The following is a 110,466-nucleotide window of genomic DNA, read 5'->3' as shown; positions in this document are numbered from 1 at the left end:
CCATTGTTTTTTGTTTTTGAAAATGAGTTTTACCACAGTCTTTTTTTCGACACATCTCAACTGTAGCAGACTTAACCTCTTAAAAGCCTTGTGTTTGCAAGGCAAAAGAATTGCATATATAGATCTTGGATCAACTCGAACTGGGGCTTAACTAATCACTTTGGTTATGTCTTAGTGATGCTTCTATGAGTCGAAAACAAAAGATGCTTTCTGTCCAGATCCCACTGATTCTTTTATTCCTTGTGATTTAAGGGCCACTGCGTAACTTGTATGAAACTCAACCTAATATAAAACATTTAAATTCTCGAATGCATAGTCTATAAATATATATATATAAGTATTTCAGCAAGGCCGGGCCGTTGAAATTGATCGACTCATTATGGTCCACCTCTTTAATTAACACTAGATTTTGACCCGCGCTTCGAAAGCGCGGGTATTATTTTTCACTTTTATAAAATATATTATTTGTTTGTAATTATTGAATTTATTTATTTTAATAAAATTTTCTTTATAATAAATTCGACACATAGAGTGTCTCTGATAAACTATGTATTTCTCTAGTTTTGTTTTATTCGCTCTTCAATCAACATATTTATTTGGCTTGTTGTTAAAATAAATGATTATAGACTTTGATCTCTTCACCTCCGCGGATGTATATTTTTAAAAATATGATGATATTTGTTTTTCATGTAATTATTAAGGTTTGGCAAAATGAATCAGATGAACAGAACTGATACCAATCCGTAAATATAGTACCAAACCTGAACATAAATTGATTAAATATTCGAATTATTCAAAATTTTGTTAGTTAGAGAACCAAATCGGATCGGAACCGAAATATTCGTGTACCTGAATTTATCTAAAAATAGATTTATATACTTATATATTAATTATTTTTATATTTAACTTATATAAAACATCAAGAATGATGCTTTTAAATTGGTTTAAAATACTTGAAAATATATATAGATAGTCAAAAACAAATATCTGAAATAGTTAAAGTATACTCAGATCACCAAAAATACTTAAAATAATTATTGATTTCGTATCCAAAATTTTAAATCAAACCAATTGATATGTTAATTTTAGATATTCTGACATATGTTATTTAAATTTATAGGTAATATATTATTTTATTTATAGATTTTGAAAAATTTAAAATATATAGTGATTTAAAACTTTAAAAATAATTTAAATAGGTTATCCAAACCCAAACCAAACCCGCAAAGATCCGAATCAAACTCAAACAAAAATTTAGAAACATTCTAATAGGACTGAAATCCTTGACCTCGAAAACCCGAAACGCAAACCAATCAGAACCAAACCCGTATGGATGTCTGAAAACCCATCCTTAGTCATTATTATATATCGTATAATTTCATCATATAATTAATCGTATTTTATATGTACCATCATAAAGGTAATCATATAATTAATAGTATTTAATACGTATCATCATATAAACAATTACATATATTATATTTTAAAGACTTAATATGAAATATAAAAACCATAATTTGAGTTGGTATTTCAAATTGGGCTTTGTATTGTATTTTTCTTATATATATTGACAACATTCTTTTATAATGGACTTAATGACTTAAGCTCATTAATTTTTCTATTTAATACTACTATCTTTGTTTCCAAACAAAATTTTTTTTTTTTTAAAAGACTACAATCCATGTTTCCAAACACACCAATTTTTAAAAAAACTCTTATCCAAGTATCCAAACACACCGAAATTGTACTTCAGCTTTAATAAGATAGATATATATATCAAAACTATATAAAACTATACGACACGTTACGTGTTGGTCCCATGCGTAAGTATTTCAGCAAGGCCGGGCCGTTGAAATTGATCGACTCATTATGGTCCACCTCTTTAATTAACACTATTTGCTGTTACATAGTTGTTATGATCCAGAATATTACAAGTAAACTTTGGAAAAATATCTGTCCAAAAAATCAAATGATAATATAAAAAAGTAACATAGATATCTACGCTTACTCGTTCTTTTAAAATGAAGGTGTCGAGAGAAGGAAACCAATGATAAAGCATGTAACAGAGTGAGTGAGGTTATTACAAAGTTCACACAATCTAGGGAATATACACTATACATGTATATGAATCCAATCCTAGAAGAGCCAATGCTTCTTCCTGGCTTGTCTTGTGGGAACATCTGGAAGAGTAAGGAACTACTAAGTCAGAAAGTTGGAGATTTAAGATCCAATGAAACCATGGAGATATAAAGATGATAAAATAGCACTAAAAAGCAGAGTTGACAGAAAAGACTTGAGTTTACCTCCACTAGAGTATAGGGAATTGTAATGCACTTCGCTCCAAAAGCTAAGCCAAGCCTCTGCAGAAGAGGGAGAAGGATTAATCAGGACCCCGAGTAAAGTTGGCTTAGAGAGCGAACAAGGCAGAAAGAGAGGTTATGCAGACCTCTAAGAGGATTCTTGTCATGGGGAAGTATCTCGATGTACGACTGTTCCCGAAATGATGTGACTAAGCAGATCTTGGCTCCAAACTACAGTAATGCTGAATCAGCAGCCAGTCATTTAAGTAAAAACAAAAAAAGAACGAGAAATGTGAGTGAATCAAAAACATGATTCCTCAAGATGCAGTTGCTGACAGAATCTCTAAAGTGTGTTAATAAACTGATGTTGTAGTCTTATAGTAAGCTCAAAAACACGATATTTCCTTCTTTTTTTTTTTAAGAAAACTTACGCGATCTGCAGCAGCTTGCAGTGTAACGTGATCTCCCCATTCACCCTGTCTAATCACATCCGAAATTTATTGGCAGAAAAGAATGAATCAGAGAATAATTTTATACCTCGCTGGTACAAATGCAAAAGCAAAAAACAAAAGATGACTCACTTCTTCATCTTCCTGGTGTAGTGCCTGTATTTCATCGGCACATATCCTTCGTATAACTTTCGTTGCTTTTTCAACTGTAAAAGAAAATACATGATAAGTCAAAACTATGAAGTAATTTGTGACCAACAAGTTGGAGAGAAACTAAGTTCAGAGGAGTTCACAACAAATAAAAAATAGTGTTTTGAAAACAACTTCAGGACATGAGTCTTGAGTGCTAAAAGCCGAGAAAAAAAAAAGAGTTTCAGCGACTGAAAACATAGTCACCAGAGAGACAAAACACAGCTTGAGGGGGTGAAGAAGCTAGAGTCTATGAAAACAATGAAAATACATACAATTAACCATTCATCGCTGGAGGTACTGCCTAAATAGATTCATCCCTGAAGGCATTGGTTATACATACAAATAAGTATGCATCCTATGAAGAAGAAGAAACAGAGTTGCAGTATGGGTTCTCAGACAGTACCTGCTTTACAATATGCTTCCTAACATGCTTATGGTAATCTGGATTGCGGAAAAGCTGGTCTGCTAGAGCACGGAACTGGCAAACAAGCATAACATATGATAGAGGTCGAAATCAATTAAAAAAAAAAGAAATCTGTATATGGATGTTCCTTCCGGCGGGCGCACCTGACAATTTCCATCCCCCTCCATCTGTAGTTCAGCTAAGCCATATGTGGCCAACCTGACCACCAAACATAACCAATGTTTAACAGCTATATAGACTTGAAGAAAACTATAAGGAATTTGACAAATGAATGATCTAATCAGCACCAAATGAAAGACAACAAATAAGAAAGATAAGAACCTCCCAGAGAGGAGCTCATGGTCTAATGTTGCATCATTTATATCGGGTATTTGCCTGTTAACCCGAGGAGTGTGCTGCCAATCCCATACAATAAGAAGCAAAAAGGTTACTCTCAAGTGTAGGAGTAGCCACATTCAAAGAACATTGTCACTAACAAAAACTAGGAATAGTCAACACATTCAAGCATATAATAGTAGTAGGGTTTTAAAAAGGGAAACTTAGTAATATCATTACAGGGATAGAATCTAGATGAGAGAGTCTCCTCCCAAGCATGCCCTCTCTTCTTCTTAAGCTCTCATCTTCAGCTAATATACGCGCAATGGTCTGATCATCCTCTGTATCCGCCACGCTGCTACTAAAACTAGAGTTTGAGCTCCCACTTGTACTGCCCCCTGCTCTTCCACTTCCACTTCCACTTACACTTGCAAATGGATTCGTATTGTGTTCTTCACTCATGGTGTTTTGTGATTCTACACTAAAATACAAGTACAAAGAACATATCTTTAATAGCTCATAAGCTTCATTATGGATCAAACACACAAACCCTAATCGTGAGAGAGAGAGAAGCATCAAGTAAACAACCAAAATCCAAATGTTACTAAATGTTGAAATCCGTGACGAAAGATGACACTTTCCCAATTCAATTGCAGCATCATGGACCAAATATCACAAATTGATCCGACTACGATCGAACAGCAAACAATATAAATTCAGAAAAAATTACCGAAAATTTAAGAAAGCTCAATCCGTTGGTTTTGACTTGGCAACAGAGCTCGATTAGATCAGATAAATAAGATTCTCTGATTCGTCTTCTCTCGGGAGAGGGTTTCTTCTTCTTATTCTTCGTGAGTTCGTTCCTCTCAAAGACGGACTAGTTTTCGTCTTCTTTGGCGGTCAAAGGATGCGTCAGCCTCTCTTTTTCTTTTGTTTTTTTGTCTGAGAGTCTGAGTCGTACGGTACGTGTACCGCGCGTGTGTCTCTACGTTTTTTAATTATTATTTTTATTGTTTAACATTGTTAATTTCAGTTAATCGTATTATTATTTGGTATGTAAAATATCTCTGATTTTTTATATTAATATATTCTATCTTGTGCTACACATAGTGATATAATAGAAGTAAAAAAAATGTCTAACTGAGTAGCTAAAATATTAATATAATACTTTTTCTCTTTAATATAATACTTTTATATTGAAAAAATTTTACAAGATAACCCAAAATCTAAAATATTTGACGATATAAAATTAACTTTTGTTTATCATATAACATTTCTGTATTAATTTTAGATGAATTTCTATATAAATTAATGTATCTTGTGACATAATTTTTAAAAATCAAATAGTAATTATTACTCTCTCTATTTTTATTTGTAGGTAGTTTTAGCAAAATAGATTTGTTTCACTTTCCAAAGCAATGAAATAATATAATTAAAATTCATTTAATAAGAAAGTGTTACTTTTCCATTAAATGTTCTTCTTAAAAATAACAATAACTTCACTCTCTAATTAAATGTTCAAGAAAAAATGAATGTGTTAATAGATAAAACAGCGTATTTTGCTTGCTGATTTCTAAAAAGTTTAAAAGTCTTAATATGCATGCTTTTATGTTAAACTACCTATAAATAAAAACAGAGGGAGTACTAAACATGTTATTCTCATCAGCATATCATTTTGGCTAACTATATACTATTACACACAAACTAATTATCTGAAATCATTTATTTAAGGGTTAACAATAATTGTTTTTGGTGATTTGAACATTTTGGTGGAGAGAAAGTGTGATGTTTATATAAATGAGTTTTGACTTGCTATATTAAGAGTGAAAAAAAAACTGCAATGGTTCAATCAAAACAATAATCAAATATTGTACCCACAAATATCATCCTTGAAAATAGTAAAACTATTATCCAAACACAGACGAGCTTCATTCCCAATTGCTTTATCTCTCAACTTCCTCAATCTCTCACCCATCTCTTCATCCTCCATTACTTTCCTCAACCCATCCTCAACCTCCTTCTCTCCAAACCCGCTTATTCTCACCCCGATCTTCCATACATCCACAATGTATCTACAGTTCACAAACTGGTCTCCGGCTACGGGATAACACACTAGCCTCCGACAACTTGCCACCGCCTATTGTACAAACAGCTCAGGACTCAAAACTATACACATTGTGTATGGATGTATACTACATACGTTTTAGAAATATTGTATATAAATAATTAGGTTTAAGGTACCTCCATGGTCGAGTTCCAGCCACAATGAGTCACATAACAACCCACTGAGTCGCTTTTAAGAACTTCAATCTGTGGGGCCCATGGCACGATCCTTCCTTGGTTCTTGACCCTATTGACAAACCCTGGTGGCAGTCCCTCCTGCCAAACCCGGTTTAGCGCCCAAATGAAAGGTCTTCCTGATGCTTCCAACGCTAATGCCAACGTTCTAATCTTTGATTCTCCTATTGGAGAAACCCAGCTTCCAAATGAGATGTAAATGACTGAGTTTGGCTTCTGTTCTTGGAGCCAGCCAAGACAAGATCTGTCTTCTTCCCAGAAACTAGGGTTCTTGGTTAAAGTTTTATCACTTGTTGCTCCTTGGTTATGTAATGGACCAACGTAAAGAATTCGAGGGTTTCGATTGTTGTTGTCCTTATTAATGAACTCAAGTTCATATTCGTCTTTGAATGAGTTTACCAAGATCCACCGGAGACTTTTTGCTCGTTCTAGGGTTCTTTGCCAGAACTTGAATCGTCTTTTTTGAGCCGTCGGAGTACCGATCAGCCACAATAGATCTCCAGTGTATAGGAGCGGTTGCTCCGGTAGGAGTAATTGTTTTTCTGGTTGACGAGGACAGCCTAATGGTACAATTATAACTTAGTAGGCAATCGTTAAGTAGCCAAGAACAAATGAATCAAATTGTATTTCACCTCTAACGTGTTCTATATATAAAGTTACATGTGACTATTGTAAAAAAGAAGCTACATGTGACTCGACTCCTATGTAATTATTTATTTGATATTCTCTAACGTAGGTTACAAGAGACCACCTAGATATTAACACGTACATTTAAAATCGGTTGATCACACCAATTGATTATTGTTATCTATATTTTTATAATCACTGTACCAACCAGATAAAGTGTCTCTAACATAACTTTACAAAAACATGCGGTTCTGTTCCAAAAGTTATTTTCTAAACCATGGTTGCATTCCACTGTAATGAGTGGCGGAACCAGAAAATTTTGTTGCCGGGTCAATATTTTTTTTCGACCAAAAACATATAGTAAAAATTAATTTTTGTAAATAATATACTATATAATCTACAATATTTTATTATTATACATATAAGAACCTTGTAATATTTTATGTTAGTGAATTAATTTTTTAAATTAAATATTTAAATTATTTTATTATTCATAATTAAATTATTTTATTATTCATAATTTAATTATATTTATTATATACATAGATACTATTTAAAACTTTCTATATAAGTTATTGTAAGACCCATTTTTTAGCATTAATGTAAATGTTTTGTTATGCGAATATAAAATCAATTGAAATTTAATGAATAAACATAGTGAAGGAATATATCCTACGATGAAGACAAATACAGGAAAAATAAACATTCACAAAAAATTAACTAATTTTCTAGCATGTACATGATTACTTTAGCAGTAAACCAATTTCACGCTGCCTAAGACCAACATTATTGGTCGTTTCTTAGGGGTTACTAGGGGGATCACAAAACGCCAGAACCGAGGGGAAAATGAGAGAAATGTCGCTGATTAAGAACCAAGTGAAGTTGAATTTTTGTACTGTTCACGGATTCTACGGATACGTAGCAGCCTGCAATTAACTTCTTTTTTATTTTATTTTTTAAATCAGACCAGAAAAACCAAAAATAAGAACTTTCATTTGGGATTTACCGATAATGTTGCCCTAAGTTACTCATGGGCATTTCATTGGAAAAATAATGTACGTGGATTTGGATTAGATTTAAAATGTTACAGTAATTATTTTAGTTTCTTTTTTAATTATACATATGTATCATGATCCTATAGAAATGGTCCAGATTAGTCACATGTTGCCACGTATCGGTATTCTGTTCCTGGCGATACCAAAATGTTAATTCTCCAATGGTCGGGATTCGAATCCAAGTGACGGAACTCATAGCTGTGAACCCTTTACCACTAGAGCTAGAAGCTCCGGTTTACAATAATTATTTTAATTGAACGAAACTGTGCTTATATTGTATAGGAGTCATTAAGAGACTTTAACTGGGGTCAGGTATTGCAAATTTACAGAAACTATTGTAAATAATTAAAATTTATAGGGGTCAGCTGACCCCTATCTCTTAGTTGCTTCCGCCCCTGACTGTAATATAGGTTTTTAGATGAATAAATTTAACATTTTAAATTGATCAAGAAAAAATTAACATTTTAAAATAAATCGTTGTATGTCTGCTCTACCATCTTTTATAAACTCACCAAATTTAACTTTTTGAAATTCACAAAAATGCCCTATCCAAAAAAGTTACGATATTGATCATATACATATATGTGTGTGGTATGGGATTTGGTTTCAATCAACGTGACAATTCCACGAGATAAACGTTACTTGTTTGGTCCACTTGGTAGGAATATTCAATCCAAAACATTAGATATATTATCTTATACTTCAACGATACATGCTCTATTAGTAAGAAATTTTTAAAATATACATGCTTTACGTAGTTGATTTGTATACAGACACAGTAATTCTAATAGGCTTTCTTTGGGTATACTATTGTTTATGTATATGTTATAGTACATGCGCTAGTACGTATGCACATACTTCATTGGGACGTACCTGTGTATTAAAGATATTTTAAACAGACAGATAAACAGACTATCTTTGTTGTTGTATTACAAATATATTTATACATAAATTTGAAACACTATATGTATTAGACTAAATGTATACAGGATAATTCTACAACTAGATAATCTCTATCTTTAATACATATTTAGAGATAATCCCAATCTATTTCAATATGTACAACATGCCAATTAGTTAACACACATTTTATGTTTTATGTTTATGTATGTTCTTAATTGGAAAGTACCTATTTGTTTTGATATGCAGATGCACACATTACTATTGGACACCACATTACTATTGCACACGGTTGTGTCAGGGTTCAAATGGATACGACTCTGTGATTGTATATATATAATTATCAATTTATTTTAGGTCACCAAAAATAAATTAGTATGCATATTTATAAGTGACTAACTATTATGTATTTGGCACATATCTCAACTATGATATATATGAATCAACTGTTAAAATTTAAAATAAATCAGATCACCTTTTCGGGAGACTATGCCTGTCCGTACTAGCTCTGGTATAGATTCGATCATACGGTAAGCAGCGAACAGCACCGGCCAGAATCCGGCGACAGGAACACCACGCCGATCAGCCACTCTTATAGCCCACGAAGCCAACAAATCAACCACAACACAAGCCACACGGCCCGCACCCACGTCTTCTTCTAGCAGGAAGTGTTCAAGCTGAGACGGCATGATGGTCTCCATCGACTTCTCTATCGAGAAGAAGTCCGAGGGAGGTGCGTCCGGACGTTCTTGACCGTCTGATAAGGCTAAGAACGTTATTCCAAGATCCTCGTTAGACTTTGAGATCCTACGGTTGATAGACTCGGGAGTCATAAGGACAGGGGAGAATCCACGACTGAAGAAGGCCGACGCGAGGTGGAGCATCGGGGTGACATGGCCTTGCGCCGGGTAAGGGATGAATATTATCTTTGGCTTTTGTGTTACTTTCATATCTTGTTCCTTGCTTCTGTTTTGATACAATTCTTCATATATTTTCTGAATTGTGGTAATTGATCTTGGTATGTGAACTAGGGTTAATATAACAAGTAATATGAAAGGCTGTATACAAGATCATTAATTTAATATTATTGCACACCATGCATGTGCTATATTGACTCAGACAATCTGTTGCATGTAAAAAAGATGTCCACTTTCCTTAAAATGAAGGTGTGCTCCAGTAGTTTTAGTATAATAATATATGTGTTGTGAATTAATAAAAAAGAAAATATAAATATTTATTATATGAATGCTTTTGTTGGTGGTGAGCAATGTGAGAGAGAAAATATGAGATTGAGTTTTTATGATTCAACTTAACTTCTCTTCTTCTTTCACGATTCATATATATAGTACAAGAATAAGATGCTTAGTCATCTTGTGTTTAATGAGAAGAAGACAGGTGCATGATGATGGTGATAGATGACTTAGTGACATCTGTTGTACAAGATGAATCATCATATTTATAATACTCCCCCTTGATTATTCATCTTGTATTACGTAGTGCCTCGTTAAAAACCTAATCATGGAAAAACCCAGTGGGATAAAAACCATGATAAGGAAAAAAGAGTACACTGACGCAATTTCCCCTTGAAAATAATGGACATAGCTTTTTTTTTATAAGTCACGCAAACGCCGCATCCCGATACCGTCGACGTGTTTCCGGAATGTTGTAGTCGGAAGAGACTTGGTGAACAAGTCAGCCGGATTGTCGCATGACCGTACATATTCGATGTCCACTTTTTTATTTTTCTCGAGCTCCCGAATGTACGAGAAAAATCTTGGAGGGATGTGCTTCGTTCTATCGCTCTTAATATAGCCTTCTTTGAGTTGAGCGACGCAAGCCGAGTTGTCTTCAAAAACTTTCGTCGGTTCTTTCTTGTTGATTATTCCGCTTGAATCTTGTATGTGGTGACTCATCGATCTCAGCCACACACATTCTCGACATGCTTCGTGAAGCGCAATAGTCTCTGCATGGTTTGAAGAAGTTGCAACCAGAGTTTGTTTCTGGGACCGCCAAGAGATCGCGGTTCCACCAATTGTAAAAACATAGCCGGTTTGAGATCGAGCCTTATGAGGATCTGATAAGTATCCTGCATCTGCAAAACCAACCATACCAAACTCGGGTTTTCTAAAATACATTAACCCTAAATCAACTGTACCTTGCAAATATCGGAATAGATGTTTTATTCCGTTCCAATGCCTGTGAGTAGGAGCAGAGCTATATCTTGCTAAGAGATTAGTTGCAAAAGCAATATCAGGCCTGGTACAGTTTGCCAAGTATAAGAGCCCACCGATAGCACTCATATAAGGTACTTCAGGACCTAATATCTTCTCGCTATCTTCGCAGGGCCTAAAAGGATCACTCTCAATATTGAGAGATCTACCAATCATTGGAGTACTCAAAGGAGTCGCTTGGTCCATACGAAAGCGTTTCAATAACCTTTTCGTATAGTTTGATTGATGCACAAATATTCCTTCTCGGAGATGCTCTATCTGGAGCCCAAGACAAAACTTTGTCTTGCCGAGATCTTTCATTTCGAACTCCTCTTTCATATGAGTTCGAGCATCATCAACCTCCTTTTGAGTTCCAATCATGTTCAGGTCATCTACATATACAGCAATGATCACAAAGCCAGATGACGATTTCTTAACAAAAACGCAGGGACATATCGCATTGTTCACATATCCTTTACTCAAGAGATAGTCACTTAAGCGATTGTACCACATGCGTCCGGATTGCTTTAATCCGTAGAGTGATCGCTGTAACTTGACCGAACATACCTCCCTAGGTTTTTCTTTCAATGCCCCTGGCATTTTCAACCCTTCAGGGAGTCTCATATATATATCATTATCCAACGATCCATACAAATAAGCTGTCACAACGTCCATGAGATGCATTTCAAGACTTTTTGACGCCGTAAGGCTCATCAAAAATCTAAATGTAATTGCATCCATTACCGGGGAATACGTTTCCTCAAAATCAACTCCCGGTCTCTGAGAAAAACCTTGGGCTACTAATCGGGCTTTATATCGTGTTACTTCATTCTTTTCATTTCTTTTTCTCACGAATACCCACTTATACCCAACATGATTTATATTCTCAGGCGTTATGACAATAGGTCCAAAGACATCTCTTTTATTCAGGGAGAGTAATTCAATTTGAATGGCCTTCTTCCACTCCTCCCAATCATGTCTTTTCTGACATTCTAAAATGGACCTTGGATCGGGATCATCACTTTCGTGATTGATTTCTTTGGACACAGAAAAGGAGAACATTCCATCAACATCTTTTATTTTATTTCTGATCAATAACTTTTGATCAAGGGCGTAGTTGATGGAAATCTCATACTTTTCTGTTCCCTCCTCGTCATCTGGATCCTTATCTTTATTTGGTTCTTCTTGAACCTTTTCACTTATGCCTTCTTTCAGACATTTTTCAATATCAGGTTCTTCTAGAACCTTTTCACTTTGCTCAACCAATTTCTTTTTCTTTCGGGGATTTTTATCTTTCGAACCCGCTGGTCTCCCCCTCTTTAACTGAACCTCAGGTTCATTTATTTTGTTTCCATCAGTTTGTTCCCCAGAAACAACAACTCTTGATGGAACATTTTCAGCGGGTATATATGATTTCGTCACCCTTCTCGTATCTGTGAACGCATCTGGTAACTGGTTTGCCAATTTATGCAAATGCACAATTTTCTGAACTTCCAGCTCTCTTTGATTCGTAGGGGGATCAAGGTGTAACAACGACTGTGTACACCAAGTAATCTCTTTAGGAATTTCTCTAATTCCTCCCCCTAATGCTGGAAATTCATCCTCATTAAAATGGCAATCGGCGAATCTTGCCGTAAACATATCACCAGTTACTGGTTCCAGATATCTTATAATACTTGGTGACGTATAACCCACATATATTCCCAATCTCCTTTGTGGGCCCATTTTTGTTCTTTGTGGTGGAGCTATCGGAACATAGACCGCACACCCAAAAACACGGAGATGGGATACATCTGGCTCTTGCCCAGATGCTAATTGTGATGGGGAGTACTTATGATATGCACTCGGTCTCAACCGAATCAGTGCAGCTGCATGCAAAATAGCATGACCCCATATAGAAATTGGGAGCTTTGTTCTCAAGACTAACGGTCTTGCAATCAACTGCAACCGTTTTATCAATGACTCGGCCATGCCATTTTGTGTATGCACATGGGGAACTGGATGCTCTACATCAATCCCCATTGACATACAATAATCATCAAAGGCTTGCGATGTAAACTCACCAGCATTATCAAGCCTTACTTTCTTAATGGCATACTCTGAGAACTGCGTTCTCAGCTTTATTATCTGGGCAATGAACTTTGCGAAAGCCGTATTTCGTGTTGTCAAAAGACACACACTTGACCATCTAGTAGATGCGTCAATCAATACCATGAAATACTTAAATGGCCCGCAAGGTGGGTGAATCGGCCCACATATATCACCATGTATTCTTTCTAAAAATATTGGTGATTCATTGCCTACTTTTGCTGGTGATGGCCGAGTTATAAACTTTCCTTGAGAACATGCTTTACATGTAAACTCGCCCGTTTGCAAAACTTTTCCGTGTTTCAACGGATGGCCATTCGAGTTTTGCACTATCTTTCTCATCATGACTGAACCAGGGTGTCCTAGCCTCTCATGCCAGATTTTAAATGTATTTGTAAACTTTATGTTTACCACGGCATAGGACTCAGTCATGTTTATTTTTGTACAATATAGTCCAGAGGATAACATTCTTAACTCTTCCAATATATTTTTCCTCTCGGACTTAATGCAAAGAAACTCAATGCCATTTTTACTCATAGTCTCAATATGATATCCATTCTTTCGGATATCCTTAAAACTTAACAAGTTTCTATGAGACTTGGGGGAATACAATGCATCATTTACTTCAAATATTGTTCCCCTGGCATTGAAAATTTCGCTCTACCAGAGCCCATAATAATCTTTGCATTACCAGATATTGTACTTACGCTTCCAGCGTAATCTTTCATTTTGAGACTGGAGAAATATTTTCTATCTTTAATTATCGTGTGCGTTGACGCACTATCCGCCAAGCACATATCTCCATCCATAGTCTCAAAGTCTGGCATTCTTTCTGAATTTAAAATATTTATAAAACATATATTATTAAATATATAAACATGAAAACATAACATCTATTTTACAAAACAAAAGATAACGATACTATAATACAGTAAACTTATATCACATCGATCTTATATCACACATCGATGTTTTCTGGCTCAACCAGAAAATCTGATACGTCGAGATGAGTATCATCATTTAAACCATGAAAGGATGGCCCGGGTTCATCAGAGATGAAATTCGTTTCACCTCCACTTTTCTCTTTTCCCTTTTGGGATTCTCTATACAGATCGGCTAAGTGTCTTGGCGTACGACAAGTACGTACCCAATGACCTTTCATGCCGCATCTGTAGCAAACCTTTTCTGTTTGCCTTTTATCATCCCGGCCCCTTTCATTCTCTTGAGAGTCCTTTTTATTTCTTTCATCATACGGACGGAATCTTCTTCCTCGTCCTCTCCCACGACCATGATTTCGACCTCGACCACGTCCACGTCCTCGTCCTCTCCAATTATCATAACTGGATGATGCAACATTCACTTCGGGGAATGGAGCAGATCCAGTGGGACGAGCTTGATGGTTTAACAACACGAGTTGATTATTTTTCTCCGCTACAAGGAGGATTTGCATCAACTCCGAGTAACGCTTAAATCCATTCACCCGGTACTGTTGCTGCAGGACTACATTTTCAGGATGGAACGTGGAGAGAGTTTTCTCGATCATATCATAATCACTTATTTTCTCTCCACATAACATCATCCTTGAAGTAATTCCGAACATAGCGGAATTAAACTCACTTACACTTTTGTAGTCCTGGAACCGGAGATGGATCCACTCGTGTTTGGCTTTTGGTAAGATCACATACTTCTGGTGATCAAACCTCTCTTTAAGAGATTGCCAGAGGTCCCCAGGATCCTCTTTTGTAATATATTCATCTTTTAAACCATCATGTATGTGGTGTCGTAAAAATATCATGGCTTTAGCCTTTTTCTCATCCGACACCGTTTTAGTATTATCGATGGTTTCCAAAAGCCCGCTACCTCTTAGGTGCATTCTTGCACCTACTGCCCAGGTCATATAATTATTTCCCGTAATATCCAGGGCATTAATTTCGAGCTTTGTCAAATTCGACATGATTACTGTATCATAGAATAATAATATAATATAGACGAGAATAAATGCATAATTTAAATGCAGAAATTAAAAGCATAAAGTAAAAGCAAAAAATAAATTGCGTAAACTTAAATTGCAGAAATTTAAATAGCATAAATAAAATTGGGGGTCCAGCCCACCATATGATCCAGGAGTCTTAGACTTCCATATTTGATCATTTTGAAAGGTTCGAGGCGACATAGTCGGCCATATTAACCTTTTCTTTTAATCAAGGTTCGAGGAGGCTTAGCCTTCCATTTTTGACCTTTTATTCACGGAGGTAAAACCTACCACGTGTTTCTCTGATCGTGAAGGCCTAGCCTATCTTAACAATCAGTCGGGGAAGGCAACGCCTATCATCCCAGAAAATAAACGGAGAAGGCCTAGCCTCTCACTCCGAAATAATAAATAAAAATTAAAATAAATTAAATATATTTAAAGACATAAATTTAAACATCACCTCGTTTCCTTGGTTTAAGAACGGTCGGTATAAAAGAGCTCGTCGTGCTGATAACGTGTTGTGAATTAATAAAAAAGAAAATATAAATATTTATTATATGAATGCTTTTGTTGGTGGTGAGCAATGTGAGAGAGAAAATATGAGATTGAGTTTTTATGATTCAACTTAACTTCTCTTCTTCTTTCACGATTCATATATATAGTACAAGAATAAAATGGTTAGTCATCTTGTGTTTAATGAGAAGAAGACATGTGCATGATGATGGTGATAGATGACTTAGTGACATCTGTTGTACAAGATGAATCATCATATTTATAATAATATGTAAATATTCACCCCGGTCATGATTTATATTATATCAGAGAGCAAAACTCCTACACTCCTTTTCTAAGGAAACTTTTTTTTTTTGTAAACAACTTTTCTAAGGAAACTTTTATATTCTATTTCTGGTTGTTGGGCCGTTACTTGTGCAGTGAGCATGCTAGCTAATATCTTAATATATTTACGATTTATATCTTTATCGACATGTGTGTTTCCGGTATGGACCACCGTTTTGGTCATAAATATCCTTTTCTACGGTATATATGCTGACAGTATGCACTAATGCACCCTCGCATATATTTTGCGAATCTGTAGGTGAAAAAAGAAATGTGAACTGGTACGTGATTTTGTTGTACACTGTTATGGTGGCTAAACTAAAATAAAACATGTTGTATGGAAATGAAAATCATGGATTAAATCCAATATAAAACATTAAGTAACGTTAGACAATGATTAACTTTGACTGGATTCTTAGCTTTGGATAAGAGACGATTCTTAATTTTTTTAAATTTTAATTAAGAAAAACTAAGAACCGTCTCTTAAATAAGAAATATAAGAACCATTTCTTAATCGAAAAAATCAAATTATGAGTTAAGAATTCCGGCTAAATTACCGGAGTTAATCATATTTTTAGTAATCGCATGAAGCCAGTCAAAAATCATTGATAAAACATTAAAAGGGAAAGTCGTGGGCACGTTGACACCAGCAATCCAAAAAGATCGCAAACTACATATTGAATATTCCTAATCAATGACTAAACTATTTGGTCCATACATTAATAGAAAATAGTACAGTTCTACAATCTGTTGGAACTCGGTTTTGGCGAAATGGTTTAAGACCATTTATTGATAAGTTTTCGGGCGAACACGTTCATCCAAAAAACCGAATGTTAGACACTATGAAGTAGTGTTACAATATGTCAAAATCGGAATTAGTTTTGAATGAAAAATAAAGGTACAAAATAAATGTCTTACAAAGCTCGTAAAGTTTTAAATTTGGTTAAGTATAAAATTAGCAAATATATCACTTTGGATATTTGAGTTTGAATTTGGATTTAAATTTATTAGACATTATGTCTGACAATTTTTTAAATCATATTCATGGTTATCTTTTATATTTGTTTAAATATAAAAATATGAACCCATTGCAAATTATATTATTAACTTTGAAACAGTAATAATATTTTTTTGCTTGAAAGTTACATAGTCATGGTCAATGGAAATAAATTTTCATTATGATATGTAACTTAGATCCTCCATTATTACACATCTTACGTTTTGTTGTGATTTTAAAAGAATAAGTCATAACATAAAGTTTTGTATTAAACGTATGAATGGTGTACTCATTTTTCTTCTTTTCTATATATATGCTTCTAAGCATTTGAGAGGAAGATACACACACTATCCAAAAAACATTCTCCCATTATGATTAGTATTCTTTTATTTTTTTTTTGTGTTTAAGAATACATCACAAATTATGTTCGATCGATTCTGTTTTTCGGTGATGGTAAACAGAAACAATGGTGCAGTTGTATTATGAGAATCTGAGCGCCATGCAACCGTTACATTATAGGGCGTTTAAAGATTCAAAGAAAGAGATTAACCATCTCGACTCTGCAATTCTTCTTTATTCGTTTGTTTCAGTATGTAATTTTGATTTTTGTTTTTATTATCTTTTATAAATATCAGTTGTCTAATTGTAGTAAAATAAGGTTTTTACACAGTCCATATATACAGTATATGTTTGAGATGAACTGTTGGTCCAAGTGAGAAGCTGTACGCACCATCGGTCTTAAGTTTGAGAATTGAGGGCTGATCGATCTAGCATACGATTATTCTTTTGGGTTTGTAGTTCGTTTTTTTTTTTTGATAAAGTTTGTAGTTTGTTAAAAGTTTTATTTTAATATCATTTTTCATGTAATTTTCATTTTTGTAAGAAACATTTAAATCAATAATAAATTTTTAATAGGGTTTTTGCACTAGATATCAAAAATATAGAAGCTAATTATGTAAGTGGATAAGACCCTGTGCATTTTTAGGTAATCCCGAAAGTATCCTTATTTCCAGACAAAAATGAAAAATCTAATCACAGTACATGTTAGACTTGAAACGGAATAACTTGAAACAATCGGTTGCACAAAAAAAATATCAATAATGCAAATTTATTATACAATAAAAAATCTGGTTATACAATAAGAAATCTGGTTATATATATACAATAAAAAATCTGGTTATATATATACATGATGATGGTTTTGTAATCATCCAATGTATGTTTTGACTCGAATAACATGGTATATTTTTCATTTTGTAGTTTTCATGATATACTTATAGAATATACGGATATTTGATGTCATATCCGGTAGATCACTACCATATGAGTTTGTAGTAATCTTTAGCCTTCCTATATATAGGTCGCCACTATAACCACTGGTCTGACACATAATATATGGTGGCCTATTTGGTATCAAATCTTTATATCCATATATACTGGATATACAATAAGAAATCTAGTTATATACCGGATATACAATAAGAAATCTGGTTATATATATATATACATGATGATGATTTTGTAATCATCCAATGTATTTTTCGACTCGAATAACATGATACATTTTTCATTTTGTAGTTTTCATGATATACTTATAGAATATACGGATATTTGATGTCGTATCCGGTAGATCACTACCATATGAGTTTGTAATAATCTTTAGGCTTCCTATATATAGGCCGCCACTATAGCCACTGGTCTGACATATAATATATGGTGGCCTATCTGGTTTCAAATCCTTATATCCGGATATCTCGTTAGAAAACAAATCTTAGCCTATCTGGTATCAAATCCTTATATCCGGATATCTAGTTAGAAAACAAATCTTCTCTTCTCTTCTTCGAAAATATCTTATCCTTTTCGAAAATATCTTCTCTTCTTCCTTTCACTTATCGTGTCCGAAAATATCTTGTCTCACCAAAATATAACCGGTTTCTTAGCCTTATTTACTTTTTCAACAACATTGGAAAGTTTATATCGGGATATCCGAAACTGAACATGAATCTGTGTTAATATGACGTGGACCATTCCCCACCAACAATTTCATTAAATATCTAAGTTTTAAAAAAATTCTCAAACACCGGTAAAATATTTGTAAACCTTCGTCTTTTTAATTATTGTAACTATATCCGGTTTCAAATTATTATATCTTCAATCTTTAAAAATGAATCCGGATTCAGTTTCTACTTTATGCTTCTTTTTGTCCAAAATAATAATATTTTCCTCTCAACTTCACCGATAGCAGATCATACGAATGTATTATTTGGAGAACAAAATTGACAAATCGTGACAAAAATTCCTTGGTTCTGCAAATATTTAAAAATAATGCACACATCTACAATTACCACCAAGAATTTGTATATTCACCTAAATAGGCCTTTTTAATATTATTGAAACATTTAAATCAATATGATCAACAAGAAAATTAATATGAAATGAACCATGATCATAAATATTAGGATCCGTCTCAGACTATTTGTATTTTCTAATTTTCTTACTAAAATATGTTTGATGTGTTAACAAAGTATTTAAAATTTGATAAGCCCAATTTATATGAATGCTTTTAAAGGAAATGTATAAAGGAACAAATTTTATGACTTTTGAACAAAAAATGCATTCGAATCAATTAACACGTGACCACTATTCTAACCACTTCTTTAGACAAATATCCTGATTGGCTTGCTGGACTAACGTTTATGGATAGTATTGGACGTGTCATGTGTGTGTTCGAATTCTGATATTTTGTTATAGATTGGTGACCTAAAATCATTTTAAATTCTTTATTTGTTAACTCAAAACCAAAGTTACCAGTCGAAAATCATTAATTTGGTAACTCAAAACCATTTCTTCATTTCATTTATTATATATAGGAATAGGATTCCGATAACATATAGTACCTTTTTATCAAAGTGATCAATGCTCTAATCGCGCATGATAAAAGACAGCCGTGCATGGGATGTGATTACGTACTTTTAGGACTTATATAAGCACGCCATGCATGACTTCAAACTTATAAAGGAAGCTGTTAAGGTCAGCAAGCAAAACTAATTAATATACAAATTAAACGATAAGAATGGTTAATCCAATAATTTAAAGTACAAGTATTACTAGTTGATTAATTAGCTGGATTAATTAAGAGATCGGATGCCGTTGAACAAGGAGATCCATAGAGGATCAATGCTTGTACCTACAAGGAGTATTATTCTGCTTAGTGGTAATGTTTTTATGAATTTATGAATTAAAAAGCATTATTATCTCAAAATTAAAATTTGGTTGGCCTGAAATCAAGAAAAGGTTTGTATGCATTGCTTACATCTCAATATCTCAAAATATATTTACACAACGAATATGTAGCACGAAACCAATATGTTTTCCGTAGAAAATCTAGGGCGTAGGAGCTTATTAGTTGTGAAAAGTCGGAGGATTACAAGTGATATCAGAACCGAATCCAAACAAGTGGGTAGTCACGTATAGGTTCACACTACCATGAGTGACGATCTCGAGGCAACATGGATGTTGAGTGTATTGTAACATCTGTTTTTGTGGTATATGTTGGGAAGATCTAATATAATTGATTTAATTATATATGTCACCAAAGTATGCTTATATTTATGGTTACTTATCCGGATAGAACTAGTTAAAATAGTGGAACGATGAGTGATTATCGGAAAATAATTTACGGTATATCATATGAGTGAAACCAAAACATGTGAAAATATTATATATTGATTGCATGATCAATAAATAAGTATTTTAAAACCTGTAAAAAATTAACGCGTCATCATACAAAATAGAATCTATGAACCGAGTAGATGCGGGAGACTCATTAACCGGGTCGAAATGTTACATATTCTATTTATTAAAAATATCTGAATTTCATCCATCACTCAGTAATAGTACTCTTTTCTTAGAGATGATTATTTTCCTTTTCGCAATAACATTCACAAACATATTTGAAACATTCCATCCCAAAATGTTTCCACTTTCCACAATACAATCATGGTGATGAAATTGACAGTTAATGGCTTATACACTTATTATACTCGAGGAAGTTTTAACTACTCGAGTTTCTAACCTTTCCGGTGACTACACAAACTTGTACAAGTCATTTGTAAACTATACGTCTTCATTTGAATCCATCTGTGTCTTTTTGACAAATTCATTTAGTTATAACTTTTAACAGTGTAAAAAGAACATGTCGAATTTCAAAAGTAACATTTTTTCTTTGAAAAGTAACATTTATGAATGAATCAAGTGTTAACTTAGCCACCAAAGTTCACGTATGAAAAAAACACGTGTAGTTCTAACTTCTATTTTTTTTTGTGTTGCAAAAAAACACCTTGATCTTTACCGAAATTCCTAACCTACTTTTTTTTTTTTTGGTGCGAATGTTAAATATTCCTAACCTACTTGCATTTAGAAGTATGATAAAAAAAAACTTACTCCTATTCTTTTGCTTTATGCATTGGTATGCATGGTCTAGTTTTTCAAATCCTACATATATTCTTTTTGAAATTATCAAATAAGTGTCTCAAGATAATTATGCAAACTATATAATTAAAATATACCTTTTGAAAAATAATTAATTAATTTAATTTAAAATATAATCTTGAGTTTTTATAAAATTGACGATTTTATTTCCTAAGAAAACAAAGATAGTATCTTTACTTTAGTTAGAAAGGCTTAAAAATCCAGCCATAACATAATGAAACAAGGAAACTTTTTTAATTATATAAAAAATAGTCATGTGATATTTCCTGATATAATTAAGAAGAAGCAAGAAAGTCATCGAATAATGTCCCAACTTACAAATCCACCATAATTAAGACGATGCGTCTATTTGTTGTTTTCTCCACCAATTCTTGTCTATATTCTTAAATGATCTGTGAATTTGATTCCAACTAGAAACTTTGAAACAAGGTTACATATAAACCAAGAATCACATCCAACACGCGACTCTTCAAATTTACTCTACAGCTCTAACAAGTTATGCAATCCCATACATATAAACTAAAATGATATTACATCATATATTTATTTTATACATAATACTTATTTTGAATCGAACAATACTTGGGTTCACCCCTGAGGTGAACTTATGAATTCACTTCTTTCCTTATTTCAATTATATTGTCATAAATATTAATGTCACATAAATAAATAAATTATAAATTACAAAAGAAGTAAACTTTAAATCATAAATTTTAAATTCGAACCCTAAACCCAAATCTTAGATTTTTAATTTTAAACCATACCCTAAACCCAAACCTATACCCTAAACCCAAACCTATACCCTAAATCTTAAATCTAAATTTAAATCTTAAACCCTAAACTCAAACCATAAACCCTAAATCCAAACTCTAAACCCTAAACCCAAACTCTAAACGCTAAATCCTAAATCTTAAACCTAAAATGTAAATCATAAACCCAAATTTTTCAAATACCTTTGGGTTAATGATCATCAAATGTATTTTCAAATACATTTTAGTGTATAGAGTTCGGGTTTATGGTTTACAGTTTGGGTTTAAGGTTTATGATTTAGGGTTTAGAGTTTGGGTTTAGAGTTTAGAATTTGGTTTAGGGTTTATGGTTTGGGTTTAGGGTCTAGGATTTAAATTTAGATTTAGGATTTAGAGTATATAGTTTGAGTTTAGGGTATAGGTTTGGATTTAGGGTTTAGGGTATGGTTTAAAATTTAAAATTTAAAATTTGGATTATGATTTGAATTTAGAATTTATGATTTAAAATTTACTTTTTTATAATTTATAATTTATTTATAATGTGATATTAATGTTTATGGAATGGTTTGCGTCGTGGCCTTTTAGCACACGTCCTATTACACCAATAATTATTCAGAGGAGTTGTAGACAAATACGAACCTAATATGAAAAATTACTATATAATTCTACATACTACAATGATATCTCAACCATCTTGATGATTGATAATCAATATATATATATATATATATAATATGATGTCGCGAACTCGAATTTGAACTCTATAATACTTAGCACTAAAGATTATTAAGTTTTAGTGAATATTACTTTAACATATTTACAAGTGAAAATCAGGTTTTCACTTTTAACATATTTCTCAGCAGTCACATCGTTAATTTTTTTTTAATTTAACATTTTACCAAAAAACAACATTTACAAGTGAAAACCGAATTTTCTATACTCAGAATTTTTCAAACATATGACGCGTAACTCTAAGGACCAGAAAATGATTTGAGAAATGAGTTGTTCAAAACACGATGTCATTCTGCAACGTTTTGATGTCAAAGACGAAGATACACAAAATTGTAAATTTTATTTCATATTAATTATTAAGAGACTTCTTAACATTTTAGTTTAAATATAATCGATGAGATAAGAGATAAGCAATGCAATACTCATCAATGAAACTAACTATATTTTGATTTAACTTAAAAACTTTGAAAAACCTTCAGAATATACTCCCTGGAGTATTATAAAAAATATTGTAAGACTATATAATTTCAAAAAAGAAAAGATTATATAACACTTCAAATCGAATTCAACCACTCCAATAGTCTTAACGAGACTATACCTGCTTTTCTCGTCCGGAACTTCACAACCTCTAGCTATTTTATATATACACCACCAATCCTTGACAAGTATGTTTTTCATAAAACTTCTTAATATTCGTCTCCTTTAAATTAAAACCACAACGCTTCTCTCCTCTTCACAATCCTCAGCTCCCCACTTATCATTGAGATAAAATGAATCAATCTTCAGGTAATTTTCCTAGTTCTTCAGTTAACTTTTTTTTTAATCCGAGATTGAATCGATATCTTTATATCCAACTGTTATTACATAAATTCCAATTCGTTAGATAACCTACTAATCATTTTTAGCTGTAGTGGAAAAACCTTCACAGGGGCCGTACACAAGTCCACCGCCGATTGGTTATCCGACCAGAGATGCGGTGGTTGGTGATCCTCCGGTATTGTCAGTTGAGACGAAATCCAAGGGTGATGGGTTTTGGAAAGGATGGTACATATTTATCTTTATTCATATAATTAATTATAGAAAACGTTCTTCGTATATTTATAAACTTTTTTTTTTGTAATTTAACAAAACCCTTTGAAATTTGTGTATACACTAGTAAGTGCTTCCAGTCATACGTTAATCTTTTGCAGAATGTATATACAGTACTCAATTCCTTTGTTTCTTTATCGTCTGTTTTGTAGTTTTTATATGTGTTTTCTCTATTTTTGCTGGATTTTTTTATAAAACACCAGACTATTTAAAAAATATAACTCAGCTCATTTTTTTCTAAAACAGTGTGTTTATATTTTAGTTACTTCAACGGTTCAACCTCTCATATTCTCAACATAATAACCGCAAAGAAACCAAAAAAGGTTTACAACTAATCTAACTAGCTGGTCTTGTCTATTGACAGTTGTGCTGCCATATGCTGCTGTTGTGTCCTGGACGCATGCTTCTGAGACTTCGGAGATAAAGATTTCATGCATATTATTGCTGTAATAAATATATTTGATGATTGTTATGTTAATTATCTTTATATGTTGATAATACTCTGCGGATGGTTGTTTTAGCTATATATCTTTGCAATAAAAAAAATCATGATATATATTAAAGTGATAAAAAAAAGAACTAATACTAAATGTATGGGATTCGGTTTCACGCAATTGTGAATGACCAAGACGAGGACTGCGACTGGCTAACCCAAATAATTTTCATTACCAACCAAGAAGATGAAGATAATGAGAAAATATTCCCATTTTCGGTACGAAATCTGCAGTAGGAAACTAAATCAGAAGATATTTGTTCATCTAAGTAATAATTTGTATTCCAATATTTCATATGCAGATCATGCTAGATGTTATAATGCATAAAGCTTAAGAGCAAGATTATTGGTAGTGGAATGGATCCTTAATACACATACACATATATATTATATAAACGTATATAATTGCGTGTTAAGGACTTTACAGAAACTCAAACCGAAAATTTTTTATTTAAGTTTTTTTTTATCAAAAAATTATTTATTTAAGTACGTTCTAAAACATGCATGAATAGTAGTATACAATGATTCATGAATGTCATGTCAGTTGATTGATTTACAGTTATCGACCTGTTTCGCGTTATTCTGTATTATCGTCGAAAGTTAGAGAAACCTTTCGTCCAATTGATACATAGCTAGCGACCGTTTTTCCCCACGAATGTCGTCGTCTTAACCGCTGAATAATTCAAATTAGTGTTACTAGACAGCTATTCATCAATAATAAATAATATTCTTTTCTTTCAACCCTGATGCCAATCGGTCAAAAGTATCAAACTATTTTTTTTTGGCAACAAACTGATTTATATATCTAAACGTGATCAATACAAAGAAACGGAAGAGTTATGGAGAGCGAATTTAGCAAGAGAGTCAGCAGCAGAATTGTTCTCTCGGCTAACAAAAGAAACGGAAAAAAGATAAAAATAGAAGATAGAAACTCGAGATCTATAAAAATTCCAAAAAACTCCACCGAATAAATTTTTGAATTGATAATTCTAACGAATTCCTGAGAATCGATTTTACACCAGACGTTGGAGAGTGACTTACACTTAGCATTTTGCAGTGCTTTCCTCATGGCCAGCGCTTCCGCCATGAGGAATAAAGAGACATGAGAGCAGTACCGGTCCGGAGTTCCATGGCGCCTAAAGCGCATCGACTAAATGATGCCCTTTAACAATTTTTTTTTAAAAGGAAACTATTTGTAAAAACTAAAAATTGTTTTCTATGCCCTTTAACAAAAATGATGGTTCTTTAACTTTTCTTTGCATTCAACTTGTTACTTGAGAATATCACTGGTTTCGGGTTTTACATCAATTTGTCTACTTAGTTGAGTTCTTATAATTAAATTTGTTTCTAGCAACACTTTCTACAAATGCATGAAAAGAGCAATACATAATGATAATTGGTAAATACAACACAAGACAATGTCACTATAAAATTTGTTTAGTTTGTAAATTTTACTGAATCTTTCTATTGGCAAAGAACAAGAGAGTCCAAGAGAGCATTTAAACCTAACAAAAAAAAATCATATTTGTTCTTTGTTTTTAAGATAAAGAAAATGAAGATAATTAGTAAAAACACATACATAAGTAAAGATAACAAAACAGTGAAGATTGACCATGCAAAAAAAGAGAGTATAGAAATTGTTGAAATAACAGAAAATAAAAAAAAATTGAATGAAGAGGAAAGATGGTGAATTGTATGTGGTAAATGACTGTTATTTAGAAAACAAAATTAGGTATTTTTAGTTGATTTGTTTTCTTTTTCGTTTATGGTAATAGCATTTGATAAAATATGTAAAAACGGAAACTAAGATTGTCAATAAAGAATCAATATCCGTCATAACTTTCAGTTATTATTATTACCAGTTTAAAAAAAGGAAGACAGAAGGTTCGAACCTGCACTGCTTCACAAATATAAACAGAACCAAGACCACTATGCCTATGATAACTATTGTAATGATTTGGCGCCCCTAAAATATATAGATATTTTGGCGCCTAAAGCCCTAGCTTCATGGGCTTTAGCCCAGGGACGGCCCTGCATGAGAGACCGCCCGAGACTCCTCTGATATGTAGGTTAGATCATGGTTCTCAAAGCACCAACCGAGACCTGCTCGCTGTGATACCAACCAGGCCGCATCAGTATTGCAGAAAAAGGTATCGTGGTAGAGAGGAGCTAAGTCGGGGGGTTCAAGAGGCTGGTGCTTAGAGGTCTTAATTTCAGACTGGGTGAGAAGCCATTCTCTGGCTGCCGAAACTGCTTTTTCCACTGTTATTTTCGCTGCTAGGGCTCTGCTTTCGAACAGTAATATTTGCGGGCAGTCCAGATACCCCATAGCACCCATGAAGTTAGATTGCTGGTGATACCAGTAGGTGGCACACATAGAAGTGTCTACTTGATCAAACTACTTATCTAATCACAAAACTGTTTCAAAAGAAAAAAAAACATGCACAACCGAGGTTATATTGAAATGCATATAAAAAACTTTATATTGAGAAATGATATTGTAAGATAAAAAAAAAGATTGGTTATATTTTAGTGTTTTACTGTAAAAAAAAAGTAACTCATCGTTAAAAATGTAGAATTTTCTTTTGACTTTTAAAACTTCGGACCATATCATGTTTATAAGACGAGACTTGTTTTTGTTGTGAAATATTGTATGAATCTCTCAGAGTTAAGCCCATTATAAATGGGCCGAATTAGATCCATGACATCTTTAGGGTTTTCCACAGAACACATATAAGTATCAAAAACCTAATAATTTCTCCGTCGTTTGTCACTGCAACTAACCTTTTTCTCGCCGGAAGAGAGAGCAGCAGCCATGGTTAAGTTCCTGAAGCAGAACAAAGCGGTGATCCTTCTCCAAGGCCGTTACGCCGGCAAGAAGGCAGTGATCATCCGTTCCTTCGACGACGGAAACCGCGAGCGTCCTTACGGACACTGCCTCGTCGCGGGACTCAAGAAGTATCCGAGCAAGGTCATCCGCAAGGACTCGGCCAAGAAGACGGCGAAGAAATCTAGAGTCAAGTGCTTCATCAAGGTCGTAAACTATCAGCATCTGATGCCTACTCGTTACACGTTGGACGTGGATCTGAAGGAGGTTGCGACTCTGGAAGCTCTGGCGTCGAAAGACAAGAAGGTGGCGGCTCTTAAGGAGGCTAAGGCTAAGCTCGAGGAGAGGTTCAAGACCGGGAAGAACAGGTGGTTCTTTACCAAGCTCAGGTTTTGAAGAAGCCATTTTGTCGTTTCTGTTTTTTATTATTAATCGTTTTGTAATGGAATTTACAGTATGCTTATGTAGTTTCGAGAATGAATGTGGAACATGTTTTGGATGGTTTATGAACTTTGGTTTGAATTTTAGTTATGATCATTTGCAATATTGGTTTAATTGTTTAAATAGTCTGTGTGTGAAAACCCAAATGATCAAATCTGGTTTCCAGTTTTCTTATGGCTGTTGTTGTATTCTGTCGTCAATCTCTTTTTGTTGGCTTGTATTGATGGGTGAGCTGCTTCTCTCTGTTTCTTGAGAATCTGTTAAAGCTTTTCCCGTCTCTGTGATGATATTGTTTTGACTTCTTGGCTTCCATGTTTGGAAATAAACCAAACAAATTGCCTTGTTCTTTGTGTGTTTTTTCATCTCTGTGATGTGTAAATGATTAGGTTGCTTTGTTTTGATTACAATGATCATGATGACAATGTTTGGTCCGTGAGGTGAGTGCCTTGGGGCGTCATGGTGAAATGTTCTAACCATCTGGAATGGAGCGCCCTGCACTTGTTAAAACACAGGGTATGTGTGTGAATGTATAGGCTATTTCTTTTTTTTTTTTTTTTGAACAAGTATAGGCTATTTCTACAATGAATTTAAAACTGGTCTATGAGCGTTACAAAAGAATTGCCACTGTATAATCTGTCACCGAGTCTAAGAAAACATGCTTAAGTTGTCACTCCTTATACTGTATAAGGGCAGGAAAAAACACGAACAAAAACATGAGTAACACGTTTTGTGATGATTTAGTGGCAAACTAAAGATCAAATTAGTGAACGCGGTTCTTGTCTCTCACATAAAGACAAAGACAAAATAGCATCTAAAAAAACACCCACGTTAATACCGCCCGCTTTGGCTTTCTAAAGAATTGAAGTCAACAATCTTTTGAATGTTTATAACGACAATCAAAACCTCTTTTCGTATGAAATGAAAATAGCGGCAGCCTGCAGAATGTGTTCATGCTACTAGATGAACAGTGTCATGTCACTAATGTATATATGTAGGAGGTATCAAGGTCACAGAACAATATCACCACTTACCACAATTAAAACGCAAAAGCAAAACAAACGAAAGGATGATAGGAACCATCTTTCTTCTCTTCTTTTCTATTTCAAGTTTTTCATACACTTCTGCTTCTCTTACACTGTGCCGTCCCGACCAAAGGGACGCACTTCTCGACTTCAAGAGTGAGTTTGAGCTTCGCAACCCTCCTGAGTTTTATGATGAGGAAAGTCAGGATACTTGGACCTTGTTCAGTGTCACCTGTTATCCCAAGACAAAATCATGGGAAAACAGTACCGATTGTTGTTATTGGAAGGGTATCACATGTGATGCTAACTCAGGTGTGGTGATTGGGTTAGACCTTAGTTGCAGCTGTCTCCACGGCCATTTCAAACCCAGTAGCAGACTTTTCAGTCTACGCCATCTCCAGAATCTGAACCTTGCTTACAACGATTTCAGTGGCTCTTCAATCCCGACTGAGATCAATAAACTCATGGGGTTACAAAGACTTAACCTTTCCCACTCTTCCTTTTTTGGTACAATTCCAGCGGAAATTCTTCACCTGACCAAGTTGGTTTTTCTCGATCTTTCTTCTACTTTTATGGATTCTCAGGTTCTCTTATCCACAAAAAAATCATTTCTTTCTCAACTTGCACACAACTTAACAAACCTTAGACAACTTGATATGAGCTATGTAAACCTTTCCTCAGAGATTCCTCAGATGATGATCTCAAACCTGACTTCTCTAAGATCAATCCGCCTTCATCATTGCCACTTATTTGGCAGACTTCCACGGCTGAGTCCTACCATTCAATCCATTGATTTGAGTATCAATCCATATCTAGAATACTCTCTCCCAGCATTCAATGGAAATAACTCTCTTGTATATTTGGACTTTTCTGAAACATCTCTTTCCGGGAGCTTACCAGACTCTATCAGCAACCTCAAACACTTGAAGGCTTTGAAACTTTACGGCTGCAAATTCACAGGGAAGATTCCATCTTCAATTGGAAACCTTTCTCATCTCAGCTTTCTCAACCTTGGTTTAAATAACTTTGGTGATGGCATCCCATCTTCATTTCAGAATCTGAACCGAATGACTCACTTAGAGCTGCAAGATAATAAGCTCAGCGGAGAAATTCCCACTGCACTATTCAATCTACCAAAGCTGTCAGTCTTAACACTTTCCTTCAATCAGTTCACAGGCACGCTTCCTCCTAACATCACTTCACTCTCCAACTTGAGTTTCTTTGACGCAGAGTCAAACTCTTTCTTTGGAACAATCCCTTCTACTTTCTTCAACATTCCTTCTCTAGTGAGTCTTCGTTTGGGTAATAACCAACTCAATGGCCCTCTTGAGATTGGGAATGTATCTTCATTGTCTAAGCTTCGAATGTTAGATCTTTCAAAGAACAATCTCACAGGACCAATCCCTAGATCCATATCCAAATTAGTCAACCTTGTGTATCTTGATCTTTCCTATTTCAACATCCAAGGCCCACTTGACGTTGGTATCTTCTTGCGTCTCACGTTGCTGGAAGATCTTACACTATCCCACTTAAACGCCACCACTGCGATTGATTTGAACGCAATTTTATCCTCGCCTCTCAAGTCGCTGTCTAGCTTGGATCTCTCAGGCAACCACGTTTCACTAGAAAACATGAGTTCAGTTTCCACCATTTCATCGCAGTTGCAACGTTTGTTTATGTCTAGCTGCGGTATCACAGTGTTTCCAGAGTTCATAAGATCCCTACGACAAATCTATGCCATAGACCTTTCTAACAACAACATCAAAGGTCAAGTGCCCGCATGGTTATGGAGACTACCAGAATTATATGTTGTTAGTCTTTCCAACAACACTATCAGTGGTTTCAGAGAATTCCCAAAAGATCTCTCAAGAACGAAGATATATTTAATATATCTGAGCAAAAACAACTTCTCTAGAGAGATCCCCATATCAATATGTGAAATGAGCTCTCTAGGAATCGTTGATTTATCAAACAACAACTTTAACGGATCTGTTCCACAGTGCCTCATCAAGAAGATGTCTCTTACAGTTTTGAACCTGGGTAACAATCACCTCAGTGGAAAACTAGCAGACATATTTCCTAAAGACTGCAACCTAAGGTCACTCAGTGTTGGTCACAACCAATTGGTGGGGAAACTTCCAAGATCTCTGTCGGATTGCTCTTCACTGGAGGTTCTAAACATGGAGCACAACAGAATCAACGACACTTTCCCATTCTGGTTAGGATCCTTACCAGAGCTAAAAGTAGTAATCCTCCGCTCGAATGAGTTTCATGGGTCATTACAATACCACCACCACCCAAAGGTTGCATCTGTCTTTCCTCTGCTGCGAGTCATCGACATATCAGACAACGACTTCACGGGAACGTTACCGTCAGACTTCTTTATGTACTGGAGTGCTATGCACTCGGAAGGAGATCGTTCGGAACTGAAGTACATTGGAGGCAAGTCCTATTACCACGACTCAATGGTGTTGATGAACAAAGGAATAGAGTTGACCTACACCAGGATTTTTAAACTCTTGACAGCTATTGATATTTCGGGAAACATGCTCCACGGAAACATACCTGAATCTATCGGTCTACTGAAAGCTCTTAAAATGCTAAACCTATCAAGCAACGGTTTTGTCGGAAACATGCCTTCCTCTTTGGCGAATCTGGTTCAGATGGAGTCACTAGACTTATCGCATAACAAGCTCTCAGGCCACATTCCTCATGGTCTCGCTCAACTCACAAGTCTATCTACCATAAGGATTTCGCACAACAAGCTCGTGGGGATGATTCCAAAAAGCACACAGTTTCAAACACAGAACGCTTCGGGTTTTGAAGATAACTTTGGACTCTGTGGTGCTCCTCTTGGTGAGTGTGGAGTTGGGAATGATGACCAGCCGCGGATCTGAAGGAAGTTGCGACTCTTGAAGCTCTGACTTCAAAGGACAAGAAGGTGGTGGCTCTTAAGGAGGCTAAGGTAAGCTCGAGGAGAGGTCCAAGACTGGGAAAAACAGGTGGTTCTTTCCCAAGCTTAGGTTCTGAGAACCCATTTTGTAGCTTAGGATGGTTTAAGACTTGATTTTGAAATTTGAGCCATGGCGATGAGCAAAACGCCTTTAGGCATCTCCATAAAGCGCTAGTTTGATGTGCCATAAGGGCAACAAGGCGACACCGTACCGTTTCTTGTGGCTAAGTTAGTCTGTTGGCTGTATAACTTTTCTCCTTGACACCTAAATAGCCTAAGAACAGCTGTGAATGATAGAGTTCTCTTCAGAAACTTGAAGCTCTTGCTTCCACTTCCAGTTTTATTAAAGATTGTTGCGCTGGCTTCTTAGTTGCCAATCTTTGTTTATTGGCTTGTTTTGATGCATGAGCTACTTCTCACTATTTCTTGAGAATCTGTTAAAGCTTTACAATCTCTCTGATATTGTTTTACCATGGTGAAAATAAACCAAACAGATTGCCTTGTGTGTGTTTTTCATTTCTGTTCTGTGTAATGATGAAGGGGGCACTGTGTCAGATTACAATAATCATGATGACAAGGTTCTAACCATCTGGACATGGAGTGCCCTCCACTTATTAAAACACAGGGTATGAGTGTGAATGTGTAAGGCTATTTCTACAATGGATTTACAAAAGTATTGCCATTGTAATCTTTGTTACCGAGTCTATGGAAACATGCTTAAGACTCGAGATACTGTATAACAGAACATCAAAAACGCAAGAAAATAAAACACTGAGGAAAACGTTTTATTGTAAATTAATGGCAAGTAAAAAAAAATCAAATTAGTCGCTGAGAAGACGTTATTTAAATCACATCCAACTATAGCGAGGCAACCCGTCGTTTCTTCCCTTCATCATTATGAAAGAAGAACACAACGCGGTTCGTGTCTCTTACATAAAGACAATTAGCATCTAAACAAACGTGTTGATGACTTTACTTTTTTTTTTTTCCAGAACATCGATGACTTAGAAATATGGTTCTCTTCAACAGTTCTTTCACTGCATACTCCGTACAGAAACATTGTATTGAACACTTAAAGTTAACACCGCTTTGGCTTTTTATTAGAATAGCCAAGAAACTTCATTTGTAGAAAATGTCATTAATAGCTGCAGAATGTGTTCATACTACTAAATGAACAATGTCTTTTATGGTATATATAGGGGATCAAGGTCACAGAAGAATATCACCACTTACCACAATAAAACGCAAAAGCAAAACAAAGGAAAGGAAGATAGGAACCATCTTTCTTCTCTTCTTTTCTATTTTAAGTTTTTCATACACTTTTGCTTCTTGTACACTGTGCCGTCCTGACCAAAGGGACGCACTTCTCCAGTTCAAGAGTGAGTTCGAGCTTCGCCAACCTCCGGAGTTTATTGAAGAGGTTACGCAGGGTGGTGGGCACCGGCTGGTCGATGCCACTTGTTATCCCCAAACAAAATCATGGGCACACAATAGCAATTGTTGTTATTGGGACGGTATCACATGCGATGCTAACTCAGGTGTGGTGACTGGGGTTGACCTAAGTTGCAGCTGCCTCTATGGCCATTTCAAACCCAATAGCAGTCTTTTCAGTCTAAGTCATCTCCGGAGTCTTAACCTTGCTTACAACGATTTCAATGGCTCTTCCATCCCAACTGAGATTAATAAACTCATTGGATTGCAGAAACTTAACCTTTCCCACTATTACTTTTCTGGTAAAATTCCAACAGAGTTTCTTCACCTCACCAAGTTGGTCTCCGTCGATCTTTCTTCTTCTTCTTTTACGTTTTCTCAGAGTCGCTTATCCACTGAAAACCCATTTCTTTCTCAACTTGCACAAAACTTGACAAACCTTAGACATCTTGATCTGACCTATGTCAACCTTTCCTCAAAAATTTCTCAGATGATGATCTCAAACCTGACCTCTCTAATATCAATCCGCCTTCATGATTGCCAATTATTTGGTCAATTTCCACGGCTGAGTCCTACTATTCGATCCCTTATTTTGAGTGTCAATCCACATCTAGAATCATCTCTCCCAGAATTCAATGGAAACAACTCTCTTGTACACTTGTACCTCTCTCAAACATCTCTTTCAGGTAACATACCAGACTCTATCGGCAGCCTCAAACATTTGAAGTTTTTGAGATTTTTCAAGTGCAAGTTCACAGGGAAGATTCCCTCTTCAATTGGAAACCTTTCTCGCCTCAACTTTCTGAACCTTGGTTCTAATAACTTTGCTGGTGAAGTCCCATCTTCATTCCAGAATCTGCACCGAATGACCCAGTTAGATCTGTGGGGAAACAAACTGAGTGGCGAAATTCCCACTGCACTATTCAATCTTACAAAGTTATCATTCTTATCACTCGGCTTCAATCACTTCACAGGCACGCTTCCTCCTAACATCACTTCCCTTTTGAATCGCTTTCACGCATCGTCAAACTCTTTCTTTGGAACAATCCCTTCTACTTTCTTCAACATTCCTTCTCTGGATAGTCTTAGTTTGGGAGATAACCAATTTAGTGGACCTCTTGATATTGGAAATATATCTTCAATGTCTAAGCTACGATGGTTAGATCTTTCGAGAAACAATTTCACAGGACCAATCCCTAGATCCATATCCAAATTAGTCAACCTTTTGAGTCTTGATCTTTCATATTTCAACACCCGTGGCCCACTTGACGTTGGTATCTTCTGGCATCTCAAGTGGCTAGAAGATCTTAATATATCCCACTTAAACACAACCACTCCAATTGATTTGAATGCAGTTTTATCGTTGCCTCTCAAGTTGTTCTATAGCTTGGATCTCTCAGGCAGCCACGTTTCAGTAGAAAACATGAGTTCAGTTTCCACCTTTTCATCGCAGATTCGCAGTTGCAAGGTTTGTACTTGTCCGACTGCGGTATCACAGTGTTTCCAGAGTTCATAACAGCCATACAACATATCTATATTCTAGACCTTTCTAACAACAACATCAAAGGTCAAGTGCCTGGATGGTTATGGAGACTACCAAAATTAAAGTATGTTTATCTTTCCAACAACACATTCAGTAGTTTCAAAGAACTCCCAAAAGATCTTTCAAGAACGAAGATAGAGATAATAGATCTGAGCAGAAACAACCTCTCCAGAGAGATCCCCATATCAATATGTGAAATGAGCTCTCTAAATGTCGTTGATTTATCAAACAACAACTTCAACGGATTTGTTCCACAGTGCCTCAGCAATCTCATCAAGAGGGATCTTTCAGTTTTGAACCTCGGTAACAACCACCTCAGTGGAGAACTACCAGACATATTTCTCAACGGCAGCAACCTAAGGTCACTTAATGTTGGTCACAACCAATTGGTGGGTAACCTTCCAAGATCTCTATCGGCTTGCTCTTCTCTGGATGTTCTAAACATTGAGCACAACAGTATGAACGACACTTTTCCATTCTGGTTAGGATCCTTACCCGAGCTGCATGTACTGGTTCTCCGCTCGAATGAGTTTCATGGGTCATTACAATACCACCACCGGTTGGTTGCATCTTTCTTTCCTCAGCTGCGAATCATCGACATATCACACAATGACTTCAGGGGAACCTTACCGTCAGACTTCTTCATGTACTGGAGTGCTATGCACTCAGAAGGAGATAGTTCAGAACTGGAGTACATTGGAGACGGCCTCTATTACCAGGACTCAATTGTTTTGATGAACAAAGGAATAGAGTTGACCTACACCAGGATCTTTAAACTCTTGACAGCTATTGATCTTTCGGGAAACATGCTCCACGGAAACATACCTGAATCTATTGGTCTAGTGAAAGCTCTTATAGTGCTAAACCTATCAAGCAACGGTTTCGTGGGCAACATGCCTTCCTCTTTGGCAAATCTGGTTCAGCTAGAGTCACTAGACTTATCGCATAACAAGCTCTCGGGCCACATTCCTCCTGATCTCGCTCAACTCACAAGTCTATCAACCATAAGGGTTTCACACAACAGGCTCGTAGGGATGATTCCGCAAAGCACACAGTTTCGAACGCAGAACGCTTCGGGTTTTGAAGATAACGCTGGACTATGTGGTCCTCCTCTTCTTGATCAGTGTCGAGTTGGGAATGATGACACGACGCTTACACAACAAGAAGAGGAGGATGATGCGAAAGAAGAAGTCTTCAGCTGGACTGCAGCTGCCATAGGTTTCGCACCAGGTATCGTGCTTGGATTGAGCATTGGTCACTTGATGCTTTTCTACAAACCGCATTGGTTCTTCAAGGTGTTCCACATCAACGATCGTAGAAGACGCATGATAACTCCTCGTTAGCTATGGATTCTGAGGTACTTTCCATGATAATTTCTTAGCTTTTCCTTTAGATCGATCCATTCGCAGAATGGATATTTTAAAATTTTCATATGTTCAACAATTATATAACTAAAATCTAAATAGAAAGAAAATTAGAAGATGCCGCACATAAAGCCACTTATCATCATCTCACCCCTTATACTTTATTGTATTTTACATTCCAGTCCTCAAATTAAAACTGATTTAGCTACAAAAAGTCAAAAGAGAAAAAAAACAAAACAAATATAGCAAAAAATCTATTATATTAAAACAGAAGTCATGAATTTTAATTTATGTGTGATTTTTTTAAAAATAGACTATCTAATAGACTTGGTCACACTACATTTTTAATCATTATAATATTTGAAGTACTTTAATCATAATATCTTTTGATACCTTTTCATTTAAAATTTAAATATATATATATATATATATATATATATATATTAAATTTCGAAAAATCTTTTATAAAGATCTTAACAAGATCTTAATTTTGAAAAGAGTTGTGCTAATTCAGGAAATTGAAGAGTGAACAAGGGAGAAGAGTGAACAAGACAGAAGAGTCACGGAGGAGGATTGTTAAGTGCGTTCGGACATGGGCCAATATAATATTCTTGTATAAATAAGGCCCAATGATTAAGGATGAGAGATTAGCGAAACATTAATATCATATTTTTGTAAAATAAAATGGGGAAATTAGCAAAATATACCATAATGAGATCTATTTGTGATTTGTCCCAAAATATTTTTTTACCTGGTCAGTTTCAGACATAATTAACCAAATAAAAATAAAAACAATAATTAAAAATTATATATAAATAAAACAATGAAAAATCTATACAATAGTAGGAATATATATCTTCTGTAATATTATTTGCGAAGTAATTTTTCGCAATGGAGCTCTCGCCTTAAAAGTTAGAGTTGTTAATATCGTTTATATCCTTAATAAATTAAATATATAAATTAGCTAAAATAAAAATGAATTTTGTTTCGATAAGATGAGTGTTAACATTAATAATAAAGGAACTATATAAAATCTAAAAAAATATTTTCAAATAAAAGATAATTCTTAGACATATTGTGTGTTTTATCCTAAAATATGTTTTAATAAAAACTTATATTAATCAATATAAATTCTTAATTTATATAATCAAAAAGATAATATTGATTGGTTTGTGAGATTTATTTATTAATGTAAATATAGTATACACAGAAATTTTCAAAAACATTATAATAAGTAAGAATTTCAAGTAAAAATAATTTATCATTATAGTTGTTTTTATTTCGTAATGCATGTATTAATAAGTAGTTATAAAATTTTCATGTTCGCAAGGGCATATGGAACACTTAATAATATACAAAGGGAGATTTTCAAAAATACCACTTTAAAGGTACAATTATTCATCTTTAAAACTTAAAATTTTAAATAAATATGTATATACATCCCGTATTGATTTTTTTTTTTTTGAAACTCTCCCATATTAATTTGTTACTAAATCTCGACCCACACAACCGTGCGGTGTTTATTTTCATTTATTTTTATATAAAAAAATTATTTTTAATTCTAAATTGGTATATATTGTAATATATATGAGGTGTGTCTATCATTTTTTAATACATAATAATTTTTGCCATATTTTTTTTTGGATATGTTGTTTCAAATTTTCACATGTATTTATATCTTTTTCTATATAATATATATTTTTGGATCATTATTTCTTTATTTAACTTACCAATATATATAAAGATTGAGCATGATCCGCCCTCTCAAGGACAGATATATTTTTTGTTTTATATTTCTTTTTAAATTTTAATTTTCATATTTCATTTATTTAAGGAACTATTATATAAATTTAAATTAATATTAAACATAAATATAATTAAAATTTTCAAATATAAAATTAATTAAAAAACAAATATACTCGCTCTTTCAAAAGACAATTAGAATCTAGTGTATTATTAAAAGTATAGATTGTAATGCTATGTTAAATATTATTAGGTATTTAAAAAAACATTAGGTCAAAAAATAAAACACAGTTTTTTATAAAACACGTTAGAAATCTTAGTTAAAATAAAATAATTTAACATAAACCGTCCACTAACATATGTATTCTATTTACCTATATTATTATCAAGTATCTGACTAAAATAAAATTATTATCAAGTGCTAATATCAAGATACAAACATGATTCATTTTATTTGCCTATCTTATTAATCATATATATAACCATCGACTAATAATTAACTGACAAAGTGGTTCTCTAGAATTATGGAATTATTTAAATTACACCAATATGAATTATTTATTAAATATTCAAATATGTGTTTGTTAACCAATATGAATAATTTATTATAAATGATATATTATTGAACCATATGTTTAGTAATTAATGAATGATAAATGATTTCTTATTAAAAGTTTATTTTTTTTAAAATCACACTTGAATCAAGGTTGTGACTTCTTTTTTAATATAATAGATATTTTAAAATTTTCATATGTTCAACAATTATATAACTAAAATCTAAATAGAAAGAAAATTAGAAGATGCCGCACATAAAGCCACTTATCATCATCTCACCCCTTATACTTTATTGTATTTTACATTCCAGTCCTCAAATTAAAACTGATTTAGCTACAAAAAGTCAAAAGAGAAAAAAAACAAAACAAATATAGCAAAAAATCTATTATATTAAAACAGAAGTCATGAATTTTAATTTATGTGTGATTTTTTTAAAAATAGACTATCTAATAGACTTGGTCACACTACATTTTTAATCATTATAATATTTGAAGTACTTTAATCATAATATCTTTTGATACCTTTTCATTTAAAATTTAAATATATATATATATATATATATTAAATTTCGAAAAATCTTTATAAAGATCTTAACAAGATCTTAATTTTGAAAAGAGTTGTGCTAATTCAGGAAATTGAAGAGTGAACAAGGGAGAAGAGTGAACAGACAGAAGAGTCACGGAGGAGGATTGTTAAGTGCGTTCGGACATGGGCCAATATAATATTCTTGTATAAATAAGGCCCAATGATTAAGGATGAGAGATTAGCGAAACATTAATATCATACTAGAGCTTTTGTCCGCGCTACGCGCGGATTTTGCTTTGAATTTTGTCAAAATTATGTTTTAAATTATTTATGAATATGATATTTTATCCAATTTTAGTTATGCTGTTTAATTTAATATCAATTTTTGTTTCAATAAAATACATTTTTCTATTTAAACATCGTGTAATATTTCTGAAACCAAAATTTCAGTAAAGTAAAATGTTTACAACAATAAAGATAACAAATAGATTGTAGTTGTTATTCTTTTTATTTTTTTTTGAATTTCAGTTTCTTAAATGGGATAATGCACTACTGTTTTTTGTATATTAATTTCTCCATTATTTTTATAATATTTCTAATAATATTTATAATTTTAGTTCTAATTATTATATAATAAATACAATATGATAATATTTTAGTTATTATAGATAAAAAGCTAATTATTTTACTTAATAAATTAACTACTTTAAAATATTACTTCTATATTTTATAAATAGTGTCATTTGAATATACTTTTTGTTAGAAAAGAATTCCATTTTTAAATTCAATGTAATTCATAGTTAATTTAAAATTAATTTTAACTGTAAAATGCATTGATCTTTTGAAACTTTTATTGATCTCAAACATTATCGATAAATATTTATTTTTATTTCAACTATTTTTAAAATTGGTGGAAAATGTCAAAATCCTCCCTTTAATAAACAGAGAGGCTAATAAATTTTCTAAACAAAACTTATTCAATTATGACATAAATTTCAAATGATCTCCTTAGGAGATCTCCAAACCCAACTCTATCTGTAACTCAAAAATAGATTTTAGAGTAAAAATATTTCAATAATACTTTATTTTTCACTCTATAATATAGTGAAAAATAAGTTATTCCAAATATAGAGTAATTTGTTTATTTTTGGGTAAATCTACTAAATAGACTTTTTATGTTTTCTGTCACAAAAATAGAACACAATGAAAAAATGACCAAAATGTTTCATTTAAGAGAATCACAAAACCTTTATGCCCTAGATATATAAATATAAATAAAGAAGTAAAATAATTAAAAATAAATAAATAAATTTTTTTATAGTTTCTAATTATATGTTTTCAAATTCAAACTTTTTATAAAATTTTTTTTTTGAAATTTTTTTTTTGTAATTCGAAAAATGCTTTTTCAAACTGTTTTAGTTGTTTTCAAATATTTAGTTATTATTTTTCATTTTATAAAATTTAAACCCTAAACTCGAAACTCCACCCCTTAACTCTAAATTCTAAGGTTTAGATTAGTTAACTCATGAGTATAAGTGTAAATTTATCTTTTTAGTGGAACATTTTATTCATTTTGATCCTTATAGGCTATATTTGTGACAAAAAATTAGGATTATCTTAAAAATATTTTCTTTTATTTTTTGTTCATCACTCTATTTTTTATTCTAAAATGGAGCACCGTAAACTTAATTCTATAATAGAATTACTCTATTTTAGAGTAAAAATGAAGTAAATGGTTTTACAGAAGTAAACATATGTGTCATTTTAGAGTATTGTTTAAAAGTGTGCACACCTGCATATATGACTTAATTTGATGATATCTTATAACATACATAAATCAGGCGATAACATAAATATTTTTCATATAACATGAATAAAGTTAAATACAATTCATATTAAGATGTGTAAATTCAACTACAACACGTGTATTTATAATGTTTAAGCAAGTTTTAGATCAATAATAATGGGCATTTCAGAAGCTTCATAGCCGCTTGTATTATTACATGAGCATATGATCACCATCAGTGTTAGATGATGATGAATAACAACTGTTTTTTTTTTTTTTTTTTTTTTGAATAACAACTGTTTACACACTCATAAACACCAAAGAAAAAGAAAAAAAAATGAACAGAACAGAATCTTGTATTCCCATATGAGTTGATGTTTACAATGGTGGTTTGATGACTGCTGCCATCGTAAAACAACCCTCAAGCCATGTCAGTTGGTATCCACTACTTGTTACATACTATTAGAACAGATTCTCAACATTTAAGGGGGAAAAAAACGCATATTTGGTGGATAGAGCTACAGATGAAGATGCTGCAACATGAGAGAGGTTTATTCTTATTGGTCTCTTGATCTCATTGTTGTGTTAATTTTGTGGTTCTATGATCATGGACAGTTAGGAGTTTGAGTGTGTTCACGCAGCCAAGTTGATACGACCGAACACTTGATGTGAAACATCCTATGTTCTGCATGTTTCAACACTACTTCTCAATATTATGAGTAGTTCAAAACGTCCCATCTTCTGCATTACTTCCTGAGAAGGGATGAACCTCTAAAATCCACACTTTAAAGAGAAGACAATATTATTTAATTTCTTGGTTATGATACTCATTTTTGTTACATGTCTAAAAGTTAGATATGATGTGATAATATGTGTTTATCTCATATATGAAAATTAGATGGAGTTTTTTTTTTACAAATGTTAAAATATACTGTACTAACTTGAAATATATTAGTTGGTACAGTATCTAACTCTTTGTCTTGGTTTCTCCTCTGTTAAATCAAATTTAAGAAATTTAGAAAAGTAACACCACAAACCTGAATGTATTGTTGCATACTAAAACCTTATCTATAAATGAAGCGATTTGATACTAATCTCATGTATATCGTGGCCTCGTGGGACATGGAGCAGTATAAGAGAAACTATAACATATTAGAGAATTGCTCGAATCATATTCATCAACGTTCAATCATATCTAGATTCAAATGGGTCACTTTAACTAAACATAAAAGAACTATAACCCTTAAAACAAATCCAAAATACTTGCTTTAGTTTTAGTGATGTTCACTTTCTATTGTATAGAAGAACTCTATATCACATGACTGAGCATTCCCTAGACTCCAGTCACTCCTTGCTTTACTTTGAGGTTTAAGAATTCACGAAAACTGAGAGGAAGAACAGATACTGAAACTGCAGTACTTTACTTGTCGCACAGAAGCTCTGGAAACAACATGACCAGCTTGTAAGTGCATCATCTTCCATTACTTCTTTGCATAGCGGACATTTTAGCTCAGGCGGAACTTCTCGTACAGAGCGTGTTGTTGATGGCAATCCCTCCATTTCCTTTGCAAAAGCAGCCCTGAATATATTGAGACAGAATTAGCACTTAAGTTGTATTAAATATATGCGAGAAAGCACTCATAAGAGCTGCAACCGCACCACTTGGCAATGAATAAGAGCCACCAACATGGACTTGGGGATAGCAGTAGGTGATTTGACTCTTTTAACATTGTAATTAGGGTCATCATTGTGGGGCAATGATAAATAAAAAATTTCTAAGTCAAGTAAAGTAATTCTCATATATACTTTACTTGACTTAGCACCTTTTATCTGTTTACGAAAGTGTAAGAAAAATAAAGGAACTCTAACAAAAGCTGACATACCAGCGACATTACAACGATGGTAAATATACCCCGGAGGTGGAGTTTTACTTTCCCTTCTTGTAACTAAACAAACCAATATCTTAAAATTTAAAACAATTAAAACAAAACAAAACAAAACAAAACAAAGATATTGGAAAAAATTATTGAAAACATTCTAGAATATAATAATAACAAAGAATATGAAGATTACTAAAACCACTTTCACCCATCCTTCCATTAGTGCCCTATACGTAACATCTCCCTGCCCCAAAATTATATTGACCTTGCTTGTTAAATCGAATAAAAATAAGAGGATTGATAAATGTCTAAAAACATCAACATTTTTACGTCCACCATTTGTGAAAGATGGCTTACCTCTGCCAGTCAAGTGCCGGGGTGTCAATCAACTCCCGAAGTTAGCTGTCTTCATATACTTTCTCTTCTGTTGGTGCAAGAACATGACATGGATCATTGTGATGGGAACCTTGGACAGCAGGAATGAAGTAAAAATCATTCCCGAACTCATCTTCAAGCTAGAAGGTGAAAATGGGTACTTTTCTAGCTATAAAAAGGTTTCAAAATGGGTGCACCCAACTCCAATATAAATGTTCACCGTAATCAACTTACATATTTTGCTATAGGCGGCAGAGCAACATGAGAATTGCTGGTTTTTCCACTTTATTCTCGATTCTAGGCCTGCAACGCTCAGATAATTGCATTATTTAACATGAAAATCCAGGTGTTGCTTCAAACCAATAGTCACACTTTCAACTTATGTTTAAGCTAAACATCTTTTTGTTGAGCTTAAGATAAAATAGCTAAATAAGAGAACAAAGCAATGGAAATCAAAAGATCTGGTAGAACGTACTCTTGTGCAGTGATAAGTCTGACGCGAGGCCGTCCTGAGACTGGACGAATTAAATCAGATGTATTCTTCGGTATTAACATTGATTTATTCAAGTACTCTGAAAATTCAAAATAGAGAAAATATAAAGTCCATGAGTGTAAACATGTTGGCATGACTCAGTAAGAACTCAAACCTGTTTGTCGATGAGGAGTAGCTCTAACCCAATAAAGCTCCCACCATTTGCAATGTATCTAGCGTCCCAGAAACGGTTCAACCGAAATTGTAGCTCAAATACTGCTGGTCATGTTCTTGAAATAATCAGAGAAGGGAGAATTTCCGGTGGATTTACTGGCCATAGCTGTGCTTTTCAGTGGATGTTTTGGATTTCGGGTGGTTTTAGGTTTAGAAGAAGCAATTTATAAGGGGATCAAAGTGAGGTGAAACGTTATAAAGGACGGATTAAAGAGCTCATTTATTGATCAGGAGGTGCCGAGGTGGTGGTGGTAACGGCGATTACAGAACTGAGGTGTCGAAGACGAAGTGGCAACGACGATTACAGAATCGATGCAGGTTAGGTTTTTGGACTTGGGCTTGACTTGGTCCAGGATAAATATTTTGGAGACCAAACAAAAAGCCTAGATTCTCTTCTCTTACGACAATTAATGGTGATGTGGCAGTATACTCCTCTATCATTGGTTGATTTAATTAAATGATGTGGACACCTTCTCCATTGAGATTATTCTCCTTTTAGTATAGTACTGATTTTTGTAAAATAAAATGGGGAAATTAGCAAAATATACCATAATGAGATCTATTTGTGATTTGTCCCAAAATATTTTTTTACCTGGTCAGTTTCAGACATAATTAACCAAATAAAAATAAAAACAATAATTAAAAATTATATATAAATAAAACAATGAAAAATCTATACAATAGTAGGAATATATATCTTCTGTAATATTATTTGCGAAGTAATTTTTCGCAATGGAGCTCTCGCCTTAAAAGTTAGAGTTGTTAATATCGTTTATATCCTTAATAAATTAAATATATAAATTAGCTAAAATAAAAATGAATTTTGTTTCGATAAGATGAGTGTTAACATTAATAATAAAAGGAACTATATAAAATCTAAAAAAATATTTTCAAATAAAAGATAATTCTTAGACATATTGTGTGTTTTATCCTAAAATATGTTTTAATAAAAACTTATATTAATCAATATAAATTCTTAATTTATATAATCAAAAAGATAATATTGATTGGTTTGTGAGATTTATTTATTAATGTAAATATAGTATACACAGAAATTTTCAAAAACATTATAATAAGTAAGAATTTCAAGTAAAAATAATTTATCATTATAGTTGTTTTTATTTCGTAATGCATGTATTAATAAGTAGTTATAAAATTTTCATGTTCGCAAGGGCATATGGAACACTTAATAATATACAAAGGGAGATTTTCAAAAATACCACTTTAAAGGTACAATTATTCATCTTTAAAACTTAAAATTTTAAATAAATATGTATATACATCCCGTATTGATTTTTTTTTTTGAAACTCTCCCATATTAATTTGTTACTAAATCTCGACCCACACAACCGTGCGGTGTTTATTTTCATTTATTTTTATATAAAAAAATTATTTTTAATTCTAAATTGGTATATATTGTAATATATATGAGGTGTGTCTATCATTTTTTAATACATAATAATTTTTGCCATATTTTTTTTTGGATATGTTGTTTCAAATTTTCACATGTATTTATATCTTTTTCTATATAATATATATTTTTGGATCATTATTTCTTTATTTAACTTACCAATATATATAAAGATTGAGCATGATCCGCCCTCTCAAGGACATATATATTTTTTGTTTTATATTTCTTTTTAAATTTTAATTTTCATATTTTATTTATTTAAGGAACTATTATATAAATTTAAATTAATATTAAACATAAATATAATTAAAATTTTCAAATATAAAAATTAATTAAAAAACAAAATATACTCGCTCTTTCAAAAGACAATTAAAATCTAGTGTATTATTAAAAGTATAGATTGTAATGCTATGTTAAATATTATTAGGTATTTAAAAAAACATTAGGTCAAAAGATAAAACACAGTTTTTTATAAAACACGTTAGAAATCTTAGTTAAAATAAAATAATTTAACATAAACCGTCCACTAACATATGTATTCTATTTACCTATATTATTATCAAGTATCTGACTAAAATAAAATTATTATCAAGTGCTAATATCAAGATACAAACATGATTCATTTTATTTGCCTATCTTATTAATCATATATATAACCATCGACTAATAATTAACTGACAAAGTGGTTCTCTAGAATTATGGAATTATTTAAATTACACCAATATGAATTATTTATTAAATATTCAAATATGTGTTTGTTAACCAATATGAATAATTTATTATAAATGATATATTATTGAACCATATGTTTAGTAATTAATGAATGATAAATGATTTCTTATTAAAAGTTTATTTTTTTTAAAATCACACTTGAATCAAGGTTGTGACTTCTTTTTTAATATAATAGATATTTTAAAATTTTCATATGTTCAACAATTATATAACTAAAATCTAAATAGAAAGAAAATTAGAAGATGCCGCACATAAAGCCACTTATCATCATCTCACCCCTTATACTTTATTGTATTTTACATTCCAGTCCTCAAATTAAAACTGATTTAGCTACAAAAAGTCAAAAGAAAAAAAAAACAAAACAAATATAGCAAAAAATCTATTATATTAAAACAGAAGTCATGAATTTTAATTTATGTGTGATTTTTTTAAAAATAGACTATCTAATAGACTTGGTCACACTACATTTTTAATCATTATAATATTTGAAGTACTTTAATCATAATATCTTTTGATACCTTTTCATTTAAAATTTATATATATATATATATATATATATTAAATTTCGAAAAATCTTTTATAAAGATCTTAACAAGATCTTAATTTTGAAAATTATATGTAAATATTTTAACTAATTTCGTAATTAGTATTGAAATATTATTATACATTAATATATTCATTTGTTTTTATAAAATAGAAAATAAAATATTATTTTTATTTATTATATAATCACAATCAATCATGTTAATTTTTTCTATCATATTGAACTTAATATGATAAAATTATATTAAATTGATACAATTTTAAATTTTATTTTCATAAATAGAAAATATTTATGTTAAAAATATAATATGACAAAACGGCTTAACATTAGCAGACTATATACTAATATATCTTTTCACTTTTGTAGATATAATAATATATTGTGTAAAATGAATAAATATAGAAAATACTGCTAAAAAGAAATCTACCTTTGAAAAACGGGTAAAAATTTAACATTAATTAAATAAAAAATAATTGTCAAATATGGTTTTCATGCACATATTAATATATTTAATAACTAAATACAAATACAATAAGATAAATATATAATAAGAAGCAACAAATACGTAAGACGGTTTAAAGAGTTGACTATTTACAACATGCAAACTATATATTATTGTATTTGAAAAGCTTTATAAATATTTAAATATATGATTAAAATTAAAAATGTATACTACTAATGATCTAAATAAATATATATACATATAAAAATGAAAATAAAATCCGCGATCGAGCTCTAGTATTAATTAAAAAAAACAATTTATCGTTTTTATAAACCAGAAATAGCTGCCCAACCCTTGTCTTCCTCTCGAACCCTAATCAAGCCGGGCTCATCTCAAAAGAAAAAAAAAATTCCCAGAAATTGCATCTCTCCGTCACCTTCAGATTCTCCCTCGACGATACTCAAACCCTTCTCCTCCGTCTGATTCCACCTGATCCTTCCCCGGAACCGAAGTCCTTTAACCGTAATTTAATCAACTTCATTACCTAACCGATTCTCTCCGTAACCAACCGACCAACCAACCCGGTCACAACCTACAAACCAAACAGGCTCGTTTAATTCTTCTTTTTTGTTATTACAAATCTGAGAACCTCACCGGTTCTGTCTCTTTCCCTCGATCTAAATGTTTCATTGGTTGTGTCTCTTTGTAGGGAGAATAATGGATTCAGATTTGGAGCCAGTAGCTCTCACACCACAGAAACAAGACAGTGCATGGAAACACTGCGAGGTCTACAAATACGGAGACCGAGTCCAGATGAGATGTCTCTACTGCAAGAAGATGTTCAAAGGAGGCGGCATCACCCGCGTCAAAGAGCATCTCGCCGGCAAGAAAGGCCAAGGCACAATCTGCGACCAAGTCCCCGAAGACGTCCGTCTCTACCTCCAGCAGTGCATCGACGGGACCGTGAGGCGCCAGAGGAAGAGGCGCAGGTCTAGCGCCGAGCCTCTCCCTATAGCTTACTTCCCTCCCGAGACTACTACTCAGGTGGGCGTCGAAGGCTCTGACGTGAACAACAACGGGGATGTGGTTGCTGCTGCAGCTGGTGGTGGTGGACAGAGCTCGGGGAGGACGAAGCAGAGGACTTACAGGAGTAGGAAGAACGCTGCTGCGTTTGAGGATTTGATCGGTGGAGATATGGATAATCTCATCCCTGTGGCTATTAGCAGCGTTAAGAGCATTGCGCAACGTGAGAAGACGGATGTTCACATGGCGATTGGGAGGTTCTTGTTTGATATAGGAGCTGAGTTCGATGCTGTTAGCTCTGTTAATTTCCAGCCGTTGGTCGACGCGATTGTTTCTGGTGGTTTTGGTGTTTCTTTACCTGCTAACGAAGACCTCAAAGGTTGGATTTTGAAGAGCTGTGTAGAGGAAATGAAGAAAGATATCGATGAGTGCAGAACAATGTGGAAGAAGACAGGATGTTCTGTTTTGGTACATGAATCGAGTTCAGACAAAGGACGTAAAGTGCTTAACTTCTTGGTTCACTGTCCGGAGAAAGTAGTGTTCCTGAGATCCGTCGACGCATCTGATTATGATGATGATAAGCTGTGTGAGCTTCTTAAGGAGGTGGTTGAAGAGATAGGAGACACCAACGTTGTCCAAGTCATCACCAAATGCGAAGATCATTACCTCTCTGCAGGGAAGAAGCTGATGGAGGCCTATCCTTCTCTCTACTGGGTCCCATGCGCCGCACACTGCGTGGACAAGATGCTCGAGGAGTTCGGGGAGGTTGACTGGATAAGAGAGATCATCGAGCAAGCGAGAACCGTCACTAGGATCATCTACAACCACATCGGCGTCTTGAATCTCATGAGGAAGTTCACTTACGGCAACGACATTCTCCAGCCAGCTTTCACCGCTCACTCCACTAACTTCGCAACGATGTCCCGTATCGCTGAGCTGAAGCCTCACTTGCAGGCTATGGTGACTTCATCCGAGTGGAACGAGTGTTCTTACTCGAAAGAAGCAGGCGGGTTAGCCATGACAGAGACTATCAACGACGAGGGTTTCTGGAAGGCGTTGACGCTGGCGAACAATATAACTCTCCCTCTTCTGCGAGTTTTGAGGATTGTTTGTTCTGCAAGGAGGCCTGGGATGGGGTATGTCTATGCGGCGGTGTACAGAGCAAAGGAAGCGATCAAGACGCATCTGGTTCACAGAGAGGATTACTTGATCTTCTGGAAGATTATAGATAAGTGGTGGCAGCAGCAGCAGCAGCGTCTTCCTTTGCACGCTGCTGGTTTCTATCTTAACCCCAAGTTCTTTTATAACATTGGGGAAGAGATGCGTAGCGAGATACACTTGGCTGTTGTTGATTGCATTGAGAAGCTGGTCCCTGAAGACACCATTCAAGAAATAGTCGCCAAGGACATAAACTCTTACAAGAATGCTGTTGGGATCTTCGGAAGGAACTTAGCAATCAGAGCTCGAGACACTATGCTTCCTGGTAACGCCAATTGTTTATTGAGTCTGTGTTTTGTTTAAGTACTTAAAAAAACATGTTTTGGTTGTTTTTTAGCTGAATGGTGGTCTACATATGGAGAAAGCTGCTTGAACCTGTCAAGATTTGCTATACGTCTTCTGAGTCAGACGTGCAGCTCATTGGTTGGCTCCGGGAGGATCCTGACACCAGTGGAGAAAGTATATGAAGCCAAGAACTCTATTGAGAGACAGCGTCTCAGCGATCTTCTGTTTGTTCAGTACAACATGCGTCTCAGAAGACTGTAAGTTAGAATCTTTTGCTTCAATCACAAGTAACAATGTTTGTTGAAAACAGAAGTAAAAGGGGTTTCTTTGTCTCTTTCAGGGGGGTTGAAAGCGGAGATGAGAATGTAGACCCGTTATCACAGAGCAACATGGAGCTTCTTGAAGACTGGGTTTCAAGAAACCAAGTTTGTATAGAAGGAGATGGAAGCTCAGACTGGAAGTCGCTTGAGTCCTTTAAGAGGACAGAAGTAGCAGCGGTTAACATCGATGAAACAGAAGACTTGGGGACAGGTAATAATAATAAAGTTTTCAGATAATCTAGTTTTTGGAGATAGAATAATTGGTGTGAGAAGTGTTTTTTTTTCTTTTCTAATGGAAATGTGTGAACAGGTTTTGATGATGGAGAGATATTCAAGGGAGAAAAGGAAGTGAGTGATGAAGGTTATTTCACAAACATATCGGAGAAGCTGTTCACGTGAACTCACTGAGAAGAATCTCTTTTTATGTAATCATAGGGTCTGTTTTGATTCGGAGAAACATTTGTGATTTGATTTTCTCTAGGGCTTGGGGTTTGTATTCTATATAGTTTTTTTTACCGTTTACTAATTTATGATGTGTCCCATAAAAACTATTAGTTACTGAGCATGCATTTCTTCTCTATATGCTAGTGAGGTACAAAACCACAGACATGTTGCGATTGTTTTTTTTTCAAGGTTTTGTCCAATCTCCGGAATGATCCATTGTTTCACAGTTTCTCTTCTATATGTCTAATCTTGATTTTTGAAATAAGTGAAAAAGGGAGAGATTTATATTCAGACAGTGATTGAGGTTAAATCTGGTTTGCAAGTGTCATTAGCTGGTTAATAATGTATGGTTTAAAGGTTGTGTGGTTATCAAGAACTCAGTGTATAAAGAGCCTTATCCTCTGGACTTAAAGAGAGGAAGATAAGTTTGGTTTGTTTTGTGTCGACTGTGGAGAGAAGAAAGAAAATGGATGGGCTTAGCCATATAGGTCTCCCTGTTCTGGGAATACTCGCAGTCTCCGTCGTCACTTTCTACGCCGTCAGCTTCGCTGAGATCAGAGAGGTTAGTCTTTTGTTGTAATGAATCACAACTCTAGTTTTCAGTTTTCAGAGTAGAAGAAAAGATCATCAAGACCAATCTTGTTCTTGTTTGGCAATATGCAGAAATCGTTTAAAGATTTGTACGACTCGGAGAATGGAGAGGGAGCAGGGTTCAAGACTTCACTAAGTTCCAGAGAGAGAAGATTGAAAAGAGAAGCAAATAAAAAACGTCCTCGTTCTTGAAACCCAGGGTGATGGATGATGATGATTCGTATTCCATAACGTAATCTATGTTCTTTAGTAAATGTTGTAACTTGTAAGATATGTTACTCTGATTCAGCAGTGATCTATGTATTTCGTTTTCATGAGTTTTCAAGTATTATAAACTCTACTAGATTTTGACCCGCGCTTTTGAAGCGCGGAATATTTTACGATAAAAAATTTTACTAATAATTTAACAAATATTTTGGTAATTTTTTAAAAGTATGTATTTAAAATATTTTTGTATTTAAATCAGTATTTTTAAATTCAACCCGATTGTGATTATACCGGTTAATTCGGAGATCGGACAATTCAATTTGTGTTTTTAAAATATTCATATTAAAAAATCACTAAAATCCGAGACTAACCGATTGAACTGATGAATGACCGATATGTAATCTAATCGGATTTAAATTGTAATAGTTTCATAATTTGTAATCTTATAATCGAAATTTTAATGTTCACTATTTTGCAGTTTATGAAATTATGACGTTTCTACAAAATTTTAAAGAAAAAATGATAGATATAAAATAACTAAGATTAATTATTGTATTATTTGGAAACAATGATAGTAGTTTACTATATAAAAAATATATTGTTTGAAAACATTGATAGTAGTATATAAAAATAAGTATATTGTTTGGAAACATTGATAGTATTATAAAGAAATAAGTATATTGTTTGGAAACATGGATAGTAGTATAAAGAAAGGAACATTAGTGATTTAATGTATGTTTAACTATAAAGTATAAAAGTGTATTTAATTTAAAAACTTACAAAATAAATGTTAGGTCCAACATAATGTTTCTGTTTTAATAAGATAGATGAGCCATTCTGGTCCACGTGTCGGTTAGCCCCGTACCGATCTGTATAGATCGCTGGTTTAGTTATTACCTATTGTAATCTAGTGAGACCATGTTCAACTTTATATTACTAGTTTGTTATTTATTTTAGTGTTTATCTTAATTAGTTTGAATTATCTTAATAATTTTTAATAGTTTTAAAATTATTTGGATTTCATATAAATAGGTTTTTATGCCTAGAATTGTATTTAATTTATGATTTGATTAATAAAATTGAAAGTTATTTCTTTATTCTTTGTTTTCTGTAAATCATTGGTGATTTCGATGAATTTAAGAAAATACTAATCTTAGATATTTTTAGACTAAATAAGATCTTTGTATTATCGTAGTTTCCGTTACATCCGATTATTTGTATAACCTTATACATTTAGAACTCTAGAAGAATGTCACCTTATCTATATCGCTTTTGTTGGATCAAATCATTGGTAAAATTTATCGCTTAAGTTATGTGATGTAATTATTTCAATACTATTTATTTATTATGTATTTGGCTTTTAAAAACTCCCTCAAACATTAATTTGTTAATAAAACATTTAAATCCAGGGGAGTTTTTTTTATTAAAATCAGAAAATATATAAATAAAATTGGAAAAAAGAATGAAAGATAAGAGATGTTTTTGAAAGACTTTTGAAAACAAATTTAAAATTAGATTATTAACTATTTCTTTATTTTCCGATCGCCTAGAAGGGACAAAAGAAACATCTTGTTCTTTCTTTCCACGATACGCTGGATAATGTCATTTAAATACACTTGCAGTAAATCTTTTAAGTAGTTGATCGTTTTGCAGCTTTGAACCTTTGTTACTATATCTAGATTAACTTAGTTGCAAAACTGCCCAAATTTTGGGCAAAATATTTCCTTAAAACCGTGGGCGGTGAGAAAGCTACTTTTATTTTGGTCTATAGTGTCATCAATAATAAGCTTTTTTCTACTGTCTAATCTTTTGTAACGGTTACCTTTACACTTCCATGTTTAGTTGTTGGTTTTTTCATCACCCCTATTAAGGCAATATGGTTGAATGTAAGATTTAAGTTTGAAAGCTTCAAATTTTTATCTTTTCCTAACTTGATCTGATCAACCAACTCTTTAATGGAGAATTCTAACTGCAAGTATTCAGAAAGATTAGTGTTGTAGATAGCTTGTAACATTCATAATAATACAATTTCCCAATAAATCTCATCTACATATATAAACCAATTTAATGCTGTATAAAATAGTATATATTTCAAATATATAACTATGATATAAAGCTAAGTACCTTTATTTTGATCCACAACTTCGGCAATAACCAGACTCTTTTCCACTGTCCAATCTTGTATAAATCTTCCTAAACGGCTAAAAATCTACCATATAATAAATCACATTTAATATTCAAGTTATCACATCGTAAATATACATATGTAGGTTTTAAAGGAAAAAATAAACTATTTTACCTCATGTACGCTTTCTTTACATAAAATATATATACATAAAAGAAGAAAGCATAGTAGACAAAAAAAAAGCGTAATAGACATAGTAGACATTATTATTACCCATTCTGGTGGTGGTTTACTATACTGACCCACCCTTTGAAGTATAGAACATTTTAGTACAGGCTTTCAAATAGTTTGAGAGGGTTTAAGAGCATAGTAGACATTATTATTATCCATTCTGGTGGTGGTTTGCCGATTTATTTTCCGTAAACTCAGTCGCGAGAATCAAACCAGTTCCTCTGATCTAAAAAAACCATCACGCGATGTCCAAATGCTCAGTCATAGAAGAAACTCTTAAGTAGTGTGACTAAAATGAATTGTACCTCTCCAGTAACAGGACTAATGGAGAAAGCTTTGGGACCTTCTTGAAATCTTGTGGAAACTCTGTCTACATGCTCTGATATGTTCCTATCCCTGCAATATGAATTGTCAGAATTTTTTTTTTTTTTTTTAATTGACAGTCAAGAAAGTACATCAACAAATAAGAAATAGAAAAAAAAAAGTATGTATCCGTAAATATAACTCGGCCCTGGTTATAAATAAACCCAGCCCAATAAGAGAAAGCACTAAGTCCACTAGCGGGTTATGTGTTCAAATTTGTAAAAGAGCAGCCAAGCCATATCCACCACCGTCGTCTGAGGAATCCTTTGGCAATGGTGGTAGCCGTGGCCGCGGGTGTGCTCCACCTCCTCTCATCGTCTTCTTCGCGAATTGTTTGTTTATCTACTTCTTCTCGCCCTCCCCTGTCAGGTGCTGTTGCAAAGGTGGTACTTAAAAAGGGAAAGACACAGCTGTTCAAAGACGGAAGTCCAATGGTGTACAGTGGAGCTGTGGACAGGATCATCGGAAAGCCACCTCCAAAGACCGGAGACGTCGTCATTGTCGCCGACGGCACCGAGAATCCCATCGGCTGGGGTTTGTATAACTCCGTTTCTATGTTCTGTGTTCGCCTTATGCAGCTCCAACACGAATCCACCAGGTTGGTTTCTCCTTCTTTTTTTCTGAATCAGTGCTTATTCAATTTCTTATTATTCATACTTCGTGGCAGAGATCCTTCTTGTGCACTCAACGTTGAGAAGCTTCTCCAGACAAGAATCACTCAAGCTGTTCAGTTGCGGAATCATTTGGGACTCCCCTCGGAAAATAACCACACTAATGCTTATCGTCTTGTCAACAGTGAGGGAGATAGGTACACTCACTTATCTCAACAACCTTTTTTTTTTTCAAATCTTGTAACACATCTTCTTGCTCTCTGCAAGATTGTCTGGATTGATAGTGGATGTGTTTGGAGATATAGCTGTGGTTGCATCGTCCGCTGCTTGGATTGAAAAGTACAGGAATCATGTGGAGGCTTGCTTGAGATCATCAGTCCATGGAGTTAATCACATCAACTGGAGACCTTCTCTTGATCTTCTCAAAGAAGATGGCTTTGATATCTCCTCTTTGAAACTAACACAATCATCATCATCATCTCCTCCTCTCCCCGAGAGATCAATGGTCTTTGCTTTCCCCTGGCTATCTTTATGGAAACAAACCAACAATCATCAGGGAATGATGTTCTTTCTTATGCCCTAGGTGGTAGAAAATGGAATCACTTACGCAATCTCGCTAGAGGGACAGAAGACAGGGTTCTACACCGATCAACGCGAGAACCGTCACTTCATATCAACCATCTCCTCTGGCAAAAGAGTTCTTGATCTCTGCTGCTATAGTGGTGGTTTCGCACTCAATGCTGCGAAAGGAGGTGCTACCAGTGTCCTTGGTAACACATTTTTTTTTGTTTTTTTTTGTTTAATTCTACTATTTATTCCATTTACCTTTCGTCTGATAAAAGAAAAAAAAAAAACACTTTTCAGGAATTGATTCATCTTTACCTGCTTTGGAGCTGGCCAGAGAGAATGTAATCCTCAACGATATGGATCCAGGGAAGGTTGTTTTCTTCAAACAAGATTCTACAGAATTCATGAAGGGTGCTCTGTCAAGGGAAGAGACTTGGGACATTGTCATCCTTGACCCTCCTAAGCTAGCTCCAAGGAAAAAGGTGTGGGCTTGCTTCCACTTTGTTTCTTTTATTCTTCTCTTACAGGAATAATTGAAATATGCTGCTGCTAGGTTTTACATAACGCGGCAGGAATGTACAGAAACCTCAACTCGTTGGCAATGAGATTGACAAGTAGTGGAGGTTTGTTGATGACATGCTCATGTTCAGGTGCCATGACACAGAGCGGAAAGTTCTTGAGCATTCTTCAGAGCGCTGCAGCAATGGCTGGAAAGAAGATCACTGTGGTTAGGGAGGCTGGGGCTGCTTCTGATCACCCACTTGACCCATCCTACCCTCAAGGCCACTATCTCTCCAATTTTCTCCTTCGGGTCCTCTGAGTTTTGGTTTCAACAATACCTCAATTTTGTTTTTTTTTGTATGTTGGTTGGGGACCAAAGTAATTTAGTTTGATACAAGAAGAAAAGTTTAAGATATTTGGAGTTATCAGCTCTCACCGAAAGAACCATTTTGCACACCCTTTCTCTCCGGGATGAAAAGTGGGACGGATCTTATAAACATAAAGGGATTGACTGATAGAGTTGGGTTACAAGCAGCTCTCCTTGAATAAATGCAACTTTGTTAGTGCATGAATGCAATCGTTATCATCTCCATGTAAAACCTACCCATGAAAAATGAAGACAATCTGATGAGTAGCAAAGGAAGGGGTGGGGGAGTGTATGAATTGAAAAGAGAGACTTATGTTTAGTTCGCCTACACAAGCCAGGGATTCTACTCGACTTTTCAGATGTCGCCTAGACTAACTTGTCACTTTGTCAGACCATTTTCCACAGATTGTTATGTGGTGAAAAGCTCACAAAAAAAGGGAGGCTGAAGTTGGATGGTTTATTGTGTTGCATGGATGCTTTATTATGCATATATAAACTGAATTCGGGAACTGTACGCAAAGCAAATGGCAAACAATTCAAGGAGAGAGATCTAAACCACTATTTCCTGGACAGCATCAGAACCCTTTGCTTCTCACTTCTTGTGTTGAGCCTTGAGTTCTTTTACCCTCTCTTCCGTAGCTTTCAATGCCTTCCCGTAGATATCAATCAACTGCAAAGAAAAAAGAATAAGATAAAACCCAATGAGGAGGAAAAGACGAACAAGATTAATATTTCAAGAATTGCATGCAACTTACCTCGTCGATCTCTTCAGGTGAGATAATGAGCGGTGGAGACATCATAATGCCATCACCTGCAACACGGACTAGCATACCACGCTTCTGGCACTCGGCTCCAAAATATGCGCCAACACCTGGAAACGTCAATTGAAGAGATCTCTTAGTAAGGTAATGAGTTTAGGAGAGGAGAGAGAGACACTTTTGTTGCTTGTTTGGTCAATTAGAGACTTTTAATTACCCCATTCTGGTGGAAACAGTTCGTTTGGAGATTTGTTGTCTGTAAACTCAGTCCCCAGAATTAAACCCGTTCCTCTTATCTGAAAACCATCACAAAAATGTTCAATCAAAGACTTCGACAGATAAGCTGGTGAGTAATTAACCAGTAAAAGAGAAACCAGACCTCTCCAATAATAGGACTACTCTTGGCAAAAGCTTTAAGACCATCTTGAAACCTTGGGGCAACTCTGGCGACATGTTCTGGTATGTTCCTCTCTCTGTCATATGAACATTAAGCGTCAAGAAAGTGCAGAACACAGAAATGAGAATCATTATCAACAACTCACTTGTATATCTTTAACGCTTCAATTGCTACAGCACATGAAACTGGATGACCAGAGTAAGTAAATCCATGGGAGAAAGCACCTGAAATACCAAAAACAAAAAAAATGGTTTTTAAGATCAGGATACTGGAATATTTTACAAAGCTGAGCATAACTAGCATATACCTAGCTTGTTGCTTTGAGAATATATGACATCTGCTACTTCTTGACTCATAAGAATGGCTCCAATTGGCATGTACGCTGAGGATAGTGCCTGCATATATTAAAAAAAAGATTTACAAATCGTCTGGATAATTCTCCGCGGTGACAAGAAATCAACATATCATCTTGCAAAATCTCACCTTGGCTAAGGACACAAGATCTGGCTTGATGTTGTATTTATCACAGCCAAACATTGTCCCAAGTCTTCCAAATGCACAAATCACCTTATAGAGCCAAACAAAATTAAAAACGGATGATGATATCTTTTTTCTTCATCGTGAGAGTAAACATAGTTCAATAAGATAGTACATATACCTCATCAGCAATGAACAGGATATCATACTTCTTAACAACAGCTTGAATCTGCAGTACAGAAATGAGAAAGAAAAAAAGAACACATCACATCCATCCACAGTTACCTAACCAGAAAACAGAGTAATCATTGCAAATGGTATTTACTGCCAACAAAGGTTATGAAAATGACCTTTTCAAAGTAAGTAGCAGGTGGAGGTATCACACCACCAGCACCCATTACTGGTTCAGCGATAAAAGCACCAATCTGGTAAAGAAGACATTTGCGTTAGATTGAGATGCCAACATCATCGTTACTGCATGAAGCTCGTAATTTCCTTAAGTAACAATAGATTTGCTCACAGTTTCTGGTCCCTCTTTAATGATAAGATCCTCTAAATTCTTGGCTAATCTGGTTGAGAACTCCTCTTCCGTTTCCCCTGCACAAAAGAATTATTATCCAAGGTTAAAAATCAAAGATCACTCTTAAGCTTTTAGCAAAGCTTTCCTTTAACCAATAATGGAATTTAGAATCCTTCACACCTGGAAGATGAAAACGCCAGTAATGAGGGCAATCTGTGTGCAACACAAACGGTGCAGGTAAATCAAAGTTTTGATGCAGCGCTGGGAGACTATAAAAACAGAGGATCAACATTGATGCATTTGTTAGGCAAATATAAAGAGTCTTTTGGCATTTCTAAAGAGTATATCTGAGGAACTATATTTCATCATACCCGGACAAACTTGCTGATATTAAAGTGGAGCCATGGTACCTGAAATTCATAACACCGCACTTATAAGTACTTATAAAAACAGACAACACACATAATGACAAACAAACATCCTTTTTTCTCACGATTTCTTTCTCGCGATAAATTTCTTCTTCTCAGGCCTTCCAAGTGCGTTATTGTAATACCAAACCAGCTTGACCTGCATTACACATGCGTGAGATTTATAAGCTTTGAAAAAGAAGAAGATCAAGGTAGATGATATAGTTTGGGAAACCTTCAAACCTGTGTATCATTGGCTTCTGATCCACTGTTTGTAAAAAAAGCTTTGGCCATTTTCTTGGCAGTGAACATCTCTATAAGATCCTTAGCAAGATCCTGTTTTTGCAGGAAAAAAGATATATCACAATATGATCAAAATCTCTTTAATTACCCATCAAGTATACTGCCCTGAAAGTCTTAACAGGACACAGAAAACAGAAGCAGGAAAAAGATGGTTTGAGTACCAGAGATGGTTTAGTAGTACGGTTCCAAAAGGAGTGGTAAAACGGCAAGGTGTCCAGCTGCCCTACCGCAGCAGAAACAAGACGTGGCTCATTTCCTCCTGCAAGATTTTGAGGGGTGTCAATGCTGACACTTTCACAAATATCCCAGGAAGACCAAAAGAGGAGAGAAAAAATCAAATGTACCTAAGGCTGTACACCATAGACCAGCGAGAGAATCAAGATACTTCTTGCCATGGTCATCATACACATAACTCCCCTGTAAGAAGAATGAAAGGAAAAAGAAATGTCACCCGCTTGTTTTGTATCAAAAAGCATTGACGAATGAATCAAAAAAAGAAAAGAAGGGAGGTGACCTCGGATTTGGCAATGATCAGAGGATCTAAATCAGCACTCTGCCACCCAGCTGTAAAAGGAGCTAGCATATCATGCCCTTTAGACCTGCCCCATCAGCAAACAAAAAGCATGAAACTTTTAGAGAAGCAAATTAAGAAAATGAAACTTACCCAAGCTTGTCTGGTGATGCTTCTGTAGTGAAGATTCTCGAGCCAGGCATGTATTTGGAAGAAACAGCATACCTGCTCTGCAAAGTAACCTGCCATATGAGAGAAGGATAGAGATTTTTTTTTATTTTAGCTCAAAATCACTGTTTGAGTTAATATATAAAAATGGATTCCTTGAAATTCTTCAAGAATCACTGTTTGGGGTCATTTATTATTATAAAATTAAAGAAAAAGGTTCCTTGATTACTGGAGAATCCCCAAAAAAAGTTACACTAGCAAAGTTACATTTGAATTTTTTTTTTTGTCAAATAGAATTTATAACCAAAGAATAAAATAAAAGAAGCAGAAAGATTCAATTTTTAAGCATTTCATTTCAACATGAATCTGGACAGGATCCTAATCTACTACGACGGGTGACGAGCGAAGCTAAATGAAATCAATCGAAAGGAGCGAGTGAGAAAAACCTGGGTAGTGCGCGCCAATCGTCGGAGGCTGTTGACCACTGCCATTTCGAAACAGAGAGAATTATCCGATCCCCCTTTAATTTGTTCTTTTAAGATTAGTTTGCTTTTTAAAAACAGAGGAGGATCATCATCGTCGATACACCTTCCTTATATGAATACTCTACAAAGTAAAATATCTTTTTCTTATTATCTCTTTCGAGTTCCATTTGATTTTTGATCAATGACGTGTCATTGACTCTTTTTATTACAGTTTCTCTTATTCATTTTTGGCACCCATATTTTGCAAATTCCTTACCATATTAAATCATCACACCAACTAGGCTAACTCGTGTTTTTCTAATTCCAAATTTTGATTACATAATATTAAATATTTAAATTAAAGTTAATATGAACAAAATAATTATGTCTTTGTTAAAAAATACATGGTGATAAGCGGTAGATAATGGAGTCATATTCTCATTTTAGTAATTGGTTACCACTAAAAATTGTATGCTTGTTTTGTTTGTTGCAGCTACAGGTTACGTTGGATTAAACCATAATTACTTTCATCAAGATGTATATCTTCTGAAGCAGATAGTCATCTTTGTTTGATAAGTTCATTTTGTTTTTCTATTTAACAACTTCTATATACCAAACTTTCTATTTTACAAAAGAAAAGAAGTGGTTCTACTAGAGTACAATTCGATATTTTCTAATGGACCTATTATTATATGCGAAATATAAAGAATGATAAACTTTTAGCCTCCTTTGAAGCAGAAAGTTAGAGAAAGATTAATCAAAAAGAGGAAAAAATGGACGATGATACTTTAGTTGCTGAAACAATATTCTTTTGGATACTTTGAAATCCAATTTGCCAAATCGATATTGCTTCATAGATCGGTGTTAATGGTTTAGAGTGGAGTTTTAAGGATCACATGGACATTGAATCATTCGGATTACATGTGCGTATCAGAAATTTTTCGGTTTTACACGCCGAAATGGAAGAACTATTTTGGATGATCTCATGTATAAGAGACATGAAGATACCTTTGATCCGTTTTCAGATGGATTGTTCAGATAAAAGATATGACTATTGTATGGATTGAGCAGCTTTTTCTTCGGAAACTGATGCTTTCCGATTACAAAATAAATTTTAGAACCCAAGCCTATTTTATATTCATTTTATATTTATCAGAGCAAGAATGATCGGATACACCAACTAGCTAAATAAACTAAAAACAAGACATTTTTTATATAGATCAGCTATGGTTATAGATAGAAGAGTTCTTCGAAATAACGTCTCATGTAACTAAAACTTAATCTAAATTTTTTTACCAAAAAAAAAAAAACTGCATCTAAATTTTTAATTGAAAAAATGGACAGCTGACAAAAAAAGGTTAACAACTTGAATAATAGTGGTAGTAACACAACGTTACAAATCAAGCACAAAGTTACAAATCATTAGGTTATATATGTTTATGGATGCATGAAAAACAATAGAGAAAACGATCCGTCTTATAAAAATTACAGACATTACAAATCAATCACATCCATGTCATAGATGACAATGACAAGACGTCACATAGGACAAGAAACATTTTTTTTGTCTTATCATTCCAATATAAATATTTAAAAACTTATTTAGTATAAATGCCTGCACTTAAACATACAAAAATAAAAAAAATAAGAACTATTAGAAACTAAACTGCGTGTTGTTTTACAGCTTAATAAACGCTGAGAAGTTTCAAAGTTACACGGCGCAGTTTAGCCCCCCGACGGCGTGCAATCTATCCATCATTCACTCATTCGTATCTAAGTAGAGGGAAACGAAACGATACATCAATTTGTAGCAAGTCAATTCCTATCTGTCAATCTTCTTCACATTTATAGAGCGAGAAAGAAATGGACTTTTTTAGAGAGAGAGAGAAAAAGTAGGCAAGAAAGACGGCCACTGACTGAATAAAAGATCACTCACTCTCATACCCTTTCAAGAGATCTCATCGTCCCCTCATCTTTCCTTCCTTCCCCGCCGGTAAAGTTTCTAATTTTGCTTCTTATTTTCTCAATTTGAGAGTTTAGTGCAAAGTTTGCTTATTTTTATTACAATACAGAGTTGCTGATTAAGTGTTCGTCAATAAAGTTTGGGTTTTTAATTTTGGGATCCTACTCAATTGAGTTTCCTTATTTGTGTATCTGTTGCTTGCTTCAACCCAAAAAGGAAAGTTTGTTTCTTTCTGAATAATTCAATTCTGCAGGTAGTTAGTTCCTAGCTTGCTTTGATACAACAATGGGTGCTTCAGGGAGATGGATTAAAGCGTTAGTTGGTTTCACCAAATCTGATAAGTCAAAGTCTAAAAAGAAGGATGATAATGTAAGTACACACTCTATGACCTTTCATTACAAGAGAATCTCTTTATCTCAACTCCAAATGTTGATTAAAGATGTATACTTTCTTCATTATATGTTTGTTCAATTGGTGAAGGTGAAGATTGCAACCAAGAGCCGGTTTGGGAGAAACCATTCTGTTGATTTTGATGCTGAGAAGTTTCAACATGGGTTTGAAGATTCTAATCCGCATAGGAGCATGGTTGATAATGGGGTCTCTACTTCAACTTCAATACAATCGTATGGTGCTGCTTATGAAGAACAAAGGAAGGAACATATGGCTGCAACGCGGATTCAAACAGCTTTTCGAGCGTTTCTGGTATATCATCACTAACTTTATTTACATCTGTCTCAAGCGTTACTTTATGATTACTCTTTTTTGATGTTGCGTGAGATACACCATGATTAATTAATGTCACTGGACTTAGAGAAAGATGATACCTTTATTTTTTTTATCTCAGGCTAGAAGGGCTTTACGAGCATTGAAGAGATTGGTTAGACTTCAAGCCCTTGTCAGAGGACACGCGGTGAGAAAGCAAGCTGCTGTAACGCTCCGATGCATGCAAGCGTTAGTCAGAGTTCAGGCTCGTGTACGCGCGAGACGTGTCCGTCTAGCATTGGAAAGTGAAACGGGTCAGCAGATGCTTCAGCAACAGTTTGCAGATGATGAAGCCAGAGTTCGAGAAATAGAGGTGATAATCACTTATAATTTACAACCTTTATATGGCCTTTTAAGTTTTGTAGAGACAGTATAGTCACGTTGGACTATTTTTTTTTATCATTTCTCAGGAAGGTTGGTGTGATAGCATTGGTTCTGTTGAACAAATCCAAGCCAAGATACTAAAGAGGCAGGAAGCTGCAGCTAAGCGTGAGAGGGCTATGGCATATGCTTTGACTCACCAGGTTACTCACACAACCTCTGTGCTTGTTAAGAAGTAACTGTTTGAATTTTCTTACTTTGGTACTAATTGTAACATTCCTTAAAAGTCTATCTGATTGTCATGGGTTCCCTTCTATAGGATCTATCTTTAACAAAACACTATGATACCAATACTGAAGCTGTCTACTCTTTAACAAAAGGATCTTTCTTTCTCTTACATATAAATTTGGTGTATTGTAGTGGCAAGCTGGGACTCGGCAGTTATCTGCACACAGTGGCTTTCAACCAGACAAAAACAACTGGGGATGGAACTGGTTAGAAAGATGGATGGCTGTTCGTCCATGGGAGAACCGGTTTCTGGACAGTAACCTAAGGGACGACGCCATATTAGGTGAAAACAATATGGATCAAACCGAGAATGTGCACAAAACTCAGATGAAAAGTGCAAGCAAGATGACAAAGACTTCAAACCTTGCGTCCGGTGTTTCGAGTCAGAAGGTAACCGGGCCATCTCCCTCGGATGGTAATTCGTCTTCACCTGGGATATCTTCAAGCGTGCCAGTCCCAGTGGTGTCCAAGGTTAGGTCAAAGCTCGCTAAAGACGATCTTGCTGTAGTAGAAGTTAACTCAAGACCTGGTGCTGGTCCAAGATCACAGAGCAATCCAAAAGAAAGATCAAGAGCGTCAGATAGAGCTTCTAAGGAACGATTATCTCTGCCAAACAGTGGTTAGATCTATTTCTTTTTTTTCTTTTGTTTTTTTTTCCTTTTTTTGATGGTTGAGGGAATAGTCTTATCAACATGGTGATAGTGATGAGAGAATCAGCTTTGCATTGGTCATAAAGATACAGACCATTTATTAGGATAGCTAGGTTTTAGTAAAACGTCTGATCTTATGTGTTAATGGAAGCAAGTACAGTTTGATCTTTGAAACATTTTAGGTTGTCTTTTGACCTTTCTTTCCTTTTAAAGTCTAAATTGAATATTCACTTGAGCAGGAAAATCCTTGGGATCCCAGTCAGCTAAAGCCAAATCTGCACAAAACCAGACAAGACGCAACTCGGACCCAATAAAACAGAGGCTTGCATAGCCCTGGCAAGAGTCTCTGAGAATCGTCTGTTCCTGTACATACACAGCTTCTGATAAAAAGAAAACAAGGTCATCAATATCATGTGAGGAAACTATGGGTTTTCATTCAGATATGAGAAGAGTTGCTTGGTACATCGATCAAGAAGAGACCACCATCATCTTGGCGTCTATTGTTGTTTGTTATTTATGTCAGCCATCCTTTTTTGTCCATGATTCTTATATGGATTGGTAAGTAAAGTTGTTATTTGGGGTATATCTTGTGAGACAGTTTTTTTTTTGTTGGGAGAAGGGACCATGCTTCTCATGGCCTTCCCAATGTGATATATAGTACGTTGTTTTTGTATAAGTCTCAGGTTTAAAGTGTGATGATATTATTATCAAAGTTAAGTGTATGAACAGGCTTATCTTCTAGAACCAGCAGCATAGTGATTATAAAAAAGTGCAGGGAAGAAAATGTCAACAAGCGAAGAGATGAATGAAAAGAAAAAGTATGTCAGTAGGCTCTCGTCTTTGCTGCAGAGGTGTAAGAATGGGTTTTGGATCCTCAGTGTTGGCTATTTGCTTGGCAATCTGTTGTAGATATAATTAGTTTTAGGATTTCACCCAACTCTATTACATTAGGGCTAGTTCTAATACACAAAATTAGCCTATTACATTTGTTTTAGTTTATTTGGAACTTTTTTCCAGTTTGGTTACTAGAAATCTGGTACAGTAGAAAATTATAGTTACACACTTAAAAGCATTTTATAAAAATTAAACCTAAAAATAGAGTTGGAAATACTTCCTCTGTTTCACTTTAAGTGAAGTTTTAAGATTTTTATTTTGGTTCATGTGATGTTCTCACTATTGTAGGTAAAATTAAATGTCATTCAAATTTTGTGACCAATTACAAAATCATGTACTATTTTGTTATTGGTTAAACTTGTTTTATTTAATGTGATTTTTATATAACCAAGATAAAGTGCATAAAAGTTTGTATTTTCTTAATAATTGTGTAAAAACCTTAAACATCACTTAAAATGGTATAGAGTGAGTAATATATTCCCAGTTTGAGTAGCTATTTAGTCATTATCAATACTGCATTACAAAAAGCATAAGCTAAATTTTTGTTGTGAATTGTATGCTTGATCCAACCATATAAAAGCCTAACTCTAGAACTTAGAAGAGGCCTTTATAGATTAGACTATAGTAGATTCATGAATCATGATGCCATTAGTCACGCTTCAACTAAATTATCAAAGCAAGTATTGGCACGCGCAACGCGTGCGCAGTGGGGAGAGATATGGAACACACACACACACAAGCGTTGTTTAATGGAGAGAGAGAGAGAGAGACATACAGAAAGAAACCCTAGACACCAAAGAAAAAAAAATCAAGGAATCGTGCCTCCTCCTCCTCCGCCCACTCGCTCCCTCAGATCGCGTGAACATCACAAACCATTTTCTCTCCTCTCCATCATCCAACCTCCCCTTTCGCAGATCGAAACGCCAACTCGCACCGATTGGCGCGTGCCTCCTCCTTCGTCTCGACGAGATTACAGATTGTTCGTCCAAGGTAATTCCATTTCATCTTCGGTACAGTGAAAACCACCACGATTCCTATATATATAAATACAGTGCTCGATTGCACGAAATTGAAAATTTTACTGATTATTGTGGTTAAAATCTTGTTGCAGCAGTTGCAGGAAAGTCATGGATATAGATCTTAGACTACATTCAGGTGACCTCTGCAAAGAAGCTGGTGACGACGATGAACAACAACAACAACAACACAGAGGACTCGACAACGAAGACATAGACATTAGCAAAATCGAGGATGACGTCACCGTCGATGTACAACACTCCGATAACAACAACAACAACAACACTAGCGTTCCAGAACAACAAGGCGTGAATCTCGAACCGCTAAACGGCATGGAGTTCAACTCGCACGGTGAAGCCTACACCTTCTACCAAGAGTACTCTCGAACCGTTGGGTTCAACACCGCGATTCAGAACAGTCGCAGGTCTAAAACGACTAGAGAGTTCATCGACGCCAAGTTCGCTTGCTCTCGGTACGGTACGAAACGAGAGTACGACAAGTCTTTCAACAACAGGCCGAGAGCTAGGCAGAGCAAGCAGCACCAGGAGCATCCTCCTCCTCCTCCGATAGAGAACGTCTCTGGTGGTGGTGGTGGTGGTGGGAGGAGGACGTGCGCGAAGACTGATTGTAAAGCGAGTATGCACGTTAAGAGGAAGCCTGATGGGAAGTGGGTGATTCACAGCTTCGTCAGAGATCATAACCACGAGCTTTTGCCTGCGCAAGCCGTGAGCGAGCAGACGAGGAAGGTTTACGCGGCGATGGCTAAGCAGTTCGCTGAGTACAAGACTGTCATCAGCTTGAAGAGCGAGTCGAAAGGCTCTTTTGAGAAAGGGAGGAGTTTGTCTGTTGTGGAGACTGGGGATTTCAAGGTGCTGCTTGAGTTCTTGTCGCGGATGCAGGTTCTCAACTCCAACTTCTTTTACGCGGTGGATCTTGGGGATGATGATCAGAGGGTGAAGAGTGTGTTTTGGGTGGATGCCAAGAGCAGGTTTAACTATGGCAGTTTTTGTGATGTTGTTTCTCTTGATACTACCTACGTGAGGAACAAGTACAAGATGCCACTTGCTGTTTTTGTTGGTGTGAACCAGCATTACCAGTATATGGTTCTTGGTTGTGCTTTACTATCCGACGAGACGGCAGCAACATTCTCTTGGTTGATGGAGACTTGGCTGAGAGCGATGGGTGGACAAGCTCCGAAAGTTTTGATCACTGAGCAGGATGCTGTGTTGAACTCCGTTGTCCCTGAGGTCTTCCCCAGTACTCAGCATCGCCTTTTTCTTTGGCATGTGTTGATTAAGGTCTCTGAGAATCTTGGTCAAGTTGCTAAGCAACATGAGAATTTTACAGCGAAGTTCGAGAAGTGCATTTATAAATCTTGGAAGGAGGAAGACTTTGCGAGAAGATGGTGGAAGATTCTTGCTAGATTCGGCCTCAAAGACGATCAGTGGATGCAGTCTTTATACGAAGACCGAAGGAAATGGGCACCGACCTACATGACCGACGTTCTTTTGGCGGGGATGTCTACATCTCAGAGAGCTGATAGTGTTAATGCTTACTTCGACAAGTACTTGCATAAGAAGACTAGCGTGCAGGAGTTTGTGAAACTGTATGATATGATTTTGCAAGATAGATTTGAAGAAGAAGCCAAAGCTGATTCTGAAACGTGGAACAAGCCGCCGACAATGAAGTCTCCGTCGCCATTTGAGAAGAGTGTTTCCGAAGTCTATACTCCCGCCGTATTCAAAAAGTTCCAGATTGAAGTTTTGGGTGCAATCGCGTGTTGTCCCAGGGAGGAGAACCGAGATGCAACGTGCTCTACTTTCAGAGTTCAGGATTTTGAAAACAACCAGGACTTTGTGGTTACATGGAACCAAGCAAAGGCTGAAGTCTCTTGCATGTGTCGGTTATTTGAGTATAAAGGGTATCTCTGCAGACACACGCTTAATGTTCTCCAGTGTTGTCACCTCTCTTCCATCCCCTCTCAGTACATATTGAAACGGTGGACCAAAGATGCAAGAAGCCAGCATTTTCCAGGAGAACCTCAGCAGTTGCAGACTAGGGTACAGAGGTATAACGATTTGTGCCAGAGAGCTTTAAAGCTGAGTGAAGAGGCATCCATCTCTCAAGAGAGTTACAATATTACATTCCTTGCTATTGAAGAAGCTTTGGGAAACTGTGCTGGTGTTAATACTTCCGGCAGAAGTCTTCCAGATGTGGTCACGTCACCAACTCAAGGTCTGATATCCGTCGAGGAGGATAACCAGAGCAGAAGTGCAGTCAAGACGACGAGCAAGAAAAAGAATCCTACTAAGAAAAGAAAAGTAACTTCTTGTTCATAATCTCTCTGTACATACTCAAGGTTTTACTTAGCTTTGCGCATTTATGCATTGCAAGCCTTATGATTGCAGGTGAACTCAGAGCAGGAGGTTATGCCAGTTGCAGCGCCAGAAAGCTTGCAACCGATGGTTTGTCTTTGTTAACATGTAGTAGCAAGCCTCTGTTAAACTAGAGTCCCCTAAGTATATGATATTTGAATTTTATATTTGCAGGATAAGTTGAGTCCAAGGACAGTTGGCTTAGAAAGTTATTATGGAACACAGCAGAGCGTGCAAAATTTGGTAACTAAGCACAAATTACAAGTTTTTATTCTCTTATAGACTCAGATTTTTATCTTAATGTGAGCTGATCATCTGTGTTTTTACAGGTCCAGCTAAACTTAATGGGGCCAAATCGCGATAACTTTTATGGGAATCATCAACAAACAATTCAAGGATTGGTATGAAAAATTCTACCATCCACACCTATCTGAAACTAAGCTTTTGTTGTTTTTTTTCTATCATTAACTTTGGATAAAAACAAAAAATCCCCGCCTGGTTTTCTGTAGCGACAGTTGAACTCAATAGCACCAAGCTACGATAGTTACTACACTGCTCAGCAAGGCATCCATGGACAGGTACCTTCAGCTTATTATTCTCAGAGCTTTTACATGACCGAAAACCTATTCAAAAATGATCATTGTTTACTTTTTGTTCTTTTTAGGGAGTAGATTTCTTCCGTCCTCCCAACTTTACTTACGATATCCGGGTAAAGTTTCAGTTCTAGTAACATATTTTTATTGCATCTACTGGTCAATCTTTGTTCATGAAAAAACACATGTTGATTACTGTACAGGATGATCCTAATGTGAGGACGCCACAGTTGCATGAGGACGCGTCTAGACACACTTGAACCAGGCTGAAACCTAACTATGGTTCAAATCTTAAAGAGACCAAAATCCAACAAGCACTTAAAAGATGAAAGCTCATTTCACGATCAGGTTTTGGAAACAGAACAAGGAGCAGGTTCTGTTTTATCGGGTCAAGTGTTGAAATAGGATATGTTGTATTGTTTCGGTTATAAAGATACCGCTTCTGTTAATATTTGGTCGTGTGTATTAGTTCTTGATGATCCCCAAAACTTTTGATCATTGACTGTTCGAATTTAGAGGAGGGGGAAACATTTGTTTAGAGGATATTTATCTATTTATAAACTCCTGTTAATTTTTTGATCAAATTACTTAAATTTGGATCTGATTACTCTCCCTAATCTATAAGCCACGTACATAATGTTATGTGGTTGTTATTTGATCCCAGTGTTATCTATTTATAGTGTAGGAATTCATGTCAAAAAAAAAGATTTACGGTAAGAATTTAAATTTGACGATTATTAATGATTTCTTTTATAAAGTGATATTATTTATAGAAACAGACATTAGTTTCTACGTGTCTTAACTTATTTAGTAAAAAATATATAGAAACAGACATTAGTTTCTACGTATCTTAACTTATTTAGTAAAAAGTATATCCCCTGTATATTATTTGAAAAGCATTGAGAATGACTTTTGCTTACGTGTCGTTTCCACAATGATTCTCATCAAATATGCCAACGTGTCGTCTCGAGAATAAATTGCATTTAATTCGGCATTTAATTTTCCATTCAATTTGGCATTTAATTCAGTATTTAATTCGGTAATCACTAAACATAAAATCGTAAAGGCTTAGGGGTGGACTTCGAATACTCATTCGGGTTTGGTTCGGATTTATTCGGGTTTTGGGTTTTCGGGTTCAAAAATTTCAGCTCTACTCGGGTATTTCTATATTTCGGTTTGGATCTTCGCGGATTTGATTCAGGTTCGGATAACCCATTTAAATAATTTTAAAAATTTTAAATGGGTATTTTATATGTAGAAAAATCATTTTAAACATACTTTTGACTATTTTATATATACTTTCAAGTATTTTTGACAGAACATATAATATGATTTCTTTTAGTATATACCATACAAACCGAATGTGATTTTATAAAAACCATGAGAGTCGGATATGAGTTGATTTATAACCGATTAAACTGAACAAAACTGATTAAAAGTAGAAACATGTAAATATGTATATATTTATAAAGACGCATGAATATCTATTTGTTATATAAGTTGAACTATAATTATAATTTGTACATCACTTGAACTATAATTAAGTAACAATTCACTGCATCTGAGACTTCTTATTTTCAATGTGTTCTGTTTTGATTTTTCTCTTTATATTAACATTGAATAAATTTAAATAAAGATTATAAATTTGATAAACAACAATTTTTACAGTTTTTTTATCTTTAAATAAATAGAATTGTGTTCAATCGAAGACATATGAATTTGATGAACACTAAATATGAAAGAATAGAAAAAAAAATATTTCGTACTTCTGTTTAATTTTTTATTCTTATTTTCAAAATTTAGAGCTTTTATATTAATTCTAAGTTTGATTATTTTATTAGATGATAGAAGCGTCTTTTTGTTTTCTATTCTTTTATTTAAATATATAATATTTTTTAATAAATGAATTTTTGACAACATGACTCTAAATTTGTATAATATATAATATGATCTCAAACTAAATAATTATGTTTTTAGGCATAAACCGAATAAACCGAAAACGACGGTATATAAATCGAACCAAACGAAGTAAATATAGATTTAGCTTATTAGTTATATTTTACTAACCGAAATACCGAAAACCGGAAAACCAAACCGAACCAAAACCAAACCGATATCCGGTATGAACACCCGTAATCCAAAAAGAAAAAGCGAACTATTGTTTCATTCTCTAAAACATAATAAAAATAATAACTTCACTCCGGGCAAGGCGCGGATATTATCCTAGTTTTTAACTATAGTGTTAACATATTTTAATTCCTTCCCAACAATTTAAATTTATATATTCATAATAATAACAAATAAATATTTTAAAATATTTATTATACGATCCTACATCTTCAAACTTATTTCTCAAACAATATAAATAGTAAAATAAACTAATATTGTTATATAAATAAATTTTGGTTTTATATAATTTTTTTTCATTTTTTCAAATAGTAAACAGTATCAAAGTACAATAGATTACAAATCAAATAATTTATTCAATTTTATGTAAAAATTTAAAATATATAAAATTAATTTTAGAAATATCATCAATTTTTTCAATAGGGCAGCCATGATTAGGTCATACGTTAATAATGATTTTTAAAAAAATTTACCGTATTTTATCAAATTTTTAGTTAACAATTTTTTTATTAGATTTCAAATGGATTATATAGGGTCGGTTCAGTGACTAATTTAGCGCGGTGCTATCACTCGAAAAAGACCTCAAATAAACCTTTTATTAGTAAATTTTTCTATTTGTTTTTTTTGTCTTTTAGCATGATCAGATAGAAGTAGAACCATATTTAAATTAACAATTGGTAGAAAAAAATTAACAATTCTAGTAATCTAATATTTATAAATTAAAAAATAAAACACTCAAACCTGGATTGGTGTGAAGATGGAGGAGATAAGAGAATGATGACAAAAATCTTCTAAATGCTCTGGATTTTCTTTTGTTGAAGTTGCAGAGAAACTTGAAACAAAGGGAAAGAAATTAGAAGGATAACAATTTAGATTGGTAATTTTAAATATATAAAAAAGTAAGTATTCTCAAACGGCTAAATCAAATTAGGATAAAAAACAACAGTTTTGTTCAACAGATTTTTAGTTACCTTCGTATCTTGAAAACTGAGATCTCATTCTCCATCTATTTTTTAAGTCGGCTGCAAGAAAAAAAGGTAGAAAGACTTCTTACCAAAACAAATTTCATTTATTTATCTGTGTTATTAATTTGGTCAATGGTCACGTGTTTTCATTAAACAAACTAATACAATTGGGATTTTTTAACTTATCATAAGTACAATATATTGAAGGTCAATAGATGTAACTCTATATATTATGGACTCTTAAGATTAATGGACCATGTGCTGTTGCTCTTTCAGCAATGGTATATAACCGGCACTGGGATTATATACGCTAGGTTTACCGGTTCAGATATAAAAACATTGAATATTTATATTTTAACATAATATATAGATCAAAGTTCAAAAATAATCCTTAATATCAACTAACATTTTTATCCAAAATCAACGTTTTAAAAATGTGGATCAAAATCTAGTGAAATCTTATATGCAAAGACAATACAGTATCTTACACCGTGTGCTATGTGATATTATGATATGTGAAGAATGTTTTGATCAAATGTAAAATTATTTTTGATTACGGTATGTAGTCAAGATTACTAGTTACGCAAAAATTATTTAAAATCTGAAAACCTCCTAGTAACATTGAATTTCAAATAGTATTTAAAATACTAAATGAAGAACATGTGACTGACAAGTATTTGAAAATTATCAATTAAGTTAAAAATAAAAAACATAGAAAACGTACATTCCAAAAATAAAATAAATTGAAATATTAATTAAATTTACTTATTAATTTTTTAAAATTATTTAAATTTGTAAATTCTGTGGGTTTTTAAACCGAGGTAATGAATAATGATTCATTGTCATTTATTCAACTCAGTCTCGATCATGTTTGTAAGATTTTAGTCCACAAAGAATAGCTGAAAAGAAAATGTGATATCCAGTATCCAGGGGCGAAACCACGTGATAGGGAAGAAGTGCATAGACACCCATAATTATTTTTTAAATTGTGTAAATGTTAAGTGAGTTTATATGTGCACCCATTAGAATTTACGATTGTGCAACCATTGAAAAACAAAACAAAATAAATTCCAAAAAGATAACTTAGCCAACACAAAATAAACGAAACTTTAAAAGTCCAATTTTAGTTTTCAATTTCTGTTACTAAAATCTGAAATTCTTCACTAGTATTAACGTGACATGTCATCTTTTTCAAAAAATCCCCTATATTTCCAAAAATTTCCAAAGCTTCTTTGAAAAAAATACTTTGATTTGTTTCCATTAGGATCCGTAATTATTCGAATAGTGTTTGAATATCACACAGAAGTGATCCTAAAGTCTTAAACAACGAATAATTTTATTTTACATAAATTTTGCGTTTTTTATGGACGATAAAAAGTAATATTAATTATTTAACTACATATCTTTTCATTTTTAGGATTTTGGAATCGGTTTTGGATTTATCTGTTACTAATGCAAGTCATGAAAATATGTTCTTATGCAATGAAATTTTAAGTAACTATCTCGTTTGATTTATCAAAAACTAAGATGTGATACATGATGGAAAGTATCACAAACTAAGAAGTGATACATGATTTCAAGCAATGGATGAATGTAAAATAAGTTACTTTTTAATAACAATTTTTTTTGCTACATATTATTTTAGTATTATATTATGTTTTTATTTTTATATTATATTTTAATAATTATTTAATATTTGAATTTAGCACACCCAGTTAAAAAATTTCCTGGTTTCGTCCCTGCCAGTATCTATTATGTGTCGATTGATACAAAATTATGACAAAAAACGATGATGTAGTTCCCCCATATTACATATCACACGTCAGGATTAGATTCTGGTTTTGTTTGAAATTTCTCACCAGTTTCTTTTTTTTTTTTGAATTATACAGAGGTATCCTGGCCCCACCGAAGTGGTATAGACTAGTCACGTGTTGCTACATGTCGGTTCTCTGTCCCTGACGATGCCGAAATGTTAATTCCCCAGTGGCCGGGATTCGAACCCAGATGGCGAAACTCACAGCTGTGAACCCTTTACCAACTGAGCTAGAAGCCCCGGGTTTTTCACCAGTTTCATGTTTGCTCTTTGGTCGTACTTGTTTTACATTCATTCAAAGTCACCAACCCCCGTCAATTAATTTATGCCCACTCATTCCTTAATCAACTCCGTAAATAATATGTACACCTATCAATTATCAGAACACTAGTGTCTTAAGTATGATATACGATAGTTGTTTCTTTATTTAGTTGCTCGTTTTTTTTTATTGGATATAATCGACTAATCGTTTTCGCTAATTAAAACAGCCTACGGGCTTATCATTACGCTATGGATTTGAACATTGTCGGCATATTATAATTCTATTACGTACGTCTAGTCTAACCTATTAAGAAAATTATATAGTAGTACTATATAACAAATCTCAAAAAAAAAAAAACAAATCTCATCGTTGTTACATCCGTCGTTATTCCTGAAAGTCTGCAAACGGATAGAAGATACTGGCCATATTTTAGTGGATTTGTGGGAGTTATGGATGGAGTTCATATATGTGTTAAAGTAAAGCCTGAACTGCAAGGAATGTACTGGAATCGACATGATACGACATCATTTAACATCATGGCGATATGTGATCTAAATATGTTGTTTACATATGTTTGGAATGGAGCACCCGGATCATGTCACGATACAGCAGTTCTCACGATGGCACAGGACGGTGATTCTGAGTTTCCTTTACCTCCAAGAGACAAGTATTATGTAGTTGATTCTGGGTATCCACATAAGCAAGGTTTTTTGGCTCCCTATAGATCTTCTCGGAATGAAGTTATTAGGTATCACATGTCTCATTTCGACAATGGTCCTCCTCCTAAGAATAAAAAAGAAAATTTTAATCGATGTCATGCATCTCTACGTTCTGTTATTGAAAGGACGTTTGGAGTTTGGAAGAAGAAATGGAGGATTTTGAGTGAATTTCCGAGATATGATATTGCAGTTCAAAAGAGAGTGGTAACTGCTACAATGGGACTACATAATTTTATCAGAATTTCAAATTATTTTGATGAAGATTTTGTTGAAGAAGTGAGGCATACAAATATCAACAACGAAGATTTTGAAAGTGATATAAATGACATGGAGACAACAAATATAGCTGATGGAGATCATATGACAAATACTAGAGACAATATTGCGGATATGTTATGGGCAAATTATTAAGTTATTTTATATTTGTTTATGTATTTTTTCATTTTGTGTTTTGATATTTTGGTGTAGTTTTTATTGTTTAAATATATGATCTGCATTTTTTGAACTGTTTTTACCATTCATAACTTTTAAAATAATTTCTCCTGCTTGATCTGCATCTCTCCTGCATGATCCGCTTGATCAGCACTTGTCCTACTTGATCTGCATGATCTGCTTGATCTGCACCGTTTGAACTGCTTTTCCCATTCGAAGCCATAATACGTCTATTACTAAGCAGGCAACGAGATGTGTTTTGGTTAGGAACAACTAACAGAACAAAATTCGAAATTCTGGGTCGCGGCCAATCTACTCTATAGCTATTAAATATTCTAACCGTTTTTATGATGTTCTAGAAGATAATTTTGTTTCAATTTGTACAATGTTTTGAAACTTTTTATGTAAAACTATCAAAACAATTGTTCTAAATATGAAAAATCAATATATAGTTTTTGATTAAAATATTAAAAATCAATATACTTACTTTTTTGTTACGATCAAGTGGTTCCATTAAAAATATATATTTTTAATTTGTGTTGTTTAGGATAAAACATCTTACAAAAAAAACATAGAGAGTATTTAAATGTGTTTCTTCCAAAACTAGCCGGATCAACTTATAAAATATTAAAAAAAAAACAGATCGAAAAATATGTAGTCAACTATGTGACTATATATTAGTCAACAGAAAAATACTAAAATGAGCAGAAACCGGTTTTAGGTTAAACCTAATAAAACATTCATTTCAGTTCCCAAAATGTTTGAAAAATTTTATATGAACATAGACCTCTAAATTTGTGAAAAAAACTTTTAGATCCTTAAATTATTAAATTCTTTATTAATTCGTCTATAGCTCCAAAATTTCACAACCGGTTTAACAAGGGATTTATTTACTAATTTAATTAAAAAAATATATACAGAGTGAGTTAGGCCAATTTCGTCAACTTGTTGGGAAAGTAGCCAATACAAAACTAAATTCTAGTAGTTAGTTTATTGGTAAAACTCAACCACGAATTGTAACGTAAGGTCCATTATCATATTATTTTTCATGAATCATGATAATATCGAATCAGCTTAAATCATATTAATAAAGTAAGTACATAAAGTCTTCACAAAAAGTATATAAATATTTTGTTTCTTCAGTTAGGAAAGAAATGTTAAGCCACAGAATCTAACATGTTTCCTAAATCAACGGTCATAATTGATTTAGAATAGTCTTCCATTGACCAAGTCTAATCACTAAACCTAAATAAATAAACAACAAACGAAGGCAAATGATGTTTTGTTTCTTATTGCAATCTCACACAGTCTTGAGGAGACACAACACAAAATGGCTAACTCAAACGATTGGTCTCACCTCTACGGCAACAACCAAGCCTTCTACACAACATCCACCATCACTTCAACCGCCGTCACAACCACCACAGCCGCTTCTCCCTCCGGTGAAGCCACCTCCATGGACTCTCGTCTTAGTCCAGAAACAGGCCGTGTAACCAAACCGGCACGTAGAAGATCAAGGGCCTCACGTAGAACACCAACAACACTTCTCAACACGGACACATCCAACTTCCGTGCCATGGTTCAGCAGTTCACGGGCGGTCCATCTGCTATGGCTTTCGGGTCCGGCAATACCACTTCCGGTTTTAGCCTCACCTCTTCTTCGGATCCATCAGCTGGATCTTCCCAACAAGTTCCTTGGCAATATAGTTACCAGCCTCACGCGCCGCCTCCACCGCAACAGCCTTATATGTTCTCGTTAAACAACATGAATCCCGTCGTTGGGTATAGTAACATGAACAACCCTAACATGAGCAACCCTAATACGGTGGTTTCCGGTGTGTTTGGCACTGCGGACGGTGGAAGTGGAGGTTCTGCTCCGTCGTATAAGGAAGCCACGAATAGTAATACGTCGTCTTCGAGGCTGCAATGAGAAAACGATTGGATTCTTTTGAATTTTTTTCCTCTTTTTCGCATAAAGGCAGAAATGTTAGGTACTGACTTTTTTTTGTCATAGAATGACAACTTTGACTGCTGTATATTCAAGTTTTTCTTTTCGTTTTCATATTCAAGCTTGTTTATCTTTGTTTTAGGCTTTTAGATACGTTTATATACCGTTATCATTTATCATGGTCCTAACTAGGCAAATATTCAATGACTGAAGTTGCACACTTGCTTCATTGAAAATGGCAATAAGAAAAATAAATGTTTTGCAAATAAATCTATATGTTCTCTAGGGGATCAATAAATTATCATTCATATAAATTAGTTATGGAGTCCATTTTCTACTATACTTAACTTAGTTAAAACAATGTTGTCGAACACTAATATCTATTTATATAAAAGAAGGATGTATCTCTCCAGCTGACACATAGGATTCCACCTAAGAAATTCGAGCTCTGACGTTGTGACACGTGTCCCGTGCGGATGATACTCCGCGTTTCATTTAATCCCGAATGAGATGGGCTTTGGTTGTTTGATGTGTGCTGGTCTTTTAGTTTGTGCGCGTTATCCGGCCCGGTAGAAGGATCTTGCACTAACCCTAATTCTTATGTACGCTTCGTCTCTCTCTTTCGTACGGCGACGACTCCTTGACGTCTTATCTTCCTCTCGCCATTTGAGCTTGCAAATTTCTTCAACTGATTCTTTTGGATTGATCATGATAAACTATTGCTTCGCTGATTTGTTTTTACATGTCTTATCTTCCTCTCGCCATTTGAGCTTGCAAATTTCTTCAACTGATTCTTTTGGATTGATCATGATAAACTATTGCTTCGCTGATTTGTTTTTACATTCTATCTGAGGGGCATGAGAGTGTGTGCGAGAAATAGAAATGGAGAGAGGAGAGAATGAATGGTGGTGATGCAGTCGGAGCTTCGTCGTTTTAGATTGGAGATTCTCTCAGGTATTTGGTGAAGTCAGTGCTGGAGAAGAAGTTCAAGAAGGTATCCTCTCATCGATTCACTTTCCCGTATTTTTCTTTGCATCTCTATTTGTTTCTACTTAAGCTCCCCCCTCCCCCCTCCAATTGATTTGAGATTAGTGTTTGATGTAGATTTATTAGGCCTCTTGAATTGCAAGGTAACTACAGTTTTAATTATTGGGTCATTGTGAAGTTTTGGTCTTTGATCGAATTTTGTGAATTTCACTGATATTTAGTGGTTTCTTTTTCTATTTTTTTTTTTGACATGTTAGTGGTTTCTGTTTGCAAATTTATGCTCTGTGGTTACAACTAAACAATTTTTTCTTTTAAAAACCAATGATGTATGTGGAGGCAATAGGTTTACTTCATACCTTTCTGCTTTGCCATGTCACAACTGTTTATATCTTTTGGGGCTGTGGTATTTTTCAACGTGTCCGAGAGGCATGGTGATTGTGGTAGTGTTTGTAACTCTCTAAGTTGTAAAGGCACCAACTTAATCAAACTTATGGTCAACGCTTAAATTCAGTTTAGGGAAGTCTCGGAATTTTGTACCATCCACTACGTAAATAATGTATTCACAATACTCTTTTGACCTACATTTTGATGATATATTTTTAGTATTCAGTTCGGTTGTATGGTGAGCTGAATGTATTGGTAGTGAAACATGGGCAAGTTTTATCCTCTCCCAGAAATCTTAACCAGTTTGTCTTTTAGCAGATCCAGAAGAAGCACACATATGATGCTGTGAAACCGAAGATACCATAAACAGAAAGGATGAGGAAGATAGAAAGAAGACATTAAGAAATCAAAGAAATAATTTTTAATAAAAGGTAACAAATGCTTCTTTTGTTTGTTTCACAACCTAAAGATTCAGACTGTTGCAGCATTTACCATCACATTTTATGCAGTCTATAGTGCATGGAGTTATTGAATCGTAGTCATCAGTACTCAGTTGTGGGCTTACATGGCTTATCTCAGCCGAGAATATAGGAAAAGGTAATGTGTTTTATTATTTCATTGAAGTGAATGTCTCTCAACCTTATTAGTTGCTGGATAATCATAAGCAAGAAAAACTTATATTGAGTTTGTACTTTGTAAGCTTTGTTAGACGATGCTGGTCCATCCAGAATAGTATGGAGAGTGTGATAGTATTTGAAGCTTTTAAGAACTGCAGCCCATATGACGTGATGATTGTGGTTCATCATTTGTATTGGTGCATCAAGAACCTCCATCTCTGATCTCTGTAGCTGTTTCATATTGGGTAAGTCTTGCTATATGTTTGGTCTTTTTCCAGTTACAAAAGAATAGTTGAGTTTGCGAGTTGATTCTTTTGATGATTGCACTTAAAAGAACTTAAAGCCACTGATTATTGCTGACAAGGAATTTGAGCTGGGAGGAAGATTAAGAAGTGATGCAACTCCTTATGTGAGACGCCTACCAATGTAAGTGTTATTGACTGAGTTTGCATGTGTATCAACAAAGTGGCGGTTTTTAGTCATCTAATTATATTATACTTATTGGCAGCCAAAACCAACATGGAGGTTTGTGAGAGGTGGTTAAGGCAGAGGCCAAGCTGGTGGTGGCAAAGGGAATAAAGGTGGCCAAGCTCTAACATGGTATTAGGAAGAACATGTAGACAACAATAGCTGAAGGATTGTTGCAGTTGTGGATTATCAGGTGAACACGCTCCTATCTTCTAGGAACAGTTGGAGCTAAAGTCTTGCTCAGATTTGTGCAGTGATCCTTTTCATAATTCAGTGGCTACATGAGAGTGTTTCTGCTGAGTTAGAATTTAGAGTCTGCAACGAATCAAGCTTCACATTCAAGATTGTGGTTAGAGTTGTTTATCATAAAAAAGAAGCAAAAACCAAGTAGTAACATGTTTCAAAAGTGATTTACAAAATGTTCTTTCTATTGGTTACTAATACATGAATATGTTTTTTATTGATATAAGATGTGATGATTATATTAAAATATCTATATCTACATAATAAAATAGAACACAGCTTCATTAATATTCGTATTTGAAAATTTGGTTAACCCCAAAACTGACGTTGAGTCTTTCACAATAAAAATCAATCAATGAAAAAAATTATAAACTGGAAAATTTCAAATATAATCAATGAAAACTCAATACTGTAAGCAAAGAGAATGTCAACGCATTGTCCTGCAACCATCAGTGCATCATTGATTGGTTTATATCAAATTTAATTTGTCCAACATGTCGAGATACATTAATATTATTATTTTCGGTTTACATGACTAATATTTAGCCAACTTCATAATAAATTTTACACATATATTTGTTTACTTAATCTATAACCACAAGTTCGTTTCTTTCCTCACGAGAATCTTTAGATTCATCCACCTCCAGGAAATTACCAAAAATAATGTGATGGCACCAAAAAAAAAGAATCAAAACTACCTATCAAAATAGCATATTTTATTTAGTCTTCCAATACTGTGACTGTACAAAATTTAACTAATATATATTTAAAAAAAATTATATTAAATATTTAATCTAACTATTTATATTATTTTCAAATTATTATCCCGCCCGTAGGGCGGGCCGGTCCTAGTAACACATATATTAGCGCTCTCTATGTAAAAATACTTTCAGTGAAGTTCTGAATTGCATGTGAAATATTATATTTCTCCAATATTCAAAGAAATATCATATATGTGTGACGTGCATATAATGGAGGAGATGTGAGACAAATAGCTTACATCTAGTTTCTATAATCGTATAGAATTGTAAAATTCAAACATGAAATTAGTGTGAATGTAGCTTTAGCTGCTTTACAGATAGAAAATACGAATATAAGAGCATCTCCATCTGTGAACTTCATGGGGAGGTTCACCAAAAAAAAATTATTATTATTATTTTCTTTTTTTACTGTTCGACATTTTTTTCTAAAAAAAAAAAAAATAATAATAATAATCGACCAACCGCGGGCCGTCACGTATTGTGGGGCCCGTGAAATAGTGATGATACAGATTCATCAGCAAGAACTCGCGGGAGTGAAGTTCATCACTTTTGGCTTTATTTAATATTTTTTTTTTTTTGGGAATTGTGTGAACCCCCGTTAGTTTCACTAATGGGGATGCTCTAAGTTACAACTTCATTAACTTCTTTATAAAACGTGTGCATAAAATGGATGAAAAATGGCCTACATCCAACGTTTGCATTCTTATTGGACAAAAACTGTAACTAAATGTGAATGTAGCTTTTACTAAGTGATCGCGATGATATATAGAATATGAATATTGTTATAACTTTATTGTTTTTCTTCCTTTTTAGGGCATATATAATGTTATTATCATATGACTTGTCGACGGAAAACGATGACTATCCTTTTCCTTTTTACATCAATCATTAACTTTTTAAGATTTTTGAAATATATTTCAAGGAGAATTTTCTTCAAGACCAGAATTATATTTTGACAATAAAATAAGGAGAGAGACTTTTGATTGGATCATATCAAACTTGCCTTTCGTTCGGAAACAGAGGAAGCTTTTTGGTGAAGGTAGGCTACCAACATGAACATACCTAGATTCTTACGTTATCGTTTATTTTCCTATTTTAATTTCTTCGCGCTCATATTAATTACTATACTGATAGTGAGATGGGTCTTTTTGATGTAGATCGATGTTAATATATAGTTTGGCCAATATACCAAAGCCAAACTCTATAGGATTTTCGTCTTTCGCATTTATTCTAGATTTTAGATTCTTACGATAAATCCATAAATTAATGAAAGAGAATATTTCTATCATGTCCTAGACGTGTTTATATTTGACAAATAAAATAATATAAAAGAAATTAACAATGAAGAATCTTATATTTATAAAAAACAAAACTAGTAACATTGAAGAAGTGACAAAAAAACTGAGTGAGAAAGGGGTCAGGACTTGGGAAGAGGGGATGTATCCAATCCAAACGCGTTGTGGGTCCCCCTTACTGTTAAGTTAACTAAAAGTTCCTTTTCTTAACTCAATTTGAACTCAGTTACCAATTACGATACTATACAATTATGTGTCTTCACAATTGATATGGTATCTTTAGTTTGTATAATTTTTTAAAAATGAGATAATCTATTTTTTTTTTTTAAACTAAAATGATTAAACCCGGATCAATGATGACACAAACCTAACTCCCGGGTGGAGGTACATCCCACGGATAAACCCTCTTGTGGGCATTCAAATGAGTCGAAAGCAATAACTCATATCCGTGTGGCCGGTGGAGTTTGAACCCAGGTTCGTCTTATTGGGTTTCTTAATTCCCTCAAACACCACTAGACCACCACCACCAGTTTGAATAAGATAATCTATTCTTTCGGACAACTAGACTAAAAGGTTGATTTTATAACACATGGAAGCATTGAATTGGAACAAACTCTCTACTATTCTTTCACCTAGCCTATGCCTAACAGCTTTTGTAGTAGAATATTTAAAAATGTATTATTTGTATATAGACATTTATATATCTTAAATTTCATGAGTGGTGGGCTAGTGGTTGAGTTGTAAGTTTTCTAGATGGTCAATGTAAATTTCAAACTCCATCCATATGGTAATTTAGTGATAATATACAAAATAAAAACAAAATAAAAACTCACTTAAAAGTTCCACCTCATTTCAAACGTACAACTACAATTTATCATTTAATATTCAAAGTTTATGGTCTAAGGTTGGCCAATGTTTTGTTGTTTGTGATCACACTTTCGTGACTATTTTATTTAAAATTAATTTTTTGGATAATTTTTTAAATTTATTTTCACAAAATAATCCTAAATAAGAAATATGACCAAATTTTTTTAATTAACGGGTAATATATACATTTATATTCCTTGGGTTAACTAATTTATGTTTAAAATTTAGAATCAATGAGTGAATTTAAAGGATAAAAATTTTAAATTTCAAAAATTAAAAACTAAAAAAATGCTATTTTGATTATTTTATTTTTTGAGAACTATTTTGTGACAAAAACTTAAAAAGGGCTATCTGAAAGAATTGCTTTTTATTAAATCAAAGAATATTTATAATTATGAAATTTCGTGTCTATATTCAGTTCTACTCATCGTCATTTTATCTTGGCTTATGGAAAGTGAAAATAATTATAAAAATAATGTTTACAAGAGAAGATGCCTAGAGTCAAGATGATAGAAATGAAACTACAACAGTGTTGTTTTATGTTTATTATTTACATTTCTATTCCCAGTTTCTTCTCTGACTTCTTCATGATCAGCTTAATGGAATGTGTACAAAGACCAAAGTGAACAATGTGAGTCAAATAATGGTTTTAGAATCTCACTTGAATTGTCTTCCAATGGTTTAAAACCTCCATCTCCTGTCTAATGTCTCGCTGAGAAAAGATTCTCTGCTACTGGATCCCAACACTTGCTGAAGACAATGAATAAAGAGTGTTTAAGACCATAGAGAACTGCTTCAATGTCACCAACAAAGAGCTTCAAAAAGCAAAGAGATGAGACATTTGCATGCTTACCCGCTTTTAAGGCCTTGAATCATCTCACCTTTCAACAAATCTCCTCTCATTATTCTGTGAGAGCTAAAGATACACTAGCATTCAACTTCACTCCTCTAGTTCCAAACTTGGACTAACAACTGGGAACGTTGTCAGATACGAATCCCCTCTCATATCTTTAGCCAAACCCTCAATCACATCATATATCTCATCACTCTGAGGATGATCTTGATCTCTAGACACAAAACAATTTACATTACCTGCAACCTCAATCCCACTACGACCAACTTCTTTCCTTAAACCCTTTTCTCTCATTCCTCTCCTCAACCTATCAACACTCGTCCATTTTTGCTCCTCGGCATACATATTCGAGAGCAAAACCTGATATCCTGAAAAGTTCTTTCCTTTATCCACTTTAGCTAACTTCTCTGAAACAGTTTCAGCAAGCTCAATCTCACCGTGTAGTCTACAAGCTCCCAGAACTGAACCCCATAGCTCAGCAATGTTTCCTTCTTCACCAAGCCCTTTAACAAACTCGTAGGCTTCCTCAACGCGGCCTACTCTCCCTAGCATGTCTGTAACGCAGCAATAGTGCTCAGCGGAAGGCTGAATGTTATAAACTTCTTTCATTTCCTCGAAGATTCTGAGACCTTCATCCACTAGACCGGAATAGCTGCAAGCTGATAACACTGCAACAAAGGTGATAGCATCCGGTTTGATTCCAGATTCTTCCATTGAACGAAACAGCGAGATAGCTCTGTCGCCCATTCCATGTTGACCATAGCCCAATATCATCGTGGTGTATGTCACAGAGTTTCTCTCTTTCGTCTGGTAAAACATGTTTTCTGCGTACTGTATAGCTCCTGACTTTGAATACATATCAACTAACGCGGAAGCAACAAAAACATTCTGATCCAAGTATTGTCTTATAGAAAAACCATGGAGCTGTTTGCCTAAGTCGAAACTACCTATTTGGCTACACGCAGGGACAATCGATGCCACAGTTATGGCATTGGGTTTGATATTCTGTTCTAACATCTTCCTGAACACAGCAAACGTCTCCTCTGTGTGTCCATTCTGCGTGTACCCGGAAAGCATAGAGTTCCAAGTAGCTTGATCTCTTTCAGCATAGCCACTTCTCTCAAAAAGCTTCTCTGAGATCTTTATTAAACCTGACTTAGCATACATGTCAATAAGGTAACTGTTCATCCCCTCGAACTGAATCCCTTGCCTTATAAGGAAGCCATGAGTCTGTTTCCCAATCTCCTTGTTTCTGAGATTCGACGCAGCCGAAAGCAAAGCAGTCACTGTTATGTAATCAATCTTAAACCCCTGCTTCTGCATCTCATACACCAACATCAATCCTTCATCATCTAAGCCGTTTTGCACAAACGCAGAGATCATTGTGTTCCACGATACAACATCTCTCTCTCGCATCGAAACAAAGACTGCAAAAGACTCGTGCACAGAGCCGCACCTCGAGTACATCACCATCAACGAGTTATAAATCACAACCGGTATCTCTTGAAAGTTCTTGCTCACAAATCCATGAAACTGTCTACACAATTCCACTTGCTGCAGCCCTGAAACTGCACTCGCTGCCAAGAGGAAGGTCACTTCATCAGAGACAATCTCTTTCGATCCTATTGCTTCAAGAAAAAGATCAATACTCTCAACTACATAATCATTCTGAACATAAACGCCTATCATTGTATTCCACACCTCGATGTTCCTCTCAACACAAGAATCAAACACTCTCCGTGACGCTTCAACATCGCCAAGCTCTGCAAACATAGAAATAGCCGAGCTCACCACAAACAAGTCCTTCACATACTCATCTCCCAACTTAACCATCAAACCATAAAAGACGTTAGCTCTCTTAACGCTTCTCGAACTCGCCACCGCGGGGAAAACATTGACAAAGCTAACAGGACTCGGTTTAACCTCCATCCTCATCATAATCGCAAACTGCCTACAAGCTTCCGCGTACCTCTCTGTTTTCACATACCAAGAAACCAACGTGTTCCACGCCACAACGTTCTTCCTACGCATACTATCGAAAACCTTACGCACCACATCGTACTCGCTTCCGGGAGGGTGGTTTAAGCAAGAGACGTACATATTCAAGAGAGAGTTGTGAACAACCCTGCTGGAGTTCTGCAAGCAACGGATCAAATGGCAATGCACGGCTCTACCAGCCTTGAGGTTCTTGGTCTCGGCGCAGGCCTTGAGGGTGGAGGAGTAAGTGTAGGCGTCGCATTTGGTGAAAGGAGCAGTCTTTTTCATCCGGGAGTAGAAGAGGAGAGCGTCGTGCGGGAGAGAGTTGCAGATGAGGCCGATGATGATGGTGTTCCACAGGACGGTGGTTGGTTTGGGAATTGCGTCGAACAGTTGGCGTGCGAGGTGTGGGTTTCCGTCTTGGCAGATTCTGCTGAGGCGGGAGCGGATGGAAGGTGTTTGGGGAGTGAAGGTGGAAGAGTGGTGGCGGGTTTGGTTTGGAGGCGGAGAGTGGAAGGAAAGTGGCGGGGGTGGTGGGAGAGGTAGGGATGACATTTGGCGAAAGAGATGATGATGAAGAAGGAAATGAAGAGACGTTAGTGACTCTCTTCTCTTCTCCTTTTATCTTCTCATCTTTCTTCAGTGATAACAGTTTGTTTTGTCAACTGTCAGTTTTGTTATCCATCTATCTAGGCATGGGCACGGATCAGATATCCGAGTTTTTTTAAGGTATTTATGATTTGTTTCGAATATTACGGATATCTAATTTTCCGATTTGTTTTGCTTTAGAAAAATACGGATATTCGGAAAAACAGATATCCGAAAAATACATAGATATTTACGGATATTTGCGGATACTTACGGATATCTCATTTCTTTTGATTAATACAAATAATCTTAAAATTCTATACAAATTTGTTTTGTAAAATATATTTTTTTGCATGTAAAGGAAAAAAATTATAATTGTCATAAATGTTTTTTCTTTCTTTTATGTAATAATTTTATATAATTAATAATGTGAATATAATCTCTCAAATCATATGTTAGAATAATAATTATATAACTTTATACATTTACAACTTTAAATATAATCAAAATATGCATGTGTTTATATATAATTGTTTTTGAAGTAAACATAAGACGACGAACGACATGAAAGTTTCTGAAGTGTAAAGCCCACACATACGAAACCAACCAAAATAAACAACAGAGATTCAATGCTAATAGGCTAAACATAAGGAATGAACCAACTAAAAGTTTAACAAGAACTGCAAAAGAACACTGAACCAAGGTTGAAACCAAACTTTTCACTTCACCTTCGCCACAACAAGTCATTGAACTGTCGAAGCCGTGAGTTCCCTTTGGAGCAACCAAGACCCTCTTTACTGAAACAACCATAGATATTACTAAGTCATTCATGAGCAAAGAGGCGATAAGATTCTTGCTAAACCATAGAAAGGTAATTGCCGCAACAAGATGAGGAAGAGATCACGACTAAACCTTCAACTCCAAATCCATGTCGGAACCAACAGATCATAAGAAACTGGTTAGGGATCTGCAATAGGGTCACCGAGAAGAACCACCGATTGAGGAGAGATTCCTATACAGCGCCTAACGAAAGACAACTCCCGCACCTTCGAGAGAGAAGATACAAAACCGGATCTAGAGATAGTAAAGAGAGGAATCAGAAGATCAGAGAAACCGCACCCCAAACCAACTAGCATAGAACCCAAACAAGCTCGTCAAAAGAACATGCAAGACAAGCCAGAACACATCGAGGATATAAGACTCACACCGACAGACCCGTTGCTAAATCCGCATAAAACAACGACAGAGTTTCGAAGATCCGACTAACTAGACAAGAAATTTACAGGAGAGGACCGGTTTCGTTGCTATGAAAGCCACCAGAACCGAAACAATGAAGATCGGAACTAAGTTTTGATTAGAGAGAGATGAGAGAAAACAGAGTTTAGAGAGAGGAGCAAAAGATGTCCTTCATCTTTTCCTAAAAATGGTTTTCTCAACTTGCAAGTTATTTGCCTTGTTTTATTATTTAAACTTGTAAATTACTTGTAAATTACTTGCAAACTACATGATAATTATTGGTAAATTATCTGATAGTTCCTTAGAATTTAAAAGTAAATAACTTATTATATATAAAAATATATCACTCTTTTCCTGTATTTCAGTCAATTCGTGAAATAAAACAGATCCTCATATCACATCTTCTGGAACAAGCGTCTCTTGAAGATCGAGTAAAGGAGGTATCTTTTCTGCTCTGTACAAAAAAAAAAAATCATTTCTTAGCACGAAAAACCGCTCTCATATGTCATAGATAGCGTATTATGAACCGCTATGTCTACTCCAACAGTCCAAATGTCCAACTATAATAGATCCTCCATTTATAATAGCAGTTTCGTACACACTATTGTATCCGACACATATGATAGCAGTGTTTATAATTTGCTATTATATAATGAACATTGCAATAGCGTTTGTTTAGAAAACTAAAATAAATAACTAAATAGATATATCATATATTAAATCAAATTAATTTTAAACTTAAAATAAATTAATTTTTATTTAATTAAAATCAGTTTACAAATGAAACCGGTTTACAAAACCAATCTAAATAAAGTAAGATAAGAATACATTAAACCAAAAACTAATCTAAATCTAATCTTAACGAAGCTAATGCCTCTCTCTGCTTACGACTGCTCCGCCTATCTGCTCACGAACACCACCTCTGCTATCAGATTGAAGGTCCTTCTAACACCTTTCTTCAATCTGTGACAACCACAAAGACACAATATGCTCAATTTGACATAAGACCCTTCCAGACCAAATATGTAGAAAAAATCAAAAGAGAAACTACAAAAAATGTTGCATATACTATCAAAGTCAAATGACACCCATACCAAAATGTTATTGCCTCCACGTAAAGGCTCTTTGAAGATAGCTTGCGGACTGTATAACAAGAGTATCAGTACACAAATTGTGTCTTTTAAGAAGAGACTCAACTCTATTGATTGTGCTGTTATCAAATTGGAGAGCCATCACTTTGAAGTTTCTGACTTTGCTGCTGCTCCGTTTCTTCTGTTTCAACTAAACAGAGTCCAAATGAGCTGAGTTTAGTCAACCTCATTTGACATAACTACAGCAAGAAAATCATTAAACTTGTTACAAATTCACAAACCAAAACCATATGAGACCAAACTTAGGCGTTACTACCTTGAGAAATCACAGCCAAAATTGTTAGGACCTGAAGGTTGTGGCTTGGGAGATACAAATTAAGGATCCAAAAGAAGTTTGAGACTTTTACATCGAGCTGCTTCTGCCACGTTCTCCAAAGACAGTTCATAAAAACCATCCAAGGAAAACAAAACCACAATCACACCACTTGGGATTCTACGAAGTAATTCAACTTTATAGTTATGTTCCTCATTTACTGTTAAAAAGATACAGTATGAGGATTTTATGTGTGATCTATGAACAATGTCAAGATTTTCATGGCATATAAATTGTTTTATGTAGGTATATTCTTATATTGTAACAGATTTTTTATATTCTTATATTCACATCCAGAAGTTCAAGGACGGTTTGCGCAAATATGGAGGTCTGTTTTGCACAGTACAGTATAACATCTTTAAATTAATAATCTATAAATTAATATCTCTATAAATTAATATAATTTCATAGTCCTAAATTGAATTTTTGGTTCAATTAGTATCTCGATAAATTAATAATCTCTATAAATTAATAAAAAATATAGTTTTGGTGTAGTCCTAACATTATTAATTTATAGAGGTTTCACTGTAAAATGTTTGGGTTCAATTCATGAGGTTGCATTTGCAAATTCGAAGTCTTGTGGCCGAAAAGAAAGAACTAAAAATCTAAAGGACCAATCTTGCAAATTGAAGAAATATCTCCATTGATGAACACGAACAAAGCTTGTCATGGAGGAGCCAATGAGACGCGACGGCGTGACTTAATTCCGACGATGAGCACGGCAACGACGGTGGAGCTGAGCATGGCGAAGAGAGGATCTGTCATGACCAGAGATTATTCGTTAATTTGAGAAAAACAAGTATTTGGTGTAGTCAAGTCAAAGTCAAATAACTCTTTAAATTAATAATCTATAAATAATATCTCTATAAATTAATATAATTTCATATTCTCAAATTAAGTTTTTGATTCAGTTACTATCTCGATAAATTAAAAATTTCTATAAATTAATAAAAAATTATAGTTATGGTGTAATCCCAACATTATTAATTTATAGAGGTTTCACTGTATTAAAATTTTGTTACTCGTAAGTACAACTCAAGTATTAAGGCCATCTCCAATGGGACTCCAAAACACCATTTTGGTGTAGTTTTTACACAAAAACTTTTCCAACCCAACTGTAAAAATCACACCATTTTAGTGTAAACCTACAGTACCACACCAAATTTGGTGTGTTACTGTGCAAAACGTCAAACACTGTTCACACGTACTATTCATAATAATATATATTATCTACTTACTTTTACTAGTAAAATATTAGTTTAATAATTATTAAATGACAAAATAAACACATCTAAAATAGTAAAATAAATATATTAAATCAATATAATACATGTATTGAAACAGTTTATTTTAATTTATTATTTTGATCTTTTTATATGTTAAAATTGTAATATTTATTTTTGAAAAAATAATTATGTGTGATATATTTTTGTTCAATATAATTACATAATAATTTTTGTTTATTATATATATTTAATAATAATAATAATTATTATTATTTTAATAATATAAAAAATGAAAAATATAGATTTGGTGTGAATTTTGGTGTTGTGGATGGAGAAGAAAAAAAATTTAGTGCTAAAACCACACTAAAATAGTGTAGTTTTCACACTAAAATGGTGTTATGGGTTGGAGATACCTTAAGTATTCATATTTTGTTAATACATGGTCCTTTTACTTGTACTCATTTATTTAATATAATAATTACTAGATCTCGATTCGTGTAACCGCACGGATGTTTGTTTTCATTTATTTTTATATAAACATTTTGCTTTTAATTCTAAATTGGTATATATTAATATAATAGATGAGGTGTGTATATCACTTTTTAAAACAAAATATTTTTTCCGTTTGTTTTTTTATTGGATATGTTGTTTCAAACTTTCACATTTATTTATATCTTGTTCTATATTTTCGGATCATTATTTTATTATATAACTTGAAAATATATATAAAGATCGGTAAAATATTGTTGTATTGTCACCTCCAATAATATTGTAATATTTCACAAATTTTGAAAGTTTTTAAGAAATTAAAATTTTAGCTTCATAGATTTATATTATCGAGTATATTTAAGGTTGTTCAAACATAATAGTATTAGAGTATACTTGTTCTCCATCAAATAGATTATTTCAAACTTTCAGATGTGTTTGTTTTTTCTTATATATTTTTTTTGTTGGATTAGCATTTCATTATTGAATAAATAGCTAGAAATAGAATTTGAAAAATATTAAAATATTATCATCTCCAAAGATAATAAAAATTATCAAAAATAAAAAAGTTAACAAAAACTAAACTTAAATCTCGTGTATAAATTTAGCTAAACATTTTTCAGTGAACTATATAATTTTTAAAGTTAAGATTGAAAGATTTAAATAGTATACATATGGGTCAAGTATTCTTTAAAATATACATATGGGTCAAGTATTCTTTAAAAAGCGCGGATACTATTTTATTGTTCTATCTACAAATAGATCGGACAAGTCTTTTGTTTTGATTATATAAAATATCACATGATCAAGTTTCAATTATTTGGTCTGTTATTTGTTACATAATTATATAAAAATTGCGGGATGAATTGTTGATTATTTTTATAGTGTGTACAGTATGAAGAAATTTTTATTTGACAATGTCTCACACAACCGTTTTATGTTTCTAAATAAGTTAAACAATGGTTGTACCTGAAATTTGTACTTGAGCAAGATTTTATATTTAACAATTATATTCTCCTTAAAATATTTCTAAACATATAAAGTGGCCCAATGTTTTTTTAGTTTTTTGATAAAGTCATAAAATCATTTAGTTACAACATTTCAATATCTAATATTAGTTTTTAAAATTATTGCAGATTTTAATTTATTATTACTATAAAAAACTTTTATGGGTTATGAAACAGACTATATACAAACATAATCCATTTAATTAATTAACAGATTTGTGCCTTAACTAATTTTTTCGGGAAAAACCAATCACTTTTTACCTTTGTCGGTGATAAAAAAAATCTCATATTTTCTATTTTTCAATACTCACCGAAAGAAGTTTAAAAACTTCAATAGCTAATAAAAAAGCAGAATTTTCTCTGTCTATCAAACGGTTGTTCTATATATCTTCTTCATCTGTCGATTTTACATTCAAAGTTATTTAATTAATTATTTTTTTCTTATGTTAAAAGTTGAGATAATATAATATTTAGGGATTTATTGGTGAAATTTTCATTTTGTATTGATCTGCTGTCAGATCTCAAGCCTCAATGCATGTATCAGCTGTATATTACCTATATTTAGAGATGAATTCAAAAGTCAGACTAATGTGTTTTGACAGCAAAAATCGTTGCTTTGGTCTCGACTGAGAAAGTATATACCTTTTAAAAAAAATATTTTAATTCTGGTAACTGATCAAACCAGCTGCTGTAATTGTTTTTCAAAACATCTTGTTTTTAGATGTTACTTCCTTCTTCTATATAAAGTGCTCTTTATTAGTAGAAAACGTATATGATTGATGAAAGTTCGTGACAATTTTATTAGCCTGTTGTGATTCCAACTTACATTTAACTAGGATGAGAGCTGCGCTATGCGCATGATGAGATTTTATTTAAATAATTTTCAGTATTGCAGGTATATCGGATTGTATTGCTTTTTCATAATGATTTTTAAAAAATATTTTTATAATTTTTTTTTAATGCATAAGGTATATGACAAATTAATTGACACGCATAAAAAATATATGGATATCTTTTGTCCAAGTGTTAGTAAATTCTAAACGAAAATTAGAGTTTATAGGCAATTGTATTTTATTACATAGATTCATTTTTGTGCTCCTTACATAGATAGCTATTCCCACAATATTGGACAATATGGAGATAAAAGGCTGCACATTCCAAAATGAGACTTCCACTCCAAATGATCGAAGTAAAAAAATACATAAATATTACATATTTATATTTAAAATTTGTTGCTTAAAAGAAAAGTACCTATTTTCACTATAAAATTATAATCTAAGTTGTATTATATAATAATAATAATATTAGCCTTAATAGTATTGGACATGCAAACTATCAACAAAATAATTATCTTTAAAAATTAGTTCCATATTTGTAGATAATATATGGGCTACAGATATATGGATTACATTTTGTAGTTGCAGTAGACCCAATATTGATTAGACAAATTGTAAACTAAAAAAAACTACCTACAATTGGCTTTGTTGTTACTGAACATATTAATCAAATAATTATTTTCTAAAATATGGGTTACAATTTGTTACATAGTAGAGCCCAATATTAGAAATATAAATTGTTAACAATTCTACCAGATACGATGGGCTTTTTGAAATTGAACATATACAAATAAGTTTTAGTAATAAAATAGATTTTTTTTTTTGAAACACTTAATAATATAGAAATAAATTAAATAATTATCTCATGAAAAAATCAACTCACTCGGGACAAATGGGGCTTAGGATTCTAACGAAATCAATTTACTCTTCACCTAAGGACCCAGGTGAGAATACGTTATCTTACTAAATCCAATATCCATTTCTTATTATTTGTCCCTACTTGCGATTGTTTCCGATTACTGATTCCTTTTTCTCTTTTCAAACGATCTTACTGAAATAAAAACAAATTTCCCCGACGATCCTTTGATACATCTGCAACTTATTGTCTTCAAATGGCATCGGGGAAGTGCCGCGGGGATTGGTGATTTCTAGGTGAATGATTCCCAGACAAAAATGGATACAGGTTTGTCATTCAACCTTAGATTCAGATTTATACTCCATATCGTCTATTAACATTAGACGGATGTACTATATAATAATAGAAACACATTCAAAATAAAACTTATGTTTGAATCCACCCACAAAAAAACTTTGATAACGAAAACATAACATCTCCAACGCTATAATGAACTTTTCATAAAAAAATTAAGGAGACAAATTAATTATAAAAGTAAATCCGAACAACCAATCAAATCTACTTAAAAAATTGAACAAGTTGATTCGAGCAAGACTTTTAAGTATAGTCTTTTTTTAAATTCGATTGGATTCTAGAGGCGTCAAATTAATTTTAAAAATCCATAACAATACAAAATTAGCTACAAGAAATTGTAAATGATAGATATATAGATAAAATTCACTGAGAAAGATAGGAGATTTCACTCTTAGTTGCGTAGCTCCACTGTAATCTTCTCTGTGTCATTTGCCATTAACAGACACAACCTCAATATGCGACACCTCAACAACTTGACCGATTACATCTAAGGGATTCATCATAAAAAACACATATCATTAGTTTTCATAAATTACTTAAATTACACTACAACTTATATATATTTATCTCTGTAATATATTAATCACTTACCAACCATAAAATCGTCTGTGGTTTTTAGCTCTAGAAAAGATTATGTTGTGGTTTAGTTCTGATGAATTATGCTAACAAACGCTTGGCTTATATAGCTAAAAACCAGAGCACTGATCTAGGTAAATTTTCATAATATTAGCACAATTCATGGGAGTGATTTAACTTGTCAATCACTCTCTAATTAACGCCAAATCACAATATAATTTACCATATATACTGCCTTGACTATAAATCAATAATAACAAAAGATGCACCACAATTCATGGGAGTGTTTTATAGGAAAGTTTTGAATATAGTCAAATAGGAAATGATTCATAATTCACTCATACAATATAGGAAAGTGTTATTAAATCAACAATAACAAAAGAGGAGACAATTAAATCGTTAAGGTAGATCCCATATTTACTTTTGCTCATGAATCGAATCGATGAGCTTGGGAACCAAGTTTTGTCCTTATTATTAACATTCCTTCTACAGTGAAACTAACGAATCCTTGTAATCCGCGTTCATTATTATTATTCCTTTTGCATTCCTTCTATTTAATTTTTTGAATGATTCAAATCAAGAGTAAATTAATTACCTATCCCATAGATTCCGTATGCACCCAGAAATTTTCTACATTTATACATGTTTCTTTTTCTCTCAGCCATATACGAATCACCTATATGTATGTACCCGTTATAACAAAGGTTTAAGGAAATTCAATGTAGACAACTCTTAAAATTGAAAACCAAATCAAACATCGGCTCAAATTGATATAAGTAAACCGGAAGGTAATTTGTTTTTGTTCCGAAGGATTAAACCAAGTGTTATGTTAATGATATTGATAAAACAAATGACTGAAACAGATGGTGATATATTTAACTGTTTTTTAGGGGCTGGCTGAAAGTCTATAATGCTTGGAATTACCATTCTATCACCATTGTAATGCATCAATTATTTAAGCTCACCAAATATAAATGGCTGAAACAGTCGAAGATAGAATGGTGTTCTTGCACATAACACACTTTTAATAGTATAATGACAGTGTGCAAAACAATAAATCAAAATTGTCTTTTTTGTAGGTACAAATATAGTTTGGGATGCACGGAAGCACCATCAGTTGACAATGGTGTTGGTCTGATGAAATAAATAGAGAACCGAGTTGGTATTTTATAATAAAGTGGCGGTTATTAGAAGTGAATATAGAACAATCTCTAGTTGAAATTGGTGTTGGTCTGACCAAATAAAGTGAGAACCAAAATCGTATGGTATAATAAATTGGCGGTTAGTAAGAGAGTGAACAATAGACATTTTGAAAATTATGCGGGACGAAATAGTGTGACCAATGGCATTTCATGTAAATTTTCTAGTAATAAAAGGGGATTTAAATAACTTGATTGAGAAGTACTATGTGTTTGACACATCAGCAAAATTGCACTGTTGTAATTAAAATACATAACAAAGGTTACTCTTAAATAATGCTTCTCAATTAATAAGAAAAGGATTAATCATCTTAATGTTACTATGCATTGAATTGATTTCATTATTGCATTGATGGTTTGGATGGGTTGAACTTTCGTTGCTAGTGAATCACCATTATTGCATTTAAATTTTTGCTATCTTGATCAAGTTCTCTAAGAAAATTATGATTTCTATTCGCAGGTGGCAAACATGTTTTACTATAATCCAATATGAATAATTCATTAAGGATTGAAATATGTGTCTGTTAACCAAGCCTGATTTTCAGGAGTTGATTCGTATATAAGAATGACTAGTGATTTTCCGGCGCTACGCGTCGGGTTCGTATGTTATTTTACATAAATTTATAAATTATTATATAGTCTTAACAAATAAAATATGTTAAATATAAAAATAAAAATATATTAAAATGATATTTTCTAATCTTTTTGATAGTGGTTAGTGACCATAGAACACTATTTTGTTTGAAATTGTTTACTTCAAAGTGTAATAACATAAGTGGTTGTTACTAATCGATTTAATAAAAATAGAATAAAAAGCCGATAGTCATAACAAAATTAATTTAGTTGGAATTTAAACATAAAACAAAGTTGATGTTTTATATAGAGAACATACTTATATTATTAATTATTAAAATAACTATATATGAACTATAAAACTTTTACTAATATATTTAGTTCAAATAATAGAAAGATGGAATATGTTTCAAATTTTATAAATTTTATAAAAAATAAGGGTGAAGTGTCAATTTTTGGTAAAATAATTGGTGAGTATCTAATATATATTTTTAAAATTACCATGCTGACTTTTAAAATATAGAGGTGTGAGTTGTATGTGTTACTTTGGTTTCAAAATCTCTAAAAAAAATGTATCTTAAAATAATAAACATGAAATTATTTTCTATATTAGTTTTGCTATAATGGAAGATTTTGTGTGTGTTCATAACAAAATTCTTGTTTGTTCACCCTTATTTAGAATATCAACGAATCTTAATATGAATCTAAATATGTTTTTCATATAAAAACTATAAATGGTTCCTAAACTCTTCTATTTAATGGACAAGTTTTATTTTAACCGGAATGTAACAATTTCACCAAATCTTCCTAGTAAAAAGTCAATTTGTTAATTAGTAAATGAGATGTTAAAGGATCTATAATGATCATGAGAAAGACAATTTCTAACTATCTGTGGCATTCGGTCTTGCTGACTTGTTGCATTTAGTAATGGTTTTGACAATAAATGGTTAGTGTAGTGCAAAGAATTAATGGTGAGGGTGGTGTGTGGTTTACATTAATTTTAAATAACTTTAGCAATCAGGCAACGTTATTAAATTTCTCTCAGATTAGAAGTAATGATTCTTTTTTTAGTTAATTTTAAGAGTATATTAATCATGTTCATGGTTTTTAAAATGTAAACACCGATAGCATGCATCAGAGAAGTTATTGGTTTCCTTGCACAGTGTAACATGGGAAGATACCAAAGAATTTATGTGTCAATACCAATAGACCAAATGTTACTCTTTTGGACTTGAATCGCCATCAATTACTAAACATTATTAGAGTGGGATGAATAGAATTTCTAGATTGATTATATGACGGTTACATCGATTGCGTTAAAGAAGGATAATCGTAGAGGCTCCATTCTCCATCGTCAACATCAAATACAAAGAACCCTATAAACCAGTGTTTTAAAACCCGACCCGGACATTGAACCAGACGATTTACCGAGTCTCTGGATCATTGGATCAAAGTGGATGAACCGCGGTTTAGTAAATGAATTAGTTTTATTATATAATAATATATTGGCTATGAAAATAAATATATAAAAACTAAATTTAATATTTTAAATGTTTTCAAACATAAAGTAATAGTTTGGATATATATCTATTTTATGTTTTAAAAAATTGAAAATACTTAACTTTAGTTTTCATTTTTGTATTTTTATTTGACATACAAAATATTAAAAAATAGTTTAAAGTATTTAAAAAATATGTAACATAAGAGTTATGAAATCTAAAAAGAATCAAGACATAAAATTCATAATAAATTAAACTTCCAATCCAAAATTAAAACATCATTGTAATAAATTGTCAATAACAAAAATAAACTAACATTTAATCACAATTAACACCAAAACACATTAAATAAAGTTGAGTTATTACACTTTGAAGTATTAATATAGATAGATATATTATTAAGGGTCTATTTTTAGTGAGGATCCATTTTAAAAGACAAAATCACACATGAATCAAAGTTGTGACTTTTGTTTTAATATAATAAACTAGATTTTGATCCACCCTTAAAAGGGCGGGTTTATTTTCTGTTTTACATTTTCTTTAGAAATTTAAATTTTATATTTGTGGTTTTTTGTATTATATTTCTTTTAAATGATTAATAAGATGTTTTAATAATTGTATTAAAATAGTTAGACTACACATATATCAATAGGTCATGTTCGTGTTTTAATAGTATTGATACATGCAGTTGTAAAAAAATCAGTTTTCTAAAAAAAAAAGTGTGGACACAACCTTTTATTAATAGGTCATGCTGTAGAATTAATAGAATAGATTAATTAAAACTTTTTATTATTCATTTAAAAAAATACTATATAAAAAACATAAATTTGACTAAAAATACAAATATAAAACAAAAATATCCTTATTTTTGTTTTATTTTTTTGAGAAATTTAAGTTTTATATTTTTAAATTATATTTGTAATTAATATTAATTTAATTTAATATCATTTTGGTGACTATATTAAATATGTCAAGTTTCATAATTATACACTTGTGTCATATACATTTCAGAAATTGTTTTTAAACTTTATTCATAAAATTTACAACATATTATATTTCTTAGTAGTTACTTAACATAATTAGTCAAAAATATTTGTATCCAAAAAAACGATTCGGAATCTACCCAAAAATCAAAGTCTCATACTCAGTGTTTTAAAAACCGATCTGGACCCGTGGTTGAACCGATAAATTTGGTGTCCTAAGATAAATACGGTGACCTAAGATAAATACGGTTTGAGTTTTGTGAAAAAAACTAATATTTAAAAACCTAATAAAACCCGCAAAAACTCGCTAAAACCCGAAAACCGATTACCGGTTGAACCATTGGTTGAACTAATAAATAAGTTAGGTTTTTCAGTTTTCTTACTAAAAAAACATGGAAACTCTGGATTTATCTCATCCTCAAACTTGGAATTAGATGATAAAACATTGTATAATACCCGACCCGCAAAAACCTATAATAGTATTCAAAGAGATCATATACATATATATAAATTGTATATATACCCGCCTATTGGTCTTCTTCTGTTGCCCGTTAAACCAGCAAAAACTCGCTAAAATCCAAAAACCGATTACCGGTTGAACCATTGGTTGAACTAATAGATAATTTTTAATTTTATTTTTTTATTTTAGTTTTTAATTATGTTTCTAAAATATGGTTTGTATAATTTTTTAATAAATAAGTTAAGTTTTTCAGTTTTGTTATCGTCAATTTATTAATAATGTTTTACTTTTGGTTTACTTTGGATTTAAAATTTAATTTATTATTCACATTACACATGTAAATATTTATGATATTTTCAGTCTTTATATTATTTGTTAGATTTCATAATCTTAACTTGTTACAAAAATAATTTAAATAATTTAAACTATTTTTGATATTTTATAAGTCAAATGAAAAAATATGTAAAAACTAAAGAAATTAATTTGGGTAGAATAGTGACAAAAAGCAAATGTAACCGAATACATGATAATATCACTGTGATATCTGTGTATACAGCGTAGTAGATTTTAATTAAAATTTTATTATAATAAAGTAACATCGATTACCAATCACAATTTGGTATAAACTCAAAATGATGAATAATTGTTATCTTCTATAATAATAAAGTAGACATATCTGCTTTTTCCTGCGTCCACGTCATCAAAGTGAAAATGGCTTTTATCGACACGTGGCGCCACACCATATAATGATGTCTGTGTAATCCGCTCTTTTCGTTATGGGCTTTTATTAAATTTTGTTGTTAAACCCAATAAATCTTGTGACTTCCCCAGACTTAATTTCCAGGAACTTTTTTTTTTTTTTTTTTTTTTTTGCTAAATAATTTCCAGGAACTTCTATCGACGTTCTGATTTTCGTTACGTCTCAGCCTTCCAATAATCCGCTCTTAACTCTAAGTTTTTGCGTGATTGATCCACTCCTCTCACTGGAAGCATTCAATCGACCTCTTCCCATCCTACAGTAACCGGCTGAATCTTCAAGTATAAATATCGGACCTTCCAATGATGAACAGAGCAACTCAAACAAGATCCACAAACATATTTTATTCTCGCGACCATGGCGATCAGCTTTCAGCCGGACGGGTTCATCGCAGCCGGTGGTCACGCTTCTCCTTCGTTTCACGGAGGCACCTAATCTATACTAGAAAGAAGGGAGCAAATGGGTTAACATCCTCCTCAATGATGAAAAGTTTGTCCTCCTTATTTTCCCTCGCCTTCCATTTCCAATATAAACTGTCATCACTGATTATCTTCACCCTAATATATTTAATTAGATTGATTGGTTTTTATATTTCTTGGTCAATTATAGGGTTTGAAAATTTCATAGAGGTATTCCAAATTTTGCAGAGGTTCAGTCCCATGTAATTGTTTGATTCGTGTCTATAAATTTGTTAAATTTTCTGTTTTTTTTGTTAGGAAAAAAGTGATGAAGTCAGAGCGTGCTGGCAAATTGATGACAGAGGCGCTACTTCTGCAGTTTTTGGCTCTTGGTAGACAGTGACTTTAGGCTGCTCAAGCTCAGGTTTGGTTCTTTGGAATCTGTGTGTTCTTTGGTCGTTTATAATTTAGTGCATTAAACATTATATATTGTTCTTGAGTCTTGAATGTTAAGAAATTTAATGTGATATGGACTGATCTTGGTTTGGTTTTCAGGAAAGGTCAATGACAAAGTTGAGATTCACATATTTGGTTGAGAATCACAGTGAAGAGCTCACAGCTATATAGACATGGGACAATGGGAAGACTTATGAATAAGCCAAAACAGCAGAGATTCCAGTGCTTGCCAAATTGTTTCGCTACTATGCTGGTATACCACATCAAAAACTTGAGATATTATCAAAGTTTCGTGCTTTTATTAGTAAGTTTGCTTTCATGTGTAGGATGCGGATAAGATTGATGGACTAATTAACAGTTCCAGTTGATGGAAACTATCATGGCCAGACACTGCATGAACTGAAAGGTGTTGCTGGACAGATCATTCTCCTCACCATTGTCCTCAAAACCGATGAACAAACTCCCCTCACTGCTTTTTACGGAAAGCTTTTCCTTGAAGTAATCAATGTTCCTTTCATCTTCTACTTATCATTGTTGCTCTTAAAATAAAAGCCGTAAGTAAACAATGTTTCTTGAAATTTATGATAGGCAGGTCTCCTCTTGGTGTTCTGAACATAGTTTCTGGATTTGGTCTAATCGCAAGGACTTTCCTCACGAGCCACGTGGATTGGGCTGTTACCAAATTTTCTAAGTACGTCTTCACTTTTTGTTCTGACGCGTATGTGTCTTCTTTTATAGTTTGTTTCTTTTTAATTAAGAAAGGTAGGGTTTTGCTAAGCTCTAGCTCTTTGCTTGATTCAGAATAATGATTGGCACGCCCTGTTATTCATTGACTTATTTTTTTTCTTTTGCTTAATCGCATCTTACCTTTTTTTCTCTCTTTTGCTTAACTGCACCGTACCGTATTCAATTTTTCTCTCGGTTGTTGTCAGGTTAATATTATTGATACTCGACTCATTACTGAAGTTGAGAGAGCTTTACGCTCAATTACGTCGACAAGTAATTGAGGAGATATGAAAGTTCCTAGAATCTACAGAAAATGGAGACCCACCTCACACGTGGTTTTAGAAACCAGCTGGTCATGATGCTTCAGGTAAATTTTGTTTACTCCTCTGTATCCTCTGTATCTCTATAACGATCCAGACTCATCTAGCAGAAGCCAAGATCTCAGTCTTAGAGTTCATGGTTCACCAAGAGTTTTCATGCATCTGGATTTCCACGTTTTGGGTCTCCCACCAGCCAGTTTTGATCGATACTCCTGCAGTGTCCAAGTTTGGAAGATTGGAAAGCACATAAAATCCAAAAAAATAGAGGTAAAGGAAAGCTGGTGCTTTTTGCAAGTCATGGTGGAACTCCATCCATGACGTTCACCCACATGGCTGATCCTTCTACTCACTGACAACATCAACAAAAAATCATTGTGTCACACGCTCTTGGTTCGTTTTGTTCGTTATACCTTTAGTTAATATGATTGTTTACAGGGACCTCAGACGGTGGATCAAGAGCTTCAGAAGATACAATAGGATATACATGAGTACAAGAAACAGGTGGTTATAGCGTAAGAAGCAAAACGTCAGGTTGTGGTATGTAACGGTTAAAACAGAGGAGTGTCATTGCAGAGCTAAAACAAGCGAAACAAGACTCTCATCTTGCGAAGCTGAGAGTGGAGGAAATGAAAAAAAGGATGATATCATTTGAAAATGGAATATTTATTTAGGCTAATGCAATCAGAGAGAATAAATGACTTTGAAGGATTATGACACATAAATAACTTTGAAGGGTGCTTTCCAATTTATGTTAATTAAATTTTTGTAAAGTATTTATAGATCTTTATAAGATGTTATGGACTCTTATCCAAACTTTATAGCTTCAAATAATGCATCGATAAGATAGCCTTAATGTTCTCAACAACAAAAAATTACATCAGTTATTTTCTACCAAAACTATTAGTATATTGTCAAACAAAGAACATTTCCGAATACGCACAATACCACCAAACATAGTAGCGAAAAATACATTATATGTGAACTAGAAAATCCTACACCTATTCACCGTAAGATATCTCTATGATTTTCATGATGCAATTATATCTCATTGTTTTAAAAGGGCAACCGCCTGGACACAAATAGCAACTACAATAGTAAATTAATCAAAATAGCTACTTACAAACATTCATAATTAAATTACACAAATAGCGGTTTGAAGTCAACAATGGAACCTATCTATGCTCTCTTATTTGCTGCTATATTTTTCTTATTTTTGCTGCATTGTTCAATGGCTTCGTACAAATATAAATTGTCTTATATATATAGGTAAAGTAAACTATGTTTCATCATGCATTATGACAATTTATAAAAGAGTTTATTATGTTCCAATTTTAGTTTCATTTACATACTGTTTTTTTCGTTTTAATTTTCTAACAAGATATATAAATGTTTTCCTCATTTTCTAATATGTTACATAGTCAGAATGGGTTTCTTGCCAAAAATCAAATATTAAGATTATATAAACAAAACTTCATTTTATACGTATAAATAAAATATCTACTTTACTTTATGTTTAAATTTCAATTAAATTAACTTTGTTACGACTATCATTTTTATTCTACCTTTGTTGAATCGATTAGTTACAACCATTTACGTTATTAGACTTCGAACTAAGCAACATAAAAACCAAAGTAATACACTACGTTCGCTAACCATTTTCAAATGGTCAGAAAAATATCATTTTCTTTTAACAAATTTCCATTTTCATATTTCTGAATATTTTCCTTAATGAGACTATAAAAAAAACTGTAAATTTAGGTAAGAATAAAACATACGAACCCGGCGCGTAGCGCCGGAATACCACTAGTTATATATATAAATGTAGTAGAAAGAAGTGGTGCCGAAAATAGTGGACTGGAAGTTATTAAATAGGTATCGATTAATAAAAGGTAGTTATGATTGTATAGTTTGTTTAATTTTTTTTTATATTTATTGGATTACACATGTATCAACTGGTCATATTTCAACTTTAATAGTATTGACTAGATTTTGATCCGCCTTTCCAAATGGCGGGTATATATATATATTTTTTTGAGAAGTTTATATTTATGTTTTTTTATAATTATATTTTTGTTTAATATTAGTTTAATTAATTATAATTTTCGGTACCTTTATTAAATATGTAATATGTCAAGTTGCATAACTATAAACTTGTGCCATATGTATTTCGAGAAATTATTTTTAAACTTTATTCTTAAATTTTGCAACATATTATGTTTTTTAATAGTTAGCTAACATAATTAGTCATGAATATTCATATCCAATAAACACGATTCGTAATCGACCCTTGCAACATATTATGTTTTCTTAGTAATTACCTAACATAATTAGTCACAAATATTCGTATCCAGAAAACCCGACTTGGAATCGACCTGAAAATGAAAGTCTCATGCTCTATTAGATTTGACCTATATACTCGAATGGTTATTACAGTGTTATATCTGAAAAACAATATATATATATATATATACAGAAGAATATATCAAAAATTATTTTTTAATATATTTTTCAAAAATTTGGTCAGTTTTTCAGTACAGTTGAGTTTGATATTGATTTTCGGATATAACACTGTAAAATCAAATTTAATAAATATTTTTATTCGAATAACCTATTTAAAACCCGTTAAACTAAATGAGTTTATATGAATATTTATTTTTATTAAAAGTCCAGTTAAACCCTGTTAAACATGTGTTTGTTAATTGATAAACTTAATGTCTGTGTAAAATATTTAAAATTTGAATAAATTAATGTCTGGTTGAATAAACATTGATTTGAATTTCTAATATATTGTACATAAAAGTGAATGAATTTTATTTGTTATTTTAAAATTTAAAGAAACTTTTATTCTTTGTATGTTTGATTCATTGTTTTTTTCCTTTCAATGTTTGATTCATTGTTTTTTTCTGTCAATGTTTGATTCATTGCTTAAGCCCAAAAAACTTTACAAAATGGGTATAGAATTAATTCATTGCAACAAAATAAGTCTAAGCGTTATCTGATAAAACAATACATGCTGAAATTAAGTAATGATGGTTGATTGGTTGCCATGTATCAAGTAACGTCATAACCACCGCACCACCACTGTAGGTTTCAGAATCCATGTTTTCTTCTCGCAGAAAATTTGACAATTGATTTTCAGAAACTACCATCACAAGTCACACTTTTTTGGAACAGTTCAACTCATGGCAGTGAACTAACCTATTATACACCATCGATTGTCATTAACACATGGCTACATCAGAAACCACCATCACATTACTGATTCTTCATTAACCAATCATCTAAAATATACTCTGCTACTATTCTCTAATTTTATGTTTAGTCGATCTTGAGAAATTATGTGTGAAAGGTAAATCAATTAATCACTGTGAACAAAGTTACGTAACTGTTGCATTAAAAAAAAGTTACGCAACTGTTGCATTCAAAAAATAATGTAACTGTTTTGGTTAGAGACAAATAGTAACTGCTTTTGTTATAGAAAAATAAAATGTGGTTAGATGCAGTTAATAAAAATCAGTTTTCTAGAAAAAAAAATTGGACACAACCTTTTATCAATAGGTCAAACTATAGAATTAATAGAACAGACTAGATTTTGACCCGCCCTTTAAAGGGCGGGTATATTTTTTGTTTTAATTTAATTTTCATATTTGCATTTTCTTTGTGATTATATTCGTATTTTTTTTTGTAATCATATTTGTGTATAAATCTTAATCAAAATATATTTTATTAAATAATAGCAATTTAAAAATTGATTTTGTATATTGCCGGTTGAACCCACCAACCCGTATGTTTCAATTTTTTTGGTTAAAAGTATGACCCATACAACCCGCAAACAAATAATTTGTACCGGCATCCGCTCCATTTAATTTTGCGGTTTACTGTAGGTTATAAATTTTTAAAAAATAATTATTTAATTTAATTATTATCCAAATATGAGTTCAATATTTGTTGGTTGCTGCCTTATATATAGCCCATAGATTAGGAGTTTAGATGGCTGTAGAAGGTGGTTACGGTTTTTTTAGAAAGGAAGGTGGCTGCGTACGTTTTTTTTTAAGATGCAATTATAGTTAGTTATATTTAATGCATTTTAAGATGCAATTATAGTTAGTTATATTTAATGCCATGCAGTTATATTTTAGATGTAATTATACTTTTATACTTTTTGTTTTACATATTTCAAAAAATTTAATTTTTATATTTGTGCTTTTCTTTGTAATATATTTTGGTAAAATACTTTTTTATACAAATTATTAGTAAGAAGTTTTGATAATTGTATTAACTTTGTGTTTTGCATAATTATACACTTGTGCCGTAGTCATTTAACATATTAATTTTATAATTTATTTTACAAACAATTATTAATTTTTTAATAAAAAATAGTTACAATTTTGTTTAGTAAACAAATAGTAATTAAAAAATAAAATTATATGTTTTTCATTAAATTTTCATGATTTGATTTCATATATAATAATAATAATAATAATACTATATAAAATAATCTGTTATGCAATTAAAAATAGGTTTTATAAATTTGACCCATATACCCACTGTCAGCTTGTACCAAATTGTAGTTCGAAGTTATTAATGCATAAGGTTTCAAATCACTATACTGTGTTCAACTCATATACCTAGTTCGTTGTTATTATAGGATATGATTTTATTAGTTATGACTCACGCACGGAAAAGTATAACATATATATAATTAATACTTTTTTTTAAGATGCAATTATAGTTAGTTATATTTAATGCATTTTAAGATGCAATTATAGTTAGTTATATTTAATGCCATGCAGTTATATTTTAGATGTAATTATACTTTTATACTTTTTGTTTTACATATTTCAAAAAATTTAATTTTTATATTTGTGCTTTTCTTTGTAATATATTTTGGTAAAATACTTTTTTATACAAATTATTAGTAAGAAGTTTTGATAATTGTATTAACTTTGTGTTTTGCATAATTATACACTTGTGCCGTAGTCATTTAACATATTAATTTTATAATTTATTTTACAAACAATTATTAATTTTTTAATAAAAAATAGTTACAATTTTGTTTAGTAAACAAATAGTAATTAAAAAATAAAATTATATGTTTTTCATTAAATTTTCATGATTTGATTTCATATATAATAATAATAATAATAATACTATATAAAATAATCTGTTATGCAATTAAAAATAGGTTTTATAAATTTGACCCATATACCCACTGTCAGCTTGTACCAAATTGTAGTTCGAAGTTATTAATGCATAAGGTTTCAAATCACTATACTGTGTTCAACTCATATACCTAGTTCGTTGTTATTATAGGATATGATTTTATTAGTTATGACTCACGCACGGAAAAGTATAACATATATATAATTAATAATTTGAGATGATAGAGGAATATATGATCATCTCACGAAAAGTAGAAATAGTTTTTTTCAAAAGCATAACTGTCCCTATATATAAAAATTATTAAAAGAAGTGGGTTCCTATAATTATGGGAAAAAGGAAGGTAAATAAATGAAAAATAATATGCTTGTGTAAAAAGTTTTATATTAATTAATAAAATAATTGGACCCAACTAATATCAGTTGGTTATACTGCAAAATTAATAGAATAGATATTTAGGTCTTGTAGCATTTAGGTGTTTATAAAAAAACAAAACTAATTGTTTTAAAATCCAAAATATTTCACTACAATATTAAAACTAAACAGTTTATTGTATTTAGAAAATAATGAGTTTTAAGTACTTTAAATTTAAATATATTCAAAAATCAAATATTTTAAATCAAATAATAGATTTGTGTAAGTAAAGGAACATCTCAAAATATTAAAAAAAAATTGACAAGTACTTGATATGTCGAGTGCTCATTTTAAACAATTCAAACTAGATTCTGACCCGCCCTTCAAATAATAGATATATTTTTTATTTTAATTTTTGATAATTTTGATTTTTATATTTGTTTTAATCATATTTGGGTTTAATATTAATTTAGTTTTTATAATTATCCTTTAAATAAATTAAATATATAGTTGGATATAACATTTATCAATATGTCATATTCCTGTTTTAATAGAATAGATAATAAACTATAGTTAAAAAAATTAATAATCAATATTATTAATCTTCCTGTATTAAAATTAAATTAGCCCATCAACTTTGATGTAGTTAAAAAAGAATGTAAATCTATATAGCTCATTGCAATCAGACCAAATATAACAAAACATTTATTTTAGAAACAAAATCGAGGCCCATGGCCCAATTTTAAATCATGAACCAACAAAACATTCCTTTGAACTGTGTTGTTATTTTTTCTGCAAGAAACAAACTTAACTGATTTTTATTAGAAAAAACATGTTTATTTGATTTAATTAAAACGAGAGGATGCGCGGATTTTTATATTTATGTTTGTTTTTATAAATTGCTTAATGACATTTTAAACATATAAATTACTTGGATATTTTTAGGTTCTTACGAATGTATCTAGACCTGAAAGGATCCAACTCAAACTCCGTCTGAAAATTTATAATATCTGAATGAATTTTAATTTTAAAACAAAAAACTGATACTAAAATAACTTGTTAATCGGCTTGAGTTTTTGTCACGAATGAAGTAATTTCATTCAAACTTATGAAATTATTATGATTAACACGTAAAATAAATGATGTAAATTATTATAGTAAATACAATTAATGAAATAGTTAGGAAGAATGAAAAATAATAAAAAAATTAAAATAGGTAAGATATGTTTAATGAAGTACTTCGTAATGAATGATGTCTAATTAATTATAAAATACAATAAATGAAATGGTTATAATTTATTAAAAATGGAATCAAAATATGTAAGTACCTACTTTAAAATAGACAAATATTATTTTATACTTCTGTTTTAAATTTTAATAGAATAGATAGATACATTTATAAAATAATCAATTTTATACTTGTGTTCATATTCAAACAGAAGATTTTTTGTTCAGCATGCCAGTCATACATCAAACTTCACATAATTAAAATGATAACATCTTTCTATATTTCAGTTCAACAAAAAAAAACATCTTTCTATATTTAGTTTAGAATATCATTGGAGCAAATACACATTTATAATATAGTTATTCTAATTTAGAGTGATATATATATATATATATATAAAGAATGCTCCATTGGAGATCTGTCCAAACAGTTTTCCCATTTTAAAGGTCAAACAGATAAAGGATTGCAAGTTGTAATCCATAGATCATAAAATAAAATAAGTAACAAAAATCCAAAACTAAAACCACCGCTAGTAAACTTCTATCTTAACGAAATAGTCTTTTTTTTCTTTTTTGCCGTGTATAAAATTTTTATAAAAGGTCAAAGTCCACTAAAGAACCCAGCCCAACCCGAAAACAAATGGCCATACCGGCCAGATTACAACCAAACACAAGCCCGACATGAAGGGCGGTCTAAACGGACCTAAAGCCCAACCCGAAACCCACGCGGCAAACCAAGCCACGCGTCAAAGATTAAACCGACAAAGACCGGGCTTATGACCCCAGGAGGTGGAGGCTTTTACAGCTCTGCGTCGCCGGCTTATGGTTCTGGAGGGTGAAGGCTACCGAAGCTCTATGCTGTCGGCGTTCTGTTACAAGCTCAGTCGGGTGACTGGGTCGTGGTTTGGTTTTATTGAGGTATTGGAGTCATACCGTCTCCCTCCTATTTTAAGCTTTGTGGTTTCGGCCCGCTATAATGAGATCTCGACGGACGATGACGCTCTCCGACGGCGGTGATTAGGAGGAAACGGTGGTGATTGGGAGATGCAGGCTCGGGATTTTAATCTCGTGTTTCGTGGTTGGCTTGGAGGCTCTTGTCGCGTTGTCGTCGTTGTTTGACGGATTCTCCCTGCAAGGAGCTCAGCCGTGGAGTGGGTAGGGTGGATTCCGGTGAGGTTTCCGGCGTCCACCGTTCGATTTACCGGTGCCGAGGAAGCAGACCAGCTAGGACGACACGTGTTTCCCTCGATGTTGAGGTGATAACACGTATGTGTTGACGTGTTGGGTTGGTCGGTCTGACCTTTAGATTAGTCAGTTTTTGGGCTTCGCTGTTTCGGTCCACGTTTTTTCAGTCTGCCCTTTATGTCGGGTCTTTATGTTTGTATGGGTTGTCTTTGGGCTTGGGCTTAGTCCCATTAATAATATAATAGATGGCAAGAAAAAAAAATCTTAACGAAATAGTCTTAAATCGCTAAGTGACATATCATAAATTCATAATTCTTTTCTTTTTCAGTTAAACACCACTACCTCTAGTTGATATTTTAGGAGTGTAAAGAAAATATCAAAACGATGATCCATTGTTTTTGCTATTTTCTGCTGGTTATTGGCCGACGTTAAGAAAATGTCAAAACGATAACGTTTTCTGATTTTATTCTCTTTTCTGCTGTCGACGGACTAACGTGTAGAAAATATCAAAACCGATAATCGTTTTTATTGCCCTTTGTCTTTTCTACCGGTGGACCAACAACGTGTCTTCACGAGTAGTACTCAAGTACTCAGACGACCACAAATTTTCAGTTATATTTAGTTTTTGAATTATGCTTCGGCTATTGGAGGAAAACTTTTTTTTGTGGGAGGAAATTCGCAATGAAACAAATGGTAGAGTAACATGCACGCATGAGGTCCATTTTTGGATCAAAAATAAGATCCGTTTATAACCATAGCATTATCCATTTCTTAATGTGAATGACTTTTTTTTTTGAAAAATTAATGTGAATGACTTCTTGGGATGCCTTATTCATAGATATGCTTTAGATCTTATAACTTGAATACTCGATACTGTAAATAATCAAAAATTAGTTTAGTCAATCTTATTTGAGTCACATTTGCAAATTTATTAACCTTAATTTTTTTGAATAAGAATATAATATATATAATTGTGAAGATGCTTGATGAGACTTACACATTGCATAAAATAAAGTCATGATTATTGCGGAGTTTTTATGATGGGACTCTTAGCGTAATATAAAAACTAGGGGTGGGCAAAATATCCGTATATTTTGATTCGATCCGTTATTCGTTTTGATTCGATCCGAAAAATCCGAATATCCGTAACTTAACGAATCGAAGCAAATACTAAAATTCAATATCCGTAAAAGACGAAGCAAATCACAAATACTAATATTTTAGAAACAGATATCCGATCCGTTATATACATATATATGTATACATGTTTATAAAGTTATATAATATATATACTTTTATATCTTTATATAAGTTTTATAATATTTTTATTCACTAAATTAATTATTTAGTTATTAAAAATTTTGAAAGTATGTAATTTTTTTAAAAAAATTAATGAAATATTATTATTTTATTTTATATTTCTTCTTTTTCTTTTATTTTTATTTATTTTTTTAATTTTTTATTATTTTTTACGGATCGAATCGGATATCCGGCAAAAATTCGGATATTCACGGATATCCGGTGTTCCGGATATCCGAAGAGTTACGAATCGGATCGGATCGAAAAATTAAATATTCGCAAGGCACGGATCGGATCACCGATA

At 33.2% G+C, this 110,466-nt stretch overlaps 15 protein-coding genes and 4 long non-coding RNA genes across 37 annotated transcripts; 12 read left to right on the top strand and 7 right to left on the bottom strand.

The window, feature by feature from the left end:
- Positions 1–1,847: 1,847 nt before the first annotated feature.
- On the bottom strand, positions 1,848–4,601 carry LOC108857130 (OVARIAN TUMOR DOMAIN-containing deubiquitinating enzyme 11). Of its 2 annotated transcripts, none has more exons than XM_018631065.2 (10): positions 4,411–4,597; positions 3,921–4,161; positions 3,687–3,760; positions 3,509–3,563; positions 3,345–3,419; positions 2,882–2,955; positions 2,732–2,780; positions 2,447–2,531; positions 2,304–2,360; positions 1,848–2,180 (listed from the first exon to the last, which is right to left on the bottom strand). In XM_018631065.2, the coding sequence occupies exons 2-10, from the start codon at positions 4,140–4,142 to the stop codon at positions 2,137–2,139; spliced, it is 735 nt and encodes a 244-aa protein (XP_018486567.1). In that variant the 5' UTR covers positions 4,143–4,161; positions 4,411–4,597; the 3' UTR covers positions 1,848–2,136. The 2 variants fall into 2 exon arrangements, 1 of the variants encoding a protein (XP_018486567.1); XR_001950310.2 differs by having other exon boundaries at positions 2,036–2,180; positions 2,447–2,542; positions 2,732–2,776; positions 4,411–4,601.
- An 876-nt stretch (positions 4,602–5,477) lies between these two features.
- LOC108861078 (UDP-glycosyltransferase 82A1) lies at positions 5,478–9,510 on the bottom strand. The gene is made up of 3 exons (XM_056985641.1): positions 9,036–9,510; positions 5,922–6,556; positions 5,478–5,817 (listed from the first exon to the last, which is right to left on the bottom strand). Exons 1-3 carry the CDS (start codon positions 9,508–9,510, stop codon positions 5,542–5,544), a joined length of 1,386 nt encoding a protein of 461 aa, XP_056841621.1. The 3' UTR covers positions 5,478–5,541.
- A 4,235-nt stretch (positions 9,511–13,745) lies between these two features.
- LOC130512334 (uncharacterized) lies at positions 13,746–15,436 on the bottom strand. The gene is made up of 2 exons (XM_057010195.1): positions 15,291–15,436; positions 13,746–14,817 (listed from the first exon to the last, which is right to left on the bottom strand). The coding sequence occupies exon 2, from the start codon at positions 14,810–14,812 to the stop codon at positions 13,817–13,819; it is 996 nt and encodes a 331-aa protein (XP_056866175.1). The 5' UTR covers positions 14,813–14,817; positions 15,291–15,436; the 3' UTR covers positions 13,746–13,816.
- An 11,535-nt stretch (positions 15,437–26,971) lies between these two features.
- Positions 26,972–27,576, top strand: LOC108862512 (60S ribosomal protein L27-3). The gene has a single exon (XM_018636670.2). It carries the CDS (start codon positions 27,034–27,036, stop codon positions 27,439–27,441), a length of 408 nt encoding a protein of 135 aa, XP_018492172.1. The 5' UTR covers positions 26,972–27,033; the 3' UTR covers positions 27,442–27,576.
- A 140-nt stretch (positions 27,577–27,716) lies between these two features.
- On the top strand, positions 27,717–32,134 carry LOC108862511 (receptor-like protein 6). Its single transcript, XM_018636668.2, has one exon. It carries the CDS (start codon positions 28,553–28,555, stop codon positions 31,403–31,405), a length of 2,853 nt encoding a protein of 950 aa, XP_018492170.1. The 5' UTR covers positions 27,717–28,552; the 3' UTR covers positions 31,406–32,134.
- A 489-nt stretch (positions 32,135–32,623) lies between these two features.
- On the top strand, positions 32,624–36,527 carry LOC108862510 (receptor-like protein 33). Of its 4 annotated transcripts, none has more exons than XR_008945837.1 (2): positions 32,624–35,792; positions 36,314–36,527. XR_008945837.1 is itself a non-coding variant. In XM_057010193.1 (2 exons), the coding sequence occupies exon 1, from the start codon at positions 34,633–34,635 to the stop codon at positions 35,776–35,778; it is 1,146 nt and encodes a 381-aa protein (XP_056866173.1). In that variant the 5' UTR covers positions 32,668–34,632; the 3' UTR covers positions 35,779–35,792; positions 36,314–36,527. The 4 variants fall into 4 exon arrangements, 2 of the variants coding, with proteins under 2 accessions (XP_056866173.1, XP_056866174.1); XR_008945838.1 differs by having other exon boundaries at positions 36,298–36,527; XM_057010193.1 differs by having other exon boundaries at positions 32,668–35,792.
- A 5,014-nt stretch (positions 36,528–41,541) lies between these two features.
- On the bottom strand, positions 41,542–43,726 carry LOC108835698 (uncharacterized). 4 transcript variants are annotated; one of them, XR_008946298.1, is made up of 6 exons: positions 43,311–43,726; positions 43,139–43,235; positions 42,898–42,966; positions 42,646–42,754; positions 42,068–42,532; positions 41,542–41,987 (listed from the first exon to the last, which is right to left on the bottom strand). It is a non-coding gene; the product is annotated as an uncharacterized LOC108835698 (long non-coding RNA). The 4 variants fall into 4 exon arrangements; XR_008946296.1 differs by having other exon boundaries at positions 42,068–42,754; XR_008946297.1 differs by having other exon boundaries at positions 42,292–42,754.
- A 3,105-nt stretch (positions 43,727–46,831) lies between these two features.
- On the top strand, positions 46,832–49,924 carry LOC108862665 (uncharacterized). The gene is made up of 5 exons (XM_056985989.1): positions 46,832–47,105; positions 47,208–49,004; positions 49,077–49,281; positions 49,365–49,555; positions 49,655–49,924. Exons 2-5 carry the CDS (start codon positions 47,216–47,218, stop codon positions 49,741–49,743), a joined length of 2,274 nt encoding a protein of 757 aa, XP_056841969.1. The 5' UTR covers positions 46,832–47,105; positions 47,208–47,215; the 3' UTR covers positions 49,744–49,924.
- A 247-nt stretch (positions 49,925–50,171) lies between these two features.
- LOC108862667 (uncharacterized) lies at positions 50,172–50,696 on the top strand. Its single transcript, XM_018636875.2, has 2 exons — positions 50,172–50,350; positions 50,452–50,696. The coding sequence occupies exons 1-2, from the start codon at positions 50,255–50,257 to the stop codon at positions 50,569–50,571; spliced, it is 216 nt and encodes a 71-aa protein (XP_018492377.1). The 5' UTR covers positions 50,172–50,254; the 3' UTR covers positions 50,572–50,696.
- A 2,540-nt stretch (positions 50,697–53,236) lies between these two features.
- Positions 53,237–55,399, top strand: LOC108862666 (uncharacterized). Its single transcript, XM_056985640.1, has 7 exons — positions 53,237–53,254; positions 53,485–53,903; positions 53,973–54,113; positions 54,184–54,421; positions 54,500–54,686; positions 54,781–54,965; positions 55,037–55,399. Exons 1-7 carry the CDS (start codon positions 53,237–53,239, stop codon positions 55,301–55,303), a joined length of 1,455 nt encoding a protein of 484 aa, XP_056841620.1. The 3' UTR covers positions 55,304–55,399.
- Positions 55,400–55,791: 392 nt separating this feature from the next.
- LOC108836244 (gamma-aminobutyrate transaminase POP2, mitochondrial) lies at positions 55,792–59,509 on the bottom strand. 2 transcript variants are annotated; one of them, XM_018609424.2, is made up of 19 exons: positions 59,339–59,509; positions 58,878–58,954; positions 58,728–58,812; positions 58,558–58,630; positions 58,375–58,472; positions 58,154–58,246; positions 57,997–58,070; positions 57,875–57,913; positions 57,684–57,772; positions 57,504–57,580; positions 57,334–57,408; positions 57,165–57,212; positions 56,990–57,073; positions 56,814–56,901; positions 56,652–56,730; positions 56,489–56,582; positions 56,327–56,405; positions 56,107–56,222; positions 55,792–56,021 (listed from the first exon to the last, which is right to left on the bottom strand). In XM_018609424.2, exons 1-19 carry the CDS (start codon positions 59,381–59,383, stop codon positions 55,944–55,946), a joined length of 1,491 nt encoding a protein of 496 aa, XP_018464926.2. In that variant the 5' UTR covers positions 59,384–59,509; the 3' UTR covers positions 55,792–55,943. The 2 variants fall into 2 exon arrangements, with proteins under 2 accessions (XP_018464926.2, XP_056842065.1); XM_056986085.1 differs by having other exon boundaries at positions 58,878–58,966; positions 59,339–59,508.
- Positions 59,510–61,161: 1,652 nt separating this feature from the next.
- Positions 61,162–64,062, top strand: LOC108856185 (protein IQ-DOMAIN 5). 2 transcript variants are annotated; one of them, XM_018629930.2, is made up of 7 exons: positions 61,162–61,349; positions 61,573–61,688; positions 61,806–62,021; positions 62,164–62,394; positions 62,492–62,605; positions 62,823–63,309; positions 63,580–64,062. In XM_018629930.2, the coding sequence occupies exons 2-7, from the start codon at positions 61,605–61,607 to the stop codon at positions 63,669–63,671; spliced, it is 1,224 nt and encodes a 407-aa protein (XP_018485432.1). In that variant the 5' UTR covers positions 61,162–61,349; positions 61,573–61,604; the 3' UTR covers positions 63,672–64,062. The 2 variants fall into 2 exon arrangements, with proteins under 2 accessions (XP_018485432.1, XP_018485431.1); XM_018629929.2 differs by having other exon boundaries at positions 61,800–62,021.
- An 863-nt stretch (positions 64,063–64,925) lies between these two features.
- Positions 64,926–68,823, top strand: LOC108862734 (protein FAR-RED ELONGATED HYPOCOTYL 3). 3 transcript variants are annotated; one of them, XM_018636966.2, is made up of 8 exons: positions 64,926–65,224; positions 65,349–67,572; positions 67,660–67,716; positions 67,801–67,869; positions 67,956–68,027; positions 68,142–68,204; positions 68,291–68,335; positions 68,423–68,823. In XM_018636966.2, the coding sequence occupies exons 2-8, from the start codon at positions 65,362–65,364 to the stop codon at positions 68,477–68,479; spliced, it is 2,574 nt and encodes an 857-aa protein (XP_018492468.1). In that variant the 5' UTR covers positions 64,926–65,224; positions 65,349–65,361; the 3' UTR covers positions 68,480–68,823. The 3 variants fall into 3 exon arrangements, with proteins under 3 accessions (XP_018492468.1, XP_018492466.1, XP_018492467.1); XM_018636964.2 differs by having other exon boundaries at positions 64,928–65,224; positions 68,136–68,204; XM_018636965.2 differs by having other exon boundaries at positions 64,928–65,224; positions 65,346–67,572; positions 68,136–68,204.
- Positions 68,824–73,594: 4,771 nt separating this feature from the next.
- LOC108858175 (uncharacterized) lies at positions 73,595–74,516 on the top strand. Its single transcript, XM_018632140.2, has one exon. It carries the CDS (start codon positions 73,836–73,838, stop codon positions 74,514–74,516), a length of 681 nt encoding a protein of 226 aa, XP_018487642.1. The 5' UTR covers positions 73,595–73,835.
- A 1,189-nt stretch (positions 74,517–75,705) lies between these two features.
- Positions 75,706–79,431, top strand: LOC108859442 (VQ motif-containing protein 22). 4 transcript variants are annotated; one of them, XM_056986554.1, is made up of 6 exons: positions 75,706–77,479; positions 78,175–78,287; positions 78,366–78,453; positions 78,566–78,718; positions 78,838–78,899; positions 78,982–79,431. In XM_056986554.1, exon 1 carries the CDS (start codon positions 75,868–75,870, stop codon positions 76,465–76,467), a length of 600 nt encoding a protein of 199 aa, XP_056842534.1. In that variant the 5' UTR covers positions 75,706–75,867; the 3' UTR covers positions 76,468–77,479; positions 78,175–78,287; positions 78,366–78,453; positions 78,566–78,718; positions 78,838–78,899; positions 78,982–79,431. The 4 variants fall into 4 exon arrangements, with proteins under 4 accessions (XP_056842534.1, XP_056842532.1, XP_056842535.1 ...); XM_056986552.1 differs by having other exon boundaries at positions 78,557–78,718; XM_056986555.1 differs by having other exon boundaries at positions 78,557–78,718; positions 78,808–78,899.
- A 3,129-nt stretch (positions 79,432–82,560) lies between these two features.
- On the bottom strand, positions 82,561–85,632 carry LOC108856617 (pentatricopeptide repeat-containing protein At3g22150, chloroplastic). Of its 2 annotated transcripts, none has more exons than XM_018630464.2 (2): positions 82,961–85,632; positions 82,561–82,857 (listed from the first exon to the last, which is right to left on the bottom strand). In XM_018630464.2, exon 1 carries the CDS (start codon positions 85,490–85,492, stop codon positions 83,048–83,050), a length of 2,445 nt encoding a protein of 814 aa, XP_018485966.1. In that variant the 5' UTR covers positions 85,493–85,632; the 3' UTR covers positions 82,561–82,857; positions 82,961–83,047. The 2 variants fall into 2 exon arrangements, with proteins under 2 accessions (XP_018485966.1, XP_056841937.1); XM_056985957.1 differs by having other exon boundaries at positions 82,561–82,853.
- Positions 85,633–87,596: 1,964 nt separating this feature from the next.
- LOC108861061 (uncharacterized) lies at positions 87,597–93,633 on the bottom strand. Its single transcript, XR_001950801.2, has 5 exons — positions 93,582–93,633; positions 93,380–93,477; positions 88,169–88,983; positions 87,856–88,091; positions 87,597–87,724 (listed from the first exon to the last, which is right to left on the bottom strand). It is a non-coding gene; the product is annotated as an uncharacterized LOC108861061 (long non-coding RNA).
- LOC108859863 (uncharacterized) lies at positions 92,674–94,955 on the top strand. Its single transcript, XR_001950544.1, has 2 exons — positions 92,674–92,963; positions 94,646–94,955. It is a non-coding gene; the product is annotated as an uncharacterized LOC108859863 (long non-coding RNA).
- Positions 94,956–99,136: 4,181 nt separating this feature from the next.
- LOC108857385 (uncharacterized) lies at positions 99,137–101,742 on the top strand. 4 transcript variants are annotated; one of them, XR_001950350.2, is made up of 7 exons: positions 99,137–99,526; positions 99,754–99,859; positions 99,991–100,144; positions 100,218–100,389; positions 100,480–100,582; positions 100,824–101,204; positions 101,373–101,742. It is a non-coding gene; the product is annotated as an uncharacterized LOC108857385 (long non-coding RNA). The 4 variants fall into 4 exon arrangements; XR_001950349.2 differs by having other exon boundaries at positions 99,138–99,526; positions 100,824–100,984; positions 101,048–101,742; XR_001950351.2 differs by having other exon boundaries at positions 99,139–99,526; positions 100,824–100,984.
- Positions 101,743–110,466: the final 8,724 nt, after the last annotated feature.

Source organism: Raphanus sativus, chromosome 5, assembly GCF_000801105.2.
Source record: "Raphanus sativus cultivar WK10039 chromosome 5, ASM80110v3, whole genome shotgun sequence".
Taxonomy (NCBI): Eukaryota; Viridiplantae; Streptophyta; class Magnoliopsida; order Brassicales; family Brassicaceae; genus Raphanus; species Raphanus sativus.
Note: the sequence above shows the minus strand (reverse complement) of the source record. Positions and strands in the feature narration are given on the sequence as shown.

Excerpts from the sequence above, each read along its gene's own strand:
- LOC108861078 (XM_056985641.1), bottom strand. The coding sequence starts at position 9,510 with ATGAAAGTAACACAAAAGCCAAAGATAATATTCATCCCTTACCCGGCG. Across the intron at positions 6,557-9,035 it reads AGGCATAGTCTCCCGAAAAG|TTATAATTGTACCATTAGGC; the intron begins GTGATCTGATTT and ends TTGCCTACTAAG. Across the intron at positions 5,818-5,921 it reads GCTGGAACTCGACCATGGAG|GCGGTGGCAAGTTGTCGGAG; the intron begins GTACCTTAAACC and ends TTTGTACAATAG.
- LOC108857130 (XM_018631065.2), bottom strand. The coding sequence starts at position 4,142 with ATGAGTGAAGAACACAATACGAATCCATTTGCAAGTGTAAGTGGAAGT. Across the intron at positions 3,761-3,920 it reads CTCATCTAGATTCTATCCCT|CACACTCCTCGGGTTAACAG; the intron begins GTAATGATATTA and ends TGGGATTGGCAG. Across the intron at positions 2,781-2,881 it reads TACACCAGGAAGATGAAGAA|ACAGGGTGAATGGGGAGATC; the intron begins GTGAGTCATCTT and ends GGATGTGATTAG.
- LOC108856617 (XM_018630464.2), bottom strand. The coding sequence starts at position 85,492 with ATGTCATCCCTACCTCTCCCACCACCCCCGCCACTTTCCTTCCACTCT.
- LOC108862665 (XM_056985989.1), top strand. The coding sequence starts at position 47,216 with ATGGATTCAGATTTGGAGCCAGTAGCTCTCACACCACAGAAACAAGAC. Across the intron at positions 49,005-49,076 it reads TCGAGACACTATGCTTCCTG|CTGAATGGTGGTCTACATAT; the intron begins GTAACGCCAATT and ends GTTGTTTTTTAG. Across the intron at positions 49,556-49,654 it reads AACAGAAGACTTGGGGACAG|GTTTTGATGATGGAGAGATA; the intron begins GTAATAATAATA and ends ATGTGTGAACAG.
- LOC108862510 (XM_057010193.1), top strand. The coding sequence starts at position 34,633 with ATGAGCTCTCTAAATGTCGTTGATTTATCAAACAACAACTTCAACGGA.
- LOC130512334 (XM_057010195.1), bottom strand. The coding sequence starts at position 14,812 with ATGTCGAATTTGACAAAGCTCGAAATTAATGCCCTGGATATTACGGGA.
- LOC108862667 (XM_018636875.2), top strand. The coding sequence starts at position 50,255 with ATGGATGGGCTTAGCCATATAGGTCTCCCTGTTCTGGGAATACTCGCA. Across the intron at positions 50,351-50,451 it reads GCTTCGCTGAGATCAGAGAG|AAATCGTTTAAAGATTTGTA; the intron begins GTTAGTCTTTTG and ends GGCAATATGCAG.
- LOC108862511 (XM_018636668.2), top strand. The coding sequence starts at position 28,553 with ATGATAGGAACCATCTTTCTTCTCTTCTTTTCTATTTCAAGTTTTTCA.
- LOC108862512 (XM_018636670.2), top strand. The coding sequence starts at position 27,034 with ATGGTTAAGTTCCTGAAGCAGAACAAAGCGGTGATCCTTCTCCAAGGC.
- LOC108859442 (XM_056986554.1), top strand. The coding sequence starts at position 75,868 with ATGGCTAACTCAAACGATTGGTCTCACCTCTACGGCAACAACCAAGCC.
- LOC108836244 (XM_056986085.1), bottom strand. The coding sequence starts at position 59,383 with ATGGCAGTGGTCAACAGCCTCCGACGATTGGCGCGCACTACCCAG. Across the intron at positions 58,473-58,557 it reads TCTATGGTGTACAGCCTTAG|GAGGAAATGAGCCACGTCTT; the intron begins GTACATTTGATT and ends AAAATCTTGCAG. Across the intron at positions 57,074-57,164 it reads TCCTGTTCATTGCTGATGAG|GTGATTTGTGCATTTGGAAG; the intron begins GTATATGTACTA and ends TGGCTCTATAAG.
- LOC108862666 (XM_056985640.1), top strand. Across the intron at positions 53,904-53,972 it reads CTCCAACACGAATCCACCAG|AGATCCTTCTTGTGCACTCA; the intron begins GTTGGTTTCTCC and ends ACTTCGTGGCAG. Across the intron at positions 54,422-54,499 it reads CTCTCCCCGAGAGATCAATG|GTGGTAGAAAATGGAATCAC; the intron begins GTCTTTGCTTTC and ends CTTATGCCCTAG.
- LOC108858175 (XM_018632140.2), top strand. The coding sequence starts at position 73,836 with ATGGATGGAGTTCATATATGTGTTAAAGTAAAGCCTGAACTGCAAGGA.
- LOC108856185 (XM_018629929.2), top strand. The coding sequence starts at position 61,605 with ATGGGTGCTTCAGGGAGATGGATTAAAGCGTTAGTTGGTTTCACCAAA. Across the intron at positions 62,395-62,491 it reads CCAGAGTTCGAGAAATAGAG|GAAGGTTGGTGTGATAGCAT; the intron begins GTGATAATCACT and ends ATCATTTCTCAG. Across the intron at positions 62,606-62,822 it reads CATATGCTTTGACTCACCAG|TGGCAAGCTGGGACTCGGCA; the intron begins GTTACTCACACA and ends GGTGTATTGTAG.
- LOC108862734 (XM_018636964.2), top strand. The coding sequence starts at position 65,362 with ATGGATATAGATCTTAGACTACATTCAGGTGACCTCTGCAAAGAAGCT. Across the intron at positions 67,573-67,659 it reads ATCCTACTAAGAAAAGAAAA|GTGAACTCAGAGCAGGAGGT; the intron begins GTAACTTCTTGT and ends TTATGATTGCAG. Across the intron at positions 68,205-68,290 it reads AGCAAGGCATCCATGGACAG|GGAGTAGATTTCTTCCGTCC; the intron begins GTACCTTCAGCT and ends TGTTCTTTTTAG.